This window comes from Sciurus carolinensis, chromosome 2, assembly GCF_902686445.1.
Source record: "Sciurus carolinensis chromosome 2, mSciCar1.2, whole genome shotgun sequence".
Classification (NCBI taxonomy): domain Eukaryota; kingdom Metazoa; phylum Chordata; class Mammalia; order Rodentia; family Sciuridae; genus Sciurus; species Sciurus carolinensis.
In genome coordinates, this window is record NC_062214.1 from 107,853,670 (window position 1) to 107,981,332 (window position 127,663).

At 47.5% G+C, this 127,663-nt stretch overlaps 5 protein-coding genes and 2 non-coding genes across 13 annotated transcripts; 4 read left to right on the forward strand and 3 right to left on the reverse strand.

Annotated features, from left to right (window-relative positions):
* Nucleotides 1-14,488: 14,488 nt before the first annotated feature.
* Nucleotides 14,489-14,560, reverse strand: Trnah-gug (transfer RNA histidin (anticodon GUG)). Its single transcript has one exon. It is a non-coding gene; the product is annotated as a tRNA-His (tRNA).
* Nucleotides 14,561-16,692: 2,132 nt separating this feature from the next.
* On the forward strand, nucleotides 16,693-16,764 carry Trnah-gug (transfer RNA histidin (anticodon GUG)). Its single transcript has one exon. It is a non-coding gene; the product is annotated as a tRNA-His (tRNA).
* Nucleotides 16,765-24,086: 7,322 nt separating this feature from the next.
* On the forward strand, nucleotides 24,087-44,572 carry Shf (Src homology 2 domain containing F). Of its 5 annotated transcripts, none has more exons than XM_047538607.1 (7): nucleotides 24,087-24,623; nucleotides 33,483-33,624; nucleotides 36,123-36,329; nucleotides 37,803-37,943; nucleotides 39,158-39,329; nucleotides 39,474-39,593; nucleotides 43,096-44,572. In XM_047538607.1, exons 1-7 carry the CDS (start codon nucleotides 24,126-24,128, stop codon nucleotides 43,280-43,282), a joined length of 1,467 nt encoding a protein of 488 aa, XP_047394563.1. In that variant the 5' UTR covers nucleotides 24,087-24,125; the 3' UTR covers nucleotides 43,283-44,572. The 5 variants fall into 5 exon arrangements, with proteins under 5 accessions (XP_047394563.1, XP_047394564.1, XP_047394566.1 ...); XM_047538608.1 differs by lacking the exon at nucleotides 43,096-44,572 and adding an exon at nucleotides 39,721-41,344; XM_047538610.1 differs by lacking the exon at nucleotides 37,803-37,943.
* A 774-nt stretch (nucleotides 44,573-45,346) lies between these two features.
* Duox1 (dual oxidase 1) lies at nucleotides 45,347-78,051 on the reverse strand. Its single transcript, XM_047538613.1, has 34 exons — nucleotides 77,942-78,051; nucleotides 76,061-76,171; nucleotides 73,701-73,784; nucleotides 73,354-73,518; nucleotides 72,317-72,504; nucleotides 71,988-72,189; nucleotides 71,670-71,836; nucleotides 71,206-71,266; nucleotides 70,817-70,913; nucleotides 69,319-69,409; nucleotides 68,163-68,265; nucleotides 67,733-67,905; nucleotides 66,439-66,614; nucleotides 66,124-66,242; nucleotides 65,365-65,502; nucleotides 64,591-64,704; nucleotides 63,694-63,893; nucleotides 62,886-63,071; nucleotides 60,528-60,753; nucleotides 60,178-60,271; nucleotides 59,749-59,924; nucleotides 57,821-57,890; nucleotides 57,271-57,396; nucleotides 56,500-56,678; nucleotides 56,028-56,258; nucleotides 55,412-55,511; nucleotides 55,121-55,170; nucleotides 53,503-53,630; nucleotides 49,418-49,571; nucleotides 48,803-49,035; nucleotides 48,430-48,588; nucleotides 47,119-47,274; nucleotides 46,883-47,011; nucleotides 45,347-46,191 (listed from the first exon to the last, which is right to left on the reverse strand). The coding sequence occupies exons 2-34, from the start codon at nucleotides 76,116-76,118 to the stop codon at nucleotides 46,069-46,071; spliced, it is 4,656 nt and encodes a 1,551-aa protein (XP_047394569.1). The 5' UTR covers nucleotides 76,119-76,171; nucleotides 77,942-78,051; the 3' UTR covers nucleotides 45,347-46,068.
* An 87-nt stretch (nucleotides 78,052-78,138) lies between these two features.
* Duoxa1 (dual oxidase maturation factor 1) lies at nucleotides 78,139-89,363 on the forward strand. Of its 2 annotated transcripts, none has more exons than XM_047540054.1 (7): nucleotides 78,139-78,181; nucleotides 84,738-84,913; nucleotides 85,140-85,197; nucleotides 85,844-85,978; nucleotides 86,247-86,460; nucleotides 86,732-86,949; nucleotides 87,678-89,363. In XM_047540054.1, exons 2-7 carry the CDS (start codon nucleotides 84,767-84,769, stop codon nucleotides 87,932-87,934), a joined length of 1,029 nt encoding a protein of 342 aa, XP_047396010.1. In that variant the 5' UTR covers nucleotides 78,139-78,181; nucleotides 84,738-84,766; the 3' UTR covers nucleotides 87,935-89,363. The 2 variants fall into 2 exon arrangements, with proteins under 2 accessions (XP_047396010.1, XP_047396009.1); XM_047540053.1 differs by lacking the exon at nucleotides 78,139-78,181 and adding an exon at nucleotides 78,725-78,942.
* Duoxa2 (dual oxidase maturation factor 2) lies at nucleotides 89,113-92,336 on the reverse strand. Its single transcript, XM_047540055.1, has 6 exons — nucleotides 92,182-92,336; nucleotides 91,112-91,169; nucleotides 90,729-90,863; nucleotides 90,257-90,470; nucleotides 89,720-89,934; nucleotides 89,113-89,317 (listed from the first exon to the last, which is right to left on the reverse strand). The coding sequence occupies exons 1-6, from the start codon at nucleotides 92,326-92,328 to the stop codon at nucleotides 89,124-89,126; spliced, it is 963 nt and encodes a 320-aa protein (XP_047396011.1). The 5' UTR covers nucleotides 92,329-92,336; the 3' UTR covers nucleotides 89,113-89,123.
* On the forward strand, nucleotides 92,069-111,894 carry Duox2 (dual oxidase 2). Of its 2 annotated transcripts, none has more exons than XM_047540051.1 (34): nucleotides 92,069-92,928; nucleotides 93,340-93,423; nucleotides 93,699-93,788; nucleotides 94,048-94,212; nucleotides 94,791-94,978; nucleotides 95,110-95,311; nucleotides 95,463-95,629; nucleotides 96,033-96,093; nucleotides 96,214-96,310; nucleotides 96,753-96,843; nucleotides 97,327-97,429; nucleotides 97,961-98,124; nucleotides 98,683-98,858; nucleotides 99,058-99,176; nucleotides 99,511-99,648; nucleotides 99,870-99,983; nucleotides 100,156-100,358; nucleotides 100,658-100,843; nucleotides 101,797-102,022; nucleotides 102,108-102,201; nucleotides 103,746-103,933; nucleotides 104,470-104,539; nucleotides 104,899-104,982; nucleotides 105,462-105,640; nucleotides 105,822-106,052; nucleotides 106,228-106,327; nucleotides 107,035-107,084; nucleotides 107,357-107,484; nucleotides 107,716-107,869; nucleotides 108,967-109,199; nucleotides 109,432-109,590; nucleotides 109,912-110,067; nucleotides 110,174-110,302; nucleotides 110,578-111,894. In XM_047540051.1, exons 2-34 carry the CDS (start codon nucleotides 93,354-93,356, stop codon nucleotides 110,698-110,700), a joined length of 4,638 nt encoding a protein of 1,545 aa, XP_047396007.1. In that variant the 5' UTR covers nucleotides 92,069-92,928; nucleotides 93,340-93,353; the 3' UTR covers nucleotides 110,701-111,894. The 2 variants fall into 2 exon arrangements, with proteins under 2 accessions (XP_047396007.1, XP_047396008.1); XM_047540052.1 differs by having other exon boundaries at nucleotides 100,156-100,286.
* The last annotated feature ends 15,769 nt before the right edge of the window (nucleotides 111,895-127,663 follow it).

Consider the following 127,663-nt stretch of genomic DNA (forward strand, 5'->3'; position numbering starts at 1 on the left):
AGAAAAACAGAAACCACGTCTTAACGTGACTTCCAAAAAACTTCAAATTACTAACAATAATAATAATAACTAAACTTTTTTGAGAGTTTACTAGAGACCATGCTCTGGGGCAGTGGCCTTTTTGTACATCATTTTACCAAATCTTCTCAGTGAAGCAGTTACTGCTTTTTCCAATCCCTGTTTACAAAAGTGGGGCTTAGAGAGGTGAAACCACTTGCCCAAGTGCTATTGAGTGGAAATCTTAGATATGAATCCAGACATTTGAGTATTTTCCAAGTCTAAGTAGGTTGGTTCCAAATTTGCCTCCTGGAACCTCTGAAGTCCCAGAGGACACTGACAGGGAACACCGAACATCGGTCCCCGATTCAGCTGCTCACTTCACATCATAAGGAGTTGCTCCAATTCTTTCAAAAGCTTTCTCTAAGTAACCCTGCAACCAACAGATGTAATTTGAAGTTCTTCTGAAATGAATGGAGAAAACTCTAGTAGTGGGAAAGGGTACTAGGCTGGCACAAGCTTTGAAATCTGCAAACACTGACTGTTATGGTTTGGATCTAGAATGTTCCCCAAAAGCTCCTGTGTTGAAGGTTTGGTCCCCAATGCAACAATGTCTAGAGTTGGAACTTGGGAAGAGATTGAATCATGAAGGCTCTCAACCTCATCCATGGACTAAATCTATTTAAGTGATTAATTATCCGAATGGACTACTGAGAGAAGGTGGAAACTATAGGCAGGTAGGGCCTGGTTAGAAGAAGAAGTCACTGGGGTGCACCCTTAGGAATTATATCTTGTCTCTGGCCTCTCCTCTCTCCCCTCTCCTCTCTTCACCCTCCCCTCTCCCTCTCTTCTCCATGGCTACAAAGAGCTGATCAGCCCAGAGCACTAGTTGGCTGACCATGGAATGAAACCTTTGAAACCATGAGCCAAAATAAACCTTTCCTCCTTTAAGTTGTTTTTTCAGGTGTTTTGGTCACAGTAAGGAAAGCTGACTAACATACTATAATCCACAGGCTGGGTTCTCCAGAGCTTTTCCAGTTGGAAAGTCTGCTGGCTCTTGCATTCAAGACTAGAAAGCTGCCTGCAAGAAAGCTGGATTGGAATGGTTGCTGCCATCTCCTTGCTTCACTGACCCACACCCCACCACAGGAAGTCACCATCCACACTTTTTTGAGAACTAGAGGGGAATGGGTCAGATGGGGGAGTGGATAGAAAGGACCATGGCCAAGGCAGAAAATGTACTGAAGTTGAACAGCACAGATAAATGGGAAGTCAGCAGAGGGTCTTCAGAGCCCAAACCTCCTCTCCTTTTGCCTTTTTGCCCATCCTCTGTCTTCCTGTTTCTGGCCTAATCAAAACCCATCTTTAAGAAATGATCTGAAATTAACTGCCTCACTGGAAACTAAAGTCTAAAAGTAGCACATGTATTTTCTGTATCCTTTTAAAGGTGTTTAAGAATCAGTGAGCAGTCAGGTGTGACGGTACCTGCCTGTAATACCAGCAACTCAGGGAGGCTGAGGCAGGAGGATCACAAGTTCAAGGCCAGTCAGGGTGACTTAGCAAGTTCCTATCTCAAAATTTTAAAAACTAATTAAAATTTCTTAAAAGGGCTGGGGATTCAGCTCAATGGTAGAACACTTGCCTAGTATGGGTGAGGCCTGTGTTCCATTCCCAGCACCACACACACACACACACACACACACACACACACACACCAATTAGTGAGTCAGTGAGAAGGTAGATTTTGGCTTCTTCAGGATTATTTCCCCAATACCTGGCTCCTTAAATTTTTTAGAATAAATAAATTTTGGAGGTTAATAAGTCCTTCTTAGGTCTCCATAATTACATCATCTATTGGGCTGGCCTATGGATGGATAAGTCACAAGGTGTTGGACAGAGATTTTGAGCAAAGGGACTTCATGTGCTGAAAGATTTAAGGCCTGCATGGGCCCTAGGCAGAAAAATATGTAAAGCTAACACTAAACACTATATCACTACATGCCCCAGATGTGTGCCTTGCAGGTCTTACCAGTGATTTATAAGCTTTACGTCCAACCCAGGTTCCAGAACAATAAGATGCTGGCTCTGGCATCAGAAGATGTGCTTCCCACCTTGCTGGGCCACTGAGCAAGTGATCTGAATTAAGCCTTCCCTGCTGCTGTGGACTGAATTGTGTTTCCCCAAAAGGCATACATTAAAGCCCTAACCCCCCAGTGTCACTGTATTTGGAATAAGGAAGTAGTTCAAAATAAATGAGGGGCTGGGGTTGTGGCTCAGTGGTAAAGTGCTTGCCTGGCATGTGTGAGGCACTGGGTTCAATTCTCAGCACCACATATAAATAAATGAATAAAATAAAGGTCCATCAACATCTAAAAAAGTATTTTTAAAAAATTAAATGAAGTTATAAGAGTAGGACCCTAATCTGATAGGACTGATGTCCTTATAAGAGGATACACCAGAGGGCTCGATCATTCTAGGCCTCTCTGCCATGTGAGGACACAGTGAGAAGGTGACAGAACATGAGGCAGGTAGAGAGCTGAGCAGCAGAAACGGAATAGGTCAGCACCTTGATCTGAAACTTTCTACCTCCAGTGCAGTCAGGAAATAAATTCTGTTTTTTAAACCACCCAGGCTGTGGTATTTAGTTATTTTAACCCAAGCAGACTAAGACACCTGTCTCCTCTCTGATGCTTCAAGATTTATAGTCAAGAGAGGTTCTGATAAGTAGATATACCATCTAGGCCCACTCTTGCTCAAGCCAAATATCCTCTACTCCACATCACCAAAAAAGTGCTTCTCTGTTCTGATCTGTCTTGGTCTCGGGTTCTCACTCTAAATGAGGTTGTCTTGAGGATCTTCATGAACCTGATATGTTACTTTTAGGTAGGAAGACAATATTTTAATGCCTTTTAACAAATGAGCAGGTTAGCAAGTGAATTGGATAAAGAGGTATATTTAATAGGGAGAAAGAAGGTTTAAGATCCCTGGGGAAGGAGGGGAGCTTAGGGACCAGGGCTGGTCTCTATAATGTGAAACCAAAATCGGCAAACCAGATTTGCTGACTAGACAGTTTCCCCCATATCTCCCAAAAGATAGAAAACTACAATAAAATACTTGATGCTGACACAGCATAAACTTTAGCAAAGGTTAATAAGCAATTATAAAGTATTTAAGATAAAATGTTCAATGATTAACTGATTATCTTTCAAACTAAGGAACAGGGATCCAGGGGTCAGAGACCTGATCAGGTAAGTTACACATGCCTGAGGCGGGGTCATGGTGGGAAGTAGCAGATTAGAGAAGCTGTAGCTGGAAGAAACCCTGTTAGAATTGTCTGGGAATAAGAGGGTGAGGGGTAGAGGAGCAATGAGTGTCCAGGCATAGGAAGCTATAGACTTAGTTGATTGACAACTGTCCATTTATCAGTGTCGTGCCTTGGGGTGGTCTTGGTGCTAGACATTAATCACAAAACCTCTTGCCCTTTCCAAACAAGTATACAACAAACTGTTGGGAGAGGAATTAGAAAAGAGACCACTGGAAACAAGGGTTTTTCTTTGAAACTGCTTATTATCAGATATATTGCCTAATCTTAACCTCCTGCCTCATTAAAATGTTGGGCCTCTGGAAATATTTTAGGGAACACCACCCTCGATTATATTCTGTAGAATTACCAAATGATTCTGTCCTTCCTGGTAACTAAGCCTTCTTTGCCTTGCTGGTTTCAGGAAAGTAGGCCCCTAAATTACTCAGCACAGACTCAACTTATTTAGAACCCATTGAAAATTGCTGATGTTTCCCCTGCCAAAATAGCCATTCATATGTAACTGAATAATTTATAAATATGGTTTACATATAAATAAAGCATTCCAATAAATTTCCTCTTCAAGAGTCATGAAAACACTGTGACCTTTTGAGACCCAAATAAGTTAAAAGCGATGACACTGGAAATATAGAAGAAGACAGAGATTTATAGAAGCCATTACTAAAGAATCAGAAATCCCTATTTTTGGAGGAAAGGGCATGTAGTTGTGAGTTGCTGAAGCAGAAATGAAATGCCTGTTAAGTGACAGGCATTGGTTTCCTGAGCATGGAGCCTGGTTTACAAACACAGTATTCAAGTCAGATACAGGACCTCCTGACCAAGTCATGGTGGTGTGCCACGGGGGACTAGGCAGTGGTCAGTTGTCTCCCATGACCACTTTGTTTATGGTGACATTATTTACATAACCCTGATTAGATGAAGTAAAGGTTAAGAAAACTATAAAATGTTTAAGAGTCATCTAGTTCAACCTCTTTATTTTACAAATGGGGAAACTAAGGCCCAAATGAGGATGTGATATGATGTGCCTGTAAAAAATTGAATAGTGGTCCCCAAAAACATATGCGTAAGTCCTAGTCCTTAAACCCTGATCATGATCTTATTTAGAAAAAGGGTCTACGCAGATGTAATTAAGTTTGGTCTCAAGAATGGATCATCCTGGATTTAGTATAGGCACTAAGTCTGAAGGCAGGTGTCCTTGTAAGAGAAAGGCAGAAGGAGATGGGAGATGGATGCAGAGACAGAGAAGAAACAAAGTATGGGAAGAAGGAGTTGGAAATGGAATTGGGGATGTCCAGAGCCACCAAAAGCTGAAAGAGGCAAAAAAAGACTAGAGTCTTTGGAGGAAGCATAACTCTACCAACACCTTGATTGAAAACTTCCAGCCTCCCAAGTGGTGAGAAGACAAATTTCTGTTGTTTTATTCTCTCCGTTTGTGGTGATTTGTTATAGCAACCCTCGGAAACTAATACAGGGTCGAAAGAGCAGAACTGGCTGGAACCCAAGTCTCTGAACTTCCTCAGTCCTGAGTTTGTTTCCCTGCCACCTGGTCACATCTTCTGAGTTCTCATCTTGTCATAGACATAAAAGCATTAACATGCCTCACTGCTAAGAACACAACTTCTGAGAAGGCAATGAAGAGCATTGCAGATGTTTTGGCTTCCCTGAGCTGATGTTTAATCCATCCGACAACTAAGATTTCTGCGCTTGGGAGCAATATATCTGACTATGATATTAAGCATTAGGGATCATTCAAAAATCTGAAAGAGAGAACTGATAAAACGTAGCCCAAAGATAAGCCTGTTGACTCCAACAAATATGCAAAAAATAGAAAATAATATCTAACTCACAAGGTGTTTATAGAGTCAACAAGATTTACTGAGCACACACTATATGCCAAGTATTGTTCTAGGATCTTTTATCTCAGGGAGATAATGGGATCTCAGAGTGGCAGCAGTTAAATAGCCATATATAAATGCCACATAGTATGCTCATGGCTATGGAAATGACACAAGGTCTGTGTGGTAATCAGAATGGTTTGAGTTGCAAGCATCCTTGACAATGGCTAATTGTTCATGGTCTCCCTAGAATCAAAACAATGGTGCCTCAGCTGGGCATAGTGGTCCAGGCCTATAATCCCAGCATCCCTGGAGGCTGAGGCAAGAGAATCACAAGTTCTAGGCCAGACTCAGCAACTTAGTGAGACCCTGTTTCAAATTAAATATAAAAGTTACCCAGGACTTAGCTCAGTGGTAGAGCACTGGGTTCAATTTCCTGTACTCAGGGGATAAAAAAGAGAGGGGAAATGACGACTATAGCAATACAGTTCAGTCAAGACCATTGACAGTTTCCATGCTTAAGAGTGAAAGTTCAAGTGGCACTATCAGGTAAAGAACATAAATAGCTGAAGTGCTTGAGGGCACAGGGAAAGAGAAGGGAAAGAAGGAAATTATAAACACCAACTACTGACTCTAGCAACAAAGGAATGAGCTTCTAATGGAGGAACTTTGGATGGTACAGAGGAAAATGGGGTGGGAGGGTGTGGGGAAGGAAAGATAGTAGACTGAGACAGACAGTATTACCCTATGTATATGCATGATTACATGAATGGTGTGAATCTACATTGTGTACAACCATAGAAATGAAAAGTTACACCCCATTTGTGTACAATGAATCAAAATGCAATCTATAAAAATAAAAATTAAAAAACAGACACCAACTTAAAAAAAAAGAGAAATGAGCTTCTTAGAAGCGAGGTATATTTTTTTCTTGATTTATTACATACATGTTTCTGTTTGTTGGCGACTTTCTTCTCCCTCTCTGTCCTCTACTCAATCATATTGAGTGAGTTGATGATACTTAACGTTATAATCTAACTTCTAGGTTATAGGATATTAAAAGGAGATCATGACCAAAAATGAATGATAATCATAAAGAAGAAAAATGACCAATGGAACTTTGGGTCCCCCCTTCTAAGATGCTAAGAGTGTCTTTATTTGTAGGTAACACAGTCACAGAGAATTAGACAAAATACTATATTTTTTTAGAAATTAAATGTAGGTAAATTGCGTGTCTGGAGACTGAGTACCTGATGCAATAAGCCATATCAGACTGTTTCCTGGCAACTTAGGATCCTTCTTCTGAATTTCCCCAAGACTTATGGAGTCTGGAAAGCATTTCTTAGAGTCTGTTTCCAGACATTTTCCATATGATATTCCATAAATGACATATTGAATGGCTTGCCTGACATTTGAAGAATGGAAGAGAGATGATAGCAGTGGGCAGGTATATATGGGCTTCGGCAGATATGAATGAAACTAGCACAGCCACAGATAAAAGCAGAGATTTCAAAGTTAATAGATAAGTACATCAGCAGCATTCTAAAATTTGAAGAAAAGGATAATTTTCTAGGAAAATAAAACTCACCAAAGCTGGCTCAAGAAGAAACAAAAAGTTTAAGTACTTTTGCTAACTTAAGTTGAAAGGGTCATGAAAAATCTCCCCACAGACTTCTCTTTCTAACTGTGAAAAATTAACTGTTATGATAATGTCTCTCCAAGGAAATTTGAAAACTAGATAAAATATATGAAATGTGGTTTTCAAACAGTGGACAACAGGCAATATACAACTATGATCCCTGGGAGAAAGAGAATAAACAAGGTGAGTCTTATGGTTGCTCAGTCTACACAGAGAGAGAACATCAGAAAACCACACAGAAGTACTTCTGAGTCCTTCGTTGAGTAATAAGCTATGCACATATTGGGTGAAAGACCAAAATCATTAGAATATAGTAAGACAACTAATTTCAGTAGCTCACATAGAGCTGAAAATAGCTTGTGCTATTACTGACTAGAAAGAGCTGCCTTAGTGACAGGGGTAGAGAAGTCCTAGAGTAAATGCTTCTCTAGACTTGACCTAATGAAACTGAAAAGCAACACATCCTAGAAAGTATCAACCTGAACCAAGTAATTTAACAGCAGGCCAGAATAATGTGAACACCCTTCAAATGCAAAAAAAATCTATACCTAATGATATAAAATCTAGGGTCTGGCATCCAATAAAAAAATTATCAGATAGATAAAGAAGTGGAAAAATATAAACCATAACCAGAATAAAAATCAATCAATAGAGCCAGGTACAGTGGCACATGCCTATAATCGCAGCAACTCAGGAAACTGAGGCAGGAGGATCGCAAGTTCAAAACCAGCCTCAGCAATTTAGCAAGACCCTAAGCAATTTAGCGAGATGTCTCAAAATTTTAAAAATAAAAAAGACTGGGGGATGTGACTCAGTGGTTAAGTGCCCGTGAGATCAATTCCTTGTTAAAAAAAAAAAAAAAAAATCTATTAATAGAAACAGATCTAAAAAACTATAAAAAGATGGAATTAGCAAACAAAACGTTAAGACAACTAGTATAAATATTCTCAAAAAATGTAAAGCAGGGCTGGGGATATAGCTCAATGGGTAAAGTGCTTGCCTTGCAAGCACAAGGCCCTGGGTTCAATCCCCAGAAGAGCAAAAAAAAAAAAAAAAAAAAAGTAAAGGAATACATGAACATAATAAGGAAGACAACATAAAAGACAAATGGAACTTCTACAGATTAAAAATATAACATCTGGTATGAAAAATGGACTGTTTTGGGTTAACAACAAACAAATCGATCAATTACAGAATAAAATATCAGTGAACTCAAAGACATGGCAATATAATAAAATGAAGCATAGGGGAAAAAGACAAAAATGAATCAAACTCATATAATTCATAGTAAAGTCCAGAAGAAAAGGAGTGATAAGGCGGACAAGAAAAAAGTTTCAACAAATAAGTGTATAACTCTCCAAATTTAATTGGACAAAACAATTCAAGAATCTCTTGGGGCTAGGATTGTGGTTCAGTGGTAGAGTCCTCACCTAGCATGTGTGAGGCCCTGGGTTCAATCCTTAGCACCATGTAAAAATAAAATAAAGGTTTTGTGTTCACCTACAACTAATACATATATACAACAATAACTAATATATATATATTAGTTGAGACATATATATATATATTAGTTGATATATATATATATATCAACTAATCCCAAGCAGAATAAACATAATGAACACACACAAAGGTACATCGGAATCAAATTGCAGTAAACAAGTGATAAAGAGAAAGTTTGCTTTATCTTTTTTGATACCAGAGATTGAACCCAGGGATGCTTAATCACTGAGCTATATCCCCAGCCCTTTTTATTTTTTGAGACAAGGTCTCTGAAGTTGCTAAGTGCCTCACAAATTGCTGAGACTGGCCTTGGAACTTGTAATCCTCCCGCTTCAGCCTCCTGAGTTGCTGAGATTACAGGTATGCTTCACTGTACCCATATTAAGAGAAAAGTTTCAAAGCAGCCAGGAAAAAAGACATATTACACACAAAAGAACAAAGATACAGATTCACTGGAAGCAATGCAAGCAGAAGACAGCAGAGCAACATCTTTAAAATATTATAAGAAAAAGCTGTCAATCCATAATAGTATTATACAGGGAAAATATTTTTCAAAACTGAGGGCAAAATAGACATTTTCAGACATCCATCGTATGAGGGAATTTATCAACAGCAGATAAGTAGTACAAGAAAAGTTAAAAAACCTTCAGCAGAAGAAAAACAATATCAGAAAAAGATAAGATTCTATACAAAAGAGTCAAAAGAATAATTATAAAAGACATTTTCTTTATTTTAAAATTCTCTTTAAAAGATAATTGACTGATTCAAACAAAAATAACAAGCAAGGGGCTGGGGTTGTGGCTCAGTGGTAGAGTGCTTGCCTAGCGTGTGTAAGGAACTGAGTTCAATCCTCAGCACCACATAAAAATAAATAAATAAAATAAAGGTATAAAAAAAACAATGACATTATTTTTAAAATATGAAAATAACAAGCAGATTCAGTGGCATACATCTGTAATCCCAACAATTTAAGAAGCTGAGGCAAGAAGATCACTAGTTCAAGTCTAGCCTCAGCAACTTTGGGAAGACTGCAACTTAGTGAGACCCTGTCTCAAACTAAAAAAATAAAAAGACAGAGGATATAGTTCAGTGTGATGTGCCCCTGGGTTCAATCCCCAGTACAAAAAATAAGTAAAACAAAAATAACAAAGTATTGCGGGGCTTACAACACACCTAAAAAGCTAAACATTTGACAACAGTAACAAATAAGGTCAGGATAAATTATATTGTTATTTATTTCTAATATTAACTGGTACAATGTTATTTAATAGTAGATAGTGATAAGTTGAAGATGTATACTGTAAACTCTATAGTAATACTTCATAAAAACAGAGAATGGGAGTGGTCAAAAAAAAAAAGAAATAAAATCATTTAAGAAAAGCTCAATTAGGGGCTGGATTATGACTCGGTGGTAGAGTGCTTGCCTAGCATGTGTGAGGCACTGAGTTTTATTCTCAGTACCACATATAAATAAATAAATAAATGTCCTCAACAAATTAAAAAAATATTTAAAAAAGAAATGCTCAACTAGTCAAAAAAACGACAGAAAGTGAGAAAGGAGAAACAAAGGGACAAATAGAAACAAAAAAACAACATAGGATTCGACCCACACATATATGTATATATAATTATACGCTTAATTATATATATATACATTCACTTTTGGGGGTGCTTGAACCCAAGGGTGCTTAACCACTGAGCCACATCCCCAGCCCCTCTTATTTTTTATTTTGAAACAGGGTCTCGCTTAGTTGCTGAGGGACTAAATTGCTGAGGATGGCTTTGAACTTGTGATCCTCCTTGCTGCTGGGATTACAGGTGTGCACCACTGCACCCAGTTGTAGAATCACATTAAATGGAAAGGTCAAAACTAACCAATATAAAGGTTAATGTGATAAAAATAAAACAGAAGTCAATGAATTTCTTCTACAAGAAACACACTTTAAAGACACAGAAAGATTAAAGGAAAAAGGATAGGAAAAGATATACCATAATAATATTAATCAAATGAAAATTGGGGGTTGGGGGTGCAGCTCAGTGGTAGAGTGTTCAGAATGCACAAGGCCCTGGGTTTGATTTCCAATACTGAAAAAATGGTGGCACGGCTATATAAATAATCAGACAATTAGATTTCAAGGCAAGGAATATTTCCAGGGATAAAAATAATAATTTCTTAATAATAAAGAGATCAATTCATTAAGATGACATGACAATCTAATATGCATGAAACAAAAACAAAAATCAAGAAGTAGACAAATTTACAATGGGATTTTTAACATCCCTTCTCAATCATTGATAAATCAAGTAGAAAGGAAACCATGGTGGATTTTAAAACTTTTCTAAAAACTTTAAAACAATTTGATCTGATTGACACTTATAGGCATTCCACCCATTAAAGGCAGATTACATATTCTTTTCAAGTGCCCTCGGAAAATTTACCAAGAGTAACCCAGGAATAAAGTCCTCTGGGTTCAGTCAAATCAGAAGTGGTGTCTTCCATATGAAATGAAACTTGTCCAGCTTCAGTTTTCTATACCTACTTCTTAGGGTGTGGCGCCTTCTAGTGGAAATCCAGTATGCTGCCTCTTCCCTAGATGTCCCTGCAAACAGACTGGGTGGGCACTCCCTCCCAGATCACCATCTTCTCTCAAAACTTTAATGTCAAGGCTGCAGGTGTAATTCAGTGGTAAAGAGCATACTTAGCCTATATGAGGTCCTGGGTTCAATCCCCACTACAAAAAAACAACAACAAAATCTCAATGTCACCCCCACTGGCGAGGTTCAGTAGACTCAGCTTCTTATAGTAACCGAAGACTTCACATGGTAACCAGTGAAGAGCTCCATTAGAGCTCTAAAATACAGCAAATTTTTTTGTGCTGATGATGAGTCAAGTGGTGATATCTTGTTAAAATGAAGATTCTGATTCAGTAATTCTGGGTACATGGAGACCAAGATTCTGAATTTTTGAACAAGTTTCCAGGTGATATGAAGGTTCCTGGTTCAGTCTGCTGCTGGTGGCTGGCAATTGCAACAGCAGCAAACCCAGGTATGCTAGGAGTAACAAAGAAGCCATAGTGTAGTTGTTTAAGCAAACAATCCAAAGCTTAAAAAATACTGTTGTTGCCTCCTTCAGTCTACACATTTATACCAAAAACATATTTTGCTGGAATGTTACTTAAAACATTTTTAGAATTGTTGAAACTTGTTGCACCTTAAAAGACTAAGGGGTGATGTCTTTTTCTTTGAAGGCAGATTTAAAAGCAGTCAAAAATTCTTTCAAAAGAATGTGATTATATCGAGGTGGATTTACTCATATGGCTTATAAATCAACCCTGAAGATAATCCCCAAACAAGAGTTCAAAAAGTATTTGGGGCAGCTTATTGTAGAGAATGGAATGCTGACTTTGAAACAATGCAAGTTAAGATACTTAAGTTCCACTGTGCTCATTTTTAAGGAGTTGGTTTCCTTGTCATATTCCCACCTACTATTTTACTTAGGTAAAATTTGAATAAGGCTTAATAAGTGCTAGGCACTGTTGTTTTACAAATATTTAATTATTTGATCCTCATAACAAGCCTGCTTCCCCACTCCCAGATTACAAATAAGAAAACTGAGGCACAGAGATATTATGTTGCTTGCACAAGGTCAACCAGTTAGTAAATGGATGAGTCAGGACTCAAATCGTAGGCAGCTTACTTCCAGGTGCCAGAGACTTCATTACTAATCTATGCTACCTTTTAATGAGTTGGGAGTAGCCTAAAGGAAGGGTATCAGCTACTATACCTAGGGTCTATCAGATGAAAGGGAAAAGAAAGTCAAAGTTAGTTGGTTATAGTGGCACACACCTGTAATCCCAACGACTTGAGAGGCTGAGGCAGGAGGAGCACAAGTTTGAGGTCAGCCTCGGTGAGACCCTGTCTCAAAATAAAAGATAAAAAGAGCTGTGGAGGGGCCGGGGATATAGCTAAGTTGGTAGAGTGCTTGCCTAGCACACACAAGGCCCTGGGTTCAATCCCCATCACCACCAAAAAAAAAAAAAAAAATCAAAGCTGGCTGCAGAAACTAATACTGGAGCTGGAATTGGTGCCCAGAGGGCTCTTACACAGCCTGCCTCTTTCCTGGCTCTCAGACCTAAGGAAGAGGTCAGGCCTCAAGCTGAGGGACAGTGAGAACCACATTCCCAGAATCAGAAATCACAAATCACAAAATGGTTTCAAAACCAAGAGGTCAAAAGGAGCTCCCAGGGCAGCAGAGTCTTGGTGATGTCTTCCCAGGCTCTCACTTCATTGTGTCAGTGCACCCAGAGATAAGCAGGCTCAAGGAAAATCAATCATACAAAGTAGATTCTTAAGAGACTAAGCCAAAATACCACAGTAAGGAGAACAAGTGCCAACAGATCAGAAGCTAGTACAGAGCAATGTTCTTCCCTTCAGGAAAGTCTAATAGAAAGTCTAATGGACATTCAAATCATTATCAAGTCTATTTCATGGACCTGAAATCAGAGTAAGGGGATTTGACAGAGTGATCTCAAAGCATAGTGTTATGAAATTTTGGTAGCTGTGTGTACCCACCTCCAGAATGCCTATATACCCGCCAAACAGAAGAGTACCCTTCCCTTCTACAACACTTTCAGTTCAGCTTTCTCCAGCATTCCTGGTCTCAGATGTGGATGGTTCATGCGGTACCTCACATGGTGGATGTTTGTGGGGTTTGTTTTCTTAGTTGTTTTTATTTGTAATACTCAGAGAGTGACTACTCCTGATTTTCTCCCCAAGTTCTGGAAGCAACTCATAACCCAGAGCACAGAAGTACCTGCATAGAGCAATGAGGGACTGGGAGCCAGGCCATTAGAGGAAAGACAGATCTCCTTTCTTCCCACCCTGATGTCTTATTCCAGTCCATTGAATAAAAACTTGCAGTATAGTTATTTGTTGAAGGGTATAAGGAATAGAGTTGTACCAATCCCGTTGAATAAGTTTTTTGGTTTTGGTTTGGGGTTTGTTTTTTGTGTTTTCTTGTTTTGTTTTGGTTTGGTTTTTTTGTCAGTGACGTTGATTTTCTGAATATATAATTCTTAAATCAGTCATCCAAACTCTGGCAAATTCTCAGGCTCAGGCTCACCCTTCGTCATTCTGTACTGCTCAGAACACTCTCATGGTCTGAGTTGTCCTGATGTGATTTTAAACTTACCAAATCTAGGAATTGGGAACTGAAAGACTTAGGGAAATTACAGCCTACTGCAGAGTCTTGGCTTTTTGCACTGTTCAGTAAATCTGTGCTGATGGAGCATGGGTAAAAGGGGTGCAATCCCATCACAATGTCCATTTCTCCCAGGAATGCTCCCTGACTGCTTTGCTGCCAAAACCTACAACAACCTCTTTAGGAAGAGCTGGAAAGGCTTATTCTTCACTCAGGTCTCTCTCATTCCCTCCTTGACAATGATACAGCTGCCACTAACAGCCCGAAAGCCAAATTCAAAACTCACTTCTCTTTTACCTAATGCCAAATGACAGACCTGAATTTGTTGAGATGGATCTTTTTAAGTGCACATAAAACAAACCAACAAATACAATTTGCTTTAAACCTGAGGTAGAGTGGGAATGGTGGGTTCAAGAGAAAACACCTGGTCACCTATGAGTCTATGGAGACTGAGGTCACAGACCTCTCATTAGCACCCCCCATAGTGACTATAAGAAATAGCACCTCCAGCGTGGTCATATTTTTCTCTTGTCACAGGATCTGAACCAAAAATGGCTTAGAGTGTTGGGCTTTCTTCTAGCCCTTAATGCTTGCATATTCCTATAAAGTCTACACCCCCAAAGTGCTGACGTTTTAGCAGGTGTGAGGTTTTGTTTTTTGGGGTTTTTTTTTGTTTTGTTTTGTTTTTTGTTTTTTTAAAGGACCAAATATATGACTCCACCATTGCCAGGGGTCAGATGAGGAAAGAAAAAAAGGGTACCACACGGAACACATCCAAAACCAAGACAATCACATACTGGGAAAGATGGGGGTGGCTAGTTCATTAGCAGATGAATTTAAAAGAAAGAAAAGCCCCATATACTTTCTGTATATGCACGATTGTCCCGTTATTATAGTATCGGCTGGAGACATAGGAGAATAAGAGTTAAACACGGAGAACGTGACTTGGTAAATCTAAAAAGACGCCCCTTGCCGTGCCATTGTTCCCACAATGCCGTGACTCGGATTCGAACCGAGGTTGCTGCGGCCACAACGCAGAGTACTAACCACTATACGATCACGGCGAGCTACCAGGACGCCACAGTGTACGGGTGACTGAGTGTGACTCTTCTCGTCTAGATGGCGACTGTCCTGGCTTTCTCAGGCTTCCCGTCATAGATTAGCTCTCCCAAACACCCGACCTTCACACTGACCCCGAAGAGGAGTGCGAACGCTATGAACTTCCCAGCCCGAGGGCTCTGCTTGACGGTCGGTACGGACCGCAAAAGACAGGACTTGAAAATGCTTGGCAAACTAAAGGATTTTTATGACGCCAAGTCTCTATTAAATGTAAAACCCGAGGTCACCCGAACAGTGGCCCGGGGTCCCTCTCTCGCTCACCATGCCCCGACTGACACGCTTTCTGAAGGGACTCTTAAATTCTACAAGAAGGAATTCTGATCCACCCCCACAACTTTCTTGAAAGCGGGAGAAAGGGACTCTGAGCGCAGCCCACACGGTGGCGTGTCCGGGGTACCCGATCCTTGGCTCCGCAGGGAGCAGAGAAAACTAGAGCGCATGCGCGTCCACGGAGTGGCGAGATTGAAGATAGGCGGGAACATGCAATGACAAATTAATGACGTAAAAGGGGCGGGACTTTCAACAGAAATGTTGAAAAAAAGGAGAGTCTGTGTGGGTCCTCGGTAGCTCGTGATGATTGTATAATGGTTGGTGCCCTGCGTTGTGGCTGCAGCAACCTCGGTTCGAATCCAAGTTCATGGCATTGTGAGGACAATGGCACCGCAAGGAGGTTACGTTTTGTCGCCCTCTTCCATTTTTACCCTGAGTTCTGGAAAATACATTCCAGTTCCCTTGAGACAGCTGAGAACGACATTTACACCAGTTCTGGTTAAATTGGAATGCCGCAGCACATGGGCTTTCGGTTACTATGCGGTTGAGCGCATTTTTGGAGACAGCGCAGAGCACTCGCCAGGCTACGAAGTGTAATAAGCATCTGTGCAAATTTCCAGAATGGAATGGGCTCCAAGGGATTGGAAGAGAAGGCTCCTCAAAGGAAGAAACGTTTGAGGCAGCTCTTAAAAGTAGAGTGGAAATTCGTCAAGCAATCAGAATAATTTAATGCGCAAAGACTAAAACGAAGTCTTGAAAAGGCGCTATCATAATTCCTCTCATAAGTGTTCTCCCTAAGTCCTCTTTATAAAGTCCCCACCCCCACAACGCATTCAGGCCCTGGTCTGACAGTAGGCGCTTCTCAAGCACCTGTTGAGTGAATGAATACAAATAATTAAGGAGTGGGAAATGACACTGAAAGCCAAGTGATAAGCTGGAAAAGCAGACGAATTTACTACTGTTTCGAGGGTGAGGGTGGTGAAAGGATTCAATCTGTGTTCAGCAAGATCTCTGCTGATACGAATAACACTGGAGAGGAGGATGGTCATTATGAATTCACTTGTCAGGAAACCACTGGCACATTCTCTTTAGCAAATAGCCACTACCCAGTCTGTATCCGGCTCGATTAAGGCTCCGTTAGGGCGCCAGCACTGACGGACAAGAATAAAAACCGGACTTGGTCCCTACTGCCACCCAAGGACACAACATAGTGTGGGTGACTGGCGCTGCAAGAGCATTGAGGAAGGAGTCAGAGTCCGGGAACTGTTGGAGAGGCTGTAAGGAAGTGGATGTTGGGCTCAAGAGAACTGAGTGGGTGAGATGCGTTCGTTGAGTTCAGGCTACGCAACCAACACAGTTCTGGGGGCGTCCTCGCTCTTCACAAAAGCTGTGTCAGATCACTGCTGCGGGAATCAAACAGCGAGGAACACCCTGGAAGAACGAGCACCTACAAGCCCGGGAAGCCCGATAGGGTTTCCAAGGTACAGAAGATGGACTTCTCACATGGACAGTCTGAGCTCTTGACAGTCCAGTCCCTGGATGCACAAGTGGTCTCCTTCAACTCCCCACCCCACTCACAAGTAGTCCACCATCAGAAGCTTATCACCACGACTTCTGGCCCTTGGACCAAAACCGGACACAGAACCTAAGCGACTGGAGACAGTGCGGTGCGCCTGCGCATTCTGATACAGCGCCGGGCTGGAGCCCCGCCCCATAGGAGGGTCACTTAGTGACGCACCGACTGGGAAGGCCTATGACTGTTGAAGAGGACAATCAGAAAGCCCGTCCTACAGGTCCCCGGTAGCTCGCCGTGATCGTATAGTGGTTAGTACTCTGCGTTGTGGCCGCAGCAACCTCGGTTCGAATCCGAGTCACGGCATTGTGGGAACAATGGCACGGCAAGGGGCTCGCTTTCTTTTTTTCTCATATATGGCTTTTTTTTGTTGTTCTTTTATAAAACATAATTCACTTCCTTGAACGAAACGCTGCCTCCCTCAGTTTGTAAATCGAGCTTAATCGAAGTTACCCCAAGTAACTATTTAATGCTCTGAATACGGCTTTGAATCAAAGTTATAATCTCTTCGCTCCGGAAAATTGGAGTCCAAATTATTCGACACTGACAAAATAGCGTCCCTATGACCTTGTGATTCCCATCCCCCTTCATGCATTTTTAAAACCTGGGTCATTCATTTTTTAATAGAGAATACATATACACAAGCCTAGCGAGAAGTAAAGCTCCTCATACCTCTGGTCACCCACCAATTATTGCCACTTTTCAGTATCTTTCTATGACAATCCATATATATATATATATATTTGTGTAAATACATTCCTCTTTGTTTATTGCAAGGGAATCTCCTTCCATCTTGGGTCTTGTCCTTTTCCTTCCCAGGCCCCAACTCCTGACTGGGAGAGTGGGGACAGTTTGGGTTGGTAAAATGGAAGAAAGGGATTCTTTGCTGTATCCATAAAAACCTTTGGATGGGAGCCTTGGCCCTGGGAAGCAGCACTATTTTGATTTCAAGCTGGAAGGACAAAGAAGCAGTCTGAGTTTAGAGTATGGAAGAGACAATTGACTTGACAGTCTGTCTGAAGACCCTCCACTCCCATGACCCAACTTGAGTCACAAACTACTAAAATTATGAAATTTAGCCTAGCCTAGTGGTAGAACACTTGCCTAGCATACACCAAGCCCTGAATTCAATACCCAGTCTGCGGGTGGGGGTGGGAGTAGAAAATAAAATGCAGTTATGATATTCCAGTGCATTGAAGACAGAACTGAATAAGTCTTGCACATGTTTGTGTCCTAAGCACACAGTCTCTCCACAAATATTTGGACAGTTTTTTAAATGACGTATATAAAGTGACCAGGTTTGCAGTTGTTTTTTTTTTTTTTTTTTTTTTTTTTTTTTTGGCAGGAGGAGGTGGGGTACCAGGGGTGCTCTATCACTGAGTTACATTCCCAGCCCTTCCTACTTTTTTCTTTTGAAACAGTGTCTCACTAAGCAGCCCAGACTGGCTTCAAACTTGGAATCCTCCTGCCTCAGCCTCTCCAGTTGCTGGAATTACAGGCATATGCTACCATGCCCAACTAGGTTTGCTTTATGATTTCATATTAAGTTGTGTTCTTTCAATACAGAACCATGTTATTTTCATATTAAATAGGAACAGTGATTCCACTAAGAAAAATGTGCTCTCCCATTTTTCTAGTGACATGTAGCCTTCTAGGTGTTTTCCTTCATTCTTTCCTACCTTCCTTGGTTTTGTTTTTTTCTTTTTTCTACCTTTGACAGGGACATGTCCTGGAGAAATATTTTACTTTCCTCTTAACATTATAGTAAGGGAAAAAAGTGACAGTTGGTGGTAAAAGCAACTAACCTGGAGCTTCAATAAAATCCTAGGGCCTAGGATGATCTTTGGAGATACAGCCTCATCTGAAGGGACCCAGGCTACCCATCTTCTGCCAGTTGTGCTTGATGGGAATATGAGCTGTATGTATCAGATCTTCTGATGTTTCCAGAGAAACCAGCAATCTTGAGTGTTATGTGTGATCTCTCAAATTTTTAAATATTGGCAATTTATTTGATTAATTTTTTAAAATTAGTTTGAAACTATGTAGGCCAAACAAAATTTGGCACAAATGAAACTCCAACTTCACATCCAGAATCTCAAAAAACAGAGTACACATGTCAGAGTGGATGTGGTTGTCCTCTCAAGGAGATGAACAGAAATGAACACAAGACAAGGCTTGAAACTAAAGGACCAGACTTAGAAAAAGACAAAACTCAGGAGGGAAAAGAGCTTAGGACGGGTCTGGGTATCCAAAGTTTGGAAACAGGAGTAAGGACACTTCACTCACTCAGTGCCCAGTGAGAAAAGTGAGGACTTGGAACTGGACCTTGAGAAGTATACAACTTCAGGAGGTTAAGGAAGAAAATGAGAGGAGAGAAAACCAAAAGAGTATCATTCTAAAGAAATCTTGGGTGAAGAAATTTTCATGAAGAAGGGAGATCAGATTCAGGTGCTACAAAGATGTCAAGGAGAAAATCAAATGAGAAAATTATTGAGTTTCACACTTAGAAGTCATTGCTGACTTTTTCTTTTCTTTTTTTTTTTTTTTTAATACTTTATTTTGAGACAAGGTCTCACTAAGTTGCCCAGGATGACCTGAAACTTGTAATCCTCCTAACTCAGACTCCTGAGTAGCTAGAATTATTTGTGTACCATACCACCATGCCTGGCACATTCGCTAACTCTAAAATCTTTTGTGAGAACAACTAGGCATATGTAGTAAGAGTAAAAAAAAAAAGTTTACATTTTTTTGCCCCAATAATTCTACTTTTGAGAATCCCATTAAATGAATAAATCTTAAACTAAGAAGTGCTATGTGCATAAAGATGCTCATTACAGAGTTATTTAGAAAGAAGGAGAATGGAAATAACCTGTTTAATAATAATAATAATGTGATGTTGTACTAAACCAAAGCATATTCATTAGGCAATATATTAAATAGTCATTTTAAAAGTATAAAGGCAATTTTTAAACGCCTTTCCAACTGAAAGGAGTAAGATTCCCTTAAAGAAATGTCTGATCCCAGGTCTGAAACAGAAGAGGTATGAAGTGAGTCTAGAACATTTTGTATGAGAAAGACAGAAAGTTCTTAAAGATTGATGAGACCAAGTCAAAAGGACACAGGAAGCCAGACTTGGTGGCACACTTCTGTAATCCCAGCAGTTCAGGAGACTGAGGCAGGAGAATTAAGAGTTCAAAGCCAGCCTCAGCAAAAGGGAGGCACTAAGCAACTCAGTGAGACCCTGTCTCTAAATAAAAATACAAAATAGGGTTGGGGATGTGGTTCAGTGGTCAAGTGCCACTGAGTTCAATCCCCAGTACCAAATGAACAAACAAAAAAACAAAAAGCACACACACAGGAACCTCTTTAAAAGGATCCCATAGGCCAAATATGGGACAATTTGAGCATCAGAAAAAATAATGAACTGGGCACAGTGGTGCATGCCTATAATCCCAGGGATTTGGGAGGCTGAGGCAGGAGGACAGCAACTTAACAAGACCCTGTATCAAAAAAAAAAAAAAAAAAAAAAGTACTAGTGTTGTAGCTCAGTGGTAAAGTGTCCCTGGGTTCAATCCCCAGTACTTAAATAAATAAGATAATGATATCATGATGGCAATGGACTATATCATGTTGAATAAATTTTTTACAAAATCAATTTTTCAACTTATGGGGATAAGAGAAAGAGAGTTGGCAGGGGCAGGGGTGAGAAAGATATTCTGTACAGAGAAATACCAGAATGCCAGCTAATAAGGAATGATAAACTAGAGTCACTATTTTGCAGTCCCCCATGTAATAGCAAATATAAACAGATTATCAGGGCAAGTTTAAAATATTGGGTAAAATGTTGTTGGAAGCAAATAGCCAAAAGGCCTCAGTACATCACCTCATAGCTCACTTGAAATAAAGTCAATTGGAGTGATCTGGCAGACTTCAGGTTAACCAGGTGAACTAGCATCACCACTAAAGGGACAAATGGGCATTACAGGACTGCTAATGTGACTCCTGGGAAGTCCGCAACATCTCCTATGTAGTGGTCTTTTCAGAAATGTTTAGTCTGAATTAAATCATGAACAAACTGTGGGAAAACTCAGAATGTGGGACATTCTACGTGACAATTAGCCTGGACACTTTAAAATCATAAATGTCATGAAAAGCAACAAAAAAAAGGGGGACTACTTAAGATCAAAATAAAGGAACTTAACAAACAAATGCAGTGGGATACTCTGATTGATCTGGAATTAAAAAAAAAACTTATAGAAGACACATGAGAAAAATGGGAAATTTTAATATAAACTTTATAGTGGACAATACTATTAAATAAATGTTAAACTTCCTAAGTGTGATAAAGGTCTTGTGACCCTATAGAATTCCTTAGTTTTAGGAAATACGGCTACACACACACACACACACATACACACACAAATACACACAAAGAAAAGAAAGAAGAAAAAAAGAATACAATAAATATGGCAAATGTCTAAATTCAATGAGTCTTGGAGAAGGGGGTACAGGTTTCCACTGTGAGGTTTTTGTTGTTGTTTGGTTTTGATTATTTATTTATTTACTTACTTATTTATTTATTTTGGTGTGTGTGTATACACCAGGGATTGAACCCAGAGGCGCTTACCACTAAACTGCATCCCCAGACCTTTTTCCTGAGGCTGGCCTCAGCCTCCTAAATCACTGGGATTACAGGTGTCCATCATCATACCCAGTTTCAGCGTACTTTTTGTGAATTTTTCTGTAGGTTTAAAATTCCCCACCCAAAAAAATAAAATAAAACAATTTTCCAAAAGAAATGGAAGAAAATAAAGGCTATATAACAAACATGGGGAAATCATAATACAATGTTAAGGGGGGAGAAGGACATAAAATTGTGTGCATACCACAATTACAACTATATAAAACTAAGAATAAGAGAAATTACGTTTGTTTATTTTAACATTTGTTAAGCCAGGACCATGTGATAGGTTGTGCACTAGGTGGTGGGAACTACTCCTGCTGCCCAACAGAGTTCAACTCCATGCTGAAACACTACCTAAGTGTTTGGATTTCAGAGGAGACTTGCTGTGTTGGCTTCTTATATTTCTTGGTTCCCATCAAAGTGCCTGGCCCCCCTGAGGTGCTCAACACTACCAACTTCCAGGAGTTCACACTCTTCAGGGGAGAAATTTTCGTTAATAATTCAAACAAGTGTAACTGTATAATTCACCCAAGACATTGTAATTTTTAAATAATCATTTACACCCTATCATTAGGAACATGCTCCTTCCCTCCTAAATAATTTAACTTTGCTCCTGTTTTCCCCCACCAGGGATACTCCACTTCCTTACAGTGTGCTGATCCCCACCTCTGTGCCTTTGCTCAGCTCAAAGACTGGCTTGAAATGACTTTACACCCCTTTGTTTCCTCCGTCTAAATCCTACACAACTCAGGTCTACCTCCTGCAGGAAGTCTGCAGACTTGATTGATTCCATTCCTTTGAGCTCTCATCAGCCTGACTTTGTACTATATTTATTTATTTATTTGTTGTACCAGGGATTGAACCCAGGAGCACTTAACTACTAAGCCACAACATCCCCACAGGCTTTTTTTTTTTTTTTAAGAGACAGGGTCTTGCAAAATTACTGAAGTTGGCTTTGAATTCACAATCCTCCTGCCTCAGCCTCCAGAGCTGCTGGAATTATCTGCAAGCACCACTGCACCTGACTCTGTACTACCTCTTAAACATGTGGCCTCATGTGACACCTTCCATTGTAAATATTTTTTTCATATTTTTTAGTTGTCAATGGATCTTTTATTTATTTATATGTGGTGCTGAGTATGGAACCCAGGGCCTTGAACATACCAGGTAAGCGCTCTACCACTGAGCCACAGCTCCAACCTCCATTGTAAATATTTTACAGTTCTATAAGCTAGTTCATATCCATCATCTCCCTTGATCTTCACACATCGCTCTTTCCAGAAAAGGATCCGTGGCATTGAGTACCTTGCCCAAATATCTGTCTAGAGCCACAACCATTCACTCCTTATCAGTGACCTTTCTGTACCTTTCCACCTGGTAACTGTGGAGACCCTCACATATGGATGATACCAGAAGACTATTCTTCAGAAGACTATTCTTCTGGTATCATCTCTGTACAGCTTTGCATCATTAGTTAATATTTTAAAATGCACATTTAAGAAACTTGTACATGTTATATTTTCTATTGTACTTCACGAAATCAAGCACAAAACTAGATTTTTCATTATCTTCTGCAGTCCTCTACTTAAAGTGTTCTTGCTCTGGAGCCAACAGCATTTGTACTACTGGGGAGCCTGTCAGAAATACAAAGTCTGGGACTACACCCAAGCTAGACCTACAGACCTACTCTTCAATTTAACAAAATCCCCAGGAGACTCGTGTTCACATTAAAGATTGAGAAGCTTATATACACAACATGCCCTAGAATTTGACAAATATTTTGAGAACTGGAGCCCAAGGAATCCTAGGAGATTTGCAGTTTTCCTATCACATTCTTCTCCCCCAGCTTCGAATTCCTTCCCTTTGGGACCTCACCTGGTTCTTTGCTCCGTCAAAAAGGCAGATATGAGCCTAAGAGAGGAAAGACACTGAAAGAGTACAAAGCGTGGGTTATGGTAAGATGAGGCAGATAATCTTCCGAAGGCAAATATTAGTGTTGGCTTCAGGGCACAACACTTCTGGTGAGAAATTGCCTTTATTCCTAAGATAAAAATGCCTAGCACTTGAACATCGGAGCCTCGAGAGGATAAGGGGTTTGTGATAGACAACATTGGAACTGTTTCTAGACTTGATTTATTGACTTGTCTGTTTCCATTCTGTCACTAATCTGATTGACAATGAAACCCAGAATGTGGCTTGAAGGGATTTCTGCGAGTGCGCATGCTGCCGTCAGGGGCTGGGTGGGCCTGCTTGGGGCAGGTGCGCCTGTAAGCGAGGGTTGTTTGTGGGAGGATTGTTGAGCAGGGCATATCATATGCGGAAACCACACGAAAGAAGTGCGTCTCTCTAAGGAGTTGATTGTGATGTGTGTCTGCCTGAATTGGAAAACAACGTTGATTCGGGTATATGCAATTCAAGCGATGGGATAGGAGGTACATGTGGCTCCCGAGGAGTGGGGGAGCAGTTATAGATACATCTTATGGAACAGCCCCTTCTCTTGTCCTCGCTAGACGTTCCCTTCTAGAAGGGTGTTCTCAGATTGCGAGGCCTTGAGGGAAGGAAGAAGAGGAGCAGAAGGGGTCCGAGGGCCAGGGGCTACCCTTTCCGACTCTTGGACCAGCTGGAAGCAGGAGGAGGGGCGCGGATAGGTATGGGTGCGCGCCCACAAGGCGCGCGTGGTGACAAGTGGAGGATTCACCCTCAGTCCAAGAGTCGCATCCCCAGCCCTGCGGTCGCCCACTTCACTTCTCTGGCTTCCACACAGGCTAGGAGCCTGCAGTCTCCGGTTCCCGCCCTCCCCACCTCCTCCCGCGCAGAGGGAGGTCGACTCCGTTAGACAGCGGAGCCCCGCCCCTCCCTTGTTACTGACGAGCCCCGCCCCCTCCCGCCGCCCGGCGCAGCTCCGCCTTCTCCCTGCTGCCTGCCGCCCGCCCCCGCCCCCCGCCAGGCTACCGCGCTCCCCTTGCTCAGTCTGACTGGCCCCATGTTACTGAGCGGAGCTCCTCCCGCGGGCTCTGGCCCGGGCCCGCGGGCTCAGGGAAGCGCTGGAGGCGGCCCGGGGGGGTCCCGCCGGGGCGCTGGCGGTGCTGGAGCAGGCCCAGGAGGGGGCGGCAGCGGCGGAGTAGCGAAGTGGCTCCGGGAGCATCTGGGGTTCCGCGGGGGGAGCGGCGGAGGAGGTGGGGGCAAGCCGGCGCCCCCGGAGCCCGACTACCGTCCCCCTGCGCCTTCCCCGGCCGCACCCCCCGCGCCGCCCCCCGATATCCTGGCCGCCTACAGGCTGCAGCGAGAGCGCGACTTCGAAGACCCCTACTCCGGGGGATCGTCCGGCTCCATAGCCCTCGCCACCCCCGTAGCCCCCGGCCCCACGCCGCCCCCGCGCCACGGTTCACCCCCGCACCGCCTTATTCGGGTCGAGACCCCTGGGCCCCCAGCTCCCCCTCCCGATGAGCGGATCTCTGGACCCCAATCCAGCAGCGATAGGGTGAGTGCCGCGCCGGGAGTGGGTGGCCAGGAGGGGAGTGGTTGGAGGTCTGGAGGTTGTGAGAGGGACAAAGGTGGCCTGGCCAGGTCTCTCGCTGTCACGGCTCCTGGCGGACACAAGCTTAGTCCCTGACCCTGGGGCTCTGAGTCTTAACCCACCTTTGTTCAGATTCTCGACCAGCTAATCCGAGATGGGAGCCCCGAACTCTGCCCCTATGCCTTGATGCGACCTCAGGACTAGTGACCCTCCCCCTCTTGTGTTCTACTCGGTTTCGCAGCCCCCAGGAAGCCTGATCCTTGAGCATTTTTCCTAAAGGGAATTGAGAAGCACACCTCCCTGCTTGCTGGTTTATGGCTTTTCTGCCCCTCAGAGTAGAAGCCCACTGCCCTTTGATCTCTGACCCTTCCCCCTGGGCAAAATCTGTACAAAGCTTTCTTCTCCTGCTTCTCTTCCTCTGCTTCCTTCTTCTCTCCTTCCTCCCGCTAGAGTCCAAGCATCCTTGCAGGTGACGAAAACCCAGACCAGAGGGGAAGGCTGGGGTTTCTCCTTGTGGACATAGTAAGAGTTACCCTTTGCCTTACCCAATGGGATTGGAACTGCATGGACTGCGTTCTCTGGAGGCCAGGATGGGTACTGTGCAGCTCTTGCTAATAATGCTGACCACCGGGATCCAGTCCCACTCCTTCCCTTGTTCCACAAGGGCAGCCCCTTCTCAGGACCTGTTGCCCAGATGGGGCCAAATAACTGAGTCCATGCTTTCTCTTCTCTTGTCCTCCTTCTATCCAAGTCATTCTGAGAGAGACTAGAGAGGTTTTATGGATCTGCAGGCACTAGGGTAGGAAAGAGAGCAGGGCAGCCACTGTTCCCCAGAACATCTACTGTGTCTTAGAGCCCTTTTGCCCAGTCACAGTTGGCCTTAGCCCTCCCTGGCAGAGGAACAGTTGAAAGCCATGCCCAGGTCTCTGTAGCCCTAAATCCTAGGAGGATGACTCTGTGTGCCTCCCTGGCCCTCTTTTCCTTCTTTGTTCCACCCTAGGAACTCAGTCCTGGGGCTTGGTCCCCTCTTCTCAGCAGAGGAGAACATTTTTATTTTTATTTGATTGGAGAGCAAAGTTGTTGTCTAAATCCACTGGCTCCAGGATTGAGACTTTCAGCCGAGAAAGCGCCTTTCTGCCTGATTTCCTGGATGAGAGAGATGTGTCAGGGTCAGAACAGAAGCCTCAAGAATGTGAATAATTTTTTCTGTAGTTCCTGCCATGGGGCATGGCTGCCAATCATGGGCCAGGATCCTTAGTCTGCAGAGGAAGATTTAAGGGCACTTTTCCCAGGCTGTGCTGTTTCCTTCCTAATTGTCCCTGCTGTTGTGTGATGTGATGGTGGCAGTGAGGCAGACCAGAGTACTAGGCCTTATTTTTACCACGGATCAGTCAGTCTCCTCCTCTCTGAGCACTGCCTGTTGGCATGTGGGCCTAAGCTCTCCTTAGCCCTTCTCCTCTCTGCAGTGGCTTAGAATGGCCTAACAGGCTGCCCACCAAGCTGTGGTTCCTCCAGGACAAGGACTATGTTCTCCTAATATCTGTAGATCTGTCTGACACAATGCTTGGCATAAAGAGAGTTGCATAAATATGTCCTGAATGGTAAGTATACACTACCAGGGTGACTGGAGGGTCAGGGTCTCCCTAGTAGCAACCCTTGCACATTTTCCTACAAATCCCTAAGTAAGGGACTGCACCCATTCAACCATGCAGACAGACCCATGGTTTCTTCATTTCTCTGCTTGGGTCAGCTCTGTGATCTGTGGGTTGTTCAGAACTGGGGGCGCCAAGTGATGTCTGACTATTTTGTCAACCACAGGAACAGGAATGAAATCCAGCAGGCTCTCCCAGGAGCCACACACAATCTGTTGTTTCTTTAGTGGGTGTGATGAGAAGGACCCAGGATGCCATCTGAACTGTCCCAAGGGCAAGGACACAGCCTCAGTGGGCCCTGCCCTAGGAATTCCCACCACTTTAAGGAGAAGAGTTTGGGGGATTCCAGAATTTTTCCCTAGGAAGAACCCAAACAAGGACTAACCCCAGCTGTCTAAGCACCCCTTAGGCCTATTGAGTGACACATGACCTACAGATCTTACACAAGTTGTTTCCCCTGGTTAGTGAGCCACCCCTGCCCCTAATGAGCTAGTGTTTCTGTGGTGTGTGACTGCTTTCTCCCTCCTCTTAGTTCTACAGAGTCCTTTGTTTTGTTGCTTTGGGGTCTTATCCTTAGGTGAGACAGGGACTGGGGACCTGGATGTGCCTTGGACTGACCTGCTCCTGTCCTTCTCTTGAAGTCCAGTGGTTACTGCTGGAGGATGGGAGGGATCAACACTCTGAGAGGGGTTGGTCATGAGGTTTGTTGACATGAGTGGAGGTACTTCTGTGATGAGACTGAGGGTAAAGGAACCTTGTGCATGTGGGAGCAGGAGAGAACAGGGACCTGGACAGGACCTTGAGAAATCCAGGGAGCCCAGGACCATTAGCCTTCTTCCCATGCAGGGTTATGGCTCCCAGCCCACCCTGAAATCCACTGCTGTAATTGGCGGGTGTGCAAGGGTGACCATCTGGGCAAGCCTGGCAGGGCAGGTGTGGGAGCAGCAGGAGTGGCACCCTGCAAGGGGCAAGCAGGGCTTGCCATCTGGCCACAGGAAGTACTCTCCCTCTGGAGCTGGGCCCTTGTCCTGCCTCCAGGAGGTACTGTGGTAGAGGGGCCAGAAAGCTGGGCCTTCCTTTGACTTGCTCACTTTTCTCTGAACTTCAGTAGGAAAAACATGGTCTAATTAGGAAAGGGGGTGGATATGGAATGATTGAAGCTCTGAGCTGCCTATGACCATCTGCATAGTGTGTCCCTTGCCTCTGTCTTGCAAAGATGAATGGGTTGGGGGACAGGGAGTGACATGACAATAAGATTGTCATGCACCCCATATTGAAACAAGGGCTCTTATTCTTAGCTCATGGCAAAGGTCCTAGGGATCATGACACTCCAGAAACTGTGTAAGTAGTTCCCATTTTTCTGGGGAAAGACTTACAGCAATCAGATTAGGGGTTTATAGCCCCCAAAATACAGTCTTAAGAATTTTTAAAAACAGATATACCTTGTAAATGATATCTACATGGAATTAGATCCTCAGGGCCCCAGTTTGGAAAGAAGTGAGCAGACAGGTAGGAAGAGAAAAATGAGAGAGACCATTGGAGTGTCTGAAGTCCTGCCCCTAGGTTAAGAGGGTGGCTAGAGTATAGAACCATCCCTTATCCAGTGTTCATTGGGTATACTATGTCATTAGGTAACACTGTCGTAGGCACTAAAAGGGATACCTAGAAGACTTGGTCATTGCCTTTTTGTAGTTTGCTTTCATTTGCCACCTTATGGCCTCTACATAGTCTAGATGTGTGATCTATTTATCTTGCATGTATTCTGTGATTGAAATAGAGGATGGAGGAAAGTTGTGGGAAGGGGAGGGAGGAAACGTAGGGGTCCAGGTAGAGGGACCTTTGAGAACTGGTTAGACAGCCCTCTATAGCCTGGGCTGGCCATCTGTGCTACTATTGGTGCTTTAAGGATGACTGAGACCTGTGGACACTTGAGGGATTATATCTGGCCCTTCCACTCTACCCAGTACCACTGCATCACACTTTGGCACTTATTCTGTCTGGAAGACATCTGTACTGGTTCACTTGGCCAATAAGTGACTCAGTCATGCCTCAGCCCTGGCACTCTGCCTGTTGGGAGCTAGGAACAGCTGGGACCCTGAGGACCATGGATGGCCATTGCTGTCTGGTCTGAGCAAGTCCTGGCTAGGGTCCATGACTTGGAGGGATACCTACTGCGTACTCCAGTTGCCCTCTCCCTAGAACCAGCAAGATATTATGTGAGAGCAAAGGTGGGTCCCAAATCCTGCATGCTGTGGACTTATAGGTTCCCCCAGAGCACCTTGAAGCACTTCAGTCTCTTGGAGCTTGTTTTGTGTCTGTCAGTATGAGCTCCTAGAGGATCCCAAAATATGGTCTTTTACTCTTTAATGATGTAGTCACTGACATTTACTGAGCACTGACCTTGTGTAGTACCATTTTGAAGCAGCTGATGTATGTTAGACTGATTCTTCCAACAACCCTGTAAGGCAGGGCACTTTGGCACACCTATAATCCCAGTGGCTTGGGAGGCTGAGGCAGGAGGATCACAAGTTCAAAGCTAGTCTCAGCAGCTTAGTGAGGCTATAAGCAACTTAGCAAGACCCTGTCTCAAAATAAAAAAAGGGCTGGGTATGTGACTTAGTGGTTAAACAACTCTGTAAAGAAGATTCTGTTACTCTCCCTGGGTTATATATAGAGGAATTGAACCAAAGGAATGTTGAATGTATGATTTTTCAGCTAGCAGGTAAAAAATGAGGCTTCACAGCCAAGTGAACTGACTCCAGGCTAAGCATCATGCCTAGGCCCTCAGCACTGACCACGAGCTATGCCACAGAGAAGGGGTGTTCATGAAGCATTTGCTAATGAGCAAGAGGAGGAGGATCCTTAGAGAAGGAATGAGGGGCATTTTCTGTGATGAATTCACCATATCCTGAATCCTGGAGATCACCAAGCCTGAGATGGTCCCAAGGGTCTTAAAAGAGTTGGTGGCATTAGTCATGTCTGTGATGTTTGAATGTCTTGTAAGCATGGCATTGCTCTTATAATTAGAAAAGGAAAATAACAAATCTCTTTCATATTGAAGAAGTTTCCCAGAGAGATAAAATAGGAGCAAGCATTCCAAGAAGTAGGAACATCAGCTACAAAAAGTTTGATCTTGGGAAAAGTAATCAAACAGATTGGTTATAGGTTTTCAGTAAGGAAGGGTTTCCATGGTTAAATATTTAGGGGAAATACTAAATTAAACAAAAATTGTATTGATTTCTTTGTAGCAGAACTTCTCAGAGGTAAAGGTTTTTTGTTTTTGTTTTTGTTTTTGTTTTTTTTCTGTGCTGGGGATTGAACCTGCAGCCTTGCAATGTTAGGCAAGTACTTTACTTCTGAGCAATATCCCCAGCCCCTAAATTCTAAATTTAAATTTAAATCTACAAGCAGAGAAGATGTTGCATTTTTCAAAGTTTTAGAAAATCTGTGACGAGGCACTGAGAGGAGACCTGGGTTACAGTCTTGTCTCTACTGCTGACAAGCTGTGTACCCTGGACAAGCACCTAAATTGTGAGGCCTTAACACCTGAATGTAAAAGATGATCATCAGAGCTCACCTCCTGCCAGCCTGTGGACTATGAACTGTTACAAATTTATTTCCCTCTTCTCTTCTCTCTGAGATAAGTACTATTGCCATGCTTATTCAACAGCTGAAAAAGATAGGTTTCCAGATATTAAATGTAAACTAAAAAAGTGGAAGAAATGCAGAGCGGGTAGTTTGGAGACTGTACAAAGCCAACATCTTGAAACATGTGCTCCTTGCTCTGCCCTGGATTTGTATCCCCTGGACCCCCATGGGTAGGGACATGTTCCCATCCAAACAGCAGAGTAGAAGACAGAACCAGATGGTGGGCCTGCTGGCTACCTCAGAAGAGGCGTGGGCAGGAAGGAGATGCAAAGTAGACAGCTGCTCTGGGAAGGGCATTGCCCATTTGAACAGAAGAGTAGCAGGGTCCTGGAGACAGCCTGCTGAGTGCAGGAGGGAGGGGGACATGGGGCCCTCTGGATAGGAACTGCTTTACCCACTAGTTTGAAAATACTTTTAGCATTTCTATAACATTCTGGCTATACCAGAGGATATATCTGAATATCAGTCCTGGTGTTGTGGTGTGCCTTTCCTAAAGACCCTTGACTGACTGTTCCTCTCTTCTGCCCTTGAGCCAGAGGCTTTGATCCAGTTCTCCTGAGAGCCTAGTGGTGCAGCCATTACTGGTCAGTCAGAGGTCAGAGTGAATGGGGATCTGGAAGTTGGTGTCACCCTAGAGGATGGAGCCTGAGGAAAAGGAGGCCTTCTATGCAGCCAGTAATTATGTCTTGAATGTACTCTGTGTGAAGGGCCCTGGGTTGGTTGGATGTAGGATACAGCAGTGGGAACATCAGAGGGGGCCCAGGGGCCACAAATAAACTAACAAAGTGTGGTAGGTCACAAGTGTCAGAAGTCTATGGGGGTAGGTTCCCCCACTGAGCAGTTCATCCTCACAGACCTAGAAACACTTTGGCAGCAGCCTGGGCTCTGATGGGTTTCATAGGTGCCCTTGTGGGTGCCCCATTCTGCCAGCCTTCCCAGCTGGCATCTCTGCTGCTGCTCCCATTCTGAGCCCTGTGGGTGGCTCTTCTGGGCACTCCAGCCCAGGGCGGGGGGCCAGGGCTTCCTGGAGCAGGGTGTGGAGCCAGGAGTGGAACAGAGGAGCCATTGAGCTGCCTGCAGAGCTGCCACCTGGTTGCCCACAGGCACTGTGGCCTAGTGCTCCAGAGGCCCACACCAGCCTGGGAGAGGTCACAGCTCCAGGCACTAGCCCAGGACTCTAGTAGGAAGCTGGCTACTGCAATTCTGATCATGTGTGGTAAGGGATACGGTAAAGGGGCTCTGGGGGGGGGGGGTAAAAGGGGCTTGCACTAGGATCTTCTGCTCACTAAAGGTGCAGTTTCACTTGGAAAGACTCAGTCCTCCTTTATGACTCCACCCAGATTTATGTTTCCTCTCTCTTCTGAATGAACAAAGAAAAGTGTTTCATTGTCCCTTCTTCCTGTTTTATGTGAACGGATGTAACAGATAATTACTGAGAGCTTTCAGGCACTGGTATTTAGCAATAAACTTGGGCCCTGCCCTCAGGAAGCCCACAGTCTTCAGGAAGACATCAAATAAAACAAACATTTATCACAGTGTGACAGTAGCCCAGCACAGAGGCAGCTGGAAGGCAGGCCTGGGTGAGCATGGAAGAGTTTTCTAAAGAAAGAAAATAATGAGTAAGGGTTGGTCAAGCCAGAAGGAAAGAAAAGTGATCTAGGCAAAAGAAAGACCATTAAGGAAGAAAAGAGCATAGCTTTGAGGGAGTGATCCAGGTTTGGTAGAGAGAAACCAAAGAGAAAAGTGGAATCTTAGATCTCTTTTAACTTTGGGTTTTTCTTAAAGCAAGAGAGCTTTTGTAAGGTGTCAGATGATTCAGACACTGTTGAGTAGCTGCCACAGATGTGTGAGGCTGGGTGCTGACTGGCAGAATCACTAACAGTGGACTGACTCTAGAGCACCCTTGGTCAGGGGTGGGGTTGTGGGTGCCATTGGCCTGGGAAAAAGCAAGCAACAGGGTGCATTTTTCCCAGTGCTTACTGTGTGCCAGGTGCTTATTGGAGCTGGAGAGACAAAAATGACAGAGCTCCAGGCTGGTGGATGATCTGCGGGGGGGGGGGGGGGGGGGGGGGGGGTGGAATATGAGGTGGTCATTCCAGAAGTAGGCAGAGATGCAAGGGAGGTGAAGGAGCCAAGGGGTTTGACTGGAACAAGGTGAGAGTGGAAGACCTTAGGGGATGACATGTTAGCAGCCTTTGGGAACTTTAGAATCCTTTAGAGGGGCTATCAGGTTGAAGTAGCATGCCATAGGGGTCTCTGGGAGTTTCCTTTCTCCATTTCTGCCTTGTTAGGGGTCCCCATTCTAATATCCTCTCGTCCGGGCCAGGTTGGTCACCTGGAGGGACTCCCAGCTCAGCTAGCTCCCAGAGCCCTGATCCAGCTCAGAACTAAACAACACTGTGCTTAGGGAAAGGTAGGGGTGGCCCTTCTTCATAGCAAAGGTCCCAGAATCACCTTGTGTCAACACCTGTAATCCAGTGGTATGGTACTTTTAGGGTGCTGGCAGCCCCGGGTGGGCTGGGCTGTCTCCACCTCTGCTGGCCCACCAGGAAAAGCCCATATCTAGCTTAGAGAAAGAGTCTATTGTCCTCAGCTGTGCCCCGCCCTGAGCACTTTGGGCACCTCTGCAGGGCGTGTGGCTTATGGTTTACTCTGCCTGGACTGGATATGGGGACAGAAATGTGGCCATGAGCCACTTGTATGGGATAGAGGGGCAGCATGGGAAGTAGAGGGCTAAGGTAAGGCCGCCTTTCTTGTCCCTGTCCTCCAGGAGCCAAGGGAATTTCAGCAGAGCCTCAGGGCTTCCCAAAGCCATCTCTCTTCCAGGTCAGCTGAGCTGCCCACTGATGGCAGGTTGGTGGCCCTTTGCACAAAGGGCATGGGTTCCAATCCTGGTTCCCCCACTAATGCAGAATGGTCTTGGGCATGTTGCTCCCTAACTGCCCTGGGCCTCCAGTGATAATGATAATGCTATCCACATGACAGGGACATTGTGAGGATCATCTACAGAACTGTGGCAAAGTGAGTATTCAGCTTTCCTTCCTCGAGGGTTGGCATCTGTTTATATTTGCTCAGCATCTGGAAGTGCAGTAGTGGTGGGCATGGAACATGCTAATCTCTGAGTTGCCTCACTATCCCCCACTTGCTTTTCAAACTCTTCCAATACCATTGTAACCAGTTCTCTGAATTCATTCTCTCTGTTGAACCACTCAGTGTAGGTTCTGGTCCAGCTTGGACCCTAAGGCATGGCACAATAACCTCATCCTCGCCATTTAGGCTAGGACATGACCCAGAGGCACAAAATCAGCAGAAAAGAAAGATTATCACCATCGTAGCCTAGTTGGGGACCCTGCAAAGGAAAAGCCATAGCTGGTCCCTATCTGAGCTCAGAGACTTCCCTTGGGTAGCTGGGGCTCTGGGTTTGAGGCAACCTACCCTGGACTCTAGCATAAATGGATGAGTGTAGGTAGAAGCAGATTTGCCTCAGTTGTCTGAAGCCCCTGTCTTTGCCCTTCTCCCACAGCTGGCAATCCTAGAAGACTATGCAGACCCCTTTGATGTTCAGGAAACTGGTGAAGGTGCAGCAGGACCTTCAGTAGCCCCAGAGAAGGTCCCTGAAAATGATGGCTACATGGAGCCCTATGAGGCCCAAAAGATGATGGCTGGTAAGTAACAGGGGAACAGGGGAGGTGCTCCCTGAAGCCTGGGCTCTGTAAAACATGCTCCAGCACCCACAAGTCTAAGGACTGACTCCTTGGTCCCTAGAAAATATGGAGAAAACCTTTGCCAGATCTTTGGGGGTATGGCCACTACCTTCAAAGTAGTCTTTTTGGAAGAGGAGCTTTAACTTATGAAACCTGAGGCCATAGCGGAAGCCATGCAACCAAAGTTCAGATAGAAGCATTTGAGATAGGAAGGGCCAGAGAGATAGTGGTGGGAGGTCAAGGATCCAAAAAAGGAATATAAAAGAATTCAAAAAAGAGAATCACTAGCTTTGAGAAGGGCGATGAGTTTGAAAAATATTATATCAAAGTGAAACATCTTTATGGCATTGGAAACATGACTAGAAATATAGGTAGTATAGGTGCCATGAGGCCAGGCAAAGGGTTAGGGTGGAGAGAAATGAACAAGACCTTGTTTTGGGGAACAGAAGCCAAGAGAGAATCTGGAGAGGGAGTCCAAATGGGGGTGATCAGAGAGAAAAACAAGGATGGGTCAGTCTAAACCAAGACCCAAGCCAGGGTGAGAGGAATATTGGTTTAGGGATAAATACTGTTAGTGCTTGGGCATACTGGGAGCTAAGATAAGAAACCAAAGGGACAGCAAAGCACTTCGAAGTTGAAATTAAGTTCTTGGATTTGGTTCATAAGGGGGAATAGAGTCATTATGAATTCTTGAGCAAGAAAGGAATGGGATGAACCAGGGCGCAGTTGTGTATGCCTATAATTCTAGCACCTCAGGAGGCTTAGGCAGGAGGATTGCAAATTTGAGGCCAGTCCTATCTCAGAATGAAAACTAAAAAATAAAATTTTAGAAAGGGCTGGGGATATAGCTCAGTGATAGAACACTTGGGTTCAATTCCCAGTACTGCAAAAAAAAAAAAAAAAAAAAGTGTTGGGGTAGAGTGGAATTACTGAGGCCTTTGTGTGAGGAATGGACTGGAAGAACTGGACATCAGAAAGTCGAATTAGCAGACTGTTGTGGAAATTACTGGAGTTTTAAGGAGCCAATAACTTAAGACCTCTTTCTTCCTTTCCTGGGCTTAGGAATAACTAATAACTGAGGAGTAAGATTAAGGAAACAGATGGAGATTAAAATGTCTACTACTGATAGGGTTGATTGGAGAACATTACCTACCTATGTCATCACAATGGGCTTCTTAATACTCTGCCACAGAATTAAACTTGCCCACTCAGGCTTGGGCAACACAAGGCAGCCATAGGCCTCTACAGGGGGGCAGGCCACTCACTGCAAGGAGAAAGAAGCAGAAGGTAGATCTGAGTAAGAGAATGAGCATTTGCTGGCCAATCAGATAAACTGCTCTCCCTCAGGAGAGGTAGGTGAGGAGGAGAGAATCTTTGGAGTGTTGTCCCAGGAATATTGTTCCCAGGAACCCTGAAAACACAAGCCTATGAAGTGGAGATTCACCTTGGCAGTAATCTAGATATAGAAAGATGGGGGTGAAAGTCATCAGGTATTGGCAATGAACTGATGGGATTTAGATAATGAAGCAGGGTCAGGTTTAAGGAAGACAGAAATGGATAAAGTGAGAAGGTAGATGGATACCTTGTTGAGGTCAGAGGGGTATGGACCATTAATGCCCTGGAATATATGTAAAAATTTGAGTGCATATATTTTTTGATAGTAGCTTCATAGCTTTTAAAATCAGATTTTTAGTGGGGTCAGTGATCCTGAAAAGAGAATCAACAGTTTGGGGGAAGGTGGTGAATTTGAAATGATATGATATCAAAGTGAAACATCTTTCTGGCCATGGGAATATGACTATAATACAGATGCAGTGGGTGCCATGGGACAAGTAGTTCAAAAGTTAGGGTCAGGTGAAATGAATAAGACTTGACCTTGGAAAATAGAGGCCAAGAGAGGATCCAGGAAGAGAGTCCAAGTGGGAGTGATTAGAGAAAAAAACAATCCATGAAATTGATTTATCAAAGAGGAAAGTTTCACAGTAGGGGTGGTCAGCAGTGCCTGAGTAACAAAGAAACATTTCCTGATTTTTGTGAAATGATGTCACTTGGGACAGGAGAAAATGAATGGAGCTGGGCAATGAGGAGAAGGTGGGCTGGGGAGGACCATGACTCAGTTTCTTAAATATGTCAACTTCATCTGCCCAGTCTCACTGGCTGTCATGGGATCCTTTTTATGTCTTTCAGTCTGATACCTATGTGCCTCTGCCTCTCTTGGACCCAGTGCTTGTAGAGCCCTGGAACTGTTTGGTTTGGGGGGTTCCCCAACTTTTTTCTAGGTGCTAGGGTTTAAGCCCAAGGCCTCATGCATTCCAGAGGTGTTTTGAGGGTGAGGGCCCAGGATGTGTGACTCCTGAGTTCCCCCAGAAGGAGACCTGGCTCGTGGTGAGGAGCATTGCTGGAGGAGGTGCCCTGGTCACTAGGCTGAGCTCGCATCTCTCCCCTCCTTGCCCTGGCAGAGATCCGGGGCTCCAAGGAGACGGCAACCCAGCCCTTGCCACTGTATGACACACCCTATGAGCCAGAGGAGGAGGGGGTCACCCCAGAAGGTGAGGGAGCCACTTGGCCCCGGGAGTCCCGCCTGCCTGAGGATGATGAGAGGCCCCCAGAGGAGTATGACCAGCCCTGGGAGTGGAAGAAGGAGCGGATTTCCAAAGCCTTTGCAGGTAAGTCTTAATGGGAAGGCCGCTCTGCTAGGGTTTTTGAGCAACTTCTCAGGCTCAGGAGAATGAAAGTAGTAGATCCCAGGAACCCAGGGAGGTATAGGAGTGGGTCTTCAGGGCAGAGAAAGAGAGTTCTGTACCAAAGATACTGGGGACTTGGGCAGTGTAGACACACACTGAGCACAGGGTCAGGGACTAGAACGGGGAAAGGAAGAAGGCATAATTTCGCTGCATCACCATCTCTCAGAGGTCAAGGCCATCTTTTAGGGACTGGGTATACTTAAAAATAAAGAAGTTCCAATACAAAATTATGAAGCTTGTGGGGTATGTTAAATACATTTAACAAAAGAGGGCATTTAATACTTCAAACAATGAAAATAGCTGTGGGCTTGACCTGAATTCTAGGACTGTATCTCCCAGCCCCAGGGGGATTTCTGAGCTGCAGAGGAAGTCTCTGAGAAATCCCCTGATTGCTGAATGAAGATCAGGTTTCTCCTGTCCTAACCACACCACTGTCTGTTCCCAGCCAGAGTCTACCATGGAAAAGTGCAGGTTGGCAGTCCAAGGTGGGCGGAACAAGATCTGGGAGTAGGGAGAGGGATTTCATTCCTAAATCCTTGAGTGCTTAAATGCCATTAGACTTCATTCTTATTCTCATGTCCCCTCACCCGTCCTTGGACAGGGGGCTCATCCTGGAGCTGGACCCAGTCCTCCACTCTGCCCTCTCCACCCTGGCAGCCAGACTGGGAAGCCTCAGTTTCCTAATTTGCTTCCTGTAAAGCACACACCATTGAGGATGGGCCATTTATCTCCAGAAGTCTCCTTGGAGAATCAATACTGTTTGGATTGCTTAATGGGAAAATCTATGCTGGTCATTAGGAAACCTCGTTAGCAATCCTGCAGCCGAAGGTGGCGTCACTTTTCTTGAGGTTGGGAGCGGCATTACATTTCAAAAAAAATCTGCCCCCAAGTCTGAGTATTTCTGACAATCTGAGGCTAAGCTGTCACATTCTCACAGCCCAAGAATTCTCAGGCTGGGGGTAAAAGAAGAAGGGAGGCAAGACTGGGAATGCCAGGAGGCTGTGGGAGCCAGGGTGTGGTACTGGGAGGTGTGGGTAGCTCCTAAGCCCACTTTTTCTCCTTTTCTAGTCCCTTTGGGACATGGAGACTTATGATAGATCGGATGAATGGGACCCATGGGGCTGGCAAAGAAATACTCTTATGTCCTGCTGCTTGCCATCCCGCCTGCTAGGCTTTGACCAGGCCAGCCTCGTGTGTGATCAGTGGTGGTTCTCTCCAGCTCCTGCATGAGAGTCCTCTTCCCTCCCCAGAAGTCTCCCTTGCCTCTGCTCTCCCCCTTCTCCTTTCTAGGCTGTCCTGTATCCTAGCTCTGGGTTTTAGTCTCAACCTCTGCCTCTTTCTGTCTCTGTCTCTGTCACTGTCTGTCTCTCTTCTGCCTTCTGCTACTGGCTCCAGTTGACATAAAGGTCATCAAAGACCTACCTTGGCCTCCGCCCGTGGGACAGCTGGACAGCAGCCCCTCCCTGCCTGACGGGGACAGGGACATCTCCGGTCCAGCCTCACCCCACCCTGAGCCCAGCCTGGAGGACAGCAGCGGTGGGTCCTGTGGGGGCTTCTGGCCAGGGTGACATGTCCTCACCTCTCAGACCCTGTGGGTTTGGGTTGGAGGAGCTGAGAAGTGGGGTAGGGTGTGGAGAACCCAGGAAGAATCCCTCTTGGCCTGGAGGGAGAGGGAAGAGATAAAATGCACATTCCTCCCTCCTCCCTCAGGGATCTGTGGCGAAGTGTCTCCTTAGGGAGACCCCTTTCTAATAAGTTCCCAACTGTGCCACAAAAATCCACTGTTCTTAGTCAGCTTCTTTGGTTAGAGCTTTGCCTGACAGTGCAGACCCTTCAGAGGCCTGGGGGAGGTGCTGGCACAGGAAGCTCTAACTGAATAAAGCAAACGGAGGAGCTGTTCCTTGCACCTGGTGACTGAGGACAGGAAAGGCTTGAAAATGCTACAAGGAGAAAGAGCCTAAATATGGGGAAAGAAGGCACTGAATTCATCTTCTGTGTTTCATTTTGCCCAGAATGGGCACCCAAAAGTGGGTATGGACATAATGTGTGTGAGCACAGGCGTGAGCACCTCTTTGTACCTTTGTGCCTGAGAGTTGTAGGTCTTTTATAAATGCAGGTGCATGTGTTCCTGTAGCCATGTTACCCACTAGGGTGGGCCCTCTCCTGTGTAGGCTCAGCTGTCAGGCTGCCCTGGTCTGGGACAGGCAGAGTCACCTCCCTGGGTTTCCATGGATGGGGGAGGGGAGCCAGTGGGCAGCGACCTTGGGGCGGGGAGGGCAGGCTGTCTGGTGGCTTTGGGCAGGATTAGCCTGTCAGGATGGCACCAAGGGGAATCGGATAATTGTTCTCAGATCGATAAGTCATTTCTACAGAATGGCTTGGCAGGGTGATTTGGAGAACGGTAATGAACTCTGAGGAGAAGAAAGAAACAATATTATCAGCGCTGAAGTCACCCTGAGGGGGATGGAAGAGGGGAAGGCAGTCAGCGGCTCCTGAGGGAGAAGCGAGTGGTTTCTGGTGTTACTCCCCTCTGTCACATCCCCACGTGGCTGTAGAGGCTACGCCCATCCTCCACCCACCCAGAATGGGCCCAGGATGATGTCCCTAAAACTGGTCAGGGTGTGTACCACCCTTCCAGAACATGCATTTTGCCCCTTAGAGGGGTGGGGGAAATGGGGCAGGGTACTGGCTATTCAGTAGGGCACTACATCTGGGGTCTTCAGAGGCCATGATCCCTGTGTTCCCTACAGCCCAGTTTGAAGGACCAGAGAAGAGCTGCCTGTCACCTGTCCGGGAGGAGAAAGGGCGGCTACCTCCCCGACTCTCTGCAGGGAACCCTAAGTCAGCCAAGCCTCTAGGCCCAGAGCCCAGCAGCCCCCTGGGGGAGTGGACAGACCCAGCACTGCCTCTGGAAAACCAGGTGTGAGTGTCTGTGTCCAGCTGGGAACTCCCTCGCCTCTCCTCCCTTCCTGGCACTGGCTTCCCTGCAGGGGACACCCACAATGGGTGGGCCTGGACGGCGAGGGACCCAGCAGGGATGCCCCCCTTCCTCTCTCTCATCCTCAGCTGGTACCACGGGGCCATCAGCCGAACAGACGCCGAGAACCTGCTCCGGCTGTGCAAAGAGGCCAGCTACCTGGTGCGCAACAGTGAGACCAGCAAGAATGACTTCTCTCTCTCCCTCAAGTGAGTGTGGGAGGCTGCAGGTGGGGGCACAACCAGTAGGGCAGGAGGGGACTCCAGTATTCTCCCCATGCCCAGCCAAGCTGGGGAGGTTCCCATCCCCAATGAAAAACTGCTGTCTCCATGCCAGGCGTCCTGACATATCTGAGAGACAGCCCCTGCTCTGTAGGAGGAAACCAACAAGCTGCAGCATCCAGTTGAGAAGGATTCTGTCACTCACTAGCTGTGTGATCTGGGGCCCCCTTATCCTCTGTAGGCCTCAGTTGCCTTATAATAAAATGGAATGGTAATATTCGCCATAGGGAAGGATTAAATGAAATAATATATGAGATGCACTTAGCATGGTGCTCAATAAATTATCACCATCACCATTGTTAATGGAAGTACAAGATGTTCCAGAAGTGCAGACAAGGAGATAGAGGAGCTTTGGCTGAGGGAGTCTTAAAGGATAAGATGGGAGGCTGGGACTTGGGAGGAGGACAGGGCAGTAGACACAGAGCTACTCCTGTTTACTCTGAGGAAGTATATGTTTGGAGCAGAGTCCTGGAAGAGGTGGCAGAGGCTGGGCCCTCCCTTTCTGTTAGCCCTGCTCCCTATAACAAATATGCACAGTCCAGCCTCAGCCTTCTAGGTTTCCTGGGGGACCAACCAGTCTGCCTTTTGGTGACCAGGAGTTCTGCAGACCACCTGAGGCAACCATTTTACTTCCCCACTTTACCAGCAGACACCTACCTACACCACTTTGTACTGCATTCTCTGAGGGCATTAGATATAGGTACATACCCCCCCCCTTATTTAAGCAAATCCAATCTGTGGAAATGTGGGATTACTGAACCTGATACCTTTAGGGGATGATTATTCAACTTTACTGAAAGATTGTGGAAAAAGTACCAAACCATGGTTAGGTAACTTGAGTTCTCTTCTTGAGTTTGATAAAACTGTGTGACCTTAGACAAACCCCTTAACCTCTCTGGCCTTGGTTTCTCCATTTGCAAATCTTTTAGAACACTCTTAGATTTCTTCCAGCTTTCATATTCTAGGGGTTTGCAGATTATAAAACCAAAGGAGCACTTTGGAAAAATTCATTTGTCAAAATTTTGATTTATATAACTTTAGGTGAGTATATTACTTTAAAAATTGTAGTTAAAATTAATGGAGCATACCCAAGCAGCATGTATACCATCTCCAAACCAACTACCATCCTGCCAGATAGATCTCCTTTATACACATTCAAGAGGTTTGTGACTTGGTCAAGGTCCCTAACAGGGCATGGCTGTGCCCACCTATAGACCCATCTACTCAGGAGGGAGACTTGAGGCAGGAGGATCACCTCAGCCCCAGAGTTCAAGGCAACATAGACCATGTCTCAAAATAAAATAAAAAATAAATAAATACAAATAAAGTCCCCACATTGGAATTTGAACCCAGCTGTGTCTGACTCTTAAGAACACAGTTGGGGTGACTGGCTCCACCCCTCATCAAGTGCCAAATGCCTGGAGTCTGGTACTGTCCAGTGTCTGGCTCCCTGGGGAGGAACTAAGGAGTAGAGCTAAACCAGGAATGGAGGGCTGCCTTTTACTACTGGGGAGTGAAAAGGGGAGCCCTTCCTGGACGCCTGCTCCAGCCCTGGCTGGTCAGACCTCCCCAGCATCTGTCTGCCAGAGCCTCGTTTGCATATAAATGGTTTCTCTGAAATACAATTATGGTTTCTCTTTTCTCCCTAATGGAAGGGCTTTCACTGGTAATTAAACAGCTTCCTCAAAAAGCCTTGGTCCTGTGGCTCAGCTGGTCCTACCCCACCCTCATCCCCAAGGATCTGGCAAGGGCCTTGCTGTGTCCTAATGGACCCTTGGGACTTGTCCCGGAAGGTTGAAAAGCATAGTCACCCCTCTCCCAGTGAGGTCCATTATGCAGGTGGATCTGGGATCACTGGCCACTTGTTGCCCTTCTTGGCATATCAGTCCCTTGAGGAGAAAATATAATTCACAGTTTTGGGGAGAGGCCCCCAAGTAGACTGGGAGAGGGGGTCGTTTCCAAACTGAGAGAAGGTGAGGGAAGACCTGGGTTTTGGCATGGAGCACCCAGGAGAGAGTGACTGCTCCCTGCCTTTCCTCTCCACTGCTCACAGGGGCTGTACTAGCCTCAGGACCTTGGCTCCTTCCTTCCAGGGCCTGTGCAGTCACTGTCAACCCCATGCATTATCTCAGTTCCACAGATGACCTCATACCCTGACACACCCTGAGGCCCCCATCCTTCTCCCAGCAGGCTGCTAGGCTTCTAAGGCTTCTGTACGCTGCTGGGAGGCAGGGATGCAGCTAGGGGCCCATTTTTTTCCATCCCTTTCCTCTCTTCAATCTCCCCATTCTCCCTGATTTCTCACTTGTGGGCCTAGTGAAAAGTGTCCAGGCAGAGGAGGCAAGTGATATGCTTTTCAGTCCCCTCCTCAAGATGGCCTCAGGAATGGAGGTCACAACCCCTCAATGACTATGCTTCCTACACTGGTCTCTTAGCTCTGTCCTTTTTCCCAAGTGGTCTTTTAAGTAGGCAGAAGCAGCCAAGTCAAGCTTCAGGACAATTCCATTCAAACAAGCTTCAAACATTCCATTGCCTGTGGGTGAGTTTCAGACCTGGAGCCCAGCAGACCAAGCCTGTGGTAGTTTGAACATTTTTGCTGGTGTGGTTTTGCCATCCCCTCTCTCTGAAACTCAGAGTGCCCACCTGGACATTTACAGCTGGCTAGAGTTCTGGACAGTGTCATCCCTGTCTAGAGGGTAGGGCCAGCACTAATGCTGGTTTCCAGGGTGATGCAGGGAGGTGGGAGAGGCGGTGGAGCCCCTCCTCTCTAAGAAAGGGAACAGAGCTGCAGCCATGAGGTGATGTCATTTCAGGCACAAGGGCTAGATGGATGAGTTGAGGGCTTGGCCTAAGGCCCAGATAGCGAGAGGGGGAAGGGATGTCCCCAGGAGGAGGCAGCTGAGCATTTCCATATTTTGGGGGGACTTCCAGATCAGCTTGCTCCCTCCCCCAGTCTTTGCAAGGGAGAGCTCCAACCAAGATTTGGTTATCACATCTATCCACCCACCCTCCTGCCAAGTGGATCTGTGGCTCCACATGAATCATCAGGAGCCCCCACAGGTGTCCTGCATGTAGCTCAGGAAGGATGAGGCTGAAGTGACCTTGGTTCCAAAGTCTAAAGAGCAGGGGTGCTTGGATTCCAGGGCTGGGGGTACTGGTCACTCCACTTTGCACCTGCACACACCCTGCTGTACACTCACTTTATACACAATGTTGGCACACCCAGTGTCCTTACCACCATCCAGTGCCTAATGCTGCTTACCACACCAGCGAGAAACCCTGGATCCACATTCCTGCCTTCTAGAATGACTACCATCCTGTTCATCTCCCACCTTCAGCTGGCTTGCTGTGGGAGTGGGAAGGGTTATTGGATGACTGGGTGGGGAACTGAGGAGAGCCCCCACTCACCAGGGTGTCTTCCTCTTCCCAGGAGCAGTCAGGGCTTCATGCACATGAAGCTCTCCCGGACCAAGGAACACAAGTATGTGCTGGGCCAGAACAGCCCACCCTTCAGCAGTGTCCCTGAAATCGTGCATCACTATGCCAGCCGCAAGCTGCCCATTAAGGGGGCCGAACACATGTCCCTGCTCTACCCTGTGGCCATCCGGACTCTGTAGATGTGAGGCCAGGGCACTGTGATGGACCTGGACCCAGCCCTGTCACCTGGCTGAAAGCAGTGGCTCTTCCCAGGGACATGAAACCTTTCTTCCCCTTGCCCTGGGATCTAGTAGATGCTGGAGGTTCCTTAATTTATTCTAAAGGGGAAAGGCTACTGGGGCCTTTGGGTAAGAGGTTGTCTGGAGCTGGAGCAAACCCTGGAGAGAAAGGATAACCCCTGGAGGAATGGGGCTCCAGAGCTGCTGGTCTCCTGCGGAGTTTAAGATTGGCAGCTCCGGCCCCTTTCCAACCCTAGGAAAGAGGTGGCCACCTCCCTCACCACCCTCTTTCTATTGGGTCAGTGAGGGGTGAAACAGGTCGCGGGACGCCAACCCTCTCTGCCTCCATTTTCCCCAATCCCAAGCCACCCGAGGGCTCCGCCCAGAGTCTGGTGCCGGGCTTGGGAAAGGCAGACGCCTGGGTTGGAGACGGCATTGGGGGGTGGGGAGATGAGGGGAAGGGTTAGGGCCGGAGGGAACTGTGCAGTCCCCGGGCCGCCCCGGCTCTCGGCCAGAGGCAATAAATAAACCCGATCCTGCCAGGCACAGCCGCGTTCGCGCCTCCGGCGCCGCCCCCGGGTTGACAGGGGAGGGAACCGGGGGAGAGCACAGATTATGTTTATAAATCAGCTCTGGAGCCGACACAGGCCGGCTGTGAAAAGCACTTTCGAAGCATCAAGTTCCTTCCTTTGACGAGATGTCAAAACATCCCCCGCCGCCCCTACCGGGGCTGGGGCTCTCGGGGCCCGCTGCCACACGGCGCCCCCTCCTCGCCGCACTGCCCGCCCAGAGCGGCTCCCCAAGAGCGCGTCCAATTTCCTGCCAACAGCCATTTGTCTGGGAGGAGGGGAGCCGCGCAGAGACAAAGAGGCAGCGCGCCAGGCGGGAGGGAGCGGGGCGGCCCTGCCACGCGGAAGACGCACGCCAGCGGAGGCGGGAAGGCGGCGGGCGGACTGCGGGGGTCCCGCCTAGCATTCTTTCCACTGTATTCCGGGGTTGGCCGCACCTCCCTTAGCCCCTGATTGACAGATCAGTGCCTGGCAGACTGTGGACCTCGGCCGCAGCTCCCGGCCGTGGCTCTGGTCGCGGGGTTGGCCGTGTGCGCCCCCTGGTGGTCGCGCCTCAAACCATCCGCCCGGGGCGTGGGGCCACCCACACCCACAAGTTGCCCCACCGACGCCCCTGTCGGTGCTGGCATGCCTCACCTGTGGGCCTGGACCCTAGGAATACCCACTGGGCCGCGGGGCAGAGCAGAGCTGCTGGCCCGCCGCTCCAGACCCGCCCGCAGCTTCCTCAGACCAGTTGAACAGAAATTCCCCAGCCGCGCTCTACAAACACCCTAAGGAAATGGCTCCCTGGGAAGGCAATTTGAGGACCTCTTCCACAATCCCAACTTCCAAGTGTGTTGTGAATCACAGTAGTTGGGAGTTTCTAATTTTTTTGATCTGACAAACGTAGGAAATCCGTGGAGACAAAAAATCACTTGAAATTGGGTATTGTTTCAGAAATTCCCTCATAGAAAGCTGCCCTATCTTGAGGTAGACTGGAGAGCATCTGTCATTTTGCATATGAGAATATAGTCCTGAAGAATTTAGGTGATGGGTTCATCTGTCTCCCAGCTGTCATCTTGCTGCCTGGAAGATCCATGGAGGCACAGGTGCCAAACTCCCATTGCCCAAAGAGGTTCTAGAGCAAGCCAGATCAACTCTGGCTTCCTATAGTGTCAGACTATGGCCCATCCCCCTTCCCTCTCTGCCAAGCCTGCCTCCTCCAGAAACTCCACAGCTTTTCTCTGCTCCTCCTGATCAGGCTTCAGAAACCTCACAGCAGTCACCCTAAGAGCCCTCCATCAAGAAGGGCATCCCTGGGCTGAGATGGGAGTCTCCAGCTGCCTTAGGTTGTTCCTTTATTCAGTAGATACTGGCAAACTCTTGAGAGGTGTCTGAACCAGCCTGGTGAGCTGGCTGGGTGAGTATCCTCTGCCTGTGCCTCACCTTATTCTGGAGCAGAATAAAGAAACCCTAAAAGTGGAAAAGTGATTTATTTGTAAAAGAGACTGCTGGAGCTGGGAGAAGAGGGCTGAAGAGCACTGCATGGATAGGTATTAGGCCTGGGTCTGACTACACTACATATTTAAAAACTTGGGAGAAAAGGTCACAGTTGTGCTGTTAGACTGGGATGCTGAGGGAAAGTTTCTGTAAATTCTCCATATGGGTCCAGCCTCTACCCTCTCCAAGGCATTTGCCAGCCCTTTTGAAATTGGAGAGCCCAGAAGAGGGGGAAGTCAGGAGTGGGGAGGATTCTAAGATGCCAGCATCTGTGTACCCATTCATCCTTAGTCACACACACACACACACACACACACACACACACATTCTCTCCCTCACCACTCACCCCCCCACACCTTGTAAGCCTGTCTTCCAAGTTGTAGTTTTGGGTTTTGTTTTGTTTTGTTTTGTTTTGTTTTGTTTAACTTAGCCTGGAAGAAGAGGCTTCACTTTGCCCCAAACCAGTAGCTCCCCTATTTCCCAAACTCTAATTTCTAGATAGCATCCCCAGTTCTCCAGGCTGAGATACCTCTTGAGCCTAGGAAACAGCACACATGTGATGATGACTGAGCCATCTGGACTGAGTTGGGAGGTCAGAATGGGGAGAGGGTTGAAACATCCAGAAGCAGGACAGAGGTGAGGTGTAGGCCCAGACCTCTGCTCTGCTGGGCAGTGGGCAGAGCCCCAAGGGAGGTAGTCCTAGAAGTTCTCATAATGGTGGGAGAAATGAGTTCGATCCTGCCTGTTGATGAGCTGACAGGCCTTTTCCACATTCTTGGTCATGCCAGGGGGACCGCAGCTAAATACTCCAATCTTTCGAACCTGTTTCAGGAGGAAGAGGTGAAGACTAGCACATTGTTCAAAGGCAAAGCTAGCTCAGTGCTCACAAGGAAGGCCAGATCAGTGCTCAGAGGGAGGGCTAGGTCCACATTCATGGTGCAAGCTAGTTCCCTGTTTTTTGGTTAAAGACCAGCAAGAGCCCATGGAGTGTTCCTGATGAAGGTTTGCTTTGTACCGTGCATGATGAAGTGTTTGTAAATCCAGTTTGATTTCATTAAGTGCCAGATCAGTGTTTCTAAGAAGGGTTGGATTAATCAGTGTTCAACTTGAGGGGTACTCAGTGTCTCATTGAGGGCTAGCCCAGTATTTATGAGAGCAGTAGCTAGCCCAGTGTTCATGGTGAAGATCAGCTGTGCCCAGGATGAGGGCTGGTTCAGTATTAATGGAGAAAGTATCCCTAAGGTCATGCCAAGGTCTAGCTTGATTATTGAGCTCTTTCTTTGGGACAATAAATCATGGCTTCAGAGTTGGTAAGTTCCTGTTGCCAGCATCCTCCCTTAGCATCTCAGGGTGACCACCCCCACCTGTCCTTTTCCATTTCATTACCCCATCAGTCTCCCAGGGAATAGATTCTCATCCATAGCTAACTCTCACCCAGATAGGGTAGGGGTTTGAGAGCTTTGCTCAGGCCCTGGACAATAAAGGTGAAAATCTGGTTATGAGGTGGACCAACCTGTGGGTGGACCTCCTGCAGGGAGTTGAAGAAGGGCTCAAAGGGGGGGCGCCCAAAGTGGGTGACAGAGCGCAGTCCTGTGAACAGACTCCGGTTCAGCACCTTCTGGAAGTGCCGCTCACAGATGTACTGGGGAGGGAAGAAGGGAGGGAGGAAGGTCACAGCCAGGCACACCAGGGTCAACTCCTAGCCCAAATGGTGGCTCACCTGGCCTGCCTGGCTGGCCCTGACCTTACCAACATGGTGGTCCTGAGGTCAAACTTCTCAGCCAGCTGGGTGATGTAGATGTGCACAGACACCAGGTCCTGGCAGTCGTTCTCCTCCACCTCCCTGATGATGTCAGCCAGCCACTCGAACTGCCGTTGGGTCCGTGTCACCCAGATGAAGTAGATCTGAGGACACAAGCCAGAGCTCAGGACCAGCTCAGCTCAGGCTCCCTACATCCCAGGGGTCTCCTCACAGAAAGAACTCTTCCAGCCTCAGTCAGCTTATGCTTCTTCCCAAACAGTCTGGGAGATGGAATATAGGGGTCCCAGGGACAGGTTCTGAAGGTCAGAGGTGGAGTTGCCCCCAAGGGATGGAGAGGTAGAAGTGAGAGGTAGCCTGGAGTTAGACAAAAGGACTCTCTCAATTGAGAGCTGAAGGTCTGTTAGGTGAAAAGCTGCAATCTCAGGCTGAGCTTGTCCTTCCACTCCCTCCAGTGAGCCTGCTTAGGCCAGAGGCTGCCCACCAGAGCTTTCCCTGAGGGAGACCTTCCAGCTGAGGGTCATTTCATAGAGCTGCCTCAGGGAAGACCCACCTGCCTGAAAGGAATAGGAATGAGCTCAGAGATACCAGAGGGGGAGCCCGGTCCAGCTTCTGAGGGGGAGAAGATGGGCTAAGAGGTATGGGTTAAGGAGCAGAGGCAGAGCTGGCACTGATGTGAGAGGAAGGGAGCTGTCACTATCTGAGTGCTGACAGCATATGGGCTGGGTCTCTGCCCTCCACATTCCAGCACCCCTGACTCACCTGCCAGGCCCAGAGAGACAAGCAGGAACCTGCCACTAGGTCCAGGCTGGAGTGAAGAGGCCCTGTGTAGAGGGGGCCTTAGGGCTTGGGCTGGGTTTCTGGGGCCACTCCCCTCCTCTTCCTTTTGAGAGCTGAGTCAGTTTCACTTATGCCCTACCCCAAGTGTCCTTCCCTCTCCCAGCCAACAATGCTCCAAAGGCTGGCCTCCTTTGTAAGAAGGAATGAATTTGTTTAACCCCTTCCAGTCCTTCTTGAACAAACTCCCAGAAGCAAATCCTATGTGGAGCACCCCTGAACTGAAAGAAGGAGTCCTTGGAAACCAAGCAAGATCTTGTATGCATCAGCAAACCAATTCTGTCCTTCAGGGTCTGGGGATACCCTGACACCTCCCCACCTACCATCAACTCCAGGGTTTCAGGCCAACTTGCCCTTTCCCATTGAGTACCAAGATCAAGGTGGCCAAGAATGGAGGCAGGAGAGAGAAGCACAGATGGGCCCAATGATGGAGCAGGTCATGGCTGTGGGAAAGGGGCACTCACCTTCTTACAGAACACTTGGCAGCTGACTGATGACTTGAAGACTAGGTCTTTGAGGATGGAGGCAAAGGGGGTGACCCCAATGCCTCCTCCCACAAGCACTGACACCTCAAATTTATGCCATTCCTGGTGGCCCTCTCCAAATGGTCCATCCAGGTACAGCTGTAGGGAGGATAGTAGGTTCAAAACCATAATTTTAAAGTCAGAAATGGTAAGCAAGGAAAGGCATATTGTGTATAGAGCAAAGGGAAGGATGGTGGTGGGGTGTGGGGTGTGGCATTATCCAGGGAAAAGGAAGAACACAGAGGGGAGTCTGGTGTTGTAGGACCTAAGGGGATATGAGAACATGTGGCACATCTGGCCCAGGTCTGAGCACCTTTGGGTATCTGGCACAGCTGTCACCCGTTGGGGGTGAGTAGATCTCCCTGAGGCGAGTGGTCCAGGGCCCGGCCACCCGGATGTGCAGGCTGAGTGTGTCCTCATGGGGTGCAGAGGTCAGTGTGAAGGGGTGGTACTCAGTAGTCCCCAGAGCCAGGCAGGCGATCCGCACCCACTGCCCTGACTTGTATTCAAAGCCCTGAGGTCGCTGGAATCGCAGGTGGGTCACTCCTGGGGAGGGATGGGAAGTGGGAGGCTGCTGTCCTGAGCCCAGCAACAATGTGGCCTCCAGAGAGTTCCCCCAACCACTGTCTCAGTTCTGCTTCTGGAATATGACAAGGAGGCCTCCCCTCATCAGAAGGTCGCTCTGAAGAGGAGGGGGTTGTCAGCAGGGCAAGGGGCAGCCTGACCTGGGCTCATCCAGTCTGTGGTGAGAGAGGCTCAGGTCCCCTGGCAGAGAGCATTTCTCACCAGATAATTCCTACTGCCACCCCTGTCCCCTGCCTCCTCCACTGGTCCAGGCCAGGAGATGGTGTAGTTCAGGCTCTACCCCTGCCCTGTTGGCTGCCTCAGTGTCACCAATCTGGTCCCCTTACAGCTTCCAGGCTGGTACCTGAAGGCAGCAGCTCTGCCTTCACCACACTGATCTCCACCTTCTTCCGGCTCAGGCTCACCAGCTTGTCTCCCACATAGATAAGTGCAGGGACCAGAAAGAAGATGTGGAAACGGGGCAGCTGGATCAGAGCAAAGCTGCCATGGATGATGAGCTGGAGAGAGCAAAGAGCACAGTTCAGACTTAGCGACATTCATAAGAGGGTATGGGGCCAGCTCAGGCCTTAGACTCCACATCCCTCCCTGGTACATCCAATACTGGTACATCCAATCCCCACTTCACCATACCACATTCCTTCCAGTTCCTAAAACTAACCACTACCAATTCCATCCTCCAAAGCATTCCAGAGGAATGAGACTATTTCCATGTCCCTGATACCACCCTAGACCAAATCCTTTCAGCTCCCACCTGGACTCACCCATTAGCCTCCTAACTGGTCTCACCCCACTTTAAACCTCTCTCTTGAAGGCAGCCAGTGTGACTTTTTGAAATGCATTTTATCATATCCTTCTCAGTTTAGAAAGCTTGAGTGAACTTCCACTACACTCTGAGGTCTTGCAGGGTTTTACACTCAGTTCCCCCTCCCCATTCCTCGAACACAGCAAGTCCTTTCTGCTTCAGGACCTTCACACCAGCTGTGCTTTGCTTGGGCTACCATCCCCCTAGCCCATGACTACCTCCATCTGTCTTTTCAAATCTCAACACAAATGCCACCTTCTTGGGCCTTCCCTCGGTCCTCACCATCACATTTCCCTGTCAACTCCCTTAGAGCATTTGTCATCATCCACAGTCATTTTTGTCCAATCACATACAGGTTTACTATTGTTTTCCCCTTGGACGGAAGGGTAGTGACTATTTGCCAGTATATGCTCAGTTCCTAGCAGTTTCTGGTTGGCACATGGTAGGCACTCAATAACTGTTGGAGGAAAGACTTTACCCACCCCTTTTGGCACTGGGGATTGAACCCAGGGGAGCTTTACCATTGAGTTGCACCCCCAAGTCCTTTTTTTAAATTTTTTTTTTTTTTTTGGTGGCACTGGGGATTGAATCCAAGGGAGTTTTATCACTGAGTTACATTCTGTCCTTTTTATTTTTTATTTTGACAGAGGGTCTCACTAAGTTGTTGAGGGTTTTACTATGATGCCCCATGGCATCGAACTTGCCATCTTCCTGCCTCGGCTTCCAGAGTAGCTAGGATGACAGGTACGCGACACCATGCCTGGCTACCAATCCCCTTTTGAACACTAAGAATGCCTAACTAGTCCTCCACTTTCCATGAAATGACTGGCAGTTATTGTCCAGTTCTGGTCCTTTCCCTAGTAAATTTGTCTAATATAGTCAGACACTAAGTGCCCCCTTCTTCCCACTCACTTGCTCCTAAATCTGGCTGGGTCAGTGTGACTCCCCTCGCCTTGTCCTTAAGACCTGCTCAGTGACGGCTCACCAGCCCCACAAATGGCCAAACCCCAAGGCCTCCTTTCAGATCATGTCTGCTCCCAATCTTGGCAGCCTGTGGCACTAATGTCCACCACACCTCTCCACTCATCCCCCCATCCCCCACCACTTCTGCAACAATGCTCTACTGGTTCTCCCTCTGCCTCTCAGGTCACTCACTTTTCAGCTCCTCCACTGGCTCCATTCCTTCTGCCACCCCAGTCATGGATGTTGCCCAAGCCTGGTTTCTTCATCCTCTGCTGTTTTCTTTCTGTGCTCTACCATGCGTCATGACCTCTCAGCTGCAGCCCCCACACATCACCAGCATATCCTGCTACCACCTAATGCTCTACAGTTATCCACAGCCAGACCTGTCTCCTCTGCCTTTGAATACCCAGGCACCAGTCCCACCCCCACACCTGCACTGGTGCCCTTCCTTCTGCCTGGGCTCCTCTTGAGTTTCCACTCAGCCCTGTCACCATTTAAAAGCCTTGGCCCAAGTCCCATCTTCTCCCCCAAGTCTTCCCTAACCAGTTTAGCCCAAGTGAAACTCTCCTCCCTGAGTTCCCATACCTAACTGTTGGGAACACTTGGCTCAGCAATTAATCCTCTGCTGTGTGTTCTCTCTGATCCTTTCAAGCGTGTGGCACTTACCTCTGCAGGAAATCCTAAGTTCCGAAGAAGAGGGGCTAGAGTTTCCTCCTCTGCTGGGCCTCCCACAAGTATCTGTTCAACTGAACTCTGGTCTCTCACTGAGGAATCCCTTCCCCCAGCTGAGTGTTCCCAAATTCTTGAACCTTCCCCAACAAGACTAACTTAACCCTCTCTGAGCTCTTTGAATCAGCTCAGCTTTCTCCAAGTTCCTTTTTCACTGTGGAGCACACACCCAGCCCCAAGGCTCCAAAGCAACCAACCAGGCTCAGTACAATGGTAGGGTGACTTCATCCTCCTGTTTATACACCCTATTTTGTGTTGGCTTTACTTTTAAGCCACAAAGTGCTGCAGACTCCTGGCCAGCCAATGGGCCTTGGTGGTAAATGGAGTACCTCTACTCTACATGCTAGCCCCACCCTCTTCAGCCCAGATTAGGAGCCCAGACACTCTTCCTCAGGGTCTAATCTACATTGGAGTCCTTTACTTGTAACTTCCCTATCTGCCCAAAGTCAAGTGGCCAACCCTGGAGTAAGTGGAAAGCAAGATGGTGTTTTGCCCATGACTCCCCCTAGGTATAACACTCTCAAGCTGCCTAGCTGGGACTATTCAGCAGAGGGATCTGTGCCTTTCTGAGCCCCTGATTTTCCTGCTGGTAGGAAGGGTGGTTCTGAACCCCAGTTATGCTCACAACCCAGGAATAAATCAGAAGGGGATCTTGGTCTTAGGGAGCCAGGCTGGTCACTCTTCTGTGTGTCTCCCCACTAGTTCAAAGAAATTGCTTTATCACCAGGAACAAAAACATTATCTCCACCCCTAAGAAGCAATAGTCTGGGATGCTAGGATTCCACTCATTATTGGAAGGTGGGATAGAGGAATAAATGAGCTACAGCTTCCAAAGAAGGGAGAGATTTCTTTGGAAACAAGCATCATCAATTCTAAGACATACCCTAAGCCAAGGTTGGGTAGTTACCTCAAAACCATGAAGTGCTGAGCCACAAGCAAGATGGAAACAGACCCTCCTCCCAGCTATCAGTGAGAAAAGAACTGCGCCTGGGAGGAGGCAGGTCAAACAACAGGAGCCAGCCTGACCCAGGCAATGGTGCACTCTCTTTGTCTCAGAACAAAGGAGACCCCTGTGTGCAGTTCTGCCTAGAGATAAAGAGGGTAGTCATAGGGGATCTGGGCCACTTGAATGCTGCTAGCCAAATCATCAACTGATGGCAACAACTGGGACTTGGACTTGGTTTAACTTCTCAGTGAGGCCCTAAGGGTGCCTCTTGGGGAACTGCCTGTATCCCTGAGGAAGACAGGGAAGCAGAGTCACAACAAGGGACCCAGGTCAGAGTCAGTTCAGAAACTAACCAGGTGAAGCAGTCAGTGACAAGCCCAGGGGAGGGTGAAGGGAACAAGAGTAGGGAGAGAATGGGAATGAAGTGAGGTATGAGGCCCAGGTTAAGGAGAGGGGATAGGTGGTGTTTTAAGAACTTGTCTTATCAGCAGTTCAACTGAAGGCGTTTTGAGGAAGCTTTATGGGTGGCAATTATCTGGGTGGTATGGCTATGCCCCCAAACAGAGTCAAAACAAAAGTAGCAGAACTAATTTAAGTTTCACTGAAATGGTGAAGCTCTCTAAAGTACAGGCAGTCCACCCAGGAGCCCAAACCAGTAACCCAAAGACAGGAAATATCGTCTGGGCAGAAGTGATGTGAGGGTATTTACAAGGAGTGTAAACCAGCCTGGCGGGGCCACTACTGCAAAATCCACACCGGGAAGAGCTTCCAAGGCTAACAAATGGGGTCAGCCTACTGGGGATCCCCATACTGTAATCTCCATCTTCAAAGACATGTGTGGAGAAGTGAGGAGGATACTGGAAATAACAGCTAATAGCTCTAAAATGGGTGATTCTCATACTGGAAAACTATGTCCCAGCCCTCATTGCCTCCGTGGGAACATCCAGCCCATACCCTGATGACCTGGCTCACAGCCAAAAGCTCTCACCAGGATGTAGAATAGGACGTAGAGGTGGTGGGTCAGCCAGAAGCCCCGGAAGCTGCGGCGGCGGAAGTGGTGGGAGGCGAAGACATACATAATGGCCAGGACCAGGAGCAGCATGACCCCCGTGAGGCCTGCAAAATGAATACGAGTGTGAAGGGCAGAGGAGCAGCACCTTGCAGAGAAGTGTTTCTGAGGCATCCAGGATCAGGGTCCCCTCTCTATTTCTTTACCAAAAATGAGGATGGGAAAGCCACAGCAGCTTACTCTGTTCTCCCTCCACATTAATGATCACAAAAATCTTTCATTTCAACCCTCTTTATCCTCCAAAACCCTTGTCACCATGGCAATTTTCCACCTGTGTCATAACTTTTTTTTTTTTTTAATCTCTATCACTTAGCTAATTCTCAGGTCCACAAGAAGAGGGTATGGCTAGGCTAGTTCACCACTGAAACTAGTGCCTACTGCAGGGCCAGCCACACCATAGGCATTGTATAATTGTGTGCTGAATGAATGGATGCCCGGGCTACTCTGGGCTCTCTGGGCCAGACTCTGGAAATTTCAGGCCCTGCCCTCTTGAAGTCAAGTCTTGTTCATCCCTGCATCACTCCATGTGGCTGCAACAGTACACAGCATAAGCACTGGCACCATCAGCGTTTTGATGGGACCACTCTGTCCCTGCTCATCACCGGAGCCCTTGGGTTTAGCTCCAAGTTGGTAAGAAGCCTCTTCTTTCATGAAGAATCCCAGGCTAGGCCACAGTACATGGGAGTACATAGTGCTGGAGCCAGGGTAGGTGTGGGAGAACACAGAATGGTCCCTCAGGTGATCAAGGGAGAGAAAGGCAGAAATTAGGAAGATTAGAATCCTGCAGTATGAAAAAGCAAAGGTTAAGAAGGGATCTAACCAAAGCCTGTAAAGTCCTGATTGGAGAAGAGAGCATAAACACAGCCTTATCCACCAAATCCCAGTTTGCAGGAATTAGCCAGCACCCTCTGAAGTTCAAAGCAGAGCATTTTAGGATTAAAAAAAAAAAAAAAAAAAAAAAAAAAAAAAAAAAAAATCCATGCTGTGTTTCACAGAGTAGAGCCAGTATAGAAAATGTGTTACCCTAAGGAGGGAATCAGTTGGAAATACAAATAGATTCAAGAAGAGTTTGAATAGATTCACAGCTAATAGCTCTAAAATGGGTGATTAAGGGAGTTAGGAATATGCCCCCAAACAGCTCTTGTGAAGACATTTTACAAGGAGAGGTAGGCTTCTGTCTGGCTTTACAAAGAGCCTGATTCCTCCCCTATGCATCTGGGGCACAGCAGTCCTCAAAGCTGCTGTCACAGTAGGTGTATGTGTTGGAGGGAGGTGTCCATTCCCATTCCACTGAGGACTAGTCCACAGTGGGGGCTAGTTAGCCCTTACTAAGGGAGGAACTAGTCCCATGTCAAGGAGGAATGAAATGCAGAGTCAACTAAGTCTCCTACTGCCCAGGAGGGTCCTCAAGGGCAGAGGGAAGAGCCTGGCTCACCTTTAGAGTTGAGTGAGTCTGGGCTGCCCTGTGGCAGATGGAACCCAGAACCTCTAGCTCAGAGCCAAGGTCAGAAATTCACAGAGCAGGGAGGGCTCTCACCTGGTACAGTCTGGAAGAACCACCAGTAATACTTCTGGGGGAACTCAGACCTGTGTGGAAGGGACAGCAAGAAAGAACCCTGAGAAGAGTACTCTGGGACTTCCAGAAGGAACCTTGCGGAGGAAGCACCCAACTCAGCCACCAGTCTACCCTTCTGGTGGGATTGAGGGCTCAGGCTGGTCATTGTCTGCTCTGGAATCTGGAAGGCAACACTCTCCTCCAGGCCAAGAGGATTTGATTCTTTTCACCAGCAAGGACTACCCCCCAACACACACACACATACTCACTCACCCGTCATCATGGAAGAGGCCAGGAAAGAGGCATGAGAGGACACTAAGTGGGCTGATGGAGAACAGGTACACATTCACCACGTGGCCTGCACTGTGTAAGACTAAAATAGACCAGACAAGGGGTGGTGAGCCCAGGGTGAGTCCCACACTTTCAGCCCAAGACGGTAAACCCCACTAGAACTGGGGGCCTAAAAGCCCCTAGGGGTCTGGTTGTCTAACCGGCAATCAACCTTGTGGTCCTTCCCAAGACCCCGATGAACACAGCCACATGAGGCCAAAAGTATACCATTAGAAGTTCATTCTTTTGGTTTCTCTTACAGAGTGAAGTTTTGAAACATAAAAACTGAGAGAGGTATGTTATGTACACTCATTCTGAAGTGTAACTTGTCAGCTGGAGGCTGGTGAGGTGCCCTCAACTGCACGGGAAAAGGCATTCAGGGCAGTGTGGAGCTCCTGGGATTACTTCACACCACAGCCAGGATCAACTCCATCCTTATGGAGGCTATCCAAGATTTACATTAGTTAAGTGCTGGTAGCAAGGAGGGTCTTAGAGAGGAGGGGAAGCCAGCAGGGGGCGGAAGGGCACGTAGAGAATCCCTAGAACACCGCGGTCCTGCCTGTGAGGACAATGGCCGTGGAGGCAATGAGGCGATGAAAGTCCACGGCGGCGTCGAAGGGCACGTAGCGGTTGAGGAAGGTCTCCCGCAGGAAGGTGATGAGGTTGCGGCACATGGTGAGCAGGATGTAGGAGTACATGAAGGAGATGCTGGCTGCCGTGCCCCGCGACAGGATGATGCCCACACGGGTGGTGTCCGCGATACCCATGTGGTGTGCTGCAAAGCCGTAGTCTGCGGAGGGGGACGAGTGCAGAGGACAGCTGGTTGGGGAGGCAGTCAACCACAGGCCGCCCAGCAGTCTCTTTCCTGCAGCCCGCATCCAACTGGTTGCGTTTGCCCACGGCAGGCCCCACCCCAAGGCTGTCACTTATCGTAGGCCCCGCCCCAGGGGCTGTCCGTCACTCACAATAGGCCCCACCTTCAGGGCGATCATTTATCACCAGCCCTGTTTCCCAGGCTTGCCATCACTCACAGTAGGCCCTCTCCAGGAAAAGCGCCCAGGCGACGGCGTAGAACACCGCCACGCAGCCGATGTGGCGTCGGTAGTTCTCGATGAAGCGCTTGAACTGCTGCACTGTCTGGTGGCGACGGCTGCGTTGAAATTTCTCTCGATGAGCCTCGGTGAAGAGCAAGGGCTGGAATGACGTTACCCTGGAAGACACGGAGTTTTAGTCCTCGGTCCCCATCTACTGAATGCTAGTGGAGGCCCCCTTCCCCGAGGGGAGCCGCCAAGCAGCGAGGGACAGCTCTGCTCCCACTTCCGAGGAAGAGGTGTCCAGTGACACACAGAAGCAGACGTAAGACCCCAAAGGTTCTAGCGTACTGTGTGTGTCAGTGGAAGGCCAGGGCATTTCATCTTCCCCAGTGTCCCCTCACATTCAGACAGCTCCTTCCCCAGTCTATAGTTCCAACTCCCACAGGGGCCCCACAGTCAACCTTTACTGGAGGTTCAAGGCACTTCCTCCACGAAGGCTTCTCTGATCTCCCAAGTAGAAGTGAGACCTTCCTTGACCTCTGAAGTCCCTTGTTCTTACCACCATTATACTGTTCAGCAGGACACTGTAATTACCAGTGGATCCAATTATCTTGTCAGGCTGTGACATTCTTGGACAGGAACTATTCACTGCTTGCACCCCCAGCACTGAGCACAGTGCCTGGTACCAAGTAATAGGTACTGTACGTATGTAACATATGTTGAAGGGATAGAAGGATTTCCTGGGCTTAAGAGGAAGAGCAGGCATACTTCTTGCCAAACCTCCGACGAATCTCCTGGGGAGGGTCTGTGTCCATGGGGCACTGCAGTCTCTGTGGTGTCAACTCAGTTTCCATGTTGTTGCGGGAACAGCGAGCACTCACTCTGGGAGAGGGACTAGGAAGGAATGGCAAGTACTAGGACTTTGGCCATCACAACCATTTGATTCTCTGAAGCCCCTGACCTGCCTCCAAATCCAATTTGTCCAGGAAGGATCAGAGTACTCAGTGAAAAGGCAACAGGATTCCCATGGAGACCCAGAGATAGAATGAGTCAGATCCTGGGGGTCCCAGCTGAGAACTCTGCATATGCCTATGCCCTACACAAGGGTGTCTGACCCAGGCAGTGAGGGAGTGCTGAAATCAGTAGGCTCTCTGCTTGCCCTGGTGCAAGACTGTGTCCACATAGAGTAAGAGGTGCCTTTTTCTAGTTTGTATGAAGGTGATACATGAGATAGTGGTGGCTCCAATTCCAGCCATTCTGGGGAGATAAATGACAACTCCCCAACACTTCCTTTCAACATTCCCAGATGGAAGCTTACCAAATCTTCTCTTGGCTGATGTAGGAGGCTCGCCGGCAGAGGTCCTTGATAACTTCAGGCACCTCCACCCCTACAATGTACAGGCAGGCCAGTGAGCAGCTCAGAGCCCAGAGCCCAAAAGGGCCTGGTTCAATGCACAGTAACCCCACCTTCCCATGTTCTGACACTGTAGAGTGTCCCTTTCCAGTGGAGGTCCTGCCTCCAATGCCCCAGATTTAGCTTTTGTCTCCAGTGGGAGCTGGACTCAACCACAGGTCGAAAGAAAGAAGGAAAGCCTGAAACTAAATTGGCTGAGCAGGCTTCCCTGAGAAGGGGTCACCCCATATCAGATATGGAAGTAGAGTTCAGGAACTGTATGTAACCTGCCTGCTAAGACCATTCTGTCATAAAAACTGCTTAAAATCTTCCAAGAGTTTAATATGGAATCTAGGTGATAGGTATATGGAAATTTACTTTAAAATTCTTTCTACTTTTCTCTTTGAAAATGTTCAAAATAAAATATTGCGAGGGGGTCCTCCCAGGGGCCACCCATTGTTTCTTTCTGGGTTGAGCACTGACAGTAAAGCAAGAATGAGCTGCAAATCCAGGTTCTTACGGGAGTCCTGGAATCTCCAGATTACTTTCAAGTGCTGAACCAACCCTAAAGATGACTCATATTTGTAGCTGAGGCCAAAAGTGAGAAAGCTGATCTAAATGAAATCTGAGTGTTTAAAACAAAGTTTAGCTATCTATACTCTCAAATGGTTCAGCAAACAGTTGATGTGGCAAACAGTAGGCAATGACAAATGTAGGTGGAAACGTGAAGAGCTGTCTGTACTACTCTTGTTCCTTTCTGTAATTTAAAATCTTTCAAAATAAAATGTGGAGGAAACAACAAAGCATAACAATGATTAAAAACAAAACAAGACAATACAATACACAATGTTAGCATTCTGCTTAAGCCTCATCAACCCCCAAGCCTAGTTCTACCAGGGCTGGATGTCCCTGGTAATCTGTGGTTTGGTTCAGTTTCAGGCACCTCCCTTATCTCTGCCCTCATGCCCAGGTACCCGCTGCCCTAGCTGCCTGGGAAAGGCAGAAAGTTGAAGGTCAGGAGTGTTGGATCTCCTCTTTATCAACTCCCCTTACCCTAGGACCAGTGTAGCCCTACCCAGAGGTTCATCTGTACCTTGTCTAACTTGCTCTAAGTCCCCCACGGAGGCTGCCCTGCCCTCTTTTCATAGTTCCAGGATGAGCTGGGTTTGGTATGAATGTGCCCCAGTGAAAATCTCAAGCTAAGAAGACACCATAACCGCTCAGAGCAGGCCACAGACCCTTTGCCTGCTACCTGCCCCTTCCGTACTCAGACTCTAGCCTCAGCCTATTTGAGTCAGACAGTAGTGGGGAAGGAATTAGGGGGAAGGACAATAGAACTGGGTGTTGATGCACTCAGCAAACATTTACTGAGCACTTATCTAGAGGACATAGTGGAAAAAAAAAAAAAAACAAGAAACACCTCCCTACCCCAACACCAGACACCTTAGTTGAGGGGAACATGTCCTGGCCCAGGTAGGGCTATAACAAGGAGACACTGTCTCTTCCCTGGCCTGGAGACCAGGTTCAGGGGGCTTTGGCAGCGAGCCAGGAGAAGCAGAGTTCCAGCCATCTCCCACCCTGTCCTGACCCAACCCACCCCACCAGCAAGGCTGCATTGTGACTTCTATGGTTCCCAGGCACTTTCGCCTTCTTAGGCCACTTTCTACATAAAAACAAATAGTAAATTTTATAATTGTGTTGGTAAAAAATATATAACCAGGTTGGACACATTGTAATATATCCATTATTTCTTCTGATTTTTAGAAGAAATTAAAGCAATTTCATGGACTTCTAAAAGTATGTGGACATTGTGCCTAAGAGATAAGTCAGCCCTGCCTGCCAGGCAGCCCCACCTTTGACGCAGAGCTGTGTGAAGCGGAGTTCGCTGTCATGGTCCCGCAGCATGAAGTGGAAGTCTTCCCACGTCAGCTCCTCTTTGTCCTGGAAGCCTGATTCTCGGAACATGGACTCTACCACCTCAGCCAGCTGGGCCTTGGACAAGCAGTTGTTGGAGATCTCGATAAAGGACCTGGAGTTGGGGGAAGGGCATGATTAGGTCCCAACACAAGGGCCCACTGACTATCCCACCAGGCCTTCAATACCTATATGTCAGGGCCCCATCTGGCTGAACCCCAAGTGCCCTACTAATTGTAACACTCTGGTTTCAAGGATAAGCAGGAGGTCCTACTTACCCTTTACCTTTTTGCTCTCCCTTTCGTGTCCCCTCCTTCCCCTGGCAATCCTGCCCTGGTTTACTCTACCCACTGTCCCAGAGGACCAACCTCAGCATCCTGATGAACTCCTCCTTGGAAATGAGGCCATTCCCATCAAAGTCATACATGCGGAACATAAGGCGAGACTTCTCCTCAGGGGAGCCTGGGAGAAGGATTTTGTAAGGAAGGCTGTGGCCCATCAGCCTAAACCCCCAGGCCAGGTATTAGGGCCACACGCCAGTGTGATGATCCACTGATGGACATAGAAATGGTCATTCTGCTTCCTAAGTGGCATTTGGGCATTCCTAGGAGTCTGCCATGGCTGGAGACCTGGCTCCAGTGCTCTCCACCTTGAACAGGTCAGTCACACTCCTCCGTCCAGTCTCTCCTATCTAGACGGTTATTTATTCCTCCCTCACCTTTCATGAAGACCACCAGGATGTCCAGGAACTCCCGGAAGGACAGGTAGCCATTGCCATCCTTGTCAGCCAAAGAGAACATGGACTCTACAAACATGTCTTGGGGCTTGAGGCCCAGGGACTCGGCAAATTCAGCCCTGCTCAGCTCACAGGTCAGGGCCTCCCGCACCTTCTGGGATGAGTCCAGGGGCAGGGTCCCTGCATCTGCCTGGTCAATGTCCAGCACCTACACTTGAGCAGCAGCAAAGGGAGGGAGGGAGAGAAGGAGATAAGGCTTCCTTTACCTGAAGGTCAGTGGAACCTTAGAGGAGCTACCTTCTGAGGCATTTGTCCAACTTGCCTCCATAAGCAGCCCTGTGGGTGATCCCTGGGGCCATGTTTGTACTATGGAGTCCTGGACCTCTGCTTTTGATGATTACACACTTGACCCAAGCTGGCCACCTGGCATTGGAATTAAGAGGTCCCAGATATGTCTTGACCTGAGCACAAGAAAGTTCAGAAGATGTGGCTACCTTTTTTCTCCCAGTGCTCTGAAACAGGGTAAAGTAGAGGCACAGAGAAAACTGAGGCAGCCTGAGAGAGGAGTGACTTTGTTTTTGACAGCTTTCCCTTTCCCAGGCCTTACCAGGCCAGGCTGAATTCCCGAGACAACCTGGATCCTCAGGGACAACTGTTCCTTTACATGGGTTTCTCTTACTTACATCTAAAAGAATTGTAACTAGGACAAGGGTTCACCTGGGTTTGGGAAAGGGAAATTCTTATTACATGCCATCTCCAACCCACCCAGGGATTACCCCAGCAGGAGGAAAACAGACAGTAAGGGAAGCAGACATGTCACAGGCCACATTACCTGTCTTTCCTGCCTAACAACTGGGCTGCTTAGAGCAAGTCTGGTTGTGGTTCTGTGCGGCAAACATTGCAACTTCAAACAAGAAACTTCAGTGGAAGCAGCCCAGAGCTGGAGGCAAGAGACCTGGGTTCATGTCCTAACTGCCACCTGCTTGCAGCATGACCTCAGGCAAGTCTCTTCAGTTGTCAGATTCATTTCCTCACCTGCCCTACTTATCTCACAGGGTTATTATGAGAATCAACAGGAGAGGTTGTGTGGAAATTATTTTGAAAACTGAAAGCTCTGTGCAGCTATCAGCGATTATCAGCCACCCCCTGGGAGACAGCAGCCTTCCCACCTCCCACCACAAGGGGTTCCCATAGCCCTGATGGATCCTGGATTGAGTGAGGTGCCTAGGTCCCTCCTGGGCCCTAGCAAGGACCCCCTAGCTGAGGGTCCCTCAGTTCTTGTGCATACTCAGTGTTTAACTTGTTTGAGGGTTAAATCTGTCATAGAGTAAATGCTCATTAAATGGTAGCTTCCTACATGAATCCTCTCCCCAGGCAAACTGTTAGATTTCTCTCAAACATTAATTTTTTGCCCTTCTGTGTAGTACCTTCTCACATACCTTCTGGTTCCTTTCTTCTGAGCCAAAACTTTTCCATCTTTGAGTTCTTGCTAAATCTCACTTCCATCATGACCTTATACCAGCCTGAAGACACTATCTTTTCTGAATTCCTATACCATGTATTTATTGGATCACTTTTTTTTTTTTTTTTTTGAATTGGGAATTGAACCCAGAGGAGCTCTACCACTGAGTTACACCCCAGAACTTTTTTTTTTTTTTGAGACAGGGTCTTGCTAAGTTGCTCAGGCTGACCTCAAACTTGTGATCCTACTGCCTCGGCCTCCTGAGTAGCTGGGATTACAGGTGTATATCACTACAAATGGTTCCTGGATCACTCTTGAAGCCTTCATCCTTTACCATTTACTTTCCTTTCTATGCATTTCTCCTCTTTCCAGTGGAATGATAAACCTCAATGAGGGAACCATGCTGAATTTCTTATATTTCCCATGTTTCTCTACTCCACTTCTCTGATCCAAAGCTGACTTTATTTTATTTTAGGTACCAGATGTGGACTCCAGTCTGTGAATTTTTCTTCCTATCTTCTTTCTCTGATCCTCCAACTATCTCTCAGAAGTCTGAAAGGTGGACATTAATACTCCTTAGAGGACCTTGGCAGCTGTGCTTCTCAAAGATGGGTGAATCATGACTCTCAGGGACCCACACAGCCTATCTTGCTCTGCCTCATTCCTGGGCATTGCCTCCCTGGAGTCTTACAGCTGGGGACAGGATTCCAATGGTGGCAGGGACACCTCCTTACAGTAAAGTCTGGTGACTTACCCCAAATTTTAACAGTTGATTGTCAATTGAGAACTCAGAGCTGCTGACTTCCCCTGGAGCTACCCCATGACCTTATGCAGGTAAGGATGCTACCACATGGACAGATCTGATCCCCTGTACACACCTGGGAGAAAAGGTGCCTGAAAAAGGTCTCCAGGAGATGGCTCCGCTGCTCCCGTGTCACAGCTGCCCTCATCAGCTCCTGCTCCCGAAGCTCCCACTCCTGGAAGCTCAGCCCATTCTCCTTCAGAGCTGCACGTAGGTTTTCTACCAGTGCCTGCCGCTCTTCCTCTAGGTTAAACAGCAGCACCTATGGGGCCACAGATGAGAGAAACCATTTGTCAAGGCCTCTTGAAGCAGACATTTTACATGGATTATATCAGAGGGGCTACTGGTATATCCTTGTACAAGAAAAGAGATATCATATCTGCTTTTACAGAGGAGAATATGGGCTTAAGGGGCTTGCTTACAGGTGCAGAGTTAGTGTTCAAAAGCAACTGCCCAAAGCCATTATTCCCTCAATTCCATACTGAAGAAGTGAGGAGAAGGCAGGGAGACCAGAGGATGGAGGGGACCATGAGCCAGGCAGTCACAGCCCATGTTCAGCCTCCAATTTAGCTTCCCTCCTAAATATCTACAAGTTCACTGGATCCTGGAAGAAGGCCCCGCTTCTTTCAAGGACTCCCAGCTAAGATCTGTGAGGGCTTCATTAGAAAAGGAGGAGGCTAACTGTGGTTGCAAGAAGAAGGGTAAATCCTGCCATTCAGCAGGCCTAAAACAGGATAAATGTGTTCAAGTTTACCTCTCAGGTACTACAGACCGGGACCAGAGGCTAGCAGCCCTGCCTCCTGGCCCAGTGCTTCTTCCCCTCCACCTGACTGCCTCCTTGGCTATGGCTCTGGACAAGCACCCAGGGGCCAGCCGGGCCATACCAGGTCATACTCCTTGGGGATCTTAAGCAGCAGGGCACGGCGACCACGGTTGCTGGACAGGATGAGGTTGACCTGCTGTGGGGGCCGCAGCTGGACTGTGCGGAGCACAGTGAGACTGCCATCTACTACACGAATCTGTCCCGGCTGTAGGTGCACAAGCACAGGCCGGCAGGGCTCCTTGTGGCCCTGCCATTCCAAAGCTGGGGAGAGAGAGAGATGGGGCTGGGTCGGCTGGGGCTAGGTCAGCTGTTGACCAGAAGTACGTTGGGAGGAAGAAAGTCAACTCAGGGATAGTTAGAGCCAGACCTCCACAGCTTCCTGCCTCCTTTCTGGGCACTGAGGGTCATCTCCTCCCCAACAGCCTCTAGCCCATGAGGAAAATAATGACTACCATTTCCTGAGTGTTTACTATTTGTTCGGCACAGTACTTTACATGAACTATTTCATTTCATCACAAATCTTTGAGGTAGGTGTTATTATTATTATTTCTATTTTAAGAAAAAAATAGGCTTAGAGGCATTAAAACATCTGCCTAAGGTCCAATAACCAGTCTGTAGTGGCGGAACCAAGATTCCAATCCCACTCTGACTCTGAACCTTTGTTAATCACTGTTCTGTTGCCTGTAATTCCAGTATGAGATGCCACAAAGCAGCAGTTCTCAGGATTTGTGAGTCATAATAACCCTGGGAAATCTAGGCAGGGTCCTGTGACTCTTCCTTGAGTCTATCACATTCTCTGCACTGGGATCACTGGAGGAGCTATGGAGGTTGGAGGACTGCAGGTCCTTTCACCTAATGCCACTGTGGTTTTCTCCACCTGACCTGGCCCTGCCTACAGCCTTTTCCTGGGATAGAGGTGGAGGCTGTAGCCCTGAGTCCTGGCCAGCCCCAGGCCTACCTTCCACACCTCCCACAAGCTTCTCTGACATGATGCTCTGGCGGTCCTGGCCCTGGAGCCTCTTGAAATTCCTCATCCGGAGTCGGGCAACAATCCAGGCACTGAGCAGACTCACTGGGAAGGTGGAGGTAATAAGATGCTCAGAAGATGGTGAGGTTCTGGGCAGACAGAAGTGGCTCCCTTTCCATCTCCTTTCTTTGGCAAAAGCCCTTGCTCTCCCCCCTCCTGAGTCTACTGATCATTTGTTTCAAATTGTGAAGTTCTGTGGGAGGAGCTGCTTTGCATCCCATGGTGAGCTTCCTCCACTCAGGTCCCTTCCCAGTCAGTGATAAAGTTGAATCCTCAAGCCACAGGTTAGATTAACCATGACAGGCTGCTGGTCCACCCAGACACAGCCTTGCCAAAGACCAAGTCCCAAGCCCTTGCCCAGCAACTCCATCTGCCTAGCTCTGGTTCTCAAGTGAAGTTTACCTCTGACAGTTCCCCAGGCCTAAACTTCTGCAAACAACTGAGGGCTGTGAACTTCCCCAGGTTCCTGACCAAGTTGGGCCCTGGTGAAGTGGTGGGGTGGGGATCCCACAAGAAAAGAAGGCAAGAGGCAAATCTCCCTGGAATCAACTAATCTGCAGCTTAGACACTTCTTGTGTCCCTTCCCCTAATATTTCCTTCACCTGCCCAGGGGGACTCTGTATGGGTTTGTTGTCACAGATGGAACCACCCCAAATCACTCTCAGCTTGCATCTCTGACCCAAACTGCCCACTCATCACTTTTACCTAAGGGGAAACAGCAGAGGGTCCCAATGGTGAGCCCAAAGCCAAATCCACTGCCCTCGAAATAGTCCCGAACGATGAGGGGGATGCAAGCTGGCAGGCCCTCAGAGCTGAGCTGTCTTGGCTGTGGACAGGGGTCTCCTGGGGAGGCAGAGGGAGACAGAGTGCTGAGTGCTGGGCCACAGGCTTCGGCACAGGATCACTGAGAAAGGAAGGGCAGCAGAAAGGAGGTGGAGATGTGCTGGGTAGCAGAGAGAAAGGGGCTGCTTAACCTTACTGTGACAGCAAGATCGTCAAATGTGCCTACCTGAGTAACAAATGGGGTAAAAAGTGAACCTCAGCCGCTGTCTCTTCTTCACATGCTTGCTCGCTCTTTCTCCTCTCTCTCCTACACACACACACACACACACACACACACACACACTTCCCTCATCACTGTCAGGGGCAGGAACTCCTCACCACACTTGGCCCTCCTAATGCTACCTTCGGCCCCAGCCCCTTCCCAACTGAATGTGAGCCTCCTCACCAGGTCTCTGGGGTGTTCAGTTTTCCCCTCATTAAGATACTCTCCTGAAGTTGTGCATTGGGAACCCACACAGCCATACACGAGCCCTGGCACCCAGAACCAAAGTTCCCAAGGGCAGAACTATATAGGTCACTATCTGCTTGGAGCTGCTGCACAGCCACACTGAGCCAAGCCTTCAACGAAGAGAGATAAGGCTCCAGACCCAGCAGCCCTCCAGTTACCCCTTGGGCACTCACCTGCAAACCAGTAAAAGACATTGGGCTGCAGGGCACTGGGGTCCACATTGGTGATGGCCACTAGGACATCCCGTAGGGAAGTGTTTCTGATCTCTGCAATCTCTTCCTCAGAAAACAGCCTGAGGGTGGGAGATGTGGACAGCTGTAGTAGTGGGAGAGAGATGCAGGTCCCAAGCCCAGGGACCCTGATGAGAAAAGAGACGCAGAGTGGCTAGGGATGGGGTAGTAAGAGGGTTTGCAATCAATGCGGGTTGCCTAAGGCCAGGCAGAGGGTCTGGAGCTCAGTGTAAGATAAGTCTGAGGTGCGGGCCTTACCCATTCCTGGTATTCTCAAACCAGTAGCGATCACCATCCCGTAGCCGCACAAACTGGTCAAGGATAATGGTGCTGAAGAGGGGTCCAGGGTCCCCATGACTCTCCAGGAGCCCCCCTGGGAGCAGCTCCAGCCGAGACAGGTCCTGGTTATACAGGGCAGCTGTGGCCTCCAGCACCTGGAACCAAATAGGGGCAGGAGTCTGTGAGAGGACCCAGTTCTCAGCCTTGGGCAAAGGGGTGGCTCCCAGGGATTAGCCTCAGGAATAGCAATAATAAATGACAGTAACAATAACTCACTCCTCCAGAGTGCTTATTATGCTCCAGGCACTGCTCTGAGTGCTTTGCATAAGTTAACTCATTTATGGGAAACTCACAGCTGCCTGTTGTAGGAAATCGGAATAAAACAGATAGTCCACCCCCTACATAATTTGTTCTTGAAAAGGTATGAAACTTGAAAAGGCAAAACTAGAATGTACAAAGGTGAATGGTAGAATGATAACATAAAAGCTTTCTATTCTTTGGAGCTAAAAAACAAGTGTAAAAAAATTAAATCCCTAACTGTGCATTGCTTTTCAGAGACAGTTTTCAATAATATATCATCAACATTTTCTACCTGATTTTTCCTTTAGTTCTTTTCTTCACAAGGTAAATAAGTACCTGACCAGATTAGTTCTAAGGAGGCCAGTGGGATCCAAAGGTTTGCTGCTTTGGGCATTCCATAGGTATTACAAAGTTTGTGGGCCCCATGTGCACATCAGTTCTTTATGGGCCTTTCGATTCTCTCCTTTCCAACAACTTTATAAATTAATCAGGGTAAAGTGCAGTAAACGAGGCACATTACTTGTAGAAACACTGCTGTGCCCAGATAGTAAGGCAGCCAAAGCTGGTAGGTTGGCCAGCAGGCAACACCATACCCAGGTGATAGCTCAGGGAGTGAGAGTTGACTTCTGAAAGGCAGCAGAAAAGCACAGCTTGTTCCTAAGTAAAGGACTTACTCTTCCCACTTGGGGGTTGCTAGGAAGAGAAAAGGAGGTAATGTCTACTAAGTGACTGGCATGCAATAGATGCTCAATAAACATTTGCTGGAGCTGAGCATACTGAGTAAAAGCCAAATCCTGCTGGTCTGATAATCTCCATCCTGGCTTGTGAGATTGGAAAAAGTGACCTGGGAAAGCCCTGTCCCCTCTCAACAGGTACTTGTCTCTGGTACCCTTCTCTCACTGCCCATCTCACATCTGGGAATAATGTGCCCTGGTCCTCCCATCCCACCCTCTGGGTCCTGACCCTTCCTCACAGTGCCATCGCTCCGAGAGAGTGCAGGGTTGATGTCCTGCCAGTGGGAAATGGGAGGCAGGCCCAGTGTTGCCCTGGCCTTGGTGTAAGAGGGCAGGCCCAGATCCCGGCCCCGCTGCAGGCAGCTGGCCAGGTAGTCTGTGCGGGAAAACTTCAGTGGCCCAGGCCAGAAATCTGGGAATGAAAAACCAGAGGGTCAGAGGGAGCTCAGGGCCACCAATGTGGCCTCCAACCCAGGTTACTCCAACCAGCCCCAGGCGCACTTGAACCAAGTAGAGGGAGCCATAGTTGGTCAGTCAGAAGCTCTCTCAGTAGTGACTGCAGTGCAGCTTCCCAGCCCTGGATCCCAACCTTCCAGGCTCTGGAGATCCAGCTGAACCTTCTCCCAGGGACCAGAGGTCCACAGCCTAGAGGGAAAACATCAGGCTCACCTCGCACATCCTCAACCACCACATGGTCCTCTTTCTCAGCAATTTGGGAGGCCATACCCAGCAGCAGGGCATCCACATCTTCAGCACTTTTTAGGTTTGGGTTCTTTGGGGATGGGAGAAGAATTGGGAAATGGCTAATGGAGTCAGATGTTAAACAGCCAGGCTCCCTCCACCACACCTTTCACATCCTTGGGCCCATCCAGGTCTGTCATTAACTCCTGGTGGGACATCCCTCTCCTGCAGGGCAATTCCCTGCTCAGAGTGAGTGATGTTCCCATCCAAAACTCATGCTGCTGGAGACAGGTCTCTACAAGCAAAAGGGATCATAAAACTCTACTTCTATCTCAGACTTAACTATGGTTTGCAAAGGCTCTAGAACATCTAGGTCTTCATTCTTGTTCTGTTACTAACCAGCCATGTGGCTTTGGGAAAGTCACAGGATCTCTCCAAACTCAGTGTCCTCCCCTTAATAAGAGACTTGAGTGAAGGGTGCTTGCATAGGATGTCCAAATACCCAAGACTCTAGCTTTTATCCTCAGCACCACATACACAAAAGTGGGGGTGGGGATCTCAGATTAGGAGGACACTGAGTCTTCTTTCAATTTAGCTGCAGGACTGATTCTATGCCTTCCTCTTCTCTCCTTGGCTCTAACCTTCCTTCCTGCCTTTGTAAACACTCACACAAATTATCTGATTTTGCTTTAAATTAATGGTCAAAGCTCTTTACCCATTGGCCTGGTTCGGATTGACAGACTTTCCCCCCATAAACTCAGAATCCCTTCTTCCTCACCACCCACACATACACACACATTCACACACTGCCCTAAGTGTGTCCAAATTGGAAATTTTCTTGGCGGGCTGGGATGGTTAGGGTATTTTCGGGGACCCAGATTTTTCAAGGAAGAGGGAAAAACCTAGAAGGGAGCAATGAATGTAGGATCACGCCTGCACTGCATGGGTCCCACAGTCTCTTAGTCCCAAGCTGAGGGTTAAGGATGAACTTTTGATCATGTCCCCCAGACTGCCTCCATCACCCGAGCCCATCCCTGCTGCCTACTCCAGCCCTCTTGCCCACCTTACCCACACACTCGCAGACAGAAACACACACAACATTCACACATATATACCCACCCACATATTCGCCCCCAGCCCTGACCTCTCGACTCCAGTAGCTGTTGCAGACACGGAGAGCTCTGGAGAAACTTGTGTTCTGATTGACAATCCTCTGGAAATAGCAGCTGGCATTTCTAAAATGCAATGAGCAAGGGAGTGCTGACTTGGGCTATAGGATCCCAATGTCAGACATCAGCTCTGGTCTCTAATACTGTAGCCAGGGGACCCAGGCACCCCAGGTGGTATGTGGCCACTTGACCTTGAAAGGTCATAGACAATCTGAATTCAGAAGTTCTCTCCCCTCATATCAGACCAAAAATCTAAAACTTAAGTCATAGAAAGTCTATATGTTGACTTGTTGAAGCATTATCCATGAAAGAAAGACAGAAAGAAAGGAAGGAAGGAAAGGAAGGAGGGAAAGAAATGCAGTCTGGTTGTACACTTTCAGTACAGAAGCATCTTTTTAAAGACTGATTCCTTGGATGGGGAGCCTGCCCGTTTGGAGGGCTTACACTGTGTGTGTGTGTGTGTGTGTGTGTGTGTGTGAGATTGTTTTTAAGATGAGGTCTCCTTATGTTGCCAAAGAGTCTCAAACTCCTGAGTTCAAGTGATCCTCCTGCTTCAACCTCTCTAGTAAATGTGAACATAGGCACAAGTCACTGTACCCACCTATATATATGAATTTCTATTTCTATTTTCACACCTGATGCTGGGGATTGAACCCAGACCTTCTTGCATGCTAGGCAAGTGCTTGATCGCTGAGTTACATCCTCAGCCCTAAATATACTTTTAAAAAATATTTTTAAATTGTTCTTTTGAAACCATGTATCTATGGATAATTCAATTGTCTATGATTTCTCGGTTTTCATCGGGCATACCCAGATATTGTTCTAGAATAAGAAAATATAATCTATCAATTGTTTTAAGTTATAAAAAGTATAAAAAGTTAAAATGCTTCATTTTAATACACATTTGCTTTAATATATATTTTAAATTTCCCTTTGCATTTATTTTGGAACCAATATATTTCTTCAGATTGCACGCATTTTTAAAACTCCTTCCAAAAGCTTATAAATTCCATGTTCTGGGCTTATAGCTAAAAATGCCCTCAGTGTAGTGCCAAAATCTCAGGTTCAGACTGGTGAGCATTATGACACCCTTTGAACCTCAGTTAACTCATTTTAATTGAAAGACAAATGTCTACACCAATTGCAGGAGTATGTATGCGAATGTGCTTAAAAACCTCCATGATTTTTTTAAATTTCTTAAGGAGTTGTAGATGGACACAATACCTTTATTTCATTTATTTTTATGTGGTGCTGAGGAGCAAACCCAGTTCCTCACACCTGCTAGGCAAGCACTCTACCACTGAGCCAAAACCTCAGCCTGATATATGTTCTTTAAAATTATGTTCTTTCCGCTTTATATTCACCATTGCCTGGAGCAAGGGGCACACTTCAGACCGTCTTGAGGACTACTAGGGGCAGATTTTTCTCGATAACCTCACCCCTCCCAAAACACATTTGAACCCACTCCCTCACCTCATGTAGACGCCAGGTGGCACCATGGTGGAGAAGAACTGCTCAGAAGCCGCCACAAACTCCGGAGAGATGCTGGGGTCCAGAAAGGAGCGGTATCCTGAAGGTAAGGGAAGAAGAGGGGACACTGGAATTCGGTTTTTAAACGACCCATTCTACTCACTATTCCAGCCCGCAAAATATGTATACAATAAAAATATATAAAAATAATATATAATAAAAAGTATATATAAATATATATTACATATAATAAATATATATAATATATTATATATAGTGATGTATAGTATATATTATAATAAAATATATAAATATATATCATATATGTAAATATACAAATCATCATGTATATAATCATGTATAATCATCATCCTCCCTCTGCATCCCCTCACCTGCATACTCCGGGGGCGTTTTCTGCAGGAAACTGGGCAGCCACTCATACAGAGCGATGTTCTGAGGGTCAGAGAAAGGAGAGAGGAGAGGCGAGTGTTGAACCTGGACGGGCCACCAGACAGCTGAGCCCAAGGAAGACAGGTGCAGAGCCGAAGACCCGGCAGGGGCAGTCCCTGGACACGCAACTTAAACAGGAGCGGTGCCCCACAAGGAACCAGGAGAATGGGGGTGCGGGAGTCGGTAAAAACAATCACAAGCAAATCTCTCCTGTAAGTAGCTTCCTTATCATTGATAGGGGCTTTTCCTAGACACTAGCTTCCTGGGAAGGGGAGCCCTCCAGGAAAGAGACATTTCAGACTGGGGGCGGACCCAGGATGAAAAGCCCCTATTCTGCTCTGCGGGGAAGCAGACTCTCCAGTGCACGCGCACACGGGTGGGCAGCGGGGTGGGCGGGTCGGCTGACCTGGTAGGTGGCGATGACCTTCTTGCGCGCGTGCTGGAACAGCTCCTCGTCCCCCCAGTGCGGGTGCTCCCGCGCCAGCCTCTGCGCGCACAGATTGTGGTAGCGGAACCAGAGCAGGCCCAGCGCCTGCAGGAAGGGCTCTCGGTTCCCTCGCTCGGCCCCGAAGGCTGCGTCCATGTGGGATGCACAGCAGGAGATGAGGCCCTGCGTGACCTCGGGGAGCCCAAACTCACAAACCCCGGCCCGCCCTCGCTCCCACCCGCCGCCAACGCCCTGACGCCTCCAGCTCGCGCCCCTGTGCGGCCCCCGCAGCCTCACCGTACAGTCCCTGGGGTCCGCGCTGCCCGGTAGCGGGGTCTGGCGCGGTCCACATGAGCAGCGGGTCCTGCGAGTCCCGGGGGAAGGCGGGGTCGCGCCCCGACGCCAGCTGTCCTCCAGAGAAGCTCCGCAGAGCGTCGCTCCAGGAGTGAGAGGAGCCATAGATGGCGCTGCCGTCCAGCCAGCCCGTCACCTGGTTGGTCTGCGGGGGGCAAGGGGTGGTGCAGGGTTCGGAGAGCAGAGCGGCTAAGAAGAGGTCTGCGGGTGGGCCCTGGGAGCCTCCCCTGCCCCAGGTCCAACCCTGCAGCTGGCAGCCTGGCTGGCCTCACCAGGTCCCGGGGGTTGCTGGGGCTCTGTCCGGTCTCCGGGTCCCAGCGGCTCCTCTGGAAGGGTAGCACCACGTCCCCGCGCTGGTCGGGGTCGAACACGGGGTCTCCGGGTGGGATGTGGATATTGAGGAATTCGGCGGGACAGCCGGGCGTTTCCACACTCACCAGGTCTGACAGCACGTGGTAGCCTACCCAGAGTGCAGGAGGCAGTGCTAGAGTCAGCTGAGGGCCACCTTCTTTCTTGCCTCAGGTGTCTAGTCCTTCTCTCTCTTGAAGCTTCAAGAGTCAGTAGTAGCCTTTATGGGCAAGTCCAAGCCTTGACCTCCAGCATTCCCTTTTAATCCTTTGTCTCTCCGGACCTGTCTGTGCCTACACCTGATCTAAGATGTTGTCTTTGTCAGTTTGGCCTTCTCCTTGGTAACTGGGAGGTGCTCAGTGCTTGTGTCTAGGCAAAGGAGGTGTCAGCACCAGCTCCAACATGCGCAGCTGGGAGCCTCCCTGGAGGGCCTGCCAGCTTTAGGGGTAAGTCAGATGGGTAGCTAGTATGAGCAATGGATGGTCAGCAGGAGGTGGGCCTGCCACCTGACCCTTCCCCCACATTCTAAGGTCCATTTGCTAATACCCTATTTAGACTTCCTCTTAACCCTCTCTATTACAATGGGAACACTTCCCTGAGCCTGTCCTGTGAGCCAGTGGGGCAACAGGGTTCCATGAAGAGTCCCTACCAAATTATTTTCATGCTCCTCTACTCTCACTCCTATTAGTCAAATATGGGAGGGATGCTCCTTTCCTTCTGCCCACCTCTCCTCTCCCTACATGGGACAGATTTATGCCTCCCCCCATCAGACTTCACCTCATATGGATCTTCCCTCCCTCTACTTCCATCCCTACTCTACTCCATTGACTCTTCCTCCATCTCTCACCCTCACTTCTCAGACTGTCCATCACTTCTGTCCCCATCCCCTGACCTCTCTTCAGACACAGAGGTGTCCAGCTAACCCCCATTGGCCTCCCTCCTGATAGGCTGAGGTCCTCACCAAAAAAGAGGCCCAGTACAGTGCGGTTTCGCAGAGAGGCCTGCCCTGCAGGGCCCCTCATGGCAGTGTTACTAAGGTCTCGGGGGTTAGGCAGGTGTGGTTCTCCCAAGGGCTGGTACACGCCATCTGCATAGGTAGCTGGGACCAGACGCTGCAGCCGAGAGCCTGGTAGAGGAGAGATAAGGATAAGGATAAATCCTCAGGGAGCATTCTTGACATCTCTCCTAAGCTTCCCTCCATACCATGGAACCTAAAACCTTGGAAATGGATGGCCTTTGCTGATACTTGCCAGCTCTCACCCCATACTAGTGAGTACCAGCCTGGCCCTGGCACTGGCTCTCACCTACCTTTGCTGCCCCATCTGTGTTCCATAAGGTTGTTGTACCACCCATCAAATCGCTGCACCTCCCATGAAATGGGTTTCTGAGCTCCTGTGTGAGAAATGGAAGGAAGGGAGTGGCTGGGCCAGTCCTTGTGAGAGGCCAGGCGGGCCTGAAGGGAATGGGTCCTGTGAATCTGGCACTCAGAGCAGCAGAAGGTGGACCTACCCCAGATGTGGGAGGTGGCACAGAGGGAGAGACAAAGGCAAAGTCAGGTCCACACTCAAGCCCTCTCTTTAAGCTGTTCAGTGGGGAATACACTACCACTAAAACAAAGTATCTGGAAGCAATGCCTGCTGACAGGCGGCCTCCAAAAGGAAGAACAGTGGCCATGTGGAAGAGAATGCAGGGTCTCCCACTCTCTTCATGCTTCAGATCACTGGTGATCATAGCGGGACAAAGAACATTCTTAGGCTGGGACACACCGTGCAGACAAGAATACCCACATTTTGACTTCCTTAGAGCCCCCTCTGTTAAAAATCAGTTCCTTCAGCTTGTTCTCGGAGCCACTGGAACAACAGAATTCCATGAAGAGTCCCTACTAGATTATTTCCATGCTCCAGCCTCTATTCCCACCCCTACCCACCCAACCCCATCAGCCCAATAGGGAACAGTCACACCCCATACCTGGGAAGGACAAGTCATTCTATGACCCATCCCTGAGCAGGAGCAGTCTAGAGAGGAGCCTGGCTCTTTCAGTTCAGCAGAGCCCAAGGCAGGGGTGCAGTACTGCTATTCTGGTCTTTTTCCCAGTTTCTTGGGTGGGACCTGGGACTGGACTGGTCATGCAGATGACCTTGCCCTTTCCCCCTCTGGGACATCTTGTTCCCCATAAAATTTCTGTTCTTGATGTTATTATACTTTCCAGAAAGTAGGGTATAGGAGGGAACACTCAGTTACAGGGGGGCAAAGCAAAGGGAAGGGCAGAAAAGGGAGGGTCCAGAATCAGGTGTGGGATGGGGATCTTTCTGGTCAGTAGATCAGATGATGACCAGGCAAATTGTTTTCCACCAAAGATTGTTCTCACCTCAAAGAACAGAGGAAAGGCCTCTAATCAGTCAGAGGAGACAAATTCCTCAGATCATGCTCCGACCAAGGATAGGATCTCTAAGCTATCCTGCTGCCCACATGTGTGCCTCTCCCCCACCCCCGCCACCCACCACTGCACACTCATTCACTCACCAGAGGATCAGGGAAGGAAAATGACTGAGGCTCTGGTGTTTGAGCAAAGGACTCGGGGCAGGGATGAGGACAGCCATACACATGTGATCTCTAAGATGAACTGGTGGCAGAACAAGGAGGGATCCTTCAGGGGAGCATACTGGATAAGTGTTTGTTAGAGATAAGAGGCAAGAGATGGTGAGAAAAGGAAACCCCAAGGTCAAGAAAAGGAGAAGCCTGGAAGGAAGATGAATGTGAGTAGCTCTGGTAAGGAAGAAACTTCAGGGAACAGGTCACCATCTTGTCACCTCCAGTCAGGACAGAACATTCCATAAATTTTCTCCAATTCCTCTTTTTGTATCTCCCATCCCTAATGATCAGACTTGCTCTTTTTAATCTGTGGCACTGTAAACCCACTTCCCTCCTCAGACACCTCAGACTGTAGTAAGAGACTGTCCAAAGCTGAAGATAACAAGATACAACTCTAGTGGATCATATTGGTTGGGGTTTTAAATATCGTTTTAAAACACTGGTAACTCCCCTTCAATTTAGGGTCCAATCTGACTCCAAGACCCTTTATTGTCTTGTGTGTCTTATCAATCCTTTCCCTTTTTTTTTTTTTTTTTTTTTTCTTGGTACTGGGAATTGAACCCAGGGGTGCTTAACTACTGAGCTACATCCCCACCCCTTTTTAAATACTTTTTTATTTGGAGACAAAGAGTCTCACTAGTCTCATTAAGTTGCTTAGGGTCTTGCTAAGTTGCTGAGGCTAGCTTTGAACCCACAATCCTCCTGCCTCAGCCTCCCAAACTGCTGCGATTACAGGCATGTGGCACCGCAACCAGTCCAATCTTTTCCTATTTTGAATCAGGGGCCCCTTAGTTTATGAAAAAAGAGAGAAGACAGAGGAGAGAGAAAAGGACCCCAACTGGAAGGAATGAAATAGAAAGTGCTGACATACCAGCTCCCTAATTTCTGTATATTTGGGAATAATTTTCATTCCATTACCCATCAATTTATTCAACAGCTGGAAACACACATCTACCATGTGCAGGACATTGTATCAACGAGGGCCTAAGAATATAGAGACATAGCTGCTATTCTTGGGGGAGAGGATGCTGGGTTCCTCTGCTCATAGCCTTGATTCTCCTCTAATCTGTACTTACCCATAGGGGTCCATGGCCCAACCAGAAGGGTCCATGCAAGAGCCAGGTAGAAGCCCATGATAAAAAATGATAATAGAAACTCAGCTGTTAGAATACCTCAAAATGGAGACCCTAGAAAAAAAAGAGGACAAACAGAATGAGCCTGAGCCCCGCTATTCAGAAGAATCAGGCCATGGTTTTTGCCGGCCCCTGTGAATCAAGACCAGGGACTAGGACAAGGCTAGAACAGGTAATAAAGAGCAAGAGACTAATTCGCTCCCAATATTCTTTCACTGATTCAACAAATACTTAATGAGCATCCACTATATACCAAAAACTGACCTAGACACAGGAGAGTAAGTGAAGAACAAAACAAAACCCTGCCTTCATGGACTTTAACTTCTTCTGCTTAGTTGGAAAGCCTTGCTTTGACCCAGCTGACTGCAGAGTGTGTTCCTTGGACAGAGTTTTGCTTGGGGGCTGAGAGACTGAGCTGAGGTCTCAGTGCTGCTGCCAGTCCACTGTGGGCTGTTGAACAAGCCACTTATCTGATTGGATACTTGTTTTCTTCTTCCAGTTATGGGAATAAATATACCTGAACTATTTACTTCCCAGCATGGTTGCCAAAATCAGATGTGAGATTAAGGTAGAATTCAAAGCAAGGAAAGTGACAGGTGTTATGCAAATGTGATATAGAGTAGGCTGGATCTTGGCTCCTCTAGGAAGACTAAAGAGGCGTGCAGTGCCAGGTGCTCATGTTTTAGAACTGGCTTCCCGCTGTCCTCCTGCAGGCCAACAAACCACCCAGGGACAACAGGGAAATAGAGGTAGCAGGGAACTCAAGCTGGGGCTCCTGAGTGGCACAAGGAATGCCTAAGACCTCCTAAAGGCAACCTGGAGATTGAGGGGAGGAGGTAGGGACTTAGGGAAAGCCCCTTCTACAACCAAACCTTAGTAGCCTTGGACAGGTCATCTAGTCAGAAGAAAGAACCCAGAAGTAACCTCATCCCCATTCCCCTTCTCCTACAAACAAATGATAAAACCTAGGCCATGCCACAAAGTAAAAGCTCTGTGTTCATTCATTTCATCCTGCAGAGTATTCCAGAGGGTGGCCCTGGATAATGTACAAAAAGCTGGGCTCTGGATAGGTGGAACTGTATGACTAGATATGCTGAGGTGGCCACAGTGGTCCTTCCCTAATACAAATTGTCCTACCCCTTACCCTCTACCATCATGTTTTCAGGCTCCTGGGCCCCAAACACTAATGTACCACTCAATCCCACAGGGCATGCAGTAGGTTTTCAGGACAGGGTGTGTGGACATCCTAGAGAGGAAGGTGGGCAAGCTTAAAAACCATTCCTTGTACACAGCAACGTGCGTGCAGTATCTTCCCAGCAGTGCGTCAGGGCAATGAAGCCTCAGGCAGTGGCAGAATCAGGGGGAGAACACAGGCCTGCCGGTTCTTACCCCACATGGCCACTTTTCCTAGAGTGGAGGCCCTGGGTGAGAGGAAGATGAGCTCAGGTTATAGGAACTCCAAACTGGTCCCACGAGAGGGACAAGGGGGAAAGATTGGACCCTAAGAGCCCAAAGTTCCCTCCTTGGCATGATGCGCTGGTGCCAGGAGGAGAATCTCAAAGCCCAAGTAAACTAGGTCACCCAACATTCCCAGATCCGGAAGAACCCAGTCTCTTAAAACTTTGGTGGGGCAGAGGACAAGTCAGAGCAGGGTCCATTTTAGCCTTAGGATAAGATTGGAAAGTGCAGTGGGACAAGAATTCCCCTTCCCTCAAAAACATGGCCGAGATGGGGCTCCCTCCCTCGCCGCCCAGCCCTTGGAGTTCCCTTCCCTCCCCCGGAGCCACCAGGCCCGCGGGCTGGAGAAGTCCTCTTGGATCTGACCTTGGCCGTGTCGTCCCCCGATGCTTGGACTGTGGATTGACTCTGTCCTGGCTCCCAGCTGGACCCGCGAAGCCCGCACTCGACTGGCTGCCTCTCCCGTTCTGAGCCGGGGCAGGCGGGGCTGGGGGGTGAAGAGGGGACGCGTCCCGGCGCTGGGGCGGGGCGGGGCGGAGTGGGGCGGGATAGAAGCCCGCGAGCCGGGACCCGCCAAAGTGCTCTGCAGGGACACTGGCGCTCAAGGTGAGACTGCGTGGGTTCGCTGGGCTCAGGTGGAGGCTGTCCCGTCGGTGTCTAGGGTGGCCATGTGAGCGGAAAAGGGCAAGACTGCCTCTAGGAGTCCGATGAGGCTGAGGAGAGGATAGAAGACCAGGAGGGTGCGGGGCGGGCGAACTCTCCCCAAATTCTCTCCACACCTTCGGGTCTGGGCTGTAAGACCAAGAATATCAGCCAACGCCCACCCACAGATCAGGCTAGGCGTTCAAAAGAAAGCATGACCTGGGCTAAAACTCTCTAAGGGTCTGCGATTACTCCTTGCCCCGCAGTATGGGATGTGATTTCCTGGGGGTCTCACTGCCCCGCGATCCGCACCACATCAGAGCCGGAACTGAATCACTAGGTTTGCGCTGGAGCTGCCCTGGGTGCTGGGCATGGGGACAGGGAAGTGGCAGAGAAGGAGGGGTTTTAGGGATGGCTGCGGAGGGGACAGACACAGGGATAGCACAGTCCTAGCGCGCTGGTCCCTCCCCTGCGAGGCCGGGTGGGAGGCAACAATGCAAAGCCTCGGGCGCGGTCTGAGAAGTTTGGGAATGATTGAAGTTGGGGGCGGGGAAACTTCCAGTGGTTTATCCGGCCACAGCTTGGTCTTTAATTGAGTTAGGAGAGGAGTGGGGGCTGGAAGGGAGCCACGCCGGGAGAAAGGCGCTTTTGGTGACAACGTCTGGATCAGGTTCCTCCCTACTCTTACTCCCGGGAGCACTGCATGTGAGGTTCCACGGGAAGAGGTGAGCGACGCGAATTGCCACGCATGCACTATTTGGAAGAGTAGAAGGCAGGGAACCACGGTCTGGGAGTGGATGGGGAAGTATATGGCAGCTGGGGTCTGGGTGGTCCGGGTGGATTTAGAGGTCTTGAGGTGCTGCTCCCGCACCCGCCCCTAGGGGCGCACTTTCTGAGTCCACCCAAACCAAATTCAGATCAAGTGGGAGGGGTTTTTGTTTATTTTATTTTATTTTACTTTATTTGGTTGTTTGACTTTTGTGTGTGTGTGTGTGTGTGTGTGTGTGTGTGTGTGTGTGTGTGCTTTGTTTGTTTGTTTGTTTGTTTTGTGGTGCTGAGGATAGAACCCAGTGCCTCACACGTGCTAGCAAGTGCTCTAATACTGAGCCACAACCCAAAGCCTCAAGTAGGAGTTCCTAAAGGAGAAAGACTGGTAAGAAATTAAGGCAAGGAAAATCCCACAGAACCACGAAAGTCACAAGGTTTACAAACACTGACTCCCTATCCTCTCTAATCTGGAGTCTGGATAGGTTGGGTTACATGATTCCCCACCCCTGAGTTTCTGATCACATCAGCCTTTTCTGGGGAATCCTCCCAATCCACTTTTCAGATCTTGTTCTATTTCTCCACCTAATGCCTACTTTAGTGCTACAATAACAACAACAACACATACACACATGCACACACACACCTTACTGAAGAGAAAAGACAGGTTAGGAATTCCTGACAGGTCCCCTTAGCTAGCCAGAGTTACACATTTTTAGTGGGGTCCATCCCAACCAGAGACACAAACCATCACATTCCAGTAGCTATGCATCACCAATCAGATCTCTTGGCAACTTCGGGCATGTCATTCACTCCTCCTTTTTAGGGAATTAGTAGTTCTTACTCTATGGATTCCAGCAGATGGGCAGGGGGAAGACTTCAGGAAGAAGTCCCATCAAGCTCTAAGAAAGGTCACAGAGCACTAACAAAACACATGACTTTGAATGATGAAAAGGAGCATACTAGACTGATTTTCTTCATGTCTGTAACTTTATCTCACACCCACCCCTTATACACATACCAAAACCCCACTTCATCCTGTGGTAGGTAAGGACTGGATAACTGCTTCTAAAATACAACTGAGCATGAGAAAAGACTTTAATACCTAAGGGGAGCACAGGCAAGAAGAATGGTACCTCTCCTCTTCCCTGAAGTGCATAATTGGCCTATCCAAAACTGAACAAGTTTCCTAATTTTATCACAGGGACCACTAGTGGAGTAACATAGATGTCTGTGTTATTGAGCATGTCAGTGTCTGGGTGCCTCCTTCTTGTGTCTGTGTCTCTGTTTAAGTAAAGGTGTAGGTGTGTGTTTGATTGTGTCTTGTGTCTATTTATATCAATATGCACTATGGATATATAGCAGTCATCGTGGTGAGTTAGGGGAGAAGTGGGTCAAGTTAATATTGACATCAGATTTTGCCATATTAGAATCAATTCTACTGTCAGACTGTACTTTTCAGTCAGGGAGAAAGATGGTCCCAAGGGAATCTCAAACTCTGTAAGAAAAGTAGGATTTCTGGGTGTAGAGACTACTTATTTCAGTCCTACCTCTTCATGTAGTAGCCCTATTAACTTAATAAAATAGCTCCGATTAGGATTGGGGTCATGAAATATTAACTTTAAATTGAGCTATCTAAATTAAGGAAGACCACAACCAGAAGAGATTAAGCAAAACAAATTTTATTCGCCAACTTCTTTTTGCTTTAGTCATCTTTAATAGGTATTTTGGGGAACTGGAAATAAGTTAACAATGTCCTTCTGTACTTTAGGTATAGAAAACCTTTTGTTAATGTTTCTTTGAAGCATCATGCTAAAAGAGATGAGCCATTCTTGTAAAACATTTATAAGATCTCATTACAATAAATGCAGGAATAATACTAATAAGCAACCCTGGCCAAAATGCATTACATTATTTATTATTTGCTTATATTGCAAATATCTGTTTTTGACCTTGCCATCAACAACCTTGCCTTATCTTCCTATCTTATTAATCATAATATTTTACATTTTATAACCCTTCCTCCTATAACCTGTCACAAAAAATATGATAGCTTCCATCTAGGTGTTCTAAATAAAAGAATTTTTTTTAGACCCATAAACATCTGCTTCAAAATAAAGGTCCTATCACATATTTTACAAAACAATTCAATTCACAAATTCTTAAGTACTCATTTTTAACTAGAGTTGAAGTGTATGTTTCCAATTCAATTCAACATGAACATTTATGCTTGGGTCTTACAGTTAATGTGGTCTGAGAGTACAGTATAGTGTAATGACAGAGCATAGCTCCCTCTTGTGTGAGAAATCAGAAGAAGGCTGTGAGAAGAACTCATTCGTATTCATTCTTTTGATTCAGAGCCTGATCAGTATATGTTACATGCAGGAGAGGCAAAGATGGAAAGATTAAGTCCCTGCCCTCAAGGAAATTGGAGTCTAATGGGGAGAGATTGTTCAAACAATTAGGGTACACTGTAATTATTGTGATCATGGAGATATGCTTTAAAATGCACTCAGAATGTTAGACTAGGGAACATCCACATAGGCCCAGTGGCATCAGAGGAACCTTCACAGAGGAGTTCATACAAGCTGAGACTTGACATGAAAGGTAGTGAGAGCATTTCGGGCAGAGGAAACAGCATATACAAAGCAGGAAGACTTGAAAGAGCACATTGGATTCAGGGAGAGGCAAATAGTTCAGCACGGCAAAGGCTGAAGTTGGAGAGATGGTGTGTATGTGTGTGTGTCGGGGGGTGACGACCAGATCACAGGGCACTTTTTATGTAATAGTGAGAAGATTAGATTTTATCCAGAGCAGAGAAGAAAACTGATTATATTTACTTATTAGAAAAATTATCCTGGTACCAGGAAGAGGGCATGACTAAATTAGGGTAGAGGCGGTAGGGAAGGAAATGCATGAATATTTCAAGAACTACTTAGAAAGTAAGGTGGTCTTGGTTCTGCTTATTTGGTTAATGAATGGTGACGCTGCCAAAAAAAACAAAGAAAATAGAGTAAACACCCAGGTAGGGATGGTGTATTCCATTTGGGACTTGATAAATTTGAGGCAGCAAAGAAACATCCAAGTGAAAATATCCATGAAATAGTTGGCCCTTCTCAGTATGGAGGAGAGACATTTGAGAACTATCAGCCATGGGAATGGGTGAGATTGCCCAGGGAATCTTGAATAGTGCTAAAAGAAAAGGACCAAGGCAGAGTCCTGGGGAGCATAACATTTAATAGGGAGGAAGAAGAACTAGCAGAGGAACCAAGAGAGGGATGGCCAAAGACAGGAGGCCAAGGAGAACATGGCATCATAGAGATCCAAGGAGTAAAAGTATGAAGAGAGAGTGTGTGTTCTGCAGAGTCAAATACCACAGAAAGTTCAAGAAGGATGCAAAGTGAGAATTTCCCTTTGATTTATCACTTAGTAACCTAAAAAGCAAGGATGAGGAAAAGATTGCAATATGTTGAAGAACTAAGAACTAAGAACTAAAGCAGTGGAGACACCAACATACACCATTCTTTCAAAAAACCTGCTATGAAAGGAATAACATGGTAGCTGGAGGGAACCCAGAAGACCAAGAAAGAAGGCTTCTTTTCTTTGTTTTCTTGAAATGGAAGAAATATGAATATATCTTTGGGAGAAGGAACTGACAGAGAAAGAAAACCTGGAAAGTTATGAAGGGGAAAAGGAATAATTGACGATCAAGGTGGTGGAGAAAGCAAACAGAAGCAGAGAGAGCCCAAAAGAATGGATTTGCAGAACTGGAGAGAAGAATAACACCTACTCCTGTGAAATGGGAGAGTTGAACACTTAAGAACAAAGCAAAAACTTCCATGTTAAGACTGAGACTCAGAGGTTGTGTGATTTGCTCAAAAGACAGGATTAAAAGTTAAAGCCGGGGCTAGGGTTGTAGCTCAATGGTAGAGCACTTGCCTAGCATATGTGAAGCCCTGGGTTTGATCTCAGCACCACATAAAAATAAATAAAATTCAGATATTGTGTCCATCTACAACTTAAAAAATTTGTCTGACAGTATATGATCCCCTCAGACTGCACGAGGAGGTAACCAGCTTAGGAGAGGGGCAGGTTGGGAGCAGGGGTGTATTTATTGTAAGAATCCCAGCATTAGGACTAGAAGGAATCTGGAGTTCATCCTATCCAGTTGCAGATGAGGAAATTTCAGACCAGAGAGCTCATCCCCTGCCTACTGTTCTGCTATTAGTCAGTGGAGAACTAGACCCTGAACTGATTCCAGTCCATGATTCTTTCCAAGAAAAATTGGCAAAAGTGATAAAGGGAGTAATAAAGTGTTCCCTTCTTCACAAACCAGTAGCTAGTTTGTTCTCAACACTAGTCTTAACACTACATACACAATCTCATTCTCATAATGACCCTGTGAAGTAGGTATTACTATCTCCATTTTTCAGCAAAACCAGGTCTCTGTGGAGGTCAAGTAAGCTGCAAGATGTAGAGGCAAAATTCAAACTGCCTGAAGCTGCTTGACTCCAAACTTATTCTTTTCACCATATCACTAAATAAGACATTGCATGGCAGACTAGGTTACAAAGCCTCCTGAGCAAACTGAGACCCCAATACAGATCACAGCAAAGTGAGCAGAACTTGGATTTATAATTCCAAGATGCTTCACACACACACTGTGTGTGTGTGTGTGTGTGTGTGTGTGTGTGTGTGTGTTGTGTGTGTGTGTGTGTGTGTGTGTGTGCGTGTTGCTGGGGATTGAATCCAGGGCCTTATGCTTGTGAGACAAGCACTCTACCAACTGAGCTATAACCCCAGCCCCACACACACATTTTGACATCTCTGAAATTGGGGTATCTTACCAACCAGGGCTACCATGGTTTAATTGGCAGTACTTTCTTTTCCTTTCTCTGTGGTATGTAAACTAATAACGTGTCTTGCAACTAGTTCTGTCTGAGATCTAACTAAACACATTAGGTTCAGGTGCCATTTCCCCAATATCTTTAAAGAGACAAATTGGAGTTAAACAAGCTCTGAGATCAGGGAACAGACAGAAAAGCTCAAAGCCAGATCTTAAGCTGAAATGGCCTAGGAATTTGAATTGAAGAAAAGACTCAATGCTGATGATGAATGGAATAGAAGGACCTGTGGGCCCAGCACTGGGCCTGGTAGTGCCCCATTGGTGCTTATTCAGGTGAACTCAAGCTCAGAACAGGAACCAGCGTGCTTGAGAAAGCTAGACAGAATGATGTGGACAGTGCAAGGTCTGAGAATTAGTCCTTTGCTATACGTGTAGCACAGCTATTTGGCCTTTTTTCTTCAGGGTCTGAAGAAGTCAATCTTTTTTTTTTTAATCTGTACTATCTTTTACTTTTATGCCTTCATTTGATAGTAAATATTGCTCTTTTGTTCTCTTTGATCTTTATGCTTGTGCTAGAGGCCTGAGGGAGATAAAGGAGAATTATATTTCTTAAGACAGTCCCAGAAGAAATAGAAGCCTCAAGGGTAATGGTGGCATTGATTTAGGGAACCAGGGGATTAGGAAGGGCCATGGGGGCAGCAGAGACTGATTGCCAGTGCCCTAATTCTGTCACAGCCAAAAGATGGGGTGATGGAAGGCTGAGGGGCAATAGAATGGCAGTAGTGGTGGAGTCTGCTAAGGCACTAAGAGGTAAGCTTGAATCTGGTTTGTTCCTTGCTGCATCTCCAGCATTAAGAATAGTGCTGGTGCATAGAGAGCACTCAGTAAATGTCTACTGTTTTTGTACAGCATTGGCTCCTCTGCCATCTCCCACCACAATGGCTGCTTTTGGACACACATTTCCTTTCTATGCTGGCCCCAAGCCAACCTTCCCAATGGACACCACCCTGGCTGTCATCATTACTATCTTTCTGACTGCACTGGTCACCTTTATCATCATCCTGCCTGGCATTCGGGGCAAGACGGTAAGAAACAAACACAGCCCTGGACACCCTGCCCCAGAGAGACCTCATCCTCAGAATAAGGGATCCAGATGTTCCCAGACTCAGACCTATTATATGTCAGACATTCTGATCTCAATTGACCAAGTGGCTCAGTTGTAGAATCCCTGCCCTCCCCAAGTGTGCAAGGAAAAAGGGTGGACTTGGAAGGAGGGCACTGCTTACTAAACTCACCCACCCTGTGACTCAGAGGCTGTTCTGGCTGCTGCGGGTGGTGACCAGCTTATTCATCGGGGCTGTGATCCTGGGTGAGTGCCAAGCACCGCTGACTTGGGCAACTGCCTCCGTCCTGTGAAGTTCCCTCAGCAGCCTGCTTCTCCTCTCCCCGTTTCTCCACAGAGGCCTCCTGACCCTGCCCACAACCCCTCTCTCACCATGGCCTGATCCCCTTAATCTTACCCTTACCCTTGCCCACTAAGGTGCTAGCCAGGTAACCCTTCTAGATGTGTCCCCTCAATCTTTTTTTTTTTTTTTTTTCAGTTATAATGAACATGGGCAGAAGTCCTCTGGGGACAAGAGCAAAGAAAACAGGGGAGGGCTGCTTGCTTAATTTTTGGTTAAGATTAGGCTAAAAGAAGAGGTAGAAGTTCCCTATGTTAGAGTTATCTGTGTCTGCCTGTCATGGTTTAGGTTAATGCTTCCTTCCCCAGATGCCTGAGTAACTGTCTTTAAATGTGGGTGGAAGAAACAGAATGTGAGCATGGGAAGTCTTAGATTCTGATCCATTTATTCCTCCTACATCAATGGTTGGCTAACCATGAGCCAGATCCCAGGCTAGTTAATGGGTACACAGTTGTGACCAATAGACACATGGACCCCTGTAGCTCTCCTTTTGACTAACCCACAATGCCCAGACCTCCCTGAGTTTTCATATATCCAACTCCCCAACCCCAGCCGTGAATTTCAGTTCTGAGTGGTCTGTGGGCCAGGTCAGCACCAACACAACATACAAAGCCTTCAGTCCAGAGTGGATCAGCGCCGACATTGGGCTGCAGGTCGGGCTAGGAGGAGTCAACATCACACTCACAGGTGAGGGAGGGCTCTTACCTGTGAAGGAGGGGGAAGGATCTGCTCTGTACCTTTGATATGGATCTATTTTGGTATGGTCAAAGACTATTCCATGCCTGGCATTGGGTTAGGAGGGTATTGGGTGCTGGGGCATGCTGGATTCAGAACTGTGTTCTCTCAGTTGAGATCAGCTCCTGGCCTTCTGCCCAATGTGGGTGAGCTGCTACTCAGGCAAGTACCCTACTTTAGAACTTGGGTCCCTGCTGAGCACAGCTTCCCTATTCCATAGGGACCCCGGTGCAACAGCTAAATGAGACCATCAATTACAATGAGAAGTTCACCTGGCGCCTGGGTGAGAACTATGCTGAGGAGTATGCAAAGGCACTGGAGAAGGGGCTGCCAGATCCTGTGCTCTACCTTGCTGAGAAGTTCACCCCTCGCAGCCCATGTGGCCTGTACCATCAGTACCGCCTGGCAGGACACTATGCCTCAGCCATGCTGTGGTAAGCATGGAAAGGGGATGGGACAGGGTTCCTACTGGCCTAGACCCAGAAATAAGGTTTCTACCCATCTCTTCTCCACTCATGTGGATATCCAATGTGGGATGGGCTGACTTCAGTCACCATGGTGCCTGGTTGGGAAACCCATGGGCAGGAATTCCTGCTTCACATATTTGGGGCATCTTTGGGTCCCTGGGCCTCAACCTTGTCCCCTCCAGCCTTGCCACCAGGTGGAGGTGGGTGGGCCAGTCCTCACTGGGTCCTGGCTCTCCAGGGTGGCATTCCTTTGCTGGCTACTGGCCAATGTGATGCTGTCCATGCCTGTGCTGGTCTATGGTGGGCACATGCTGCTGGCCACAGGCATCTTCCAGCTGTTGGCCCTGCTCTTCTTCTCCACGGCCACATCACTCACCCCACCCTGTCCCTTGCGCCTGGGCACTGCTGTGCTGCATACTCACCATGGGCCTGCATTCTGGATCACACTGACCACAGGTGAGACTCACCCCCTAAAGACAGGCAGTGGAGAGCTCAGAAGGGAGTCAGGGACCATAATATTGATGGGTTTTAGAGTTCTTTTCTAGGGCCCAAGATGCTCTTGCCCTCTTTAATTTGTATCCCTCTTATATCCCTCATCTCCTGGGTTTCTTTCCCCAGTGCCACTTCCTCTCCCCCCTCATATGTGCTCCCTCACCTGTGTCTTCTGTCTCTATCATGTCCCTCATCCCCTCTCTCATTACCCAACTCTTTCCCAAATCTTCCAACTCCATGTCTCCTTCCACTTTCCCCCAAACACGCTTCTCTGTGTCCTTAATTCTTAGAACCTTGTATGTCCCTGCTTCACACGACCCTAAATTGTCCTTTCATGCAGTTTTATTCCCTCCTATCCCACTGCATCTACCCCCTCACGTCCTTCCCATGCCTCCTTTTTCAGAGAGTCAGTCTCGCTCTCTCCTCTTTCTCTCTCTCTCTCTCTCTCTCTCTCTCTCTCTCCCTCTCTTCTGGGATACAACTAAAAGAGCACAGTACTAGGAGTCTGTAAACTCAAGACAACAGACACAATATCCATAAGACCCTAAGCCATGTAACCCCTCTGAGTCCAAGTTGCCCTGAAGGAGGGCCCCAGGCCTCCCTTAGAGTTGTTCTGATATTCCTGGGAGAAGATGTCCTTGGGGAGGTTGTTACTAGCCCTAAGGCAAGACACCTGTTGCCCTCACCCTCAGGACTGCTATGCGTGCTGCTAGGCCTGGTCATGGCAGTGGCCCACAGGATGCAGCCCCACAGGCTGAAGGTTTTCTTCAACCAGAGTGCAGAGGAGGACCCCAAGCTGGAGTGGAGTCCTGAGGAAGGAGGGCTCCTGAGTCCCCGCTACAGGTCCACGGCAGAGAGTCCAGAGCCCCAGGGCATTCCTCTGTCAGAGGAAGTCTCTGATGTATGCTGTAAAGAGGAGCACCCTGGAGATACCAACTGTGCCTTATAATGCTCCTCTCTCCAGGCGGCTACCTGGATTTCCCTCCTGGCTCCAGACCTCATTGGTGCCCCACAAAATCACAAAACTGCTCTCAGGGTGGGTTGTGTTAGATCTCTAAGTAACCATCTGCAGGTGGAGTGGGAAAAGAAGCCTCTATCTATTGATGTTTTAAAAAAAAATGAAACAAAAAGTCCTAAGATGATGAACAATGTTGCTGTTGCCATGGTAAGACCCATCAGGGCAGCCTCTATTTTTGCACAGCCTTTCCTGGATGCTTTGCCTCTTCAAGGTGCCATTAATTGCAACCCAACTTCATTCACAAGGAATATGTGGGGAGGGACGGGAGTTATAGTGTCATTCTCCTAGGAACCCCCTCACTCTCAGCACCTCTTTTATTTTTCCTTTCTCCTTGTTTTCTGGGTCCCTTTTGTTCTTCTTTTACTTTCCTGGCTTGTGTGGCCTCTTGATCTGCATTGGAAAGAAGGGGCCAAACATCTTATCCCACTTCTAACATTAACCAGTTGTACCACATTCTTTTTGAGCTTCTGTTCTCAAATATGCTAAGGGTTTACCAAGGAGCTTAAACAAAAACAGTCCCAGGATATATATTTTTAATGCTTTGCTGGCATTTACTTTGACCCTTAGATACCACCCCAAAAGAAACCAATTGTAAGAGTCAGTGAAGAAACTCCAAACTCCTATTCCTTCCCAGTCCAGATGGGACGCAAAGGGTAATCCAGGTGGGAGTGTGACCTACCTGGTTACTGAGACCTACAGCCCACCTTGGGCGGCTCAGGAAGACGCGGGTGCGGGTCAGTTCCCGTTCGGCTTCACTAGAGGGCGCCCCTCTCCCAAAACCTATCGTAGGTTACTCTAGTTTCTCCAGCCGGGGAGAATCCGCTTTCGCAGCAACGCAGAGTGCACAGTACTAAGTAGTCTCCAGCCCAACAAAGCCTTCCGAGGGCTTGTCCTCCAAGACCATAGAGAAACCATGCATATTAATGAAGAAAGAGGTTTAAAAAAAAACTGAAAAATAAGTTTATTTACCACTCATTCGGAGACGTCTTTCCTAGTGCATACGGCACGTCCAAGGCCGCCTTCCTTTCTCTACGCACCACAACTCACAGCCCACACCCGGTGGGGCACTACCTCTCCGCAAGGTGCCAAGGTGGGTTAGGAGTCTGGAGTTGAGTTCCTTTCATAGGTTAGTAGTAATATTTAAGTCTGGGGCCGCGAACTGCTTGCGCAGCGGATTGCTGAGGAAGAGAGACGAGCCCCCTTTTTCCTGGCTACTGCAGTCCCTGACACTTTGATCCAGAAAGATGCGAAGAGTGTTGGGCCCAGCGTAGTGGAGAATCACCACCGCCCCTCCGAGGAGTAGGCACAGGATGCCTGAAAGATGCGAACAGGAAAGAAAGTGGTGTGGGTGGGGATGGGTGGTCAGGGCTCCAGGCCAGAACTGGTCTGCCCCAGTCCATCTTTTGGGGCCCACCCTTCGAGTGTCAAACACAAACGCATGCGCGCGCGCACACAGACACAAACAACCGCAGGAAGACCTCTACTACGGATTACACAATATACGGGTTCTCAAGCCAGCTGGAGCAAGATATTGACCCCTTCAGATCCCCTACTCTCATCTGTAAAATAGGCATATCAGTGCCTGTCTCTGTGAACTACTGAGAGGAGCAAATTAGATAATACATGTGAACTCATTTTGTAAACTGGAAAGCACCCACCTAGCATCATTCCGGTCCCAACTCCCAGTTGCCCGCGCGCCATCCCCTAGATCCTCACCGGTTGCCAGTGTGACCCAAAAGGCGGCGCCATAGTGAGGCGTAAGCGTAGAGGAACCCAAGCGGAACGGGCAGAGTCCCACGCTGGAGACCGAGGCGAAGGCGAAGATAGCGAAGAGCATGAAGGCGCTGGTGGTCAGGAGCGCCAGGCCTCCGTACAGTGGGGCAGGCATGGAAAGCAGCACGTTGGAGAGGATCCAGAAGCAGAACGCTACCCTACAGGGGGGCACGGAGGCTAGGCAGTGAGCGGGATTTTCCCAAGCGCGCCAGGAATCCCTTGTGCCCCTGCGCCCGAGTGAAACCCCTGGCCCTGGATGTCAGAGTAGCAGGGGAATCCCCCGGATTGGGCGGGTTCCCGGGCTCTGAGCCTTGGCTGAGGCTCTCCACATTCTCACGGTTCGTGAGGACCTCAAGACTTTCTGATCCGCGAGGCTGTATCTCCAACCCCAGACGTGCCTCGGACGCCTCCATTCTCCGGTTCTCACGCACCCAACCCACTCCACCGCACCCCACTCACAACTTAAGCTCCAGCGCTCACCAGAGTGTAGCCGTGGCGTAGTGTCCTGCCAAGTGGTACTGGTGGTACAGCCCGCAAGGGCTGCTTGGTGTAAACTTCTCCGCCAGATACAGCACTGGGTCTGGCAGCCCCCTCTCCAGCGCGTGCACGTACTCCTTGGTGTAGTCTTCGTCCAGACGCCAGGTGAACTGCTCATTGTAGTCAATGGTCTCATTTAGCTGCTGCACTGGGGTCCCTGTGGGGAGCCGCAGGGTTATGGGACTGTGCGAGACCGGGAACCCAGAATTAAGAAGATTCAGATAGGGAAGTAGGGGTGGGGTGCCTGTGGTGGGTAGAAATGGGTTTAGTGGTGGTTGAGAAAACTCAACCCCATGAAGACCAATTGCTTTCCGAGCCTGGGGGATGTGAGAGGGTCTTCCATCTACCCCTGGCACACGCCCCCAACCATGATTATCTCCCAGCCCCAGCAGTTCACTTTGCCCCAACTCTTCACCTGTGAGAGTAATATTAATGCCCACGAGGCCCACATGCAGACCAACGTGGGCTTGAACACGGGCCACACTGAAGGCCTTGTAGGATGTGTTGGTCCACACTCTACCCACGAACCATTCTCCGCTGAAGTGCACAGCTGTGGGAAAACACAGTAGGGGAGGGGAAAGCTGAAAAGATGGAAATAGGAGAGGGGTGATGGGAGGTAGGACTCTGCAGATGTGGGAGTCCAGTGGCCCAGTGTAGTTGCATTGTAAGGGCAAAAGAGTGGGCATTAGAAAGAGCTGGAAAATGGGAAGAGGGAGCAGAAAATTGACCCATTCCCCATTGCCCCCACCTCCTTCCTTATACCAATTTCTCCCCTCATGGGCTGCACCACACACTCACCCACAATTTCTGCACCTATGAACAGACTGAGAAGAACTCTCACCAACCAGAACCAGCGCTGCAGGAACAGACACTCAGGTCAGGCCTGGGGCACTGCCTTACCAGTCCCCAAGACCTCCCTTGACCTCATTCCACTTCAATCTTAATTATATTCTTGACCTTTTGAGGCTGATGTCAGACATGCCTTTTCTGCAAGTCCCTCTGGGCCACTGATTCTTCTGATGTATTTTGTCCATGTGCTTCCACCTCCCCAGCTGCATTTCTGGGTCCAACCTGCCTGGCACTCTTTAGCCACCTTCACTCCCCTAACTGTCTGGTGCCTGGTCCCTGCCCACCTCTAGTCCAGTCATTGCTTGGTGAGGCTCAGTGAGTCCACAAGTGCTAGGTAGGCAGGGGTCACCTCTCCCAGAAGAGGGAGGCCCCAGAGCATGATGGCCAAGTAGAAGAGGTGGAAATGCAGATATTCCTAGGTCTGTCAGTTCTCTGGGAAACCAACAAAAATCCAGGCGAAGAAAGACTGGGACCTTACACACAACCTGGGTTCTGGGGGAGGGCGGAGTCTAAGGAAATGCCCCCAGAATCCTACAAATTGGGATCCTATGTAGGATCCTCTGAGTCCTTAGGATGAGGCACCCATGCACATACATCCTAACCCAACACAAAGAAGAAACAGTCTGGGCTGCTAGTGTTTGTCCTTTTGGCCCAAAGGTCATCACCCAGAGGACAGGATAGGAGTGCAGCTGCAGTCCAGGAAAAGTTAGGAGGCTCTGGGAGCATGTGAAGCCTACAATCAACTCCAGGATTACTAGACTGGGTGCCCACTCGCTGCAGCACCTTTCCAAATGACCTTGCTGGAATCTTTTTCCAGGGTGTCTTGGACAGGGAGCTCTCCCTTTCTTGAGAAAGGGGTGCTTGCTGCACCATATTCGGAGTTTGCTCCACTTGACCCTCAGCTTGACCATTCCTAGAAACCCTTTCACAATCCTACCTGTCCTGTGTAACCAAGAGACATGATGCCCACGACAGACCCCCACCTCAACTGCTGACCCGAGCTTCCTGCACCCATTTACCGAGTGGCCACGGATCCCAGGCAAGATGAGCAGGAAGCTGGCGGCCAAGGCCAAGAATACCAGAATGACTATGAGCAGCGGGACACTGAAGCCAGCGGCATGCCGCGGCTGGGGGTAAAAAGGCAGTACGCCGTTCCACAAAGTCATCTTGCTTGTAGGTCCAGCGCTTCACGCCTGCAAGTGGGCAGGAGAGCTAGGGCCACCAGGACGAGTAGGAGGGTCAGGTCTGAGCTCCTCGCTCCCGGTCTAAGGAAGTACAAAGGAAGGCTGTCTTGAAGCGTTCGTGGACTAGCCAGCGAGCGGAATTATTTCCGACAGGCAAGTTATTTTCCTGGCTCTGCAATGTTCGCTCTGTGCTTGGAAGTCGAGCAGGACCTAGGCCCCTTTTATAGGGACGTGGGCAGGATGCAGTGTAGGTGTTCCAGCCAGACAGTAGGGTCCAGAGCAGAGCGGGAAGAATTCATGAAAATGAGGGGCGGAGGTCCTTATGCAAATGATGCGAGCCCCGCCTCTACAACTGGCGGGCAAGCTCCAGGTCCAGATACTCACACCTTTCACTGGTCTGTCCTGAGCTGACACCCGTGCAGAGGTGAGACTGAGGACTCAGAAGAAGGGTGAAGAGCACAGCGGGAAAGGCTGAAGATCGGGAAAGCTGGGGGAATGGACTGAAGACTGGAAGCAGAGTGGAGAAATAAAGATTCCAAGGGAAAGAAAACGTCTACACCCGACGGGGATCCTAAACTAGAGGTTGGACCCCCTCTAGCTATCATCCTTCCTTTCGAAGGGAGTGGTTGGGCTATTGTTCCCAGGCTCCCAGCTCATTAGTCTCTTTCCCTTCCCTACCACCTCCTGGGGAAGCAGTATGGGGAGATTGGGAGTGGGGGATTTCAGTCTTTGACTCAGAGCTCTGTGCGGTTGGGTTGTTCTGCCTGTAACTAACATGCCCAGAGAACTCATACCCAGATGGTTCGGTGGTCGAGGTTAGCTCTTCCATGAGGTGACAGGTGGAGAACGGACTCAATGCCTTCATAATTGCAAGTTATCCTGTAAAGTTGATGCTTCTAGCAGTTTTGCTCCAGACGCAGAAACTGCTGGAGTTCCTGCAGTATCAGCTGTAGGAGCGTTAGTGTCCCTTACATACCACTTCCCAATTCTCAGGCTGCAGAGGCAGTATGCTCCAAGCAAGACCAGAGGTACTGGTGCTCCTAGGAGCTCTGCTGACTGGACCCCTGGATCCAGCCGGTGAGTATCAGGTGTCTCTAGCTGTGAGATGTTACCCAGGGGGCTGTGAGAAGGAAGAAGTGCAGGCAAAGCGGCTTCCAGTAGCTGGAAGATGGAGTCAGATCTCTGCACAGGTCAGCAGGATGTCCAGGAAGATCCAGGAAGGTGTCGACATCGCACGTATTGTCACTTGAATCTTGTTGGGGTGCTGTCGACCTGGGGAAGGTCGCCAAGTTTGTCGGGTCCTGGAGAGGTCACTGGAAAGCTAGTGCTGAGAAAGTTCTCTGTGCCCACAGGCGGCCAGGACGCACACTCACTGCCCTGGGAAGTGCAGCGCTTTGATGGTTGGTTCAACAATCTGAGGCACCACCAGCGTGGCGCTGCTGGTAAGTCCTGGGGTCTAGGTGGGCGGAGCGCAGGGGCGCTGCAGCCACTGTGAGAAAAAGCTGTGGAGTGTGAGAGGCAAGACACGCGCCACTCCTATGTACTGCTGGGATCAGGAGACCCTGGGGAGATGGGATCCTGTCAAAAAGTTGGAGGTTTGAGGGAGGCGAAAGGCAAAAAAAAAAAAAAAAAAAAAAAAAAAGGAGGGAGTTGAAGGGGGTCTGAATGTTCTGACAGAGCCCGGTTCCCTGAGTTTTACAGGGTCGAGGCTGCAGCGCCTAGTACCAGCCAATTACGCTGACGGCGTATATCAGGCTCTGGAAGAGCCGCTGTTGCCCAACCCGCGCCGGCTAAGCGACGCAGCCACACAGGGCAGAGCCGGCCTGGCCTCGCTCCGCAACCGCACGGTGCTGGGGGTCTTCTTTGGTGAGTATAAACAACAAAAATCCTCTGGAGTTGACCAGGAGCTCTGCGTAGCCAGGGGAGAAGGTCCCTGGGTCTCCCTTCAGTACAAGCCGAAAGAAGACAGGATTCCCACTTTCTCTCCCACCCCACCCCACCCGCAGAGTCTGCCTTCTTCTTGGAAATATTTGGGGCGTCGATGCAGGGATATTTGTTTCCCTGATCTTTCTCTTAATCCTACCCTAAACACGGTAGCGCCACTGGACTCCCATTATAGTTCTAAGAACTGAGTCCCTCGCTACCGCTTTTCTCCCTAGGTGATAATAACCACTTTGCCACTTAGAGGGTGGGGACTGACTTGGGGAATCATTTACACTAATCAGATCATTTGATTCGCGCAACAGCATTGTGAAAGGATACTGTATTTTCCGTTTACATATTAGAAAATCGGGGCTCCCTAGGGCTAAGCCTCAAAATTGACGTGGAGCTTGCTCTCGGACTTCTGACTTCTTTTAACTCCTGAGAACCCTAAGCGGCTTTCCTGATGGCGGGTAGGACAGGATAGGACAGTTTAACTCACTTGTTTGGTTCCCACGCCCCAGGTTACCATGTGCTGTCAGACCTGGTGAGTGTGGAAACGCCCGGCTGTCCTGCCGAATTCCTCAATATCCACATCCCACCCGGAGACCCAGTGTTCGACCCCGACCAGCGCGGGGACGTGGTGCTACCCTACCAGAGGAGCCGCTGGGACCCGGAGACCGGACAGAGCCCCAGCAACCCCCGGGACCTGGTGAGGCCAGCCAGGCTGCCAGCTGCAGGGTTGGACCTGGGGCAGGGGAGGCTCCCAGGGCCCACCCGCAGACCTCTTCTTAGCCGCCTCTGCTCTCTGAGCCCTGCATGCCCACCCCGTGCCCCCCGCAGACCAACCAGGTGACGGGCTGGCTGGACGGCAGCGCCATCTATGGCTCCTCTCACTCCTGGAGCGACGCTCTGCGGAGCTTCTCTGGAGGACAGCTGGCGTCGGGGCGCGACCCCGCCTTCCCCCGGGACTCGCAGGACCCGCTGCTCATGTGGACCGCGCCAGACCCCGCTACCGGGCAGCGCGGACCCCAGGGACTGTACGGTGAGGCTGCGGGGGCCGCACAGGGGCGCGAGCTGGAGGCGTCAGGGCGTTGGCGGCGGGTGGGAGCGAGGGCGGGCCGGGGTTTGTGAGTTTGGGCTCCCCGAGGTCACGCAGGGCCTCATCTCCTGCTGTGCATCCCACATGGACGCAGCCTTCGGGGCCGAGCGAGGGAACCGAGAGCCCTTCCTGCAGGCGCTGGGCCTGCTCTGGTTCCGCTACCACAATCTGTGCGCGCAGAGGCTGGCGCGGGAGCACCCGCACTGGGGGGACGAGGAGCTGTTCCAGCACGCGCGCAAGAAGGTCATCGCCACCTACCAGGTCAGCCTACCCGCCCACCCCGCTGCCCACCCGTGTGCACGTGCACTGGAGAGTCTGCTTCCCCGCAGAGCAGAATAGGGGCTTTTCATCCTGGGTCCGCCCCCAGTCTGAAATGTCTCTTTCCTGGAGGGCTCCCCTTCCCAGGAAGCTAGTGTCTAGGAAAAGCCCCTATCAATGATAAGGAAGCTACTTACAGGAGAGATTTGCTTGTGATTGTTTTTACCGACTCCCGCACCCCCATTCTCCTGGTTCCTTGTGGGGCACCGCTCCTGTTTGAGTTGCATGTCCAGGGACTGCCCCTGCTGGGTCTTCGACTCTGCACCTGTCTTCCTTGGGCTCAGCTGTCTGGTGGCCTGTCCAGGTTCAACACTCGCCTCTCCTCTCTCCTCTCTCTCACCCTCAGAACATCGCTCTGTATGAGTGGCTGCCCAGTTTCCTGCAGAAAACGCCCCCGGAGTATGCAGGTGAAGGAACTGGGGGGATATCTGGGCTGAAGATCCATGGGGAAAAGAAAATGGTACGGGCATGTGATTGGAGGATGTGGGAGTAAGAAACCTACTTCCTTTGTGACCGGTTTCCTTCAGGATACAGTCCTTTCACGGACCCCAGCATCTCTCCGGAGTTCGTGGTGGCCTCTGAGCAGTTCTTCTCCACCATGGTGCCCCCTGGTGTTTACATGAGGTGAGGGGAGCAGGGGCATTGGGAATGGCACAGTTCCCTGGTAGAGGTGCTAAATGAGCAGACTTCTGGACTTGGAGCCTTTCACACACACACCTCTACTTTTCATTGGGGAAGAGAAGCAGAAGTTGGGGGACTGGAACAGGACCCTGATGTGGCAGGTTTGGTCTTATGGAAATCTCCAGCTTTCCTAATGGCGGAATTTAGATTGCCAAGTGTAGGATTTGTCCAGCAGGTGGATCACCCTTCCTCCTCCCCATCTTGTGCAGACAGAACTCATTCTGTCTTCCATAAAAATACATTGCCAAATCCTTTCTATGCTCAATGAAGTTCATGGGCCACCCTTCCATACTGGTCCACACCCACTGAGTCCTCTCACCTCACTCAACCCCATCTTAGCTTTTGACCTGAATTTCCTTAACCTGCCCTTGATTCCCCATTTCAGAAATTCCAGTTGTCATTTCCGGAAGGTCCTGAACAGTGATTCTGGCAGCTCTCCAGCTCTCAGGGTCTGCAACAGCTACTGGACTCGTGAGGTCAGCTTGGGGTCAGGATCAGGAAGAGTATGGTGGGTCAACGTCAGTCTTCATGAGTTTGGGAAAGCAACAATTTCAGTTCTTGGGTGTTTCTACTCTAGGTTGGTGGGAGATGAAGGACAGAGAAAAATTATTTTGGGACTACTGCTCAAGAGAATCTGGGAATACTGAGCAGAGTGGCATGTGCCTGTAGTCCCAGCTACTTGGAGGCTGAGGCAGGAGGAACACCTTGAGTCCAGGAGTGCAAGGCCATTCTGGGCAACAGATTAAGACCCTATCAGAAAGAGAGAGAGAGAGAGAGAGAGAGAGAGAGAGAGAGAGAGAGAGAGAGAGAGAAAGAAATTGAGGGAGGAGAGAGAGAGAGAGACTGACTCTGACTGCAACTGACCAAGGGTCCTTTGTCCTAAAGTGCTGTAGTAATTCAGGGTGAAAGCTTTCAGGGGAGGCTCTGCAACCTATCTTGAGTGTATTTTTTACTTCCAGAACCCCAACCTGAACAGTGTCCAGGAGGTGAATCAGCTGCTGCTGGGAATGGCATCCCAGATTTCAGAGCTGGAGGACAGGATAGTAGTTGAAGACCTAAGGGGTAAGCCCAGAACCAGAAGGGATGGAGGCCAGAGGTCAGGGAGACTGGGGCTCAACAGGTAGACCTAGATTAGCCATAGTACAGAAACAGATACACATGCAGACTTCAAACAGTCTTTAGAAGAAAATTAACTTTGAGCATTTTTTCTTAGTTTTGTGTTGCTTTTATTTTAAATTAACTATATCTGAGTATGGGGATGGGGATGGTACCACAATCTTTTTGGTGCTTAGTTAGGTCTCTAAAAGTTTTCATCCAGCCCTGTCTTGAAGTTAGAGAGGAATAGGGCAGGGAATTTTCTACTTAGTGTCCAGAACCATCTTGAGTCTTAGAAGAAGGAACTTACCAGAAAAATTGCCTCTGATCACACATGGTGACATTGGCCCTACACCAAGTCAAGGTCAGTATGAACACAGACCTTCATATAGTAGACTGCTGGAGCCTGGGTTGGGGGAGAGTGTTCAACAGCCAGATGTAGGATGCAGGGAAAGGAAGGATTGGGAGGATTGAGTGCATGGTCTGGTCTCTCCTCAGATTATTGGCCTGGCCCTGGCAAATTCTCCCGAACAGACTATGTGGCCAGCAGCATCCAACGTGGCCGTGACATGGGGATGCCCAGCTATACTCAGGCCCTTTTGGCCTTGGGATTGGAGGTCCCAAAGAATTGGAGTGATCTCAACCCCAATGTGGACCCTCAGGTCAGGAGTAGTAATAATAATGGCAGCTAAAGCTTTCTTGTGGCAATACTGTTCCAAATCCTATACATAAGATCATTTGATCTACATAGGAATATTTTAAGGTGGATACTATTAGTGTTTCCATTTTATTGGTGAGTCCTAGAGGCATGTTTTAAATTCAGCCATTTGACTCCAGAGTATGGTCTTTACTACTACACTGTACCTTTGTGGAAGAATGGCCCTTGGGTGGGTACCATTGTTCTTTTCCTTCAGGGTACCACCTCATCAGGTTGGTGGCCCTGAAACCACTAATTATGGTGATCAGGCAGTCTGAGCAGTTAACAGTATGGTTCTCAGGCACCTGACAAGGGTTTTACCATGGCTTGGGATACATTGGTCCTCCCATCAGACTGTGATCACCTAATGGGGGCTGCCTAGAAATAGGAGCCTCTTTCCCAGCTTGAGCAGCAAGCCGGCAGTTCTGGGGTTCTGTGTTTGAGGGATGGAGCAAGAGTGGTTGCCTTTCCCAACATACAACACACACATACACATATGAACACACACACACATTATTCCCAGGTACTGGAGGCCACAGCTGCCCTGTACAACCAGGACCTGTCTCGACTAGAGCTACTCCTAGGTGGGCTCCTAGAGAGTCATGGGGACCCTGGACCTCTGTTCAGTAACATCGTTCTCAACCAGTTTGTGCGGCTACGGGACGGTGACCGCTACTGGTTTGAGAACACTAGGAATGGGTAAAGCCTGCCTGGGGCCCATCTCAGACTCCATATTGGCCTGACCTTAGCCTGTTCCCATAGGCCCTTGATTCCCAGTTGACTCACCACACCCTTTCCATTCCCTTTTGATCTCTTTTCTCATTGGGGTCCTTGAGCCTGGGTTGTTGGAGGCTTGCATTCCCTTCCTACCCAACAACTCCATCTTTCCCCAACCCAGATTGTTCTCCAAGGAGGAGATTGAAGACATCAGAAACACCACCCTGAGGGATGTGCTGGTAGCTGTCACCAATGTGGACCCCAGTGTCCTGCAACCCAATGTCTTTGTCTGGCATAAAGGTGAGTGACCCTGGAGAACACAAGTGAAAGTAGCCAGAGAAGAATCCATGTTGTGGGGGAGAATCACTCACGGTGTCCAAGGTTGAACTGGGAGGTCTGCATTACGCTGGTTCCCACAGAGTAGACTGGACTGGTAAGGGGAGTACACCCTGCAGTCAAGCTGGGTGACTGTTGAGAAATGCAAGATGGGAGGGAACTTTTGGAGGGAAATAAGTTTTAGGGAGGTAGGCCTGGGGAGAGTGGAGGACACCTTGGTCCTTTCCAAGAGGAGAAGGAGGCCTGCCTAAAGAGTATGACCCTTGGACTTTGAGGTCTTCTGTACTCTCTTCCTCAGGGTCACCTTGCCCACAGCCCCAGCAGCTCACAACTGAGGGCTTACCCCACTGTGCACCCCTTACTGTGTTTGACTACTTCAAGGGCAGTGGTCCTGGTTATGGTCTCATCATCGTGGCTCTCTGCTGCTTTCCATTAGGTGAGTTCTTTGCCCCCTCCCTATTTCTCTTCTTCTGACCTCCTCCTCCCCACAGACTGACCCATCCCCTCATCACCTGTTCTCCTACAGGGATAGCTCTTGGGCACAGTTTGAGGCCATGTTCAGGGACCCTTGGGAAGGGAGGGGCAACAGACACTTCACCCACTGAAGCCATTGGTGAAGGGTTCTCCTCCGCACTAACCCCTTCTGATTTCCTTCAGTGAGTTTGGTTATCTCTGGGATGGTGGCTCATTTCCGGAACCAAGAGCGCAAGAATCTACAAAAGAAAGGCAAAGAGAATGTGGAGATGGAAGCAGTTCAAGATGGAGTAACAGGTGAGATGAGACAGAGGGAAGTAAAGGAGGATGGGAGCATGGGGGGCCTAAGACAAAGAACCCAGTTACAAAGTGGGGCAAAAACCTGGCTTTAGTGTACCTGCTCAGAGTTGTAGAGCAGTATGGGCCTAAGGATGTCTGCTGAATCACTGCCAAATCATCCCTTCCCTAGCAATGGAGTGGCCAGGCCCCAAGGAGAAGAGCTGTCCCATCACCATCCAGCTGCTTCCAGACAGGTGCCTGCAGGTCCTGAACAGACGTCTCACTGTGCTGCGCACCATCCAGCTGAAGCCCCCACAGCAGGTCAATCTCATCCTGTCCAGCAACCATGGGTGCCGCACTCTGCTGCTCAAGATCCCCAAGGAGTATGACCTGGTATATCTTGTCCCGCCTCCCCTACCTAGGCTGCTTTTACACATCTCTCTTCTCATTCGTGAGTCCTCTCAGGCCACCCCATCCTCAGGCACAGAGCTCACCTGGGGAGGCCAATGCTGAGGAAAGGGACTTCTTTCAGAGGCTCAAGACTCAACCTGACCCCTTAGGTCATTCACATGGTCCAGCTGACATGGACAGAGAGGAGCTTTTCTCTCCTTCCTTCAACCCAAGGGCCTTCAAGGAGAGGCTGGACAGGAAGCTCGAGCTCCCAAATGTAGCAGGATCTTTCTTTCATCCAGGTGCTGCTGTTTACCTCTGAAGAGGAGCGAGGTGCCTTTGTGCAGCAACTGCAGAACCTCTGTGTGTACTGGGCTCTGGGCCTCCATGTGACTGAGATGGGTGAGAGGGAGCTATTCAGGAAGGCTGTGACCAAGCAGCAGCGTGGATATATCCTGGAAATATTCTTCAGACACCTTTTTGCTCAGGTACCATGACTTGTACCTTTTAGAGATGGGCCCAGCACAGGGGATAGAACCAACCTAGGCTGGACAGAACCCCATGTGAGTGAACTAAGCTTCCACCCTGTGGGCTGGAGACTGACATACTTATTTGGATCCTGACTGTGCTGCTTACCAGGTACATGAACACTGACAAATCATATTATTTTAGCTCTGTATCTCCATTTCTTCACTATGAAACAGTGATTAAAATTGTATCCATCCCACTCTAGGGTGTTGTGATGATCCAGTGAAATAGTTTACATGGCATCTTCTTACAGGTTGTCCCCTGGACCAGCAGCACCAGCCTCATCTGGGAACGTGTTAGAAATGAAAATTCTCAGGCCCCTCCCCAAAAACATTGAATGAAGAACTCTGGGGGTGGGCCCCCGCAATCTGTTTTAATAAGCCTTCCTGATCCTGGGCTGGCTCAAGTTTGAAAACCACTCTTCTATATGTAGTGCTTATTAGCCCACATGCTTGGTATATCACAGGCATTTAACAAATGGAAGTTACATGTAACTTTTAAACTCTTTGCACATAGGCCAAACCATAGGCACATGGCAGCCCTATCTGAACTGGCATGAAAGCATAGCCAGTCTCTTCCTGCCTGTTCACCATGTCTGTGATCAACATCTGTCCCCAGCATAGGCTCTTTCAGTTTCCATTTCCCAACTTTGCCACCCATCCTGCTCTCCACTTTCCTTCTCTATCAGCACCACCCCCATTGTATGGGACTTGGTTCCAGGGAGAAGTGGGCAGGCTGTTAAAGATTCAATTCACCCACTCTATAGGAGAGCAGAGGCCCAAATCAACATATCTAAGCATCTAGGCTCAGCCTTTCTGAAATGTACTCTGGGGAGATGTGAACAGTCACTGAACTGCTTTCAGCCCAGGCCTTATGCCCTTCTCTCCCTTCCTCTGTTGCTGCCCAAGTGTAGGTGCTGGACATCAACCAGGCAGATGCAGGGACCCTGCCCCTGGACTCATCCCAGAAGGTGCAGGAGGCCCTGGCCTGTGAGCTGAGCAGGGCTGAATTTGCCGAGTCCCTGGGCCTCAAGCCCCAAGATATGTTTGTGGAGTCCATGTTCTCGTTGGCTGACAAGGATGGCAATGGCTACCTGTCCTTCCGGGAGTTCCTGGACATCCTAGTGATCTTCATGAAAGGTATGGAGCCAGGGGAAAGCAGGCCAACTGAGTTACCAAAAGTCTTTAGATGGGGAGGTGGTCTGCATCTCACTATCTCCCCCAGGCTCCCCGGAAGATAAATCCCACCTGATGTTCACCATGTATGATCTGGACGGGAATGGCTTTCTCTCCAAGGATGAATTCTTCACCATGATGCGGTACGAGGTGGGCCCTTCCAATCCTGAGACATCCTGATGTTTAAAACAGGAAAACATGTCAGGTCAGAGGAAGGCAGGTGAGGCAACTGGTTGGTCATCTATGTTCAAAGGTGACCTGGATACTGCATGCTAGACTGTTAGAACACCCAGCTTCAAAGGTTTATCTGCCTTAAGCAGGATCTATATCTGCATTCTCAACACCAGCCAGGAAGGTCTCCCTAATTTAAAAAGACAAGCAAATAAACAAGCCAAAATAAAAAACCTAATACCAATATGAACAACAACAGAAGTCTATTTAAGCCCTTTAGATGCCTTTGCATCTTTGTAAACTCTTTTACCACATGCCCAAAACTGCTTTACACAATGAAATAATGCGTAGATGACCTTGGACACTCTTCTAATATCAATCACCATGACAGGAGAAGAAACATGGGAAGTTCTTCTGATTTCAAACCCTTCTTTCTTCCTGTTTCTTAAGCCATTTCTGGTTTTGGTGTGTTGATGAAGACCAGCTTTGAGCATCATCGACTTCTCATTCCTGAAGGCAATACCTCAATAGCACATTCCCCTTCAACCATGGGGCAGGATACATCATTAACTGAATAAGACAGAGTGAAATGAGCAAACAAGTAAATAGCATGAATACAGCAGCCTAGATTCTTGTAATAATTCTATTCTTTTTCACCTTTCCCTTGCTTTAAGCATGCCCCGTACCTGCCAAGGTCCAGATACCCCCCAACTAGACATAGGTTTCTCAAAGGGCAAAGCTGATTACAGTCTGAACCTCACTTGTGTGTCATTGCCAACCCGGCCCTGGGTGGGACTCTAAGGAATCCAGGAGAAGGTCCTGATCACCAAGGACCGAGTTCCCATTTTCTTGCCCTATAACTCAGTGTGCATCTTGTTGAGCCTCAGTGAGATGATGCTTTTTAATGTGATGGCAGTTCTTTAATGTGATGGCTCAAGTCTTTTTCTAGTGGATTTGCACATTATCACATGGTTTGTTTATTTTTGTTCCAAAGCACAACCTGAGGAAAGAGTTTGGCCACTGTAGCTACCACTGTGGGTGCTGTCAGATTAGGTGTGGAGACAGACACTCCTGCCTGTGAGCCAGGGTATTGGCACAAGGAAGCAGTAGCCATCACAGCTCCATCTCCACACCCTACTGTCTGGTGCCCACACTGGAATGTCAAAGTGGGAGCCCAGGGGTGGTATGGGAAGTCGGCAGAAAGCCCATCATGATGGAGGGCTGCGGCACACCCTGGATGTGTCCATGCACTAAGTGGATATTCATTCCCACTGGTAGATACCCCCTGGTTTGAAGGCTGCTTTTTCTAACTAGTCAAGGTCACTTTCAATTCTGCTCTGTGTTTTGAACACCCCACCCACATTAGTGTCAACTTCAGGCCAGATGAGCACCTTCTCAGTGCCATTTCCCAGGTCACTTACAGCACACATTATATAATCCAGAGCTGCCTTACCCTGCACCTGCCCAAACCTGACCTCACTGGATGACAGGCTGCTCTGTCCCTGATCCTCCCCAGGTCCTTCATTGAGATCTCCAACAACTGCCTGTCCAAGGCACAGCTGGCGGAGGTGGTAGAGTCCATGTTTCGGGAGTCAGGTTTTCAGGACAAGGAGGAGCTGACATGGGAAGACTTTCACTTCATGCTTCGGGATCATGACAATGAGCTCCGCTTCACACAGCTCTGCGTCAAAGGTGGAGGTGGAGGTATGTGGGTGTGTAAGAATTGTTGGAGTTGGGGAGAGGCAGTCTTCAAAATGAGAGCTCGTGGTGGGCAGTATGTAGGTCTTCTGAGTCCTTGGTGCCTACTGAGCCAGGTACGTGTATTCAGGGCATCGTATACAGATAGGCAAGTTGTATACTGCAAAAAGAGGCTTACCAAGATCAAGGCAAGGAGCAAGCTGAAATCCAGCGACACACTGCTAAAAGCCACAGGCCAATGCCTGGGGTGTATCTGGCCAGTGGAGCAAGCACTGTTTTCTTTACACAAAGGATATGCAGGATTGCATCTGCCCAGGGGATACCTCTTTTTCTGATAACACAGAGTTGCCACATTGTCTTCCCCAGGTACTGTGGGTGCTCAGTGTGGAAAGAGAGCAGAGCAGGGCCAGACATAATCAGGTCACCAGCAAGTGCCTGGGCAGCCTTTGCAAAGGGATGGGAGGAGAGCTCAGTCTCCCCCACCAACACCACTCCACTGCCCTCATGGGAAACCCAGTCCAGCCTCTTGTTCTCCTTTCCAGGTGTTGGAGACATCTTTAAACAAAACATCAGCTGTAGGGTCTCATTCATCACTCGTACTCCTGGGGAACGGTAAGCAGGAATAGGGAACAGGAACGATCTCCTTACCTAGGTCCCCAGAAGAGAATTGAGGGAAGTAGGGCTGGCCCATCAATTCCCAGGATCAGATATTTGTCCTCTGAAAGTAGTTCTTATCAACATGGTCAGTTCTAACCCAAATTCCAGCTGCCTCCCACACCCCATACTACTCAGGAGCTTGTCTCTCTCCCTGCCACTCCAGGCTGGATTCATCCTACAGAACGGATGAGCAGATCATAGTCGTTCTCCCTTCGTCCCCTGCTTAGTCAGAGAATCCACCCTCTACCTCCACCCCAAGCTTAAACTGACAGTTCTCCTGGGTGTTAAGACACAGGCTCCATTTTCTTTTTCAGCTCCTGTCCCCGAGAACCAGGGCTCCCTGCTTCAGAAACCCCAGAGTTGGGAGGCTCTGGGCTAAAGAAGAGGTTTGGCAAAAAGTGAGTGTCTTCCAGATTTCTGGGGTCAAAGAGACATGAAGAGAAATTACAGGGCCTCTGGGCCCTGCCTACCCCTCCTTGACTAAACGGGATCATTCTGAGTCTCATTCCATTTCTCCCACCAACAACTGGGGCTAGCGTATCAACCTCTATACCCATTCTTCAGACAAGGGGCCTGACTCAGAAGCAACACCAAGATAGTAGTAAGGGGTCACCTGGCTCCTGCTGCCTCAGGCACAGTGGTGGGCCTGTGAAGGGAGCAGGACAGGGGAAGGACAGAAGAAAGAGGAGAAGGAGGAAGAGATAGAGTCATGGAGAAATAGAAGAGGAGATAGATGCAGCAAATGAAGATGGAGGTAGAGTTGGGGCAGTGGGAGGCTGCCTGTCTTCCTTTGTCCAATCTGACCCTGAATTTCACTGGTACTGAGGGAAGGCCAGGATATTCCTCTCTCACCAGCTCCTGCATCCCATCGGTACAGGGTGGCGGGGCCCTCTCCCCGGCTGTACACAGAGGCACTACAGGAGAAGATGCCACGAAGCCTCGTGGCCCAAAAGTTGCAGCAGTTCAAGCGCTTTGTGGAAAACTATCGGCGCCATATTGTGTGCATCACAGTCTTCTCAGCCATTTGTGTGGGCCTGTTTGCAGAGCGTGCCTATTGTAAGAGCTCCAGGCTGTGGGTAGTGGGCAGGGAGCAGGTCCTGACTCTCAGGGAGGACTAGAGAGCCCTTTGGTTGCTCTTCTTGGTCCTCGGTGCCTGGATGGGAGAGGCCAGTTGTTCTGACTCAGGCTCAGGACCATGACTATTGGGCCATGCTGATCTACCCATCTCTGACCCCAGACTATGCCTTTGCCTCACCACCCACGGACATTGAAGAGACCACTTACGTGGGCATCATCCTGTCGCGGGGCACGGCAGCCAGCATCTCCTTCATGTACTCCTACATCCTGCTCACCATGTGCCGCAACCTCATCACCTTCCTGCGGGAGACCTTCCTTAACCGCTACGTGCCCTTTGATGCTGCTGTGGACTTCCATCGCTGGATTGCCATGGGTGCTGTTATCCTGGCCAGTATGTGGTTCCTGCATTCTCCCCTTTGCTTCAGCCCCCTAGGTCTAGTTATGGGGGAAACAGTGAGAAGGCTGGAGCTCCTTATACCTCCTTCTCTCCTCTGGTGCCTCCTCTCTTGCTCTGGGCCACAGGTAGAGTCAGCCTTCGCTGGCATCTCTGATATGGTCTCTTTCAGTTTTGCACAGTGCTGGCCATGCAGTCAATATCTACATCTTCTCAATCAGCCCTCTCAGCCTGATGGCCTGTGTATTCCCCAACGTCTTTGTGAATGATGGGTCAGTTCTGGGGAAGATACTCCCTGGGTCTCGTGGATGGGTTTTAGGGTGTAATAGAAAAGAAACAGATAGCCAAAAGCCCTCAGCTTCTCACTGAGTGAACGTGCAAAGCTATCCCCTAGGGAAACTGAATGGTAATCTCCTTGCGCTAAGGAAGCCGACTATGATTGTCCAGGAAAGGTGTTTAGGAGATGATTGGAGAATTTTTGCATATGTACCTGACACACAGCTTGCCATCTCAGCTTACCATCTATTAATTGGGCAAACATTTATGGACCATGGTCCTAGGTAATCCAGCCAGGTCCCAAAGGGTAGGGATGTTAAGATACAAGCACTCATTCAATAGATGCTTACTGAGAATTTACTGTGTGCCTGGCATAGCTGTCAGCCTAGGAATAGAGCAGTGAACAAAACACAAATCTCTATCTTCATGGAGCTTACAAAATAATGAACTGAGCACTCAAGGAAGCAAGGGTCAACTGCAGTAAGAGAATTCAAAATAACATGGGAGGAAAATTTGAGTGTGAAGGGTAGAACTGGGGGAGGCTGGGTGCCCTGTTCCTTGGAAGAATCCCTTGGTCATCTGGGTGGAAGACTAGTAACCTCAGCAGTCAGGGCCAGCAGGAACAGTGAGACCGTGTATGATAATGGCGGAGCCCCTCCTGCCTCAGTGTGGCCCAGAGGCTCAATGTATCTTTGCCCCACAGGTCTAAGCTTCCTCAGAAGTTCTACTGGTGGTTCTTTGAGACAGTTCCAGGTAGGGGCTGGGGTTCTTTGTGGGATCTGGGGATTCTGTCTGAGGGTTGTACTTTTGCCTCCAACTTCTTGAATACACACTGGTCTTTATTGGCCACTGGTTCAATTTCTAGCCTGCTGTACAAGCTCCAGTTGTAGCCTCTCCAGGCATGCTATTCAGGAGCCCAAGAGGGATGAGAGAGGAAGGAGGGCAGAATGGGGGATGCTCTGCATGTATTTTCAGCCCAGGCTGAGATTCTGAGACTACTCACCGACCTGTCTTCCTACTCCCAGGTATGACAGGGGTTCTTCTGCTCCTGATCCTGGCCATCATGTATGTCTTCGCCTCCTACCACTTCCGACGCCGCAGTTTCCGGGGCTTCTGGCTGACCCACCATCTCTATGTCCTGCTTTATGCCCTGGTGAGGGACTTCTCTGGGCAGCACCAGGCATGGAGGAGAGTACTCCCTGGATGGGAGTGCTGGTAAAGGAAGGAGCTGGGAGATTAGATCCAAGATCTCAGATTGAGACCCTGAGATCTGAGACCCAGACCCCACCTACCCTGGTGACTGGAGGAAGTAATGGGGCAAGAAGGGGAAAACAGGGTGGAGACCTGGCTATTCCTGAGCTATACTAACTGGCCCTGTCTACAGCTCATCATCCATGGCAGCTATGCTCTGATCCAGCTGCCCAGTTTCCACATCTACTTCCTGGTCCCAGCAATTATCTATGGGGGAGACAAGCTGGTGAGCCTGAGTCGGAAGAAAGTGGAGATCAATGTGGTGAAGGTGGAGCTGCTGCCTTCAGGTACCAGCCTGGTTTGACACCAGCTCCTCCACATAGGAGAAGCTCACTAGTCCTCCTATCCCCATCGCCACTTCTGATACCCTCTTGGGGATTCCTGAAGCTTTCTGGATGGAAATGCAACCTCAGAAAGGGTTATACTTATCTCCAGGAGAGACTTGCAGACAATGAGAAGTGACTATGGGAAAAGATGACTGAAAGTGAAGCAGAGGGGTTTAAGAATGAGAATGACCCCCACATGTGTGGCCAGGGTGCAGAAGTACAGGGCAGGGAACCATGTGTCCTCTCAGAACAGTGCCTTCAGAGATAGGCATATGTCCCTGATTGCCAGCCTGTTGTGAGGGTCAGGATTGGCCTAAGTGAAGATTCATATTTCTGTGAAGGTTGGTAGACGATATTAGGTCTCCCAAGACTTTCTAACCTTCAGGACTTACACTGTAAAATTAATCTCATTTCAGTCAAGATTATTTAAGGATCAAGTCTCAGAGTGCTGTAGGTATGCCTTTGATATGCTCCAGGACTTGCTTGCCTCCTTTTTCAATAAAGATTTATCAGGTCTGGTACTCATCTGTAGTCAGGCAACAAACATTACCCAGCTAAGATTTGGAAACAAAACATGTGGCTTTCCACTCACACCTTACCTCAGTGATAAAGTTTCTTGTCAAGATAAATTGGATTGAAAAAGTATATCAATTTAAAGAAAGATGCTAAATAAATGATATGTAGCAGACACTCAGATATGACTCATCACAACGGTCACCCTCAAATGGAGGAGGTGTGATAAACATCGAGATGGTCCCTGGGGAGCCTGAGGTACCTCCACTCCACCAGCTAGGATTCAGGGCCTGGGCCTTTTGTGGGAAGAGGGAGGTGAGAGGAAAAGAGGGGCTGAAACAAGGGAGAAGAGTAACCCAACTCTTGTATTGCCCAGGAAACAGAGAAGGGGACCCTCCTACTCCCAGACTCAGGAACCCATTTGCTCAGATAATGTGATCATGTAACACTCCCTGGGCCTCAGGAGCCTGGAGAGATACCTGTCAGCCCTCAGGTAATAGGAGCAGGCCTTCTGATCTATGCCTTTTCCTGCCCATGATCCCCAGGAGTGACCCATTTGCAGTTTGAGCGGCCCCAGGACTTTGAGTACAAGTCAGGGCAGTGGGTACGGATTGCCTGCCTGGCTCTGGGGACCAATGAATACCACCCCTTCACGCTGACCTCGGCACCCCATGAGGACACACTCAGCTTGCACATTCGGGCTGTGGGGCCTTGGACCACTCGCCTCAGGGAGATCTACTCACCCCTGACAGGCCAAGGCTGTGCCAGATACCCAAAGGTACCATCACTGGAAACCCTACTTTGGGACTTCAGCATTAGTAGAAGGTCCTTGCCTCCCCTTCCCTGAGAACAGATGTTCTAGTCACCCCAAGGTTGGGTTGGGAGGGGGCTGGGGTGTCCCCAAAGAGACTAGCATGCTCTGTCCCCATCCTTCGGCTTCCCTCACCCTGTTTCCAGCCTCAGAGCTGAGGAGTGGCTAGGCTCATCTCATCTTCCCTTTCTCTTGACAGCTGTACCTGGATGGACCATTTGGAGAGGGCCACCAGGAGTGGCATAAGTTTGAGGTGTCAGTGCTTGTGGGAGGAGGCATCGGGGTCACCCCCTTTGCCTCCATCCTCAAAGACCTGATCTTTAAATCATCCTTGGGCAACCAAATGCTCTGTAAAAAGGTGAATGTCCCTCCCACATTCTTCAATGGGGAACAGGCATCCCGATTGTGTCCTAGTGTCACAGCAGAGGAGCATGAAAAGGTCCTGGCTTTCAGGTGCAAGTCTGCAGGGACCATTCATACCCAGTTTTCCAGATGCCAAAATGAGGAAAGGTAGGGGGATGGCCAGAAGGACGTCTGCAGGGATCTGTCCATTGGAAGCCTGGGATCAGAGCTTTCTTGTATGCGGGCAGACTGAGGCTTCCCAGCCTCTCAGGTGAAGGTCCCTGGGATGTAGGGAGCCTGAGCTGAGCTGGTCCTGAACTCTGGCTTGTGTCCTTAGATCTACTTCATCTGGGTGACACGGACCCAACGGCAGTTCGAGTGGCTGGCTGACATCATCAGGGAGGTGGAGGAGAACGACTGCCAGGACCTGGTGTCTGTGCACATCTACATCACCCAGCTGGCTGAGAAGTTTGACCTCAGGACCACCATGTTGGTAAGGTCAGGGCCAGCCAGGCAGGCCAGGTGAGCCACCATTTGGGCTAGGAGTTGACCCTGGTGTGCCTGGCTGTGACTTCCTCCCTCCTTTCTTCCCTCCCCAGTACATCTGTGAGCGGCACTTCCAGAAGGTGCTGAACCGGAGTCTGTTCACAGGCCTGCGCTCTGTCACCCACTTTGGGCGCCCCCCCTTTGAGCCCTTCTTCAACTCCCTGCAGGAGGTCCACCCACAGGTTGGTCCAACCCCTCCTACCCTTGGACTCTGGTCTTCCCCTGCCAGGACCTCTTGGTTCTGAAGTACCCTGAAGCTCTATCCTGAACAGAGAATCTCGCCCTGACCCCAGGATGGGGTGCAGTATTAGAGGAGGACTCCCCCCTGGCTAAAGCCTCCTCCTCAGGGCCTGGGGTAGAACTCCAGTCATTCCAGCTAAGCTGGAGAAGCTTCTTCCCCAAGCAGTGAGCATCTCAAGGCTCCAGGCCTTCCCTTCTCTCTCCAATCACCTGGCAGGTGCGCAAGATTGGGGTGTTTAGCTGTGGCCCTCCTGGCATGACCAAGAATGTAGAGAAGGCCTGCCAGCTGGTCAACAGGCAGGACCAAGCCCACTTCATGCACCACTATGAGAACTTCTAAGCCTGCCCTCCCTGGCTCCTGCTTCTGGTATCCTGCCCTCCCTCTGTGGCAATTTCTCTGGCAGAATCCACCTCAGTCCTTACCCAGAGATCTAGACGAATCCCTCCCTCATTGCCCCATCTGTCCCATGTTCTGAGAAGACAGAGAAGCCCCCTTGCCCCGGCACCTCCAGCTCAAGCCATGGGAGTGTGTGAAAGCAAAGTTAGAAGGGGATAATCTCTGCTGTGACAACAGTATCATTTACCTCTGATAGATCCCATTTCTCTCTTGCTTTGGTATTTTCTTCGCCAAGTCATTTCAAGGAAAGAGAAGGTGGGTATGGCTCTGAGTGAGAATCTTCCTAGAGCTCAACTCAGAAGCTGTGATGCTTGAAAGCTTCAACTCAGTGTGGGTCTTTTCTCTACTGCCAAAGAGCAGCCCCTCCCCCACCCCTTCCCGCTCTCAGAGGGAGCCTTAGAACACCAGGGAACAAGGCGCCTCACCAACCCTGATGTTTGCAGTGTCAGTGATGCTGGTTGCCCTGACCCCTTGGCAGTCCCCTCTGAGCTCATGGGAGTGATTCCTGGGCTCTGGGACCAAGGGAGTCTAGCCTCTCTGCCAGATATTTAAGACTTTCTCTCATTTCCCCACTTCCAGAGGAGTTAGTGACCAGCTGTCCCTGTTTGCCCAGGAATCCCCCAGTTTGGTCTCTTGTCCCTGGAAATTTCTCGGTCCCAGGCAGAGCAGTTCAGCAGGTCCCCTCACACAGGAGCCAACCTGGGATGGTACCTCCACATTTATTAAGTCCTTTTCTTTTCCTTCTTCATCTGACTCTTTCCTAAAAAATATTTTTAAAATAGAGGTGTATTTGCATACAGTAAAATGTACAGATCTTAAATTAACCATGTAGATGTTATACCAGTGCCCAGGTCAAGGTATAAAACATTGCTATAACCCCAGAAACTTCCCTTCTACCTACTTCCAATCACTCCCTCTCCCAACTTCTGGAAGTAATTATTAATGTGATTTCTGTCACTTTGTTTGGGTCATGCTGAATGTACTCTTTTAAGACTGTTCTTTTCCACCCACCATAATCCCTTTGTGATTCATTCATGCTGCTGTGTCAATAGTTGTTCCTTTTGATTGCTGTGTAGTATTTCATTATAGAGATGTACTACAGTTTATTCATTGTTCTAATGATAGACACTGAACTGTTTCTGGATTTTGGTGATTATAAATAAAGCTTCTATGAATGTTCTTGTACCTATATTTGGGGGACATAATGCACTCATTTTTCTTGGGTATATATCTAGAAGTAGAATTGCTGGGTCATGGAGTTCTCTAGCTGGTAGAATTTGTAGTGGGGGAAGTTTCAGGCCATCTCCACAAGCCTACACAAGACTCCTCACCTCATTGGATTTATTCAGAGGTCAAATGTCTCTGATTCCTATCCCTCTATATTGAAAGTATCTCTCTGATGAAGCTGAATAAACAACAGATCACAACACAAGAGACCTAGGATTCTAGTGCCAATTTTATCTCTTAAGTGTTTCAGAGGAAAATCCCTTCATTTCCCTGAGTCTGTTTTTTCATTTATTCAAATGTCTTTGAGGGTACTGGGGAGTCAGATAGTCCCAGACAATCATACAGAAGAGAAAATATTTAAGTATATAATTGCAGTATATGATGATTATTACTTCATCTATTTATGAAGAGCATCATGCTTCTCAGACTCAAGACTTCCTGACCCTCACCAAATACATATCAGTAATTTATCCTGAACTCCATCCAGTCCCTTAAGTCTCTCAATCTTAACTTTATTCCCAGAGCTGACCATCAATGTCTTCCTATTCCTTTCTAAAATCTGTTCTAAATATGTATCTGCCCCTTCCTAATTCACTTGTCCTTACTAGACTGGAAAGTGATGTTAACATGATAATCCATAACAACTCCCTCCTCAGCCCTGTCCTCCCTTCCGTGTTAGGGGAAGTGAAGTTCTTCTGACAACTCTTTGATCACTGATGATGACTCTCCAGTCAACTTTTGCCCTGCCTCTAGGCCATGTCAAGTGCATGTCCTACTGGACAGAGGGACATGCCACCATGATCTTGAATAGCCTCAGGTGGCACTTGGCCTACCTGACTTCAGTTCTGGCCCCATGCCCAGCCTGGCTGTAGATGTTAGCCCTAAGTGTCTATTCACAACCTGGTTGCCCTGTATAACCATGCTGATTCCCAGAGAGCCACTGAATGAGCAGGATTAAAGTCAAGGCCTTACAGAGATGATAGAAGTCTCTTCAGTCAGGCCACTTGTCGGAATCCTAAACAGGTCCTATCCTTTCTGGAGCCTGGGACAGATTCTCCTTGGTCTGTCAGGAGGGCAGGATCAGGTAGCCATCAGGCAATGCACACTTAGGCTGAGAAACAAAGTCACCAACTGCATAAGTGTGTGGGGAGAAGAAGTTACACTCTGGAAAATACATAAACAAGGCAGTCTGCAAAAATGTCCAGAGAAAGAAGCCTCGGGGAGAACTGTTAACAGAAAATGTTAACAGTGTAAAAGAAGCAAATCTCTACTCTGAGTTGCAGATGCTGGTCTCAGGCCCTGGGATGAAGCCCAACCCAAGCCCTGCCTCACAGGCGTAGGGATGAGAGTGAGCTGGAGAAGAAACGGCACAGTGGTAGGACTGGGGATGGAGAAGATGAGGAGGAGGGTTAGGATAAGTGGATGGCAAGGCTTTGAGGCCAGGTGGGAAAGGAGGACATGAGGACCCGCTGCACTCTGTGGAGAGGAACGGACACCCCAACATTTGTTTTCCAACTCTCTATCCCCAACTTGTGCCCCAACCCACAGAGGAGAAATTTGACAAGACGAGCATTTTTCTCACTTAACTTGCTAAGAACTTTTGAGTAGAGGAACCAATCCACCATAGTACTTAAGAGTGAGAGCTCTTGAATCAAATCTTGACCTTGAGCAAACAAAGGAGACTCTTGGTGCCTCCATAAAATGATAACCTGAGTATCTGATCCATAGGATTTGGGAAGATCCAATGAAATAATTCAATTCAGTTCAACGGATGGGCTGAACATCTCTTATGTGCCAGGCACAGGCCCAACTTTTATGGAACTTAAATGTTAATGAAGCAAACAGATGATAAACAAGTTAGAAGGAGAAGAAGATCCCCAATTCTAAGTACTTTGAAAATAATGTAATGATAGTGAGTGACTAAGATGGACCTTTTATTTTCCAATCAAACCCAGGGCCTCATACATACTAGGCAAGTGCTCTACCACTGAGCCACATCCCCAATCCAAGAGGGACCCTTAAGATAAAATGATTAAGAGAAGACTCCTAAGAAGATGCAATAAGATTATAGCAATCTATACAACACGCTGGGCGCTGTGCACCCAATCTCTTATAAGTGCTTGGAGTGTATTAGCTCACTTAGTCCTTACAACAAGCTATGAGGTAGTTACTACCATTATTCTCATTTTTCAGATAAGAAAACCAAAGGACAAAGAAGCTTAAACAGTTTGCTCAAAATTACCCAGAAAGTGAGAGGACAGATTTGAACCTGCAAAGCTTACCCAGAGACCATGCCCTTAACTACCACTTTATCCCATTTGTCAAAAGCAGGTTTCAAGTGTTCAGGCAAAGATAATGCATGGGCAGTCCTTAATTGTGTCTGGAATATTGTCATTAGTATTTTACTATGAGTAAGAGAAGGCAGAACTTCGTACTCTAGGAGTTTGGAGGTGGGGGTGTTGAGTGATGTAAAGTGACCCTGACCAGGCCTATCCCCTTTCTGACCTTCTCATCTCCCCAGATCCTCACTCCCTCTGTGTCCCACCAGGGTCTGGCTCTGTGGAGGCAGAGGAAGAGGTCTGCTCTACCTGCAGGGACAGTATCCCCCACCCATCATCTGAAAGTCACTCACTCCATCCTGGCCTGGTCCGGTCTAGAATGGAAGGTGACAGGGTGAGCAGTCTGCCTAGTTCTCAGGAAGCTGTAAAGGGCCTGGGAATCTCTCCAGCTGACCCTAGAGGAAGGCTCACTCTTCTTAGACGGGGACCTCATGCACTCTAACATGAAGGTTCTCCCTTCTCTGCGACTGAGAGCCTAGCAGGGCATTCTAGGGAAGACTGCCCACCAGGCACTGAATGTTGGACTCAGGGTACCCAGCTACTAAAACCACTGTGTGAGGAAGTCACCCAAGTTCTCCGGGCCTCGATTTCCATACAAGCAACAATAGGTGTTGGCGAGGATGTGGGGAAAAAGGTACACTCATACACTGCTGGTGGGGCTGCAATTCAATACAGCCACTCTGGAAAGCAGTGTGGAGATTCCTTAGAAAACTTGGAATGGACCCACCATTTGACCCAGCTGTCCCACTCCTTGGCCTATACCCAAAGGACTTAAAATCAGCATACTACAGAGATACAGCCACATCAATGTTCATAGCTGCTCAATTCACAATAGCCAGATTGTGGAACCAGCCTAGATGCCCTTCAATTGATGAACGGATAAAGAAATTGTGGTATATATATATAGATACACAATGGAATATTGCTCAGCCATAAAGAAGAATAAAATTATGGCATTTGCAGGCAAATGGATGAAGTTGGAGAATATATATAAATATATATAAAATGCATGCTAAGTGAGATAAGCCAATCCCAAAAAACTAAAGGACGAATGAGCTTGCTGATAAGTGGATGATGATACATAATGGAGAGAGGGAGGGAGGCAAGAATGGAGGAAGGAGGGACTTTATGGAGGGAAAAGAGGGGTGGGAGGGGTGGGGGGAAGGAAAAATAACAGAATGAATCAAACTTCATTACCCTATGTAAATGTATGATTACACAAATGGTACGCCTCTACTTCAAGTACAACCAGAGAAACAAGTTGTACCCCATTTGTTTACAATTTAAAAAACCCAATAAAATAAATAATTTGGGCTAAGACCCCTTCTAAATCTAAAATTTCATACTTTCCTTCTGTACCCATTGTTTCAAATGAACAGAAATTCTATTTTTGGAAAATAGTTTGCACTACCTTTTATCCAAAGTTAAACAGTCTGTAAGAAGGAAACTAACTTTTAAAGGTTTATCTTTCTTAGATCCTATAATATATTACCAAAAATTGCCTCATTTAATCCTTAAAATAACTCTTCAAAGAAAGTATCATTGCCCCCATTTGGTCAAGGAAGTTCATGAGGCTCAGAGAGTAGTCACTCACTGGCAACCAGCTACTAACAGGTAAAAATCAAGATTTGAACCCGGCCCTGTGACATCTTAGTCTTTGCTCTTTCCAATCTTATACCTCTAAAAATGCAGAATCAGAAGGAAAACAAGAAGAAATTAAACATTTTCATAACTTGTTTTCTATTGTTAATTGTTCTGATGCTATTTATTGAATAACTATTGTGAACATAGATTATGTTAGGTCCTAAAAGGCCCCAAAGGAGGAGCAAGACACATTCCCAGTTCTCCAGGAGCCAGGTCTGGGGGATAATGTGCAGTGACTGGCCAGCACAGTACTTACTCCATGGCCCTCTTTCCAACTCTGCTGCTAGGCCCTGGAGCGTAGGACCTGTGCCTTTGCTGTATACTGTTCCTTCTGCACTTACTAGTATAATGCTAGGCACAAGAAGATTCTCATGGGCTATTTGGTAAATAAACTATATTATGTAATAAGCAACTGATTAAATGCCAAAATGAGTGGGAGACCTGTAGGGGCTGGAGAAATTCATAAAAGATCCTTGGAGGTGGGAAATTTTGAACTTAACCTTGAGGGATAAAGAAGGTCCATTGTACAAACTCATTTCTGGATTACAGTCCATACTATACTGGTCCAGACTTGAGCTATGTTCTCCCTCCACTGCCAGATTTTTCTAAAGATGGCATATTCAGAAGGAAGGAACATCTCTGGATTCCTATTAACTCTGGATCTACCAATAGCCAATGTGAAGCATCTGCTTCCTCTGTGTTGTAACCCTGAAGAAGGGTTGCCCCTTCAGTACACCACTTTCTGGAAATAAGAGTCTCACCTGGCCTGGTGCAGTGGCACATGCCTATAAATCGAAAAGCTGAGGAAGAAGGATTGTAAGTTTGAGGTCAGTCTTAGCAATTTTGTGAGACCCTGTATCAAAATGAAAAATTTTAAAAAGGGCTGGGGATGTCAGTCAATGATAGAGCATTTCTGGGTTCAATCCCCAGTGCTGGGAAAAAAGTGTCGACCAGTGAGGGTTCAAAAGAGGTTGACACCTTTGGAAGGTATGGGCTTGGGGGGATGTGCTACAGTGGCCCAAGATGGTAAGCGGCCATTAGGCTTGAGTTTTCTGGAGGACAGGGATCTCACTACCTGAAGTGGTTGAAGGAGGGGGTAAGCAAGAGAATAGCAACAGAGATCGCTTCTGAGTCAGACCCAAAATAGGGTTTCCTATTATTCTCTCTGATTTAGTTCTCTTAGCAATCTTATATGGCAGCCATGATCACCTGGGTGTCCAACAGTAAGAGAATAGTTAAGTAAAGTATACAACCGAATGAAAGGTTATGTAACCATTTACAGTGGAAACTATTAGGTGGGCAATCTCATTCAGGAAATTTGGCAAAATACCTTAAGAGTCTGAAAATGTTTTCGCCCTTTTGTTTATTTATTTGTTGGTTGGTTTGTTTGTTTATTGCTAATTCCTCTTGTAGGAAACTGTCATAAGAAAATAATCAGAAATTTAGACAAATATTTGTGTTTATAGATGAAAATGCACCAAAAAAGGTAATATTGATTACTTCTAGGTGACAATGAGGTTGATTTTATTTTCCTCTTAATATATTTGAAGTGTTCAAAAAGATAAAATATTCATAGTAAAAGGTGAGAAACAAACATTGAAAATGGATTCCAGTACAAATAAAGTCTTTTTGTAGAAACTATAGTCAGAGAGATTTTGCAAGCATATAAAAATGGTTAAGATTTATTGTTATGGGAATGAGGGCTGTAGTTCAACAAGGCCCTGGTTCAATCCCCAGTACTGCGAAACTCAACTCAAAATGGATTGAGAATCTAGGAATTAGAGCTGAGACCCTTCACCAAATAGAAGAAAAAGTAGGCCTGAATCTCCATCACGTTGGTTTAGGACCAGACTTCCTTAACAAGACCCCTATAGCGCAAGAAATAAAAGCAAGAATCAATAACTGGGATAGATTCAAACTAAAAAGCTTTTTCTCAGCACAGGAAACAATCAATAATGTGAAAAGAGAGCAAAAAGAGAGTGAAATAGGCCAAGTCCAAAAAACCAAAGACCAAATGTTTTCTCTGATGTGCATGACAATACATAACAAGGCGGGGTGATGGGGGGAAGAGAAGAATGAAGGAACTTTGAATGGTGTAGAGGAAAAAGGTGTGGGAGGAGGTGGGGATGGAAAAACAGTGGGATGGAAAAATAGTAGAATGATACAGACAGTATTATCCTATTTATATGTATGATTACATAAATGGTGTGAATATACATTGTGTACAATGATAGAAATGAAAAGTTGTATCCCATTTGTGTACAATGAATCAAAATGTGTCTGTAAAAATAAAAAAAAAATTTAATTTAAAAAAATTCCCAGTACTGAAAAACAAAAAAGATTTATAATTAAGTGAAAATAAATCATAGCTGTGTTTTGATTATGACTGAAATTATTTGTAAATTGTGAACAGTATTTATCTCTGGAGGTGGAGTAGAACTAAGAGTAACTTTAGTTATCTATGTTACACATATCTCTTATCTTTAAAAAATAAGTATATATTGTTTTCATAGCCATAGATTAAAATAGAAATGTTATAAAATCATAATCATAATTATACATGTACAAAGGCCAACACAGAGAAATCCAAAGTTGATGTGTTATGGTGATGATTCTTGTCAAGTTTAAATTTTTATTGCTTTTTAATTTTGACTGACTGGGTCAAAATGAAATTTTAAAAATCAGTGTTTCATCACCAAAATGGAAAGGCGATTAAAAGGAAACTGAAAAAGGAAAATACAATAGGGGAAATCTTGAAGACTTACAAACACATATCCAGCTGATCCAGCTGACGTGATAGCATTTACCCTGAAAGAAAGAATAAAATAAAAGAATTCCTATACCCCAAGGGAGTTCTGGGTGGTGTTTGATAATTGTGTTAATAGCTTTCAGCATAGATGCATGGTGATAGACAGTGCATGGATGTTGTGTGCAATGCATGTTATATTTTATGTGTATCCATTCAATAGATGTTGTGATAATATATTATTAAAAAGAATAAATGTCATCTATATGTACTGACATGAAAATATATATAACTAGGATATGATCCTATTTTATAAAATTAAATCTATGCATATATGTATGTATGCATGCACAGTGTAGTGTTATGTATACATACATAACAGTTACCAGTGGAGGCCTCTAGGTAAAGGGGATTGAGGTTAAGGTAGGGACCTTTTTCAACTGAGTTAAAGTTTCATTATAGAGAAGAGCAAATAATTAGCAGTGCCAAGAATACAGCATAGAAAGTCTAAACAGAGCTAACTTAAACAAAGATTTGCTCATAATGCAAAAAAAAAAAAAAAAAAAAAAAAACAAAAAATCCAATTCATCTAGCAACTAGTCAAAGAGAATAACAAGGTACAAGGGCAACAGAATAACCAAGACTATTATGAAGAAAGTACAGCATCATTGTGGTTGAGGGAATGGCCTTTGGAGTCATCAACTTGGACCTCAAATCCTGCCATGCCAGTTATCTTTATTCAGGTTCCATTACTGTTCTGAGCCTCAATTTCCTGCCGAATGTAAGAGTAAGATGATATGTTTGTAAAGCTCAGATAGCAATATGATCCTCTATGACATTTCCCTACATACCTATTAGCCAATTCTGAATTCAGAGATGCCATCAAATAGGATCATAAACATGGGTGTGGTACTTGGTGAGTGATTACAGGATGTGGGGGTGATGTTTACTAGAAAATATTTTTTAAGAGGCTAGAATAAAACATCTCTGGGTATCACGTCTCAAATCTTGGAAAAAGAGAAGAATTTGAAAGAAAGATTCCACAATATGAAGGAAAAGGAATTAGCAACATGAAGTAAGAATCCCAGTTGACTTTTCCCCCTTTGGAAGAATATGTCAAGAAATGGAAACCTTGAAAGAATCATTGACAGGACCAGGTGTGGTGGTGTATGCTTGTAATCCCATCAACTCTGGAGGCTGAGGCAGGACAATCACAAGTTCAAGGCCAGCCTCAGCAACTTAACAAGTTGTCTAAGAAAAAGAAAAAGAAATAAATAAAATTAAAAGGTCTGGGAAATGTAGCTCAGTGGTAGAGGGTCCCTGGGTTCAATTCCCATGATAGGGTGGGGTTGGATCAAGGGTGGGAAGAATTCATTGACAGGGGTCTACAATTGCAGAAGTCATCACTAAGAAAAGTGGGGACATGAATACAGAAAAGATACCTGAAAATCTCACTGTGAAGTTCTAATGGCATGAGAGCTAATGAAATGGTGTGTCAGAAATGATATTTTAAGGACCACGGGGGAGTAAACAGGGAGATTCAATGGTGTGCTTAGACAGGCTGGGTCCAATCCTCAACACTGAAAAAAAAATTAATAGTCAGAAAGATTTTTTAAAACCTTTTCAAAATTTTAATGGTAAATAACAGTTTAAAAACTAAAAATATGAGATAAAGTTTTCTTCTGATCTCTTTTAAAGGACCCAGAAAACAAAGTCCCCTACACAGGGGAAAGGAAAGCAAAAGAAGGAAGCAACAAAGGCAGTTCCAGAGGCAATGGAAGCACAAACACCATAATCGCAGCCATAAACAAATTCCTCTGAAAATAAAAGGATCATTGACTTGGTTCAAAAACAAAGCTTAGTGACACAATCCACAAAACATGGCTAAGACCAGAAACACAGACACACTAACCTAAAGGAAGGTGCCAAGTACTGCCCTGCCGTGAGCAGTTACTCAGCTGGTCAGCAAATAAAGTAGATTAGTTTAAAAAACCAAGAAATAGTGGAAGCTGCAAACTTGCAAATACCTGACCCTTTTCAGTCAGTATTTGTAGGGTCTTTTTACCAAACATCTATTGCTGTTGAGGCCTCACAACTGACCTGCGGGCTCCATGACATAGCAGATGGCCCTGAACCGGCTGGCTGCCCAAGGTCTGCTGGGGTTGAAACGTGAAAGACTGGTACCTTTCCTCTCTCAGTTGCTGGGGGCAGGGGATGCAACCAAAGACTTTCTGGGAACACAAAAAATGGTCCTTTGTCCTGGAAGTTCTACTTTTCTATATTTGAGCCTGAAAGCCACAAGGAACTCTGACATCCTTATTAACATTCTTAATTTACACAAGTGATGTATGATCATGACAACAAAATTTTGTTTTCAAATAATAGAGGAATCCAAACATGAAAAATGAAAGTCTTCCTGCTCTCCTGCCCTCCAATAACACAAAATCCTCTCCTCCAGAGTTAACAACTTGGTTTGCTGTCCATTACAGTAAACATCATCTTCCACACATGTTCAAACATACGCATGTGTGCAGGGGTGGAGGGATGGGACTTGGAGCTAGTTATTTTATCTCACCATTCCTTGTTTTCTCAAACATAAAATAAGGGGAATGATATCAATCTAATAGGGTTATAGTGAAGGTTAAATGAGTTAAGATATCTAGCACTCTCAGCAGGCCAGACTGTTAATAACTGTTGTGATTACTCCTTTCTTCTTTCTCTTAGCAGTTTAGTCTTTTATTGATAGATGACAATAATACCAAGAGAAGTTCCAATGACTTCCATTGCAGATGCTCAAGAAAATACACAGGCTCGGCTTGGTGGTGCAGGCCTCCAATCCCTGCTTGGGAGGCTAAGGCTGGAAGATTGCAAGTTCAATTCCAGTCTCAGCAACTTAATGAAACCATGTCTCAAAATAAAAAGGGCCAGGGCTGCAAAGCACTTGCCTAGTATGTGGGAGGCCCTGAGTTCAATCCCAGCACCACCAAAACAATAACAACAAAAACATAAATTAAATGGCTCTTCTGAATTTGGAGGGGTTGGGCCCAGAAATCAGAAATCTGCTTCTGGTCCAGTGTTATTCTAGAGTTCCTACAGTTCCCCTTAAAACCAAAGAGGCTAAAGAGAGCAGCTGGTCCCACTCCTTGTCCTTCAGTGAGATCTTATTTGGACCCTAGGCTACTTCTGATGGGTCTTCAGAGCAGGGGTTGCTAGCCCAGGTAAGCTCTCCTCTTGCTGTGGTCTTTAGCCCTCAGAATTTGACTTCCTCACTATGCAATTCACCAGATACTGAAACTGTCTCTGAAGGACACCCTGCTGCTCTGGGTCGGGTCAGGTTGGTGGGCAGGAGGAGCATGGCTAGGAGCTAAGCATGAGAGCTGACTGTTTATGAGGCTACAGAAATTTCCAGAACACCTGCCATGTGGACCAGACACTATGCCAGTCTGCAAGGGATTTCTCCATAAAGCAGTGTAAGACTTGGCCATGGCTTCTAGGAGTCTAGTGGGGGCCAGCCATTCAGGCTTCCTGGGTCCAGGGGTTCTTCCAGTTAGTCCCAAAGGGCAGAGCAGGGCAAGCAGGTAAGGGGCGGATCTTGGGCGTGGTTATTTGGTCCCTCTCCTCCACACTACTGGGATTCCAGATCTGATGCCAATTCTCTTGCACATTTGTGGAAGAGCTGAGGATGCCAGGTGATGGTCAGGCAGAGGCCTTTTCTGCCACCCTGGTAACCTCTCACATACACCTTTGCATCTTTGCAGACTCAGGATCAGAGCTGGAAAAGCCTTGGGAATCATCCACCCTGCCCATTTAGTAGGTGAAGAGATTTGGTGAAGGGAGAACAGGGGCATGAACACTTAATAAGCACAATCATAGTGCCACTCACCATGCTAAGAACTTTAAAATGGGTTCATTTGTCCCTATGACAACCCTGAGGTAGGTATTATTTCCCCCATACAAAGGATGAGAAACCTGAGTCTTAAGTCAAGTGAGTCTCTCAAGGTCATAAGGCCTAATGTGTACCCACCTCTTTCTTACTCTGGGCAGTCCAAGATATGCAAACATCTACTGGCCTCTTCCTTTACCACCTCTTCCAAGTGCACAGGAGCTTTTTCTCCACTCAGCTTCATGCCCACAAGACAAACTGGATGACATGTGTTTCTGGCTCATTACCTAGCAATGTCTTTCTTCCCCTTACAAGCATCAATCCCTCTGGATTCCCGTTCTGAAGGCAGCATGGTGAAGGCAATCAAGGACTTCCTGGGGACCTTGTTGAGTTGGATGTGCAGTAACTTGTGGAATTCAGTCTGTGGTACAGGGAAAGTCAAGCTGGGGTTGGTCCAGGGAGCTCCAGCTGGAGCCTGTCTGTCCCTGTGTTGTCCTGAAAGCCCTGGTGCTTCCTAGAACCTGCAGCCCCAACCCTCAAAGGCCACCGCTGAGTCATGTTCTTCACTCTGCCCTGGATTAGTAGTTCTTTGCCTCTCAGCTTTTTCCTCATTCACTTTCTCTCAGATCATGGGCTGGCTTCCTACTTACTGTTAATAGTCTTTTCAAGAAGTTCTTCGGAATCATCAACCCTTGATACCCTCCATTCTGGTAGCCCCAACCCATCCCACTTGATGAGTGACAAGAGATGTATCAATTTAATGTTTCTGAAAGCAGCATAAATATGTAAGCACACTTGAAAATCTGTACTGTTAAGCTATATAGGCAAAACATTAAATATACATAATGTAGCAAGAGAATAAAATAGCAATGGAACAATTACATTTGAATCACTCAGAAGATAAAAGTTTCTTAAGGGTTCTATAAATTGCCAAACCTCTCAGGGCCTGAGAATCCAAAATTTGCAGCCTAATACCTAGTCCAATTCATTCTCTGCTACATGAATTTGCACCTACTTTGGAAAGCCGAGAACGGAAAAGGAATATTCTACATACCTTAAGATGACTTACGAAAGTTTGATAAATAGTACCAAGTGTTTCCTGGCACTGAGGTGGGTTTGGGGGAGGCTTCCAGTACAAGTTCATAGTGGTCCACTTCTCCACAGTAACTAACCCACAGATTCCTATGAATATTCCTTTACAGGGGCTATTTATTGTCCTATCTTGGCAATAGTCCTAAAACCCAAAGGGACCACTGATACTACCAATAAGAAAAGGCCTGAAGACATAGTGACCTGTCCAAGTTTTGGATGATGAAGCCCAAGCCCAGCTTTTCTCTAGTTGACCTGAAGTCAGAGAGCTCCATGGCCCCCTCCTTAGCAACCCTTGAGAGCTCCCTCAGACCCCAGAATCCTCCCACAATAGCCGGAGGCACCCCCAGAAATTTTCTAAGTCTCAATATCAATACTTTGTTTTCTTGTCTACCCAGCTTACCTTTAAAGTGTATATTATCCAGAGTTGGAGATGCAACTCAAAGGTAGAGTGCTTGCCTAGCATGTGTGAAGTCGTGGGTTTGGTACCCAGCATTGACAAAAAAAAAAAAAAAAAAAAAAAAAAAAAAGTTGTCCGGGTTGGAACTATAACTCAGAGCACTTGTCTAGCATGTGTGAGGCACTGAGTTCGATCCTTAACACCACCTAAAACTAAAATAAAATAAAGGCATTCTGTCCATCTACAATTTTTTTAAAAGTGTGTACTCTCCAACCTAGCTCTCTTCATCCTAAAATATAACTTTGTGAAATAAATTAGAAGCATGGTATGCACCACAAAGATCATCATCACAACTTTATATGATCAAAACTCTATAAACTATCCAAATGCCCAAAATATTGTGCATAATATAATAATAGTACACCCATACAATGGGATATGGTGACTTAAAATGATGTGATTTAAACATCCAACTTACATGATGATAATTGTTGACATAGAAATTTAGCAATTTATTAATAAAATAGTATCTAGAGAAAAAAAGACCCTGTTTCTTCAACATTAATGGCATTTAAACCAAAATGGAAAATGATCATAGATTAAAGGACCATATCAACCACCAGCAAGGCAGTTGTTTAGATTCCAACAAAACCAAGTATTAAAAAGTAACCTTTTGTTTTAATCAGGGAAAACTGATTACGTATGAGATATGAAGGATTGTTAATTTTATTGGATATAATAATGGGAATTACTTAATAATTATGATTATTTTTTAAAGTCCTTATCTATTATGGGTGAAATGAAAATAATGAACATTTCATTATGTCCATAAATACACGTACATGTTTTATACATATAGAAATGCCTAGGGAAGAACTGGAAATACCTCATTGAGGAATGGAGAAATAGATAATGCTTTCTTTTCTTTATTATTTTCTTTTACTTATCTGCCTTTGTTAATTTTCTTATAAGGCACAAGCTTATGTGATAGGGAATATGGTTAACTCCCAGTGAACAAAGCACAGCAAACAGCTAATTTGAAGAGCCTCTTGGGATTCCCAATTCCCACCAGGGAGGATCTGTAAGGAAGGCCTACTGACAGGCCCAAGAGGGCTGGTAGCCCATAGTCCCATGTTCATGAGTCTGTGAGGTCAGGGCAGAACCCATGGAGCTTCAGCACCACCCACCTGAAGCCTGGGCTGGCCCTAGGAAGCTGCACCCATACTATTAACCAACTTGGGTGTCGGGATCCAGAGGTGTAGAAATGAACAATGGACCCAGAATGAATTTAGGCACAGGCAAGCCTTTATTAAGGACTTTGAGTCAGAAGGGACACAGCTTTGGGGGACAGAGACCCCTGGCTGCCTCCAGCAAAGAAAAGGAAAGTCTTCTACCTGAAACAAAATGGAGATAGCAGATGGGGGACAGAGATCCCAGGCTGATCTGAAGCAAAGAACAAAGGGGGAATAGCTTTTATGACACCTACAGGGTGGCAGGAACTCCATCTCCTGATGTCATCACATGTGAATTTGGGGCTTTAGCTGTGCCTGCGCTCCCTGTCAACATTCTTCATACATCTCATGTCTCATTACCATCCTAAGTGTCCACCAGGGGTGTACATTTTACTATGCTAATAAGAAAAGGTAACTGTGGGTCACTTTGTGCATGTGTTTGCCCCTTGCCACTGAAATTGTCCTATCTGCTTGGAAAATCTCTAATATTGTTTTCTGATTAGTGCAGACCCTGCTTTGGCTGGCATTTCTACTGACCACATGCTCTCAGGAGAATGAGCTGACTGTCCCAGCCTCCCATCACCTGGGACCTCACTCCCATAGCCTTGAAAGACTAGTGCACTTTTATCTCCTAATTTTCTAGTGTGGCTGTTAACCCTGTAAGACTGAAAGTTAGCCATACTGTCTTATTTTTCTTCAGAGGTTTTCTCTGAGTTGTTTTTCATGCCCCTGACTGTCACCACATGCCTCTCAGTGGTGTTGGGCCCAGAACAGGCTCATCCCACTTGAAGGCCCACCTTCTCCCCACAGCTCCTTCCTCCCTCCCTATGAATGGAATCCACCCAGTCAGACTGTGCCTCTGCCTGTCACCTAATGTGTAGTATAACAAAGTCAGTCAGTGATGAGCAAAGTCAATGATAAGCTGGACCTGCCTGCACCCATTGCTAGGCTCTGCAGACCTCTTAGGACCATACCAGGGATGCTATGGTCAAGGAGAACAAGGCAAGGAAACAGGCTGATTGGGGAAGGAACTTGATAAATTTCAGTGAATTAATGACTGGTCCAGGATTAGACAAACTCCAAGAATCCATATCAAATGTTTTACAACATGCTGCCTCTCAGAGGACAAAGGTTGTTCAGCCACCCCAACTCCTACCAAGCATCTCCGCACTGAGCAATATCTTGTAGGTTACTACCTGAGCCACTTTCAGGTACCCCAGAGAGGAACTCAGTATCTGACTCAGCCAGGGCTTTGAGAGAAGAGGAAAGCTGGGAGGGGCCAAGGCTGTGGGAATGCTGCTGGGCAATGTCAATATGGCAGCAGCCATGCCAGAGAACATCTACTAACATCCTGAAAGCACTTCTCATAGGCCATAAGCTCATTGCTAAGCCACTAGACTGCCACCTCTTCTCTTTCCTGCTCCCTGAACCCTTGAAGAATTCCGTGTGTAAAGGGAAATGGGGATGGTAGAGACCTGTCTGCCACCCAAGGATGTGGGCCTTGACCAGGTCTTGCTATCTGTAGCCAGGTGCAGCCTCTGTCCTAACCATTTGCCCACCACTATACAGGCATTTCTTCCTTGTCACCTGGCATCTGTACCCAAGTCTAGACTGATATCATGAGCAGGGGACAGTTCTGGGGAAAGAAAAATATGCAATACATCCCGTCTCTCCTGATCCTGATCTTCTGGTTCCACTGAAGTAGGCAAGAGCCTGCAAAATAGGAACCAGGAGAGAAAAGGCAGGACTGTGCTACACAAGAGACTGGGAGGAGATGCCCAGAAACCATGTGCAGTGGCCAAAAGTACACCACAAAAGGGAATTGCTGGAGCCTATAACCCCCTTCCTCCTTGGGGATCCACAGGGCAGCCTCTCTTCCACCCCTAAGCTCGCCTCTAGGGTCCTTCTTCCCAGTTCTGCACTCTTACACCCTACTCCACTCAAGTACTGGGAGTGCCTGCTGGGTGGGGTCCTCAGTGTTGACTGAAAGTGAACTGGTGCCGGGCACTGGTGACAGAGCACACAGAGGCCACCAGGCCTCCTGAGGCTGGGGAACTTGCAGGAAATTCATATTCTTCTTAGTTCCGGGACTGATTCACTGAGTCAATCAATGTTTATGGAGCACTTTGTGGAGGTGGTACTAAGAAATTAATTCCCCGGGCTTCCAGCAGTTATCTGAACAAGGATGCAGAGAGGGAACCCCAACACCAGCTCTGTAGTGCTCTCACCATGCTGTTGGCCCACAGAGCAGTCAGGCCTTAGTCCCCCCACACTTCCTCTTTTGCTTCCACTCTCTGTCTCTTGATGTTTGTGAGAAACAATAGTTTGAGAGCTGCGGAGGAACTT

Coding starts and splice junctions, on each gene's coding strand:
- Shf (XM_047538607.1), top strand. CDS start 24,126: ATGTTACTGAGCGGAGCTCCTCCCGCGGGCTCTGGCCCGGGCCCGCGG. Junction 37,944..39,157: donor CAGCCTGGAGGACAGCAGCG/GTGGGTCCTGTG, acceptor TGTTCCCTACAG/CCCAGTTTGAAGGACCAGAG. Junction 39,330..39,473: donor CTGCCTCTGGAAAACCAGGT/GTGAGTGTCTGT, acceptor TCTCATCCTCAG/CTGGTACCACGGGGCCATCA.
- Duox1 (XM_047538613.1), bottom strand. CDS start 76,118: ATGGGCTTCTACCTGGCTCTTGCATGGACCCTTCTGGTTGGGCCATGG. Junction 66,243..66,438: donor TTTGAGAATACCAGGAATGG/GTAAGGCCCGCA, acceptor TCCCACCCTCAG/GCTGTTTTCTGAGGAAGAGA. Junction 59,925..60,177: donor GAGTTCATCAGGATGCTGAG/GTTGGTCCTCTG, acceptor CCCCAACTCCAG/GTCCTTTATCGAGATCTCCA.
- Duoxa1 (XM_047540054.1), top strand. CDS start 84,767: ATGGCTGCTTTTGGACACACATTTCCTTTCTATGCTGGCCCCAAGCCA. Junction 84,914..85,139: donor CTGGCATTCGGGGCAAGACG/GTAAGAAACAAA, acceptor CCTGTGACTCAG/AGGCTGTTCTGGCTGCTGCG. Junction 85,198..85,843: donor CATCGGGGCTGTGATCCTGG/GTGAGTGCCAAG, acceptor CCCCAACCCCAG/CCGTGAATTTCAGTTCTGAG.
- Duoxa2 (XM_047540055.1), bottom strand. CDS start 92,328: ATGACTTTGTGGAACGGCGTACTGCCTTTTTACCCCCAGCCGCGGCAT. Junction 89,935..90,256: donor TACGCCACGGCTACACTCTG/GTGAGCGCTGGA, acceptor GCCCCCCTGTAG/GGTAGCGTTCTGCTTCTGGA. Junction 89,318..89,719: donor TTGGGTCACACTGGCAACCG/GTGAGGATCTAG, acceptor CGCATCTTTCAG/GCATCCTGTGCCTACTCCTC.
- Duox2 (XM_047540051.1), top strand. CDS start 93,354: ATGCTCCAAGCAAGACCAGAGGTACTGGTGCTCCTAGGAGCTCTGCTG. Junction 95,312..95,462: donor CGGACCCCAGGGACTGTACG/GTGAGGCTGCGG, acceptor ACATGGACGCAG/CCTTCGGGGCCGAGCGAGGG. Junction 110,303..110,577: donor TGCAGGAGGTCCACCCACAG/GTTGGTCCAACC, acceptor ATCACCTGGCAG/GTGCGCAAGATTGGGGTGTT.